At 42.1% G+C, this 144,179-nt stretch overlaps 1 protein-coding gene and 1 long non-coding RNA gene across 6 annotated transcripts; both read right to left on the bottom strand.

Annotated features, from left to right (window-relative positions):
- Window positions 1-4,359: 4,359 nt before the first annotated feature.
- On the bottom strand, window positions 4,360-83,563 carry EGFLAM (EGF like, fibronectin type III and laminin G domains). 4 transcript variants are annotated; one of them, XM_032097247.1, is made up of 24 exons: window positions 83,540-83,563; window positions 66,078-66,187; window positions 64,027-64,110; window positions 62,908-62,934; window positions 58,426-58,543; window positions 58,045-58,180; window positions 51,434-51,600; window positions 38,038-38,153; window positions 37,463-37,799; window positions 34,403-34,503; window positions 33,072-33,172; window positions 31,856-32,000; window positions 29,485-29,674; window positions 25,700-25,825; window positions 24,733-24,976; window positions 20,381-20,492; window positions 18,689-18,805; window positions 16,279-16,459; window positions 13,929-13,952; window positions 11,744-11,822; window positions 10,691-10,834; window positions 7,656-7,739; window positions 5,974-6,077; window positions 4,360-5,445 (listed from the first exon to the last, which is right to left on the bottom strand). In XM_032097247.1, the coding sequence occupies exons 2-24, from the start codon at window positions 66,114-66,116 to the stop codon at window positions 5,291-5,293; spliced, it is 2,931 nt and encodes a 976-aa protein (XP_031953138.1). In that variant the 5' UTR covers window positions 66,117-66,187; window positions 83,540-83,563; the 3' UTR covers window positions 4,360-5,290. The 4 variants fall into 4 exon arrangements, with proteins under 4 accessions (XP_031953138.1, XP_031953139.1, XP_031953136.1 ...); XM_032097248.1 differs by lacking the exon at window positions 83,540-83,563 and adding an exon at window positions 82,946-83,466 and having other exon boundaries at window positions 66,078-66,190; XM_032097245.1 differs by lacking the exon at window positions 83,540-83,563 and adding an exon at window positions 82,946-83,170.
- Window positions 83,564-91,683: 8,120 nt separating this feature from the next.
- LOC116438619 lies at window positions 91,684-101,933 on the bottom strand. 2 transcript variants are annotated; one of them, XR_004237845.1, is made up of 3 exons: window positions 101,652-101,933; window positions 95,366-96,633; window positions 91,684-91,936 (listed from the first exon to the last, which is right to left on the bottom strand). It is a non-coding gene; the product is annotated as an uncharacterized LOC116438619 (long non-coding RNA). The 2 variants fall into 2 exon arrangements; XR_004237846.1 differs by lacking the exon at window positions 91,684-91,936 and having other exon boundaries at window positions 94,689-95,514; window positions 96,508-96,633.
- Between the last annotated feature and the right edge of the window lie 42,246 nt (window positions 101,934-144,179).

Below are 144,179 nucleotides of genomic sequence, written 5' to 3' on the forward strand. Positions count from 1 at the left end.
CGTGGGCCTTAAGTTTGAGGTCATTTATGTCTTGTCATTGTGTCCTAGTGACAGCCAAGGACTTTTGTGGCTCATCTAACCCACAGCACCTTCGTTTGGGAATGGCACCTGAACTCAGCAATGTGTGAAATGACAGGTGCCACATCACAGCATGTCACATGAAACCATCGTGGCATGGTGGCACTGTGCTCTCTCCATCTCTTTGGAGGTGTTCTTGGAAATCAGAGTCAATTCCTTGCCTCACAATTCCTTGCCTGCAGATCTGTAAAGCTTGGTGTGACAGCACCTAGGCAGGATGTGGGAGCTCCTCTGAGCACTGGGGAGGTGTGGGATTAAGGACTTTTAGCCAGACTGAAGAGTACTGCTCTGAAAAGATTGAAACACTTAGAGCTGTAGAAATGAGGAAAGGCTTCAAGTGTTCCAAAAGTGAAACCCACAGCTGCTCTCTCCAGCCCTGCTACTGCTTTGGTCAGAGCAGGGACACCAGGGAAGAGTTCCAGACAGGTCTCACTCCATCATCTGTGTCTCAGGTCTAAAACAAATAACAGGGTCATGGGTTTGCAATATTTTCTGAAGATATTGAAAGTGTTCAAATACAGCTCATTCAATCCTTGGCAAAACCAGGCTAATCCAGCTGGGCTGGATATTTAACACAGCTCCTGGACAGCTGGAGTGAGTAGAGGTACAATCATCATGGAGATACTCATGCAACAGCAGCACCAGAGGACCATGAAAGCAGGAGGTTTTTTTGCAGGGACCAAGAACTGTCCCATATGTCACCATCACAATGAGGGTGGAGAGAGGGAGACACCATCCATGTCTTCTGTCCCTGTTCCACCCTGTTCTAGCACACATCCTTATCTTCTGCTTGACTCTCCCAGCGCTGCCAGTGCTAGTGTCTCCCAATGTGGCACTGGCTGTAGCATTAATGTACAGCACTCCCCTGGATTTGCAACCACAGAAAATTTCTCTCAGCACAAAAATAAAGCTTAAAGTCCCTATGTATGAAACATTTGTTAGCTGTTAAAAGAAGTCTGTGTTTTGGTAAGAACAATCAGTTCAAATGAAAACTGCCTAAACATGATGATAAATTGGTGATTACGCTTTTGAATTCTGCTTTGCTGACACTAACACTGAAAACTGTAGAGAGGAGGAAAAATGGAAGTAAGTGAAATGGTAAAGAAAATATTAGATATTGCTCCTCCCATGTTTTCAAAAGACAGAAAAATTTAGGAAAATTCCCCCATGTCCACAAAAGTAATGACCTAGGCTGCCACTTCTGCCAATAGAAACGATTTAAGAGTCTGCAAAACAAAACATTAGGTTGGAAAGCTGCTGTTTTGTGAGACAAAGCATAGCATGTATGTGCTCTGCAGCTCCATTTCTTCCACGCTTCCCCATACATCTCAGTAACATAAAGTGCTGGAAAACATGGCCTGTGGGGACAGTGTTGAAAGAATTGGCACAGTTGTTTTCCTAGAAAGAAAGACTGAGGGAAGATTTAAAAAGAATGAGCAGGGGAAGAGGAACAATGTCATCTTTGTCCTGTGCACAATGAACAAAGAAAAATGCTGTGATGGTGAATGGATATTCAAAAGAAATCAGGGCAGTCGGTCACAGCACTGCCAGGCAGTCTCCATCACAAGCAGTTTGACAAGAGGGCACTCACAGATGAGTCAAGTCCTGTCCATAGGGACAGGGACAGAAAACCAGGACCTTGCATAGCTGCAGTGGCCACAGGTGCTGGCACCAGGCTGTTATTCATGAGTGAAATGCCCAAGTGCATAATCAGGGACACAACATCACTTGAGTCAAACCAATAAAAAAATGGAGTGGGAGACAGTAGGTGAAGGGAAACACCACCCCCCGCCCCCCCCCCAAAAACAGAAAATAAAACACTGATAAAAGATACATCTGTCTGATGGGATGTGGCTGTTACATGACTGTACTTTATCTAGGCCTTTAAAGTGAGGAGATTTGGCCCTTGAGGGGTGATTGTGTTGTGGAGGGAGCTGAGTGTGCAGAGCTGGAACAACATATTTCCCACCCAGCTTATTTTGCTGTGCAAATTGAACGAAAACTTTTTCTCAAAAGGAAAGCCTGGCTGACAAAATAGTAACTCTTAACAGGCATCTATTGCAGGGTAATACTCCATCAGGGAATGGGCAATTTGCACATGTACCTGCAGCAAAAGGGACACGGCTCTGCCAACCGGCAGGAACTTACCCTGTTCAGCGCTGGGGTCAGGCATCGCGTCTGAGTCAGCTCGAGCAACGAGTAATGTGCTAATAAACATTCCTGGAGACAGCGAGCAGCATATGGAGGCCAGGAAAATGACTAATCATTCTGCCATGTCCTGTCCACCTTTCCTTTCTCCTTCCTGACCCAGCATCAGTGGGGAGGGTGGTAGAGGGCGGGAGACAGAGCCTCCACATGTGGCCTGACAGATGTTCCTGATTTTCTGGCACCTGACTCCTGCTCAGCCCCTGGAGCGGAAACCAAAGACTCTCTCCCATCCCCAAGCCTCACCAGGGAGAGCAGAGATGTTGATGAGAGATGTTTCTCAGATTATCTTTAAAAAGAAGGCAGAAAAGATTTTTTTTTTTTTTTTTTTTTTTTTTTTGTTTTGGTTTTCCTTAAATGATTTAAACCGCTCAGCATCTTTGCTATTCATGCCTCCACCCCCCCGCCCGGCCTGCACGGCGCAGCTGTGCTGCTCCGATCAGCCTACAGGGTTGCAGCATCACGCTGCAGGGTGACGTCGCCAGCCCCGAATTCTCGCGCTGTGATAAGCAGAGTTGGAAACAAGCATTTGGAGAGCTGCCGTTTGCTGCTCTTCTTTTTCCACAACAACAACAACAAAGGTATTTCCTACCCACTCCCCTCCCTACGCTGCATTTCAAAGAGCAGCTTTTGTTTTGGCAAGGTACAGCCTTGTGCCAAAGCGCCCGGTATCCTGCAGTAAATTATCTTAAAATAGAGACCTCTCCCGCCAGATGTTTGTCTTGGAACTGGTCTCCAAACCCTGTGACAGAAATGAAAGGATGGGAAAGGCGAGGCATGTAAGACAGAGCAGAGGATGATGCTGTTTGTGGATCATGGTAGTGCCCCATCAGCAGCAGCACAAGAGGTCCTCAGGATTAGGGGTACAGCCATTCAAACCTCCCTACTCTGTGCCAGGTCAGAACAGATCATTAGCATGTGGGAAACCCCTCAAGCTCATAAAATGTGAGTTTTCCCCCTCAGGCAGCCAGCAGCTCAGACAGGACCCAAGCACAGGCTGTGTCTGGCCACTGCCACAGGGCTGCACTGAGCAGGCAGAAAAACCTTCAGCCTCCAGAGGTTTTAGTTTTCACCCTTCTCAAACCCAACACATTTTCCTTTTACATCCCAAGGCATCAAATTCCACTTACTTTCATTTTAAAGGCACATCTTGATCCTGTATACTTTATCCTGCTTTTTTCCAGCCATGGAGGTTTCTCCTTCCCCATGGGGCTCCCCAAGCCAAACCAAACTTTGCTTCTCCTGGGAGGAGAACCATGAGTGTCTCCAGCTCCTCTGCAAGCTGCCCATGTCTTCTACAGTCCTTTTCTTCTGAAGTATCATTTGAGCAGGGGGCAGAGCACAGGTGTACATTACCTGATGGGACCACCATATATTTTTCTGTTACTTTCTGTTTCTAATAAGTGCCTGCATTTGGTTTTGACCATTGCTACCTTATCTACAAGGAGCACAAGATCTTTCACCTAAGAGATCAGGGTGTCCCTTCAGCATGCAGGACAGGAGCTGAGGTGTCCTTGGCAGGTATTTCCCTGTGCCATTATCTATGCTGTAGGTGGGATGAATCTAGGGAAGATGTTGGATCTCTCAGGGAGCCAGGAGCACTCTGAGCACAGTAAGAATGCAGCAGAAACCTCCTCACCTCCATTGCTTTCACCACATCAGGTCCTTTTAGTTCACAGGCATTCAGGTGAACCTGTGCCCCTGAGGAAGTTTGTGCTTACCCTCCCAAGGGCACGTGGCAGGCTGTGGGGTGCCCTGCTGCATGGTTGGTCTCTCTTCCCCCATCCCACCCACCAAAGGCTCACTCATCCACTTTGAATAAAGAATTAAGGAATAAAAATCTCCAAATTATTAAAATCTGGACCTCTCTTTCAGTGTCTCAACAGCACTCTGTTTGCCTGCTTAAATTACACTTTGGCAATCAAGGTTGCATAAGTGCTGTTCCAGTGCCTAGAAAACATAACATTTGAAGAGGACTGTGACCTACCAAGGTCTTTCGCACTCCCTTTTCTCATTTTTCCGACATTAAAAAAAAAAAAAAAAAAAAAGTGATTTATCATACCACAGTAGCAAGCGTTTCCTCTTTTTTTCCTAATCTTTTAATCTGTTTAAGACAGGAAAGCTTCATAATGTACAATTTTAAACTGTCAAAATTTACAGAACAAAAAGAGTCAGATGTAAAACTGGTCATAACTCACAAATATCCCCATTAAAACTGTATAATACAGACATTAAGCCACAGGTCCATTTTCTATTTTTAGGAAAGTGTGCAAAGAGCTAATTGTATAATACATGTAGATGTTAAAAGCGATGCCATGTAAGCAGGTCTGCTGCTGCTATAAAAAATAGACAAGTATAAAATTACTTCTACAAAATTGGTTCATTGTTTTTGTTGCTTGTAATAAAAAAGTAGACTTGTAAGAACGTTCCTCCTCAACAAACAACAATATTTTGAAACCAGTCATTGTAACTGTTATCCTGTTACACAAGATGAAACATAATTTAGCTACATCAGAGAGTGGTAGGGAGAACTGCTTGTTCCAGGACCTACACGTGAATGCAGAAATATATGCTGCCTGATGGTGCAGTTGTTGAACAGCACAGTCACTGTATCACTGCAGGGTGGGGTGATTGAAGGTGTTTCAAGACTGCTTTCTCTGATACTACAAAAGTTAACCTAAGGACCACAACACAGTCATTGAGCTACTTGTAACGTCACACTTTGCCGTTTGCACAGATGCACAACCTTTAGCATTCACTACACACTTAAGGGGTAGAGGGCACGGTTCATACACAAAATACTTGGTTTCACTTGGTCAGGAAAGGAGAGGAAAGGAGAGGGAATGAGAGGGAAAAGTGTTCTTCTTTTTCTTTTATGTTTCCCTTTGGCTTTATCATCTTCCCAGATGGCAAACATGGTCCGGCTGTAGAGGACTCATCAGCCAGCTCTCGCTCAGCTACACACACAAGCACACGACGGGTCCTCAGCACCGGGATTCCTCTCTTGTCACTTGGTCCCACATGTGTTGATGTTCTTCCCGTTGGTGGCATCCTCCACCAGCGAGATGTGGTAGTCGGTTGAGAGCGTGAGGTGGGAGATGCAGCCCACCAGCCCCCGCAGGTACTGCCGGTTCGTGTGCAGGGCAATCTCCTTCATGCCACCTGTGGGAAGGGCAGCCGTGAGGAACCCTTTACCAACATGGGCGTCTGCTCCTGCTTGGCAGGCTGCACACCCAGCAGTGCCATTAGCCTTCCTAGTGCCCCTCAGAAGGGAATTCTAATTTACAGGTTCCTCTGTGTTGTTTTAAATAAACATTTTCAGCGCTTGAAAGTACAGAGGGGATAAGCAGGAGGTAATGAACTAGGATGTTAATTATTTGTTCCAGAAATCGTAGCATGAGTAAGAGATGAATAAGCTTGTGCCCAGATCCACTAAGCTGTGGGGTTTCCAGCTGCCTCTTGCTGTTTCTCCATGTACCTGCCAGGAGTACCATAGGGCATCCCGTGGTGCTGGTCCCTTCTCATACCAATTCCTCCATCCCACTCAGAGAGGCCTCCTCACAAAAAACAGGCTGTGGAGGACTAGAGGCTGCTGTGTAACACCTCCACCAGGAGCTGGCCAGAGCTGGAAAGCCCTGCCTTGCAGATGACCTTGTATCTGTGTCCTGAATGTGAATAATTAGCACTCACCTATGTAGAGATCTCCATTGATATTTAGCTGCCTCATTTTCCCAGGGGATTTACCAGTCCTGGCACCATAATCGTCCACGGTTACTTTGCCAGACTGTCCATCCCTGAAATGAAAAGCAAAGCACTCTCATGCATCCAGCCTACAATCAGAACGGGGGAGGAGCAGCAGCCAGGAGACCAAGGTGAGACAGAGCTTGGAAGGGTTAAAGGTAAAGGCCTGGGACTGGGAAGCCCCACAGACACAATGTTCTATGGCAATCCAGGCTTTTCAGGTTTTAGGATTTTTTTATAGATGTCAAAGACCTGTAAAGTGTGCAGGATGCATTTGCAGAGCAGAAAGTGCTGGAAAAGAATCAAATTTCACAGCTAGGGGAGAGGGGAGGATGGACACATTCTGACCTGTTGTTAAAGGTAATTTAAAAGTAAACAGCAGAAGCTTCCACAGAAGGGAAAAAAAATGGGCAAGCTAAGGTAAAACATACTTCTATGTGGGGTATGTCCAGCCCCTGCCCTGGAAGGAGGCCTGCTGAGATAAGGAGATTGCATAACCTCCCAGCAAGATCCCCTTGGAAAAGGCAGCACTTCTCAGAGAGGGTGAGAGAAAACAAGAACCATGATCCTCTGGGAGACCCTATGTAGATTCTTTGTAACCCATCGGTTTCGACCCTCTCACACCCACCCTTGTATCTCTATAAGATCTACCCTTCTCCCTCTTTGAGTTCCCTGGCCTCCCCTTCGCAGGGTGCGGACTAGTAAAGCTGCCTCATGCGGAACTGCTAAACGAGCCTCTCGTCTCTCTCCTCCTGGTTCAGCCTGGGGTTTGCCTTGCAGAACAAGAGCTGAAATCACTCTTGATGAATCACTAGAGAACTGACAGCCTGTTGAGACAGTCACCCTTCTGCGAAGGCACCCCGGCGGCCGAGGGATCGCCACAGACCTCTGGAAGGCTGTCCCTTGTGGGACACTCTCTCTGGAGCGGTCACGGCTTCCTGGGTCTGAGCCACAGACCACAACCCGGCTGCAATACTTCTAGGCAGCTTTCTTTCTCACTAGAGGCATTTTACATATGGTCAATAACAGTACTGACAGAAAAGCTACTTGATGGGTTCCTATTCCCACCGAATTTGGTAACAAGCTGTGCTAATGTCAGACTGTGATTTCCAGGGAACCAACCTCTCATGAAGAGAGGGATGTGTGCTTTCCCTGCTGAACACAGTTGCCTCCCATGAGGTAATGAGTTATAAATAAGAGTTATATATACACTGCAAGATGTCTGCACCTCCTCCAAATAGAAGAAGTAGGTTTACACTGTCTGTGCTCCAGTGCTTGTGCCAGCCCACAAAATGCTCACTAGGGAATTTCAAAATGCAGACATTAAAGAAAAATACTCTTAACCCAAATGGTATGGGTTTAATAGAATGTCTGTCAGAGCCCCAGAATAGCCCTGCACGACTTTGGCAGCCTGCCTTGAGCTGTGCCGAGCTGGCACTGTCACCTCAAATACAGCAATCTTTGTGTACATCATCCTCAAACAGCCAAGCTGCTAACAGTTCCACTCCTAGGCAACATGTGAGTATGGAGTCACAGTGATTCACACCCCACCAGCACCCAGACATGCCAACCAGCATCTTTAATGGCAGGGTGGCCCCCAAGCACCTCCCAGATGAAGCCTGTCCACTTACCGAACAGCCTTGACTCTGTGCCACCGGCCATCGCTGAAGGAGCCGTTCACCGTGATGGAAGCAATGCCACTGCCCAAATTGTAGCTACAATTTAAAAAAATGGAAGTGTTAACTGCCTTCCTTGAAAGGACTGGTTGCCCGCCAAGTTTCTCAGGCATCCTTCCTCCCTTTTGGCTCAGATTTTGGGGCAACCAGAGGAGTCCTTTGCAGTCCCAGCAGCAGTGCTCTTATTTTGCAAAGTCAGTCTCATGGACAAGCAGGCAAAACTCCCTGAGTCAGAGTGGGTACCATCACCATTCCCACGGGAGCAAGAAGAAAGCCTCTGCAGGGTCATTCTTCCCCAAATCAGGGGATTATGCAGGTCAGACCTTTGGACTAATGGGAGACAGCAGTCTCTGCTGGACTAATGGGAGACAGCAGTCTCTGCTGGACTAATGGGAGACAGCAGTAACCATGAAAACATGGTTAATAAATAAATCTTTACAAGAGCAAATAAGCATGTGACCTATAATAGATATACAAATCATCTGAATTGTAGGGAAGGTTGGGACCTGTGATGTTAGAAAAGATGAAGCCAAATAAATGCAGAGATAATTATGAAGTTACCTGTTTCAGCTGCCACTCTGATTATTTCTTTGTGTTTGCTTCTACTAAAATTACTCAGCAGATATAATGTCCCCATCATGTTTACACATCAGGCACCTTAATTTCTGGGTCCCTGAAGCTTGGGCTAATCTTAAAAAAGGAGAAGTAGATGCTACAGCACAGTGAGCTATTGGGTCCTCAGGATGAACTAGACAGAGCCAGCTGCTGCTGGACTTCAGCCCATACCAAGCAGGAGGGATTAAAGCCAGCATCACTATTGCTTCAAAAAAGACTGAACATGGTATGAACTCATCGCCAGCAAAGGCTCTCAAAACAGCACATTAAACTGTGAGCTGCCCAGAGCAAGCTGATTTTCCTAAATTTGTTTCCTGGGGGCTTAAGTGAGTCTCAGGCAAGCACCTGAATTACGCACGATGCAGATACTGGTCGAGGTCAAAACCAAGAGGATTTAGGTGTTAAGGATTGCATCAAAGTGTTAGACCTTTGATTACAAAAATGAGGTTCATATCCCCAGTGAATCCCTCTACAACAGATGTCCCCCTACAACAGTGAAATAACCTTCTACAGAAGCAGGGAGCAACAGAAAGGATTTACAGCAGCAGGTACACTGTACAGGGAATAAGATGATAGAAAATGGGAAAGAAAACGTGTGTTTTGAATTTCAAATTGGATCAGAACACAGACATCTAAACTTGACCTGCAGGAAAATACTTCTGACCAATTCACAGCTCTGATAGTCTTTTGACCTCACCTCTCAAAAGGTGAAAAACTAGCACAAGGACCAAGCTTTTGGAAAGATTATTTTTTTTCTGCATTTGTCCTTTCACCACCTTTATTGTTGCTCCCCTTCAGTGAGCAGTGATTGCTTATGAAAGTTCTATTCTGGTAACTCAATCTTTCGCCTTCTTAAATACATGTGGAAGGTACAAATTTTTCAGTAAAATTCAGCTGGTTTGTTCTAAAGCCTTTGAGTATCTTCATCTCTGGGGAAGAGCAACAACCCTAATAAAAAATGAACTGTGCCTCAGAAACAGACTGAATAGGTGTTCTCTCATGCTGGTTAGACATAACAAACCCTCTCTAGGTTTGTACTTCAAGGACACCTTGTTGTCCCAGGCCCCAAAATATGTAAACTAAAGCCTTTGAGAGGAGGGGCAAGCTTGGGGTAATTGCATCACTAACTGAAATTGTAATTGGAGAATTAACCCTGATATGCAAATGGACCAAGCTTACAAAAGTGTGAAGAATCCGTGACCCAGTGTCCATCTTGGGTGGAGCCTCTTGACTGCCTAAGGTGTACCTTTGAAGGTACACCTTCAAATAAATACCTACTTTTATTCTCTTAATCTTGTCTAGCCTCTGTTTTCAGGTAGCCACTTTGAGGCATCATTACTACCACGGATCTTGGCAAGGCAGTCTCTCCCAGAGACATTTAAAAAATGCACCACTTTTGTAGAGTCAGTTCCTTGTTTATAAAACAATGAGGAAACTAAGAGTTTTTGCCAAGTTAGCCACTGATAAATCACATTTTAAAAGAAGCTTACAAGAAACTAATTTAAGTAGAAATGTGCAACTTATCTATACATCCATGGTAGCAAAGAACAGCCAGTTAAGTAAAGTAAAAAAAATTGGCTTAAGTAATAAACTCTCTGCTACATAATGAATAGTGTCTCACAACAATCTGCAATAGTGATGGCATCTGTAGTTTGCTGTTTCAGTGTTGGTCTTACACAACCTAAAGGAGCACCATGAGGAAAGACAAGACTTTCAAAACACAGGAGTCCCAAAAAAGCACCATGCAAAAACTTGCACAGGGTCTGCCTGAGTGTCTGCAAGGGAGAAGGAGATTCTGGAGCAAGAGCCCAACATTTCCCAATACTCCCCAATTCCACCATTTCCACAGCAGTATTACTGCTTAATTAAGTGATTCTGTGGATGGTGGCAGAAACAAGGTGTGGTGACAGCTGTGTGTGTGCGTCACAGAGCTGGCAATTTAAGGGTTTGAGATGGTGGAAGCCCTGCTCTCATGTGCACTCTCTGGCAAAGAGAGAGCTCACAGTCGGCACTGGCACCATCAGAGCTTGTCCTCAACCCCTGCTCCCTCCACCAGCCCTACCCTGCTCTGCCCAACGGAGATGGCTTTAAGAGGCTTGTGGGGGGATTACCAAGAGTATTCAACCCCTCGTAAGAAACCATTTAGAAAATCACAATAAAGCCCAGATGTTTGGAAACTTGGGAAGGAGCGATGCAAATCTTCCAGCACCTTACCTCTTCAACTTACATCCTTTCCCAGACAGCAAATGGGACCCATCACTGAACAAACCTTTGAGGATGTGTCTCACACTGTACCAAGGGACAAGTGCACTGGATGTGTTGTAGCAACTCCTCTGAGCCCTGTGTGCTATACAAATAAGGGAGAGAAAGTTTACCTGAATATTAACGCTCCCTCCTGAAGGCCTAGAGAGATGAAATCACTGTTAGGTCGCATGGGACTGTTTCCCCTCCACATCAAAAGACCGTCCTTCATTGTGGTCTTAAACCTCATGAACACGTTTGTTCTTGTTCCTGACACCCTGTTTAATGTAGAAGGAAATAATCATAAAATACTAAATTGCAACTGTTTTCTTTTAAAAAAACACAGAAGATAATGCAGTATTTCTTCTATGTTGGTCAGGTGGGTTACTGTCCTGTAGCTCATCTACACGCTGATGTGCGAAGGATTCTGGTTCACATCCCCATTCCCATCATTTCAGAGCACAGCAATTGAACTCGTCTCTCCAGAATCCCAAACACAATAGCTGCTAGGTTATTCCAGACAAATAAGAGAAAATCCTTTTTGTCCTCAAAACTAGTGTGAAATCCAGCCCAAAAAGCATATTTTGAGAATGTCCAGTAGATGTGGTGCCCTCAGAAACCAGTGGAAGGAGCATAAGAAGGGCAAATCAGAAAGCCCCAGTAGGTGAAAGGCACTAAATGGCAGTGAGGACACTGGTGAACCCTTCTCTACTCAGTGGCTGAAATAAAGGTAGATGGAGGAATTTGTTGAAACAAGCCTCAATTTGCCGGAATGTGGGGATGTTCTATGGTACAGAGCAGCCAAAAAAGTAACTTTGAGAATCTACACGTTAGGCTAAAGCAGGAGTTAGAAAGGAGTTAACGTCTTTAATCTCCTTAGAGACACAGGATCTGTATGTCTGTTCTTTGCCCTCAGGGAAGAACCAGTCTCTCTACATGCCAGATGTACGTGTGCTATTTCTTGACAGGCTGCAAGATGCTCAAATATAACAAACTAAGCCACCAGTATATCCACTTAAAATGTATTTTCCCTTAAGTTTAGACATACTGCAGAAATACAGCTAGAAATACTATAAATACAGCTTAAAACATAATATAAACAAAATATAGTACACCCTCCCACATAAGGCTGCTAACATTATTACATTTAAGAAACAGACTACTTAGGTTCACAGGAGATACTTTACCTTTTCAGGATATCTGGATTATCATATGTGAGGTAACTGCGACCAATAAATTGTGGGATTTCAATTGCTTCTGTAATGGCTGAGAAGTAAATACAAAAAATTAAGAAGCATGTCAGATAGCTGACATGGAAATGGAAAGAAAAAGAGACAAGGCTGTTTTATTGATTTACTCCTGCAGTGGCAGGTAACTGCCAGTGGCACAGACTGAGCTGAACCCATACTGCTTCGCAAAAAGCCACTGCCAGTTTTTACCAAAATGTAGGGGCAGTAGTTAAGGGAGTTTAAATTGCTGACAGTCCCTCTGTTTACAGCATTCCTGTCACAAGCCTAATGTATTGCTCCAACATAAATGGTAGTGCAGAAGAATATGAAGTATTGGGAAAACATTGCAAATTTTATCTTTACCCCCGTTACCACATTCCTCAATTCTCCATGTGGTTCAACGCTCCCCCCTGCCAAAGTTTATGCATTAACCACCCGTGTTTATAGACTAAGAAAGTCCTCCCCAGCTCCTAACAGAGCACCATATGCAGAGCACATTAGGAACCTCTCACCCTGCAAAGGGAGGCTGAGGCAGCACACACAACCTGTTTCCTCTTTCAGTGTATGTGACTTTGCACAGAGTGGCTGCTGCCTGCTCAGAGCTCACCCCTGGGGTACAGTGTGGGGGGCAGATTATCTCCAGGGAGGACTTACGGGGTGTTCCAGATCACTTTAGGTCTGAAAGCAACTGAGACTACACTAAAGGCTGCATGGCAGAGGCTGTAGAGCCCCTTGGTGTATTCAACACTGCAGTGCGGCCTTGGGGGTTGTTTTCTGTGTCCCCCATACAGCATTTCTCTAGGGACAGCCCCAGGTACCCCTGTGGTGTATGACTGGGACAGTGGCCCACATCGGAGCCAGACCTGGGGTTGGTGCACTTCTGCCCACATATATCTCTGGCAATATAACTCAGCTGTGTGACATAAATCACTGAACATCCCTGATACAGAGCCCCTCACCAGGCTATGAGCACTGGCCTGAACAGATTTTTTTGCTGAGTGAACACCCTACAGCTTGTTGCTGATCTCCCATAATTGGCTGCTGCATTAATACAAGCCAGTTGTATAAATTACCGAAAATAGATGCCTTCATCCTATTTTCTTCCTGAAGAATAATCCCTTCAACCACAGCTAATCCTATTTATATAAATTTCAAGCTTTCCAGGGCAAAGATGCTTGCTTTCTTTATGCAACACAGGGTCTGCCTGGGCTTTTAGACCTCACTGTGACACAGATATGCAACAATTGGTGTAGTCTGGCAGACAGCAACAGCAATATGAAATTTAGCTCTAGGTGCCAAGACTGAGAATTTTAGATAGTGACAAATGACTGTTTTCATCCATAGTGAAATCTGGAAAGCTGCCTAATGTGTCTAATGTCCAGGCCATGTCCAGCCTGGAGCCTGCCAACATCGTTCAAGACTGCAAAAGTTGTGTTACGCTGGCCAAACACTTCTCACCAGGTCTGACACTTTCTGCACTGGACAGCCTCTGACAGCAGCAGAGCATGGAAGGAGCCCTTGTTCCCCCATCACATCCTGCACTAGAGCCCCAGTGCTCTTGCCTGCAGCAGGGGAAGGTGCCTGTGTTGTGCACCAAGCCTTGCCTTTGCCAGAGTACTCTGATTTCCTCCACGGGGCTTAATGGGCATTTACCTCTGCTTGCTCTCCATTTGTTTCACTGACTCTGACTTCTTTGCAGAAAACCAAGCAAATTTTAGCAGTATCCTCGATGCATCCAGGATCTTTGCAGCTGGTAGGGAGCTGGGCCAGTCAGGAGATCTAGGACTAAACACCTCCATTCTTTGCTCATCACCATTCAGCAGACAAGCACCAACGCTCTGATGGAAGCAGGAGTAAGCTCTGAACTGCAGGGCAGCCTGAAGTCACACCACAAAACCCTCAGCCAGCTGCCTGGCTCCTCTGCTCTGCAAATACAGGGACCAGCTCTACAGCCCCTGTTCTGAGCTTGGCAAATGCTTTGGATGCAGTTTGAAATATCAACAGCACAATATTTAAGGAAGTATTGTATAACCCTAGAAGATATTTTAGCTTTATGACAGAAACTTGCCAGGCTTAATGGAAACCCAGCATCCAGACAAACACACAATGACAGAGCAGTTTTCACGTAATTTGCAGTACTTACTGTTGAGGCAGTAACTTCCACACTCTGCAGTGAGTCAGCACAAAACAAAACAAGAACATTCTGGGTTTATTATTCTAAAGCTTAAAAATCTCCCATAGTCCAGTTTCATGCCCACTTTTCTGCAAATGTGTAACCCCCCACCTAGCACTTGCATAAATGACTACAATCACCTATGAAGGTAGCACCGGTTTTATTATTGGTTTGCCCAAGTATGTATATTTTTCTGCTCAAAACACACAAAGGTACAGACAGGTGGGACCAGTACCAAACCCTTCTGCTAGTCCTGCTTCTCAAACCCCAGTAACTCATCAGGTTTTACTCAGGGATCAGCTCTAGACAAGGGAAAACAAAGGTTTACTGTTCTATCCATCTTACGGTTAAAGTATAAAAATACCTTTAGCACTCCCACAGCTTGGACAGAAGATATAAAACTTAGCAATGCCAGCAGAAACTCTATTGAATCTTCAGCTAATGAACCATTACGATATGAATCAATATCTCATATACCTCATACCAGCATTACTTGAGCTTTTAAGTGGTGTGTATAATTTTGAAGAATGTGGTGCAGTCTTTCACGAGCACTTTGCTTTTTAGGGTTTTTTACAGCAGCCTGCCACCAAGAAGGTTGGAGACAGCACCTTCACCCCACATACCTTCAGAGTGCACTAACCAAAACCCTGTTGCGAAACAGAAGTGGACACAGACATGATCTCACCTTAACCATGTCTACACTCCTGTAGAGACACAGGTAAGGATAATTTTGAGGAATCTGTTTCAGGTGGTTCTCCTCAAGGCTGTCATGGGCTGAGGTTCAGGAGCGATCTCCTTGATCTCTGCACATCTATCAGAAAACCCTTCAATTTTTGGTGGCAGCTGAGGCTGCACAAGTGCAGGGAGGTTGGGCTGCACCTGAACAGGAGCCAGAGGGTGCAGGAACAGAAACCAGATGACTCATGCTTTTGGACACTCTTAAAAATGAATAAAGGTTGGATTCACATAGGAAGCACCACCCAGGATCTGGCTAAAGGCAAAAGGTTCTTCAGACTGTCTCTGAAAGCCTGGGCATCCACTGAGGTGACAACAGGGAGGACACACCAGCCAACTGGCAGCAGTGCTGGTACTATGAGCTTGGACACTGCTCCCTGGGCTCAGCACAGGCCAGGAGCCAAGCAGAGGCGAGGAGCTGCGGCTCCAGAACTGCACAGGAACTCACCAAATGGGCAGGCAGTCACACACCCAGGCTGCAAAGCATTCCCTTGACTGACTGCCCTGGGAGATGTGTCAGTACAGCTGCAGATACCATCTTGAAGTCAGGAATTTAGCACCCTGTACATACCTAGAAAGCCAAAATCCCAGTTCTCCCTCCTCCCTACAAAAAAGCCAAGGTAAATGACGTTGTTTCAGCTCTTAGTTAGACCACAACAACGTAAGCAAAGGGGTTTCTTGCATTGTATTTTAATACGACACTTTTGTTCTAAGATATTGTCTGTTTTGAAGAAAAGGACAATCTATTCATCACAATTTAACCAAAACCACTACATTTAACTTTGAAGTTTATGCCTGTGAGAAATGAAGCAGTGGGTGAAGACAATAATGTCAGCCAGCTCTTCTGAACTGAGTTTACTGCTGCATTACAAAACCTTCCCGTAGGAGTTTTTCAAGATCAAGCTTGACAGAAGTGAAACGTCTCCATCTAGTGGAATAACCCAAAGCACACTTTTTAAACCCTTTCCATGCAATCTTATCACTTTCCTGACTCTAAAGTTTGAACTGTTACAGTGGCTCCAAAGAAAAGAGAGTAATGTGCATGTGGATGAGTCTTCCTCCTTGGTGGTCTGCTTCACCCCACCAGAGCAAGATCTCTGCAGATGGTGAAATTACCAGCAGAGGAGTCAGTGTCTAAAACAGGAATAGACCTTTCTGTGTGTGAGAACAGAGCTTGCTGTCAGCTGTATGGAGGATAAAATTACAAGAGTTATCCATGCTCACGCTTCAGGATGTAACATAACTGCTGGCTGGAGGACCCTGGCAGAAATTCCCCTACTGTATAGCACTGCACAATTAAGGAGGTGTATGAAGTGTTACTGTTTAATGTTGTTCACCACAAGCAACCAGATACCAGGTTGCTATCTATGGATCCTAGCCTTGTGCTGGGATAACAGTTACTACATTCCTAAATAACTAAACAAATTCTTCCCTAGATACAGGGAAAGTGTACAGATATAAGGGGAGCTCTGGCCTCTGGGGTTTCTATTTAAAGGGATGTGTACAGCAGTGGTTGTAGATGCTAAATCTTCCTTATTTTTCTGATCAGCTCCAGAACCCTGGGTTGATATCCAGCCATTGTTACCTTTTTGGCAATGTTGCCCATCAAAGCCCAGGGGACAGTCACATTCATAGCTGTCCTTCTTGGGAATGCAGGTGCCTCCATTTGCACATGGTGAGGTCACACAGGGGTGGGCAGCATTGCCGAGGTTGATTCCAAAAGTGAAATCCTGTTTCACATCAATTGTCCGGTCATTCAAGATAATCTGTGTGTTAAAAAAAATTAAAAAAAAGTGTGAAAACACATTGTAAAAACTCCCACATTCAGAGTATCCTCCTGCTAGTTAGAAGATGCCTCTGAAAGACTTCAGAGAAATGTAACTTTAAAAACTTGGCCCAAATCCTATTTCTTGTGTGTTTTCCAGTTGCAGAGGTCCAACCCACACTTTTGCTCCCCCAGTCCACTGGAGATTAATCTCTTTTGTGTCTTGGGAAACAGCCTTAGGCAACTCCTGTATGCGGTGAAGCTGTGTGGAATTTACCAGGCTTGTGCCTGAACACTGGTGCAACACTTTGTAGCTGAACCATCAGCTAGGATGGTAAAATTAGATGAGCGCTGCTGAGGAAAAGCATTTCTGAGATCAGAAAACCTCCCAGGAGATGAGTGTTGACAACAGAAATACTAAGCAGAACAGCTTGTTTTTCATATTTACTATTGCTTTCTAGTATCTCATCTCATCTGAAAGAAGCTAGAGTTAAGATGAATGAAAAACATAAATAATGACTTCACAAAACTGTTTGTATATAAATGGAAGACAACTGCTAAGTGCTGGGATTTTTCCAGTATGTCAGGAGCATATGTTCTCCAAAATAAACCTACATTGGTATAATCTCAGCTGACATCTCGGGAAGAGAGATTACATGAGGGCACAGCATCTGATCTCAGCTACATCAAAATAAGTACATCTTAACAAACAATAGATTTTAAGGCCAGAATTGAGAAAGGTAATAGTTGCTCTGGCTCCTGCATAATTCAGACTATGCACCCTAGGGGATCCTACACAGAGAAGGGGTTTCATCAAGCACAACACAACTCCAACAGCAGAAAAACATCCAGTCTTGTCATGTAATGGACCAGGGAAGACTCCCTTATGTTTTCAGCTCCTTTCTAAATTTTGACTACATTATTCCAGAGGCTAACAAGTCTCCACTCACAAAAGCATGTCTTTTGTTTCTGGTTTTAAACTTACATTCCGTTTCCAGCCCTTGTTTCTCACCACATCTTTTTCTGCACAATTCCAGCACCATGTATCCAAAGAAATCTCATCTTCGTGCAGGAACTAGAACGCCATAATAAAGTCACTTCTCAGCCTTATCTGACTAAACTATATAGATTGTGATCTTAGGTCTTTCTATATGCTGCATATTTTCCAGTACTTGGTGATGTTTGCAGCTCTATCTCTATAGTTCTCCAAAATCCTACTATGTGTGAAGCAGGCAACTAAATGTTCCCAGTGCCCAAAAGGCATGCAACATTCTTCCTTGACATCCCATTCATGCCTCTGAGAATACAAATACACCTTGCTAAGTACATCATAGAGATAAGTGCTCACACTCTGCATTTCCCAATCCTTATCAGTGCCTTTACTCTAGCTATAACACCTCACCTTGTAACTGTAACCTGTATTCATTGCTACTAGGCTATCTTGCAGCCCAAAATAGATTGTGTTTAGTCAAATCTACCTTCCCAATGATGTCGTGTGTCTGACCTGTTCCCATCACTATTATTCACTACCTCAGTTCTCCTTAACTTCATGTTTTCTGCTGGACAGCTGACAAAGACAGTACAAAATGTCAGATCAAGTGATGAAACCACTTACGCTGACCTACCATTACTGTTATGTCGTGGAGCAATTGTTAACATGACCCACTAGAGAGTTTTAAATTTTTTTTAATTAAAACTATTATTAAAATTTTGGGTTTATTTGTTATTTCTTTTCATTAATCTGATGCAATAATTCACACTTATAAAGCTGTGAGGATTCAGGGCCAACCTTCCAACTTTATCCAAGCTATTTTAAGTATGTTTAGAAAGAAAAATGTTAGTTCAGTTTGAACTTTCATTGGATTACTTACTAGGACTGATTATGAATTTACATTATCTAGAAAGGAACTGCACTCATGCTCAGCTGACCACATGGGAACATCATCCCTAATGTCTGCTAACAATGTAAAACAGCTCCTCCATTCATGTGCCCCACATAAAATTGTAAGAGGGGAGAGCAGTAAGGTATGCATCTCCATTGTGGTGTAAGAATGCACTAGGTGGACTTTTCACTGTGAAATAATAATTTAACCACTTCATGGTGGGTTCCTGAAGTGAAATCCTAGATTATTTTGATTATTGCCAGCTGAATATGGGCAGGTTTCCACATAAAGCATGCACTGGATGCAACAGAAATTAATGCCCCCAGTGTGTTTCTCTGGGCACACACCTTCTGGATGCTCCCACTGAAGGGTCTGAGGATCCCAGAGTTCTTCTTCACATCATCATAATTAGGGACTCCACCAATAAATATTTCAGAGCTGCATTTAATCTGTGTAAAAGCCCCCTGCAAGAAACATAGAATAAGATTTTATTAGAATAGCTGGAACCAGGCTTGTATCTTCAGACTAGCCTACATGAGTTGTTATAGCCCTACTTTAGATCTTACAGCTTACTTCAATGCCTCTTCTTTGTACAGTCCTATCAAAAAAGCCATTGTAGGACATTCTCAACTGACTTGATGTTATCCCAGTCAGAAGTAGCTGAAAAATCTCAAGTATTTCAAAACGGCAATACTGAAGGAGGAAAGAAAGGAAACTGCCTCATTGTGTTTTCTGATTGCACAATTAGCTTTATTTGCAAAGACTTGAGGTACAAGGATGTAAATCTACAACCAGCATGAGGTTCTTAAAGCTAAAAAACGGAGCAAAGTTCATGCAACAGAAACTCATTCAGTTTCCAACATCTAAGAGATAACCTACTATAAGTTATGGGGCTAAACGAAAGAAACACTGAGTTTGCATTAATTACCAGCAGCAGTTGCTCAGGATACCTGATGGGAATATTCAGGGTCCTGGAGCAAACTGAAAGACATTTAACAGCTCAAGACAGAATAACTGTGTAATTCCAGTCCTGCAGAAGCTTCTGTGCTTTCATGGTTGGCTGCTCCCAGCCACTCTCCTCCTGGAGCACTGCACTGCAGCACTTAGAAGAAAAAAATGGGATTGTTCATCTTAACCCATCTATCTAAAGAAGTCTTGAGTGCTTCAGTCAAATGTTTCTCACTCAATTTGTTTCCTGACAGACAACTGGAATTTCAGTTTATTTAAATTTTTGAAGAAAAGTCAAAGCTTTGATAAAAGTTTCCCAGTTTGCTGAAAAGCCTGCTATGGGATTTTTCTTCCATGGGATCTGGAGTCTGGTTTTCTGCCTGCACTCTCCACTAGGAAAGAATAAAAGACATTTTCTATGGAGGTCTAGCCTCGGGTTCTATCAAAATAGAAAATGTACCTCTGTGCATGCATTTGAGTGCTTAAAGTGAATATCCTGCTCGGTACAAGTACAATTTCACTTTATTACAAATTTGACTCACTGTGATCACTTGGTGAGCAAAGAAAAAAAAGCAAGTCATCAACTGTCTGATTATTCCAGCTCCTACTCTGGCCTGCAAATTATTTTTGCAAGAAGAAGATGACAAAGAAACAATTTTCTTGTGGCCTACCTTTCCAGGACAATATTCAAAAAAGAGGTTAAAAAAAGATTAGGCACATACTTTTCAGTATCATACTTTTCTAAATTACACCTCTCACAGTGCACACATTGCTCAACAGACTTAGCCACAACAAGTACCAAGAAAAGAACCTCAGGAACATATATGAAGCAGACACAAAAATGTGAGTCCAGTTACATGTCAGGAGCAGGTACAGTCAGATTTCATCTGGATCCCTGACTTTACAGGGATCCTTGTCCTCAGAGGGAAGACCTTATGCACAAATTCCCAGCTCTGGGCTTAAGAAAATGTTGCCCTAATGTGTGTACTGTTTTAAGCTAGCAAGAGCTTTGAGAGCAGGCTGTGCAGTCTACCACACAATCATTTTACAGTTCAACAGCTGCATTCAAGACAAGTCTGCCGTAAGCTCACCTCTGCCATCCCTTCCACTGGCTTCTGTTTGTCCACTTGTAGGATACCATTCTTTGCCGTGCGGGACACTCGTAATTCGTGCCAATGACCCAGACTGACAGGTTCTTCACTCCTGTTTTAAGGGCAAGAAAATTTTCAAACACGTAACACTATGCCTTTCTGATACTCCATAATGTTAAAAAGTCAAGTCCTCTGGGATGATTTTCTGAATAAAAAATAAGTATCAGCCACTATGATTCTTCCCTTATAAGGAAGTAACAATCTTCTGAGCAAAGACCATATTTCCAGAGCAAATAACAAGCACTCTATTTTTATTTATAAATGAAACGCTATCATCAGCACACACTTTAGCTACCTCTGTGGTAGTTTTTCTGCCCAGTCATTTATAACATGTAAAGATGAATTTTTGTCTCAGCTGTACATCCTCATTTCACTAGAAGCTTCCCACTTAATGGTTGGTCTAGCCCCACATTCTTCATCCTCTTTTAAAACAGAACTACTTTGTGTTGGCTTATCAGTTCTATTTACGCATCCTGTTACATTGAGATCTACACACACACATGTGCGGCCCGGACGCTATACATAAAACGGAAGTAATTAGAATATGACCCTAATGATGTGATGAGATCTTGACTAGGAACAATAATCCCCAGTTGTGCAAAGTATTCACCAGTCTCAAAGGAAGCATTTTTAAACCGTTCTTACAATCTTTACTGGCGCAGCACTTATACGAATAGCAGCCTGTATGAAGGGCAAAACCACATTCCCCTTCACAAGTTCTGTAGATCTTTGTATCTTGTTTTCAAATGTCATTTTACTACACTGGCTAAAGCATTTTATGTCTAAATGAGATGTTGCAGCCTTTCCTCCAGGAGGACTGGAAACTTGTGTTTGATGACCAGGCAAGCTGGAAAAATCAGAACCGTGTTATCTAGGACCCCTAAGACTTTCTAGCTTCCAGTGAAAAAATACAGAAGTTCTGGGAATGAAATAATGTTTTGTATATTCAGGATACTTACATTTAAAAATAAAAATCTCCCACATTTTGAAATGAAAAAAATGGAAAAAAAATGTAATTTGAAATAGTGAGTCAATAGTGATACACATACTGATTAAAAACTTACATAATTTTGAAAATGTGACAATAGCAATTTCTTTTTTCTTAACTATCAATATCAGTTTTGAAACCTTTCTGCCATATTTTTTTTTGATACTTTAAACTTTCTTAAAGTTCATTTTTATCTATTTTGATGATGCTGGCAATATTACTTGACACTTCTGAATGACACTTTGTTCAGAAAACCTCCATAAAAAATACCATCAAGCAATGCCAGTCGTTTCTCCTCATTCTTATGTAGCACCATTTAGGGTTTAACTATCTTGGTTAAATCAATAGCTAAGGGAATCTAATCACCTTGAAGAAGTCTATGTATACATATAAAAGAACCAGATAGATTTGGCTACATAGTAAGCAGCAATACAAACATCATCTCCTCTGCTGCTTAGGCCATCATCATGCTAACCTTCCTGCTTTGCTAGATTTAATTACAAACAGGGATGATTAAGCCTAGCAGAGTCATCACTTCAGAGCTGCAAGCTATTTCTTGGAATCAGGGGTTTTTTGAAACCAGCATGGGTTTTGAAACACTTTCATCCAGTGTTTGAGCACTCCTGCCTCTTCATGTGCTGGGAGGTTACTTTGTCCCATGTAAACCAAAGCTTAAAAAATACACCAGATCATGAAGATCACAATCCTGTGAATGCTCAGCCTAGGAGAATCCCAGGGAAATTCCTCTGAGATAGTTCAGTGCTCAGGTTCTGCATCTGTCCACCCATTCAGCATCCCTTCTCCCTGTGGAGCCCTCAGAGCACACTGTGCTGCTTCCATCCCAGGACACATCAGGAAAAACAAACCTTCACCAGCAACAGCTCTCCTACTGCTGCTGCTGACATACAGAGATAAGCTTGCCTCATCCTAATTATAAAGACATTATGGCTGTGTTCTGATTATATTATAATATCTAACAGCCTGGTAGTCCTATGGCAGAGGTATCAGGATGACCAGAGCTACACCTCCATTAAAGACAAAGGGTAGGCATGAAGCAGTATGATGAAGACAGACTTTTAAGTGGACATTGTCCAGGCAGGCATGAAAAACAGGGAATCTATTTATCTTATTTAATCACTGACAGAGCTGATGACAGGGTGCGAGTTGCACATTTTTTCTAGAAAAAAGAGCTAACAGGACAACCTGACAACTTCCATGAAGCCTGATGGTCTCATGAGTCTCACCCACCACTCTGCTATCTCACCACACTCTTTTTCCTCCAGTAAATGTAGTTCAGGCATTAGCTAGCATCCAGCTTGTTCTTCTGCTTTCCAACAGAAAGAGGCAGTTTCCACTCCCAGGCATATGCTTGTGGCTCTCGCCACATTTTATAACCCTACATATCAATTAAACTTTAGTACAAGGTGTTTTGAAGTGCTACAGCATTCTTGGAAGAAAAAAATTTCTGCTTTATATCTTACGGTTGCCAGTAACAGGAATTAGAAGGCTGCAATCAGTAAAGATTGAAGGCTTTTGTACGAAGGGCTATTCTGAGTTGGAGAAAAGGTCTCCAAAATCAGCTATTTCTGCCACTTTTCAGCAAGAGAATAGAATAGGGCAAATATGAAGTGATTCTTCCTTTGATATATCCTCCCAGCTTCTGGCAACTTGTCATTTAGCAATTTCCTGAGTCAGAGGCTGCATCCGTACAATTGTGTTTGATCTCCCTCAATGGATCTTTCTTCAAATTTGTCCAATTTTTTTTAACCTATTTATAGTTTTGGCATCTGTAACTTGCTGTGACAATTAGTTTCCACAACTTATTTATGTGCTGTCTGAAAAAAAAAAAAAACCCAAACCCAAAGAAAAAAGTCTTATTTTCTTTGATTCCTTATTTTCTTTTCATATTGAAAAAATACAGAATACTCATTAATCTTCATGTCATTCATCATTTAAAAAACTCTATCATACTTCCACCAAACTCTTTCTTTTCCAGGCTGAAAGGTCTTGCTGTATTTTGTGGAAGCTGTTTCATTCCCTCTCCTGGATCTCAAAACTACTCTTTTAAACTTTGCTAATTTCTTTTGAAATGAAGTGACCAAAATAGCAGCAAGTTTTCAAGACAGGGTGCATTGTGGGCTTTAGCAGAGACAGTCTTCCTTATTCCATTCCTAATAGTCCTCTGCATTGTACTTAGGTTTCTGTACTTGTCTCTGAGCAGTCTGCTGTTGCTTCCACAGAACTATCCATGACGGCTCCCGGATCTTTCTCTGTCTGACAACACTAACTGTTTTTCCACAGCTGTGCATTGTTAGGCTTGTGCATTATTTTGCATTTGCTCCCTTGAAATTTCATCTCTCATTTTGTCATCTGAATGGGTTTGTTTGCTTGAGTTCTCATTCAGTATAAAATCAGTACATTTCCCCTAATCACACTAGAGTCAAAATTCCTGATGTCCATCCACAGGAATCATTGGTATGCAAGACTTGCAGACAATGTACACATTTTGCATAAGCTTTATATAGATTATTTCTAAATATCAGGTCAGCCTGGTCAAACTGGCAGCCTCCTGGGCCATATCCAAGATACTGAGTGCCTCTGTTCAGCCCAGTGCCTTTTCAGAAAGCCCGGGAACAGTTGCCCAGCGACTGGGCATTCAGTTACACAGGGAGAGGGAACAGCATTTTTGAGGCATTTCATTGCTTCCATCCTCCTAGACATTAATTTTAGGATGCAATGAGTCATTCTCAGAAGGTCTGTATGGGAACCTGGGTGACCAGTTTAAACCACATTTTTATCTTTTAGACAGCTTATGTTATATAAATTGAATACTAGCCCCAGGTCCCCCAGAAAACAGCACTGTGAGGAAGTGTTGGGACCTGGAGGTGTATCTTCCTGTGCCACCTCCAGCCTGGCACCTACCACTTGGAATGGGAAACCAGGAAGGAGGATGCTTACAGAAGTGCCCAAGTGTGAAATCCTGTGGCTAGGAAGTATATGCATAAAACATTTACAGATCCCCTAATTAGTTATGGTGCAATGTCACGGGGGCAAGAAGGGAATTACTGCAGTACCATACAGACACAAATGTAACATCTGCAGTACGATAAAGCACAAAGCTTTGAAACATAAACTGATGTCTCCTTGACCACATTTCTGGTGCTTTTGTACTTCCTTAGAAGTAGGCACTAGAGACCAAGGGGCTCGCACACCTCATCCTAGGCTGTGTGTCTTTCCAGTCCACTCCTCTCCTCGATCAGCACCCTGGCACTTTGGGGAAGGAAACATGAGCAACACCATTTACCTGATAACAGCCGTTCCCGAGCCACAGTCGAACCTGAACTCCACGTAGCCAGCCACCATGTTAATGGAGAGGAAGTCCTTGCTGTCTGTGTCGTAGCTGTACAAAAGGATACCAGTCTCTAAATCTGGACGAAATGTCAGCTCAAACTCCATGAAGGAAAGGTAATTCTGTGGTTCCAAGGGCCAGGGTGTGCTAGCAAATGATCTTAAGGATTCGTTGAACTGAGGTATGGCCAAGGTGAGTGCTGGAAATCCAGAAATCATAAGCAAGTCACTTGAGGCTCAAACGACTGACCCCTACCAACCAGTGTTCCTTTTGTTAAATATTTAAAGCTAATCCTTAGCAAAACAACCTGAATTTTTTTCATCTAAATTAAAAATACTTTTTAATCCTACCCAATACTGCTTAATCCCTTCCTTTTCCAGGGATGTATCTGTACTATAAAGCATTGTGTACCTTTTCTTTAGTGATTCATAATAGTGTTTTTCAAATTAGCAAGCATACAGTGGGTGGTAGCATGAAAAGTTCTACAGCATAGAAAATAATGCTGCACTTACTTTACTACTTGTATCTATGATTTTAGCAGGAAATTGACATTGTGTCCTTTACATTTCAAAATATACAACTGACACTGGTCAGAAGAAAAGTGGGTATTTTTTTAGAATTAACGTGCAGCTGTGGAGTGGTACATTATTTTAACTTCTGAAAAGGAATTTTGAGATGCTTAAGTACAGTTAGTTTAAATAAACAAAGAGGTTTGAGAATCACAGATTATGTAGAAGCTGGATGTAGCTCCAAAGCAGTAAGAGAAGGGTTTCAGCATGTGACTTTAAAAAGATGAAGTAACAAGTATTCTCTTCTGTCAGTGGAACAGGATGAGACCTCCTCAGCTGTCTCTAAGTGGAAAACACATTGAAACACTGAATAACACACAGAAAGAAATAGAGGCATTCCAGCATCCACTCACCTTCCTCACAATGATGACCTTTAAATCCAAGAGGGCAAAGGCAAATGTAAGAATCTGCTTTGCTTGCAGTACAGGTGCCACTGTTGATGCAGGCTGCCTCATCACAGATGCCACTGCTACACTCACCTAAACACAGGAGTCAGAACATTAATTTATCAGAGAAGTTTGTCAAAGATTTATTTGGTTGTTGATCACTGCTACTAATCAACGCAGTTTGCTTTTCTGTCTAGATTCTTTCCCAATTTGTCAAATGGTGTGCAATTTAGACAAGGGAGCTTGATTATGAGTATTTTTTTTTAATATCAGACCAGCAAGAGACCTTAAAAATAGCAAAAAGTAGCCCTTACAAGCAAACCATGACAGATGTAACTTTCAATCATTCCCTGGATTACTTACTGTCTGCTCTTCTTCCTATTTACTTTCTCATAAAACACAAATTTCACTAGATTGTTTACAAGCACCATGCCTTGTTTAATTTCAATTCTCTTAAGTGCTTCTTTGTTCACTGTAAATTCATGCCATGCTGAGCATGGGAAGTGTTAAGCATCATCAACTAACCTTATTATCCAAAATGAGGTTGTCAACCCTCTTGTCCACACTAAAAGGGATCCACATCATCAACATATGGGCTTTTTAAGAAGCATCTCTACTATTCTGGCACATCAACTTAAGTAAGAAGGAGATTATTTCTTCTTGCTGGATTTTAGCTGAAATTCTAGAACAAATAAATTCTCATTTGCTCCTTAAAGCTGATATCTATAAAGTCAGATTATGCAACCATCAAATGTACATCTGATTGAAGTTCTTGTTGAATTTATTTTCTCCTTTATTTTACTTTCTGATCAAGTAACTCTCTCCTTGTCAATAGTAACAAACTGATTGTACACATTAAGAAGATCAAGTAAGACTTTGGTGGTGTACAACTGTAAGCACACCATTTGGAGGGGCGTAGTGTTTTGTGGCAAACTAAGAATTACACATTTATTTTGAGGTACATTTAAGCATCACTTCTGAGATGACAAAGGGTTCATGAGACAGCTCTGACAAGTGTTGCAATTTGAGATGATTAAGAGAAGTCTTGAAAAACTACTGCAAGAAGGGGATATGCCCTTTTTGTTTTGTTTAAACACAGCACTCTGATTGCAAGCACAGTTTCCAGAGCAGGTCTCCACACATCTTCAGAAAGACACTGGTGTTTGTACAGCACCAGCTTTACGGTTTGAATTTCCATCCCACCGCCAGAAAACCACACACAAGTATGCAGATGTAAATGGCTGATGTGCTGGTCCATCCCAATCACTCTGCTGTCCACAGTGGAAAATAACCTTTTCTAACTAACTCAGGACAACTCACAGGTCATCTGGTACAACTCTGCCAGACTAGATTGTCTCATATTGCACATCTACAAATCTCCTACTAGGCCCATTTTTCATTGTATGGAGGGAAGATCTGAGTACAGCAGCCATGACACAGGACTCCAGAGCTAACCTGAGGAGCACAGACAAAACACGCAAGTCCCCGAGAGGGGAAAAAAGGCTCCTTCTCCATGGAAGGGGACAGTTACATCTTCCCCATGCCCAGCCATGGGATCAGGGCTGCTGGCAGTGCACATTGAGCTGTCTTTTTCCCTTCTGGTCTGCACTGTAATGGCCACAAGTGAACCAAAGCAGGACAGGTATCTTGTTGCTCAGATCCCTCATATACTCACCCGTTATCATGACACTGACAGAATAGCACTAGCTGTGTTTTACAGGCAAGGAAACAGATCCAAGACATGTGTGTAAACAAGGATCTCTGTGCATCAAGTGAGAAGACACAAACAGAAAACCAAGAAAATGCTCATCTTTGCTGCATCTGCTGCAGTGCTAATCAATGTTGGCAGTATGTTCAAACAGATCAGAGAAACAGAAAAGAACAAGGAAGACAACGGCAACAGGACCAGTCACAGGATCACTGGTTTGAGAAACAGCTTGAACTGGAACAGTCTTGGTATTTAAGGACAGGCTGCTCTCCCAGTGTCCCAGTGACTTTTCACAGCCTTTGGGCCAGCACAAGTGACTTTGCTGAAGAGGCAAACCATAGGTGTGATGGCTGCATACGCTTGGCTGCAATGGCAGATGAAAAAGAAGGGAAACTGCAGCAGGAGTCCAGGGTCCTGCCATGCCCACTCCAAACCATGGCTGCTGCCTCCTCTGTTGGTCCCTCAGCTCACAGTCCAGTGGGACCTCTGCTGTGGCCAGAAGAGAGAGCACAGGGAGGGAAGGACCCCTCTCCTCCCCAGCCTCAGTTCTGTGATCCATGTACACAGCACCCCTGATTTATACACTGTGCCAACAGAAAAAAGCTTCAAGAGACTGACTGGAAAAAGTCATCCCTAAATCCTAGCAGAGTTTACTTGCAATTTTTTAAAGTTAAACGTACATGACCTATTGTTTGCAAGTCTCTTCTGGTACACTTTCATATAAATGTGTGCAGTCACACAAGGACAGTAAGGCTTTATCAGTCAGTTTCGAGTCACACATGGCAGAGCACAGCATTTATTTTCATTGATGTTGATTGTTAATGCAGTAGTATGTGGAGCATTCGTGGATGGGAATGAAGCTAGCTGCATCCTAAAAGGCAATAGAGATTAGGGCTCAGAAAAGTTCAGCAGGGCTTTCATCTGTCTAAATTCCATAGATTCTCACTCTATCATGAAATTACACTCTGCTTCCAAAATCTTACTCTTTTCAGCAACTGTTTCTTGGGACAGTCTGTTTTACCCCAATATTGCACAGAACTTTGGGCATGGTATCTAGAGAATACAGAGCAATTCTTAAGAAGTTTCTCATAATTTCCTTCTTGGGATGTCAAATGCACAGCTACAGAAGAGAAGAAAGATGACTTTGTGGCTGAGGCATGGCATGGAGATTCCAGCGACACGGAATCTATTTCTCGCTGTTACCACTTGCCTTCTGTCTTGGGTTTACTCTTATTCTTAAACCATTTAGACTGGGAGATCATTAAAGCAAGGATTTTGTTGCCCTGCCTTTTTTCAAGTGCCCATTACATGGATGAAATAGATGAATAAATGAGACAGGACTAGTTAATTACCTTCCCTACTTCTCCATCTTTTACTCTGAGAATAGAAAATAATGTTACAATAACACTTCATAAAGCTGATGGAAGTATTTATTCCAAGCTATTTTTAAATCATACCATGACTCTGGATAGCAAAACAAAGGATGGCATACAGGAAAGCCTATATGCTTCATCAGTGATTGGGTGTAACACAGAAAGCCCTCTGTAACAGCCACAGGACTGCTGTGGGGCTGAGAGATTCATGTATTACTTTGGACAAGTGCAGTGATGTCTTTAGGCAAAACACATTTAGTTGGGCCCATATTGTTTCAAATGCAAGCTCAGCATACACATAATTGATTTCTGATGACATGACTGTGTCAGTCAGGGGCATGAAGAGGTGTCCTGAGAGATGTTGGCAGAAATACCAGCACAGTTGTAATGATATCTGCAACACAGATCTTACTGTTTGCTCATGAAAATGGGTTCACTATTTACTGTGCACAGGAAGTGTGTCCACAAAGGGCTTACTTGTGCAGTGTGGTGAACTTTTCTACTATAGACCCAGCAAGAGCAATGTGCAAAGGAACAGAGGGAAACCAGGCCAAAAATAGAGATCACACCTTCTACCTCTTAAACCCGGACCATCGCTCAATTTGTTCCAGCAGCATAAAAGGTAACTCTGGGTTAGTCATGGATTAAAGATCCCACACCATTACACTTACCCACGTCAGCACCACTGAGAGCTTTCCCTAATGGCCAGGGTCTCATATCAATTATCTTTCCATTGATGCTCAGTGACTGGACACAGCCCTGGAACCCGCGGTTGGTGCTGGTGGCCCTGACCAGCCAGTACACGCCGGGAGCACCGCCAACGTAGAAGGGAGTCTGGAATGTGATTTTGCTGTACTGGCCCTGAAGGGAGAGCAGAGTGCAATATGCTGCGTAACAGATACAACACAGGACAACTCATTAAGCCACAGTAGTTGACAATCAACTTCTTTCCTCCATGAAGAATCGTGGCAGGGAGTATGTGGGTTGTTCATTGGTAACTCCTTCCCATTAGTCATCCCCCAAATCAGTCCACCATTTGAAATCAACCTTTTTCACCTGCATCCCATCGTGATAACATGAACTACTAAAAGCACAATAAAAAAGACTAAAAATCACTGTTTTGAGGAGAAAGTGTGGTCTGTCTTTTGCTGCAATTCCTTCGTTTCCTTTTGCCAAAAATTGCTTCTCTTCTAAACCCTAAGCCCTGAGGGACAGAGACCAATGAGATACTGTCTTTTGGACAGAACCCAGCAAGTGTTTAGCATTGAATAATACTGAAATGACAAAAAAAAAAATAAAAAGGATAAAAACAAAGAAAAGGCAAAAGCCAGTAAAATCACAACTTCAGTAGTGTTCTGCTCACTTTGCCATTGCTAAATTTACTGCCCATCTCATTTTTTGGCTTTAACAAGCCTATAGAAACCTACACACACAAGTTTACTAGTATTGCTACAGTGCACAGGAAGGAACAAAAAACTTGAAAAACTAACACAACCTTTTTGGATCACTGAATCAAACTCCATGCTACTGTAGCCAACTGAGTCAAAATTCCTTCCACAAATTGCTCAAAATATGACTTTTGCCTCCTACTCAGCGGTTCTTCCAAAAGTCACGGACCTTTAGAAGAAAACACTCAAAATTCTCAGTTATTCGGGGCCAGTTTTTACCAACCTGTGCTTCTGACAGCCCCGACCTCTAGCCTAAAAGCTTTCTGGATTTTTCACCCCTGCCCTGTTCCCATAGTGTTTATAACAATAAATTCTATCCCCATAGCCTGTATTTTGCCATGCTAAATAAGCTGAGGTTATTGGGTCTGCAGGTGTTCACTCACACAGTGCACTGCAGAAACTGTGCGCATCTCTCCTGATTCACATCTGCCCTTTGCATGGCCTCATAGCACTGGTAACAGCAACACATGATACACTGAAATTCTTTCCTCTGTCATTTCCAGCTGATGAGAACTCAATGCACTGCAATTTTTCCCTTCAGTGCCTGCACATGAAAAGGGAAAATAATAAGACGTCTGAAGCTGCTTTCTTTCAGGGCTATGGATGGCATGCTAATAGCGGCCATCAAAGGAAAGACATCTGAAACAATTTGAAACTGCCTTTCCTTCCAGTGCCTTAATTTTGTTTTCTGGCCCAGCAACAGATGAGCAAGTCAAGGCATCCTTCTCCATTATATTTTATCTTGTCAGCCTTGTATGAGCTTGCTGGTGTTAACAAAAGTCAGGGCAGAATGTCTATCTCCATTACTATGCTTAAATCTATGTCCAGAATTGTTGGGGTCCCTTCCCCCCTGCCATGTGGTCCTGGGAGAGGGGCCCTGGGGGGAGGCACGGGGTTTCCCTGCCCCTGCTCAGCCTCGTTCCCCATTGGATGTTTTGTGTTCCCCTGCGTGGGCAAGGACCCTCGGGTCCCATGATTGCTGCAGTTCCTCAGCAGATCCTCAGCCATGTGGCTGGAGAAATAAACATCTGTCTGAAACATCTATCAAGAATTGGTCCATGTACATTCCTTTTCCACAGGCCTCGTTGATTGACACGCGTGTTGCAGTATCCATACTGTAACACAGAATATGCATGTAATTACACCTCTGTATACAAACCTTGTGTGGATATATGCATATTATACATAAATATATACTCATATACACATATGCATCTAATTTTTGTGTCTGAGGAAGCAGAGCAGCTCTCTGAGGCTTGAAAAAGAAAGCAATCAGGGACAGCAGCAGCTGTACAATCCAGTAAACTTCTAATAGCCTGTATTTGAGATTGGCATAGGGCAGCGGAAGAGTAGCAGAGCAAACATGGAGGACAACAGGGAAACTGTGATGGAATTCAGCCCTGTGCTATTTATCTCTGTGATTTCTAGACAACGTATTTGGAAGAATAATCTGTACACTGATCACTAAATGTCCTAACACCAATAAATAAAACTGCACCTTTCAAATCTGATCAGACTTCTGGTGGCAAGAAAAAAAAGGTCATTATAACCTTGAGAGACCCCAAGATTGAGCCTCAGGGGCAGGATTACCAACCTGAGATTTTCCTGTCACTGGAGCATTGTTGTCCATCCTGAGCCAGCCATTCACTCCATCTCTGAACAATGTGACACTGTGCCAGTTCCCCAGCTTGATTTTGTTTTCACTCGTTATGACTCCAACTCCAGTGCCACAGTTGAACCTAGGAGCATGAGACAGAGAGGGCAAGGTGACAATCTTACATTAACCAGATAACCAAAAGTTGGTTTTAGACTCCAAATACTCTTTTTGCGCTCTCTGTTCCACACTGCATATTAGCACAGGAAAATTAGACAGCAGGCCTAACATATGATCTGTTCCAAGTTTCAAACTTCATTATCTATCTTTCTAACATGGAGAAGATTTTGCATTCTCTGTCCATACCAAGTGCATTGCTAAGCTTGCCAACAGCTGAAACTGTTTCCAGATGGAGGGTATTACAATCTGAGTTCCTGACATCACAGTAATTTCTCCTGGGAATTCTTCTAACTCCCTGGTGAAAGTGCTACATTAATAACTCCACTAGTCTGTATGAAACTCAGCACTGATTGACAGGAAGACCTCCAGGAGAGCTGAATGTGCACAAAATGTGCCATTTTTCCTGACTGTCATGCAGTGCAGGTGAACAGAAACACAACGAAGGCACATCACCCACTTTGTTATTCCCCATTTTCGAAGGACTCACCCTCACAAGTAAGGAGATCCTGGAAATACTCTTTCACTTGCTTCATATCTATCAGACTGCAAGAAACACTCTCCATCTTCATTTAAAAAAACCTGCAAGTCTCATCTAAACAAGGTATATAAGGTGAAGTTCCTGGCCCCCTTGCTGGCATTATATCCTTTATTTTGCTACATTATCTGCAAGTCTTTTGCTGTGAAGCAAAAACACTGACTCAATACACCATCAATACACCATCAGCTTGGCAAATACAGTGTCTCACTGGCATTTCTGGCAACATAGCTGTGAGCCCCAGACAAATGCCTTAAAGAAAACTGATCATTTTCCCTTTACACTGAGGTCTAAACAAAAGAGCTCAACAGGGCACATGTTCACAGACTAAAGGATGAGAGAAAAAAGTATTAAAGAACTCTTAAATAAAATTACACTGTCCATTTTGTGCATTATATGGGGCACAAGTCAAAGACACTGGAGATATTCATCACATATAGCAGTCCCAGGAGGCAGAAATAGCCCCTTCTCTTTACATCAGATTTAGGATGGAGGTTTTACCTGAACTGAAGGCTACGTCGGATAATTGCCAGTGACATAAAATCACCACGACCATGTTCATTTTCTCCACAGTACAGCAGCAAACCATCTTCGGATTCAGCCTGCAATCATTGTGTCAACATGAAAAATCAAAGCCTCACAATTGCAGACAAAAGCAAGCAGCAGTGGGGGACTTTTCATCATTTTTCAGATTGAGTTTTTAACTCGCAGAATCACAAAATGTTTGATCAGTTTTGAATCCTGCATTTGAAAAACCTAGAAAATCACTGCTTTAATGGTTAAACAATTTAAGACCATCTCTTAAAGTATGATACTACCAGACCTGAAAAAAAGCCTGGAAGTATTAAGGACTGTCAGACATGTCCCATATGAGACTCCTGAGTAAAAAGTCTAGCAAGACTGTCCTAGCAAGCCCAGTAAGTGTAGACACATCAGACTCACTGCACATGAATACATACGCCCTACTTCACTTGTTCCCTGAGACTGACACTTCTCAAGCCAAACAATCTGTGCTGGCAGCATTTCTCCATATGTGTGCAGCAGCTGACACAGTGGCTTTTTGCTGCCATCCTGCATTTTAAAATGAAATTGCCGGAGGAGGGTAAGATCACCACTGAGGCAACGCACTGCTGCTGCTTCAAAGACAGTCTCCTTCCCAGACTGTGAGGCTGGTGAGTCTGCTTTATATGGGAGTTGGGGTGCATCCAGGAGTTTCGCCACCTTCCCTAGAGGCAGCCCTACATGTTTGGCCCATAATGAACAAACAGCACTAACACTAGCCAGCATGGGATGTACCCCCACTTTAGACCTGCATTTTAAGTTGTATGTATCCTGAATATATTAATAGCCCATGTCCCAAATTTCAGAGGTGGAAAACAATGTCCACTTAAATCCTGCAGGGTGGGAAAGGAACTCTACATATAGGGCAGTGTTTTGCTCAGTATGACAGGGTCATAGTTTCTTGTCCACAAAAATACTGCATACTGTTTCCAAACTCTAATTCACAAAAATTCTGGGTGTTCTTCAGCCTGTACCATATCCATGTGACAATAACCTTGCCAGCGTACATTGCTGCTAGTCCACAATACCACTATTATTAGCCCCAGGGATTCTCTCACGCAGTGCCTACCAATAATGGATGAAAACACTTCAGCTGCTTACAAACTTCATTTACATTCACTGAAGGTTAAGACAGATCTCTGCAGATGAAGGCTATGCACAGGTTCGCCATAATTACACTACAAGCTATACTGAAGCTTGTTCTGTTGTCCACTGCATCAGAATAAGTAAATAAAATTTAAAATGCCTATGTGAGAATTGCTTAAACTTACCCTGAATTCAAGGGTAATTTGAAATGTCTGATAGGATTTTTTCAGTGGTTCAAAGGTGATATATGAGTGGCCAGAGAACTGAGGATACTGGATACTAATGTCTGAAAAGCAAAGAGGGAAGCATGTTATTTAGCAGTTTTCTTCCATATAAAGATCAATATACACATTTAGTACTAGATAACATCAGGTGGCAATGAAAGGCAGAGTACCCCCAGAGACAACCATTAGTAAGCAGCAGTCAACAATCAGTTAACCTATTGCCTTGTCCTCCCACCACTTTTTACAGCTAATTCCTTTATTCCCAAGGACCTGGTGAACTTGGAAAGAAACAGGATACTGAGGGCCAAGTAAAGCCCAATAGTTTAATCAGAGAGTTCAGAGGAAATTTCTCCAGGTTTTCATCCTTGTTATAGAAGACAGAACCCATCAACTTTATATTTATCTTCTTTTAAGAACTTATTTAACAAAGAGAGGACAAAGTAATTTTCTGTTCTGCAGGATTACAAAAATATAGGTGGGAAATATGGCCAGACTCTAGGCAGCATTAGTCACTGCTGCTCCATAGCTGCTGCATCCAGCATCTGGAGAATCACTGGATGTCTCATAACAGCCCAGAAGCTTCCAGCACTTCCCTAAAGTCAGCTCAGGGCAGAAGCTAAAGGGAGTGATGGGGAGAAGAGAGTCCCCGCAGGCATCTTTCCAACCCTGGCTGCAACAGTGGCTCTTCTTATTGCTCTTGTCAAATGGCATTATAAACCCTCACTCTTTGCTGTCTTACGTTAAACCCTGACCCTGAGAGAAAATGAAAATCAGAGATGTCCTACTGCTAGCCACTTTCAGCTGTAAAATTACCTTTGCAGCTAATTTTCCTAAGGAGCACTGAGGACAGACGCAGTTTTTGCAGTGGATTTAAGCCTAATGAGGAAGGAAGGGTGAGGAGTCCTATTCCTCTTTGCTATCTGAATACTGAGTGTGTTTTTCTCACTCAGTTTTTGAATCTGGATAGAGTTCTCTCAGTGTTTTTGCTTGCAATGCATACATTTTAAGCTGAGGTGAAGGGGATTGGTGCTATAAACCTGAATGCAACTTCAGCAGAGAACAATTAACTCATGTCCTGATCACAAGCAGAACTGACTGACTTCAGACCAGAGTGTCATGCAGCTGTTGACTGTGAATTCAGCTGCTGACTTTCCATTCAGATTAATATATTATTTAACAATATTGGCTACTGAAGATAAATTCAGTACAAAGGAGTATTGGCACATGATGCTTAGTCTGGAATAACACACTCCCCTGTGAAAAATGAAGGGTTTGGACTGATGTTAACAGACTGCTTTCCAAGTTGTATATGGCCATGTCAGTTCAAATAAATCCTCAACTCTCTGCACTTGATCAAGGCCTAAAATCACATCTGCAGCTGTTCCATGTCGCTGAGTCACAACAGATTGTTTTCAGAAGGAGCTCTCTTTGTTCCAGCACTCCAGTTTGGAGAAGACAAAGCATCTTCAGTGTCTGTATCCCTGAGGCATGACACTGTGCAACACGAGGTCTAACGTGACCCTGTAGAAGAAACATGGGTTCCCGATGCTCTGCTGCATGGCAGGGTCTTGGCAGATCAGATCAGCATGCAGTGGGACGGACAATCAGCTCTATGGGGATCTGTTAATCCACTGCTTTTCCTATTTCACATGTTCCCCCTGTTCATCCCCCAGCCTTGGCCACTCCCTCAGTTTCTCCCTATTTGTTCTTGTACCCCAACCCCGCCCAGGGACCGCCCCGGGCCCCTGACAAAACCATCCCGCACCCAGACCACGCTGTCGCTCTACCTCTGAACGTCGCGGGGACAGGATGTGATTAAAATCATCTCAGTCCCTCATGAGAGACCCTTCTCTACCTTCTTTACCATCCACTGCGTTGTAACACTGCTGGCTGCTGGAGCCCGATCGCGGGGCTGTCCGAAATGGACTCCGGGATGCGATTAATTGCATGGCCCTAGGGAACCCTCGCTGAGCTTTCAGGCCACAGCAGCCTGCTAGACAAGAGTCCAGCAGTTACAACACAGCTCTTTCTTAGCTGGAGGGACAGCCACCACATTTGTTGTGGTGGAGCTGGACCACCACAACAAATGGGACATTTTCTTCGAATAAGCCCCGGAGTCCATCTGACCCCTTGATTACCAAACCAAAAGAAAAATTACTTCAGGGGGAAAAAAGTGACCTGCTTAGGGCCTGGAGAGGGAGCTGGACTGGCTCACCAGGTGATCTCTTCACTGTTAACCTTGTGAAAGGGTGAGTTTAGGTCTCTAGAGGGAAAGAACAGGAAGGCAGCAAGGGAAGAAGCAGGACAGCCTCCTTCATCTCAGCAAGCTCTTGCCATGGCTCAGCTGCCCTGGAAAAAGGCAACGGGATGGATGGCAAGTCCTGACTGAGACCAACACACCTCCTCACATTGGCCCAGCCTTCAGGTCATGCTTTCTGAACTGGGGATAAGACTTTGTTCCTCCCTTGCCCCAACCTGCCTGACATAAGTGCTGCACTGCAGACCTGCAGACCATGTGAAAAGCCTCCTCTGGAGGTATTTTTACAATGGGAGCTCTCTCACATCCCTGCTGTGGGACCGGCATCATCTGATGGACCACACTGAAAATGGGGGTGGTTCTGGGCTTCAGCTGCTGCCAAAAGGCAAGTGTTAAAGAGGGGTTGAATGTCTTCAGCTTCCAGCTGTGGGTGCCATGATTGGATCCTGCCATACCTGGGTGATTAACAACATACCTGCTCTGTCATCTCCTGACTCTTAGGTGAGGGAGGGAGGATTAACCTCCCCTGTGCATCTTTACACAGGTTCTGCATTCAGCTTTATTAAAGAATAACTTTTTCCCACCTCACTGAGGAAAAAAAAGAAAAGGGGATGGTGCCTGAGCTGTGACTTCCCGCTGGAAGTTGCTCCTATCCTTAGAGATCCACTAAATCCAGGTGGCTATTCCCAAAGTGCACATTGGTTGGTTCTGTCCTTGACCCAGACAAAAAAGCAGCCAGCAGCAGTGGGCACACAGAAACCTACCTTCCTCACACATGTCCCCTCCTTTGCCCAAGTTGCAGTGGCAGCGTGAGCCGCCCCGGTCATAGTCGTTGATGCAGAAGCTGTCTGCAGAGCACACGGCCTCATCACAGGACAGGTCAAAGAGGCGGGCAGCAGAGGACATGCTGCCCCTCCTCGCTGCCCACGCAGTGGTCGCCCTCACTGTGGTTGAAGGGCGTGTGGTGGTAGGAGTGGAAGTAGTGGGTTCAGAAGTGGTGGTGAGAACCCGTGACAGGAGCCTGGAACTAGACCCTGGTGTGACCTTAGTTTCAACCAGAAATTTTCTGTTGCCTCCTTTAATAGCAGGAAGTGGTCTGAGCTGAAACAAAGAAACACCAATTCAGTAAATCTAAAATGCTATGGGGAAATGAAATTAATACCTTTCAAGATACAGATCTGAGGCAACGAACTCACCCTCAATGAAGAAAAAGAAGTGCCCACATTACTATATGTGAGCACACAATATCAGATATTAAACTTCCTGACAGGACCAGACACTTTAAAACATCCAGACTATAAAGAAAACAGAAGTGCCAAAGAGAAATCCTGACATTTACCTCTTCTATATAAATGTCGTAGTCTGAATCATCAATATCAAATCCATCACCATCACCAGTCACTGTGTCTGTGATGTACTGATGCCCATAGCTTCCACTTCCTAACTCCTCAGAGCCTGAAAAGACATAACTGGCATATTCAGTTCACAGAGTTTGCACACAGCAATTCAGATCTTACCACCCACCCCGATTCACAACACTTAAGTCTGAAGTGATGCTAATGTTCATCCTGAACAGACAATGCAAGTGTGGAGATGGCAGATGTTGTCCAACTTAAAACACACTCAAAGTGAAGACCTTCATTTAGTCACTTACTAGGTGATTAAACAAATAAAGCAGGCAAAACTCAGTTCTCCTTCTGCAAACTGACTTGTATTCATCATTTTTCCAGGAAAAAGGTATCAAACTTTTTTGGCATGGACAACATTTCAATGACTTAATTGTTTTTAGGTCAAATTTTTCCCTTTTGGAAATACAGTCTTTTATCTGCCTTACTGGCAGCCATGTAAACAGGAACAGCAAAAGAGATGCACACAGCTAGGATACATTCTATTTAGGACTTAAACTACCTCTTCTGACTCCAAAGTTCCTGAAATTAGCGTCCTATATGTATTCCTAGACTATTTTTTAAAATCCAATTCAGTACCTTGAAAAAAGAAACATGCACAAACATCTTCACCCAGAGGGTGGTTGGGCACTAGAACAGGCTTCCCAGGGCAGTGGTCACAGCACCAGCCTGACAGAGTTCAGGAAGCACTCAGACAAGGCACATGGTGGGATTATTGGGGCTGTCCTGTGCAGGGTCAGGAGCTGGGCTCAATGATCCTTGTTGATCCCTTCCAACCCAGGATATTCCATGATTCTATGACCATATGTTTTTCACGTACATAATCAACTTCTGCCACTCCCCAGAGCACTGAACTGTGCTTTGAAGGACTCTGGGCTGGAAATGGACAGTTTAAACTGTTCCATTAAGGGGATCCTCATTTCTATTTCATAGAAAAGACCTGTACTTTTCTGCACTTTACATAGCAAATTCTGCCTAAACAATGGTCCGTGCTTTTTAGCTATTAAAGTTCACCAGGTCATGAAGAAATATAGTAAAAGCAACCACATCATTGCAGTTACTCATCATTTCAGCAAGGCTGAGAACAGATAACATTAAACTATTAAAACAACAGATTCATGTATCTGCCTTTTCCATGCAATATTTTGCCATGACTTAAGAACAGCATAGGTAACCTGCAGAGTTTCTCTACTAAGCTGACCCCAGCTGCCTGTGTATTTTGGCAGCCGTAACCTGTCCATATCTTCTGGCAGTTAGCAGGTCCTTTACATTGCAACATGTAGAGATGCAAAGTCTTGCTGGGCAGTGACTGTCTGCAGAAAGGAGAGTCAGAAAATGCCACTTGATGGTAGTGAGAGCTTCACTACCAGTACTAAGCAATCATATAAAGCCAGTGAAGTTAACGAGGCTCAGCAGACTTTCAGAAGGAGCAGTGTGGGCACAGTGCTATTGGGCTGTTTGAGTCAGTCTAACTGGGATCAGCCATTTCCCAGCTCAGTGGACAATATAGCAAAAATGTTTCACTAAACTGATACAGGCAGGAGTGTACTTACCTAAATCTTTTTGTACTCTCTCCTCCTTTGCTGTGATTGCAACCCAGAAGTCCTGGCAGACAGTTATGAAATCTAACATATGTGCACCGGAGATGAATGTGTGCCCTGGCTGACTAACTGGCTGCACTCCACATCCTCTGCAGGGGTTACTTATCAATGGGCTTTGCACATTACATCAGCACACAGAAAAATTAGAGGCAAATGCATAGAGGTAATGAGGCATACACACTTGCAACCAAGAAAGCATGCTGGACTGGGACAAAATGTGTATAAGCCTTTTCACTCTAACATGTATACCTAGTCAATCTGTAAATAATACATTTTATCTGTACATTAAACAGAAGTATTCAGCCCTGAGTTCTACCAAATGAGCTAAGCAGATAACTCTATGACTGGTAACAAGATGAGGCAAACAGGACAAACTACATCCAGATTATTTCTGCTACTGACTGTGAATGCACAGGCAAAGGATTAGAGAATTAGACTGCACATTTATGAACTGGTCCCAGTCCTGCAACCACTGGAATGAATTTCACCATATTGAAAACAATAGGTACTATCAAAACATAAACAAAACCTCTTACTCCTAGTATTCACTTTTATAGTCACTCTGGTTAATCACCATCCAGAATAATTTTACTCCAGGTTGGAAGCTAGGGAGAATAAAGCAGAGTAGAGTAGAGTAGAGTAATTATTCAGGTGGAAGGAACGATCACCTAGTCAAGCTGCATCTTCTACCCATCACTGCATTAGAATCCCCTTCTTTGGTAACAGTGATTCTGTAAGATATGCCATTCTACAAAAGTTTCAGCGTGTAAAACCACGAATATATGCATTACAAATATGATTTGCAGTTGTGTTGGTTTTGCTTTGCCTGGTTTTGGTAGGAGGATGGGCTACAGGGGTGGCTTCTCTAAGAAGCTGCTAGATGCTTCTACCGTGTCTGGCAGAGCCAATCCCTGGTGACTCAAAAGATGGACATGCTGCTGGCCAAGGCTGGGCCGATTGGAAACAGTGGTAACGCCTCTGTGAGAATGTATTTAAGAAGAAGTCAAAACAAAGTTTGTGGCAGTTTTAATTTCATCCAGAGAAGAGTAGGTGAGAACATGCAAGAGGAACAACCCTGCAGACACCAAGGTCAGTGAAGGAGGAGGGGGAGGAGCTGCTCCAGGTGCCGGCACCAAGATTCCCCTTCAGCCCCCGGTGCAGCCCATGGTGAAGCAGCTGTGCCCCTGCAGCCCAGGGAGGTCCACAGGGTTGCAGAGATCCACCTGCAGCCCATCGATGAGCCCACCCTGGAGCAGGTGGGTGCCTGAGAAGAGGGTGAAAGCCCACAGGAGACCCAGGGACAAGTGCCCAGCTCCCAGGCTGGAGCAGCCTGTCCTTGAAGGACTGCACCCGTGGAAGAGTGACCCACTGCTCCAGCAGTGTGAGGGGTGCTGTTGCCTGTGGGATGGACTCATGCCAAAGAAGTTCATGGAGAACTGTCTCCAGTGGGAGGGACCCCACAGTGCAGCAGGGGAATGACTCCTCTCCCTCACTGGTGAGAGAAGCCCTGGGTGATGAACTGACCACAACCCTCATTCCCTGTCTCATTGCGCTGCTGGGGTAGGAGGTAGAGCTGGGAAGGAGGGAACAGGGTGGGGAAGGTGTTTTTAAGGGCTTATGTTACTTCTCATTATCATGCTCTGATTTGGTTAGTAGAAAATTCCCTTCATATCTCTAAGTTGATCCCGTTTTGCCCACGACGATATTTGGTGAGTGATCTCTCCTGGTCCTTATCTCAAACCATGAACCATTCATTAAATTTTCTCCCCTTTGTCCAGCTGCAGAGATGAGTGAGAGCAGCTTGGTGGGAGCTGGGCATCTGGCCAGGTTAACCCAGTCTTTTTATTAGACAATGAAGGCAATCATGATGATTTTAAGATGAGGATACTAACTGGGAGAAGTAACGGGCAAAACAAGTACTGGTAAATGTTAAACAGTAGAATGATTGTGGGGAATTTTTGTTTTAATTGTGGTGAAGGATCCAGGGGTGTATTTTGTCTAAATTGTTAATTTTTGTTCTGATTTTGGTTTTGGTGGTTTTTTTTTCTTTAAAGTTCACCAAAAAAGGGATTTATTGGTATATCATATACAATATCTTTTTAGTATCACCTACAATATCCTTACTTCTGCCTTGATTCAGATTCGGGTTAGGGTTAGGGTTATTAGATTTAGATGTAGAAGCTCTCAACGAAGAAAGCCAGCACCAGTTCACAATCTGCTCCTTGCATTGCTCATTGGCTTCCTCCATTCTCTTGACCAAGAGCTTTGTATTCTGCTGCTTCCTCCTTGCTCTTTTGAGTGCTCTGCTTCTTCAGAGCAATATGCCTGCACTGCAGCACTCGAGGAGTCCCTAGTCACTGGTTCTGGGTTTCTTGCCCCTCTTGTTCACAGGCTTCCTCACAACGTACTGGCGAGCATCATCCTTCTTAGACAGGTTGAACAGCTTGCAGATTCTGCAGGTCCTCTGTAGAGGGAATCCTTGTGGAATATAGGATACCCCAGGAGGGCTTGGGCATCCCAAGGCTGTTGCAGAAGTACCCCTGATGGGGCCTCAGGCTGAAAACAGGCTTGCAAGGCACCTGCTAGCCGGCGGCCTTGAACAGCCTTGGGAAAAGGTATACACTGGTCAGCTCCCTCGCTGCTTAGAGGCTTTCTCATGGGAAAGGGGCGTGAACTTTGAGAAAAAGTATAACTTGGTGTAACCGAATAATAAAACGGGAGCACGATGCTCAAATCGTATCGGTGTTCGTATCGTGACTCTGGCTGGATTCCCCTGCTCCCGGGACCCCCCCCCGCAACAGTCCTCTTGGGGCCAAGATGACAGGGTTGTGTCCATCAGCCCAGCAAAGCCCTTTTCACCCTTTTTCACTATGACCAAGTTCAGAACACTCAAGTTTGCATCACTGATGCAACCATGAATGGATTTGCACTTTATCTCTCCAGTTCTTCTGGGGCAATAGCAGGAATGGCCCTTGCTAAGCAGAAGGCAGACACATCCGTGAGGCAGGACACCTTCATGGAGAATCCTTTGTCATTGCCACCACTGATCCTGACAACATATCCCTTCCACTCCTCAACAAGGGAATCAGCCAGGACCTCTGTGGCCATTCGTTTCTCTTAGGATGTTCTTAGCTTGCACCCATTGTCCGCTTCAATGAGCTTCTGGCAGCCAGGGGCTGGGAAAGACATATTCAGCTTCATCCTGCTCGTGCCTTGATACTGCTGGAAAGGGCAGCACTAACTCAGCTTCCAGCATTCACAGCAATTTTCAGCTCACTGAATCACAGAATTAACTAGGTTGGAAAAAAGACCTTTTAGATCATCAAGTCCAACCTACAACCTAACACCACCTTATCAACTAAACCATGGCACTAAGTGGCACATCCTGTCTTTTTTTAAACACCTCTAGGGATGTTGACTCTACCACCTCCCTGGGCAGATGATTCCAATGCCCAATCACCCTTCCTGTGAAGAATTTCTTCCTAATGCTTAGCATAAACTTCCCCCGGCACAGCTTAAAGACTGTGTCTTCTTGTTCTGTCATTGATTGCCTGGGCGAAGAGACTGATCCCCTGCTGCCTAAAACCTCCTTTCCAGTGGTTGTAGACAGTGATAAGGTCTCCCCTGAGCCTCCTTTTTTCCAGGCTAAAACTAAATTTCCGTGCATTTTCAGTGAGCTTTTGAGAATATTCCAGTTTGGCCCCCACTCCCAGCTCACCTTCTGGGGGTGGTTCCAAGAGTTTTTTGTCTCAGTCCTGATCTTTAACTTTTGGAATGAATAACAATAATCTGGGAGAAAGCCAATGGGGTATCAGCTCCTTCTGGGGCATTGTTTGGAAGCTCACCACTTCCCGCACGCTCCCAGTATTTTTATCACAGGTTGGAGCGGGCAGAGGGATCAGTACCCCCTCCCCAACAAATCCAAACTTTTCATGCAACAGTATGCATTCTTATTAAAAGACACAGCTCTTTGCCATGTGCTCTTTCTTCAGAAAGCTTTATTTCATTTCCCAACATCAGTAAAATTTTCAAAAGTCTCTATCCTCTGTAACTTAGTTAATTCTGCTGTAGGGTGTGGTATCATCACCATCAGCTCCACTCCATCATATGCTAATGTTTTAAAAAAGAGCAGGCTTGAGGCTGATTATCAGGGGGTGGCTCCAATGAGTCATCCCCCTCCTCCAAAGTGTGAAGGGAGGTGACATCAATGACCAGGGAGTCCTGCCTAGCTCTTTACCTCCTCACCTTTTACAAGTGGGCACAGTTCAGGGTGTGGGGAGGAGTCTGGATTTGGTGCAAACTCCTCCCCAGGGGTGAGGTAATGCTCAGGGTGGCCCAGCACCACCCCCAAATTGGCATGCATGCTTCCCCTAAAGATGGTAATTTTCTTTTCTAAAGCTCTGCACAAACTGGTTTAACAGGTTTCTCAGGTTCTGGGCTAGTTGCTTTTGGGCCATCAGCCCTGCCTCAGCCCTGAGGCAAGCAATTGTTTCAGCCTTCAAGGCAATTTGCACCTTTACCAGCTCCTCAGCAAAAATGTGCTTCTCTTTTTGAGTAGCCATTTCAGACTCCATTATGGTTTTTGTCCCTTTTAGGACAGCCATCTTAGATTGACCATGTGCTACCTGGCCAGGAGGTTTCTTTTCCCCCTTTGCCAAAGTTCCAATTCTCTCTGTTGCGACTTGCGGTTTTTGCCAGTTTTTTCTCAGAGACAAACTTTACAAGTGTACAGCAACTTCACTTCGAGAGCAATCCAGGACTGCCCTTGACCTTATTGCTGCAGAACATTAGTTTTAACAAAAAACTTTCTCTCCTTAAATTGCAGCTAGCAATGATCTCCACACAAAGCAACTCTTTGCCAAAACTCAGAGTATCCAGCATGACTATGCCAATATCCCTTCCACTCCTCAACAAGGGAATCAGCCAGGACCTCTGTGGCCATTCATTTCTCATAGAATGTTCTTAGCTTGCACCCATCGTCCACTTCAGTGAGCTTCTGGCAGCCAGTGGCTGGGAAAGAGATGTTCAGCTTCATCCTGCTCACGCCTCGATGCCACAGGAAAGGGCAGCACTAACTCAGCTCCCAGCATTTGCAGCAATTTTCAGCTCCCTGAACACTTGCTTTTACGTCAGGTCTGTGCTACTGTCACCAAAACTGCTGAAAAAACAAAAACTCTTCAACAACATTTTTAAGTGGTAAAGAATTACGGCATTTTTTATTTTGGCCAGGATGTTGTACTGGCCAGGATGTGCAAGAGAAATCATTTCATCCGGGCATTGCCCGGGCTGAACAGAGAAAATCATTCCATCACACATGGCTCTTTACTAGATTTTTCACATACTTATACAGTCAAAACCCAGAGAAATCCATTGGTTCAATGTTCATTAGTACCAAGTTACGCAGTTCTTAGTATTTGGTTTTCTATTGGTTATTGATCCCTTTGCCTTCGATGCTAATTAGGTCCTCATCCTGCATTCTCTTATTGATCTTTTCCCAGACTAGGTGTCTCTGAGACACCAGGGAGGATGATCGGGCATTGACGTTCATTGTGGTCACTTATATCTTGTGCATCCCCTGGCAGCTCCCAGTCCATTGAGTTGTTAAGCTCCTCAGGCCCTGCCCAGGGAACAGAGTCTCTTGAAAAGAAACTTCCATTCCCTTCCTCCTGGGCAAAGATGAACAAAACCCTTGACTAAAGTTAGTTAAAAATATTAGAAGTTGTATCATTTCCAACACTACTACTTACTGCCTTTTATGTGTCTGAAAGTATTTCGGAACTAATTTAGTTCTTTTAATGTATAAATTTGCCTAAGAGCAATGGAAGCCGTAAGGATAATTTGGGAATAAAGAAAGGAAAAATCACAATCATGTGTCAGGGGAAACAATCTAATGTGTACCCAAACAAGCTGTGACACACACACTCCATTTTCTAACTTGGAAGTCATAAGCTACAAAATAAATATCTGTTATAGTCAAAATGCTATCTTTTTTTTTTTTCCAGTCAAACTTTCTATTGGCTTAACGGGATGTAAGTTTGATAAGGATGGCAAGAGTGAAGCAATGCAGAAAATGAAGTATCTTTATATTCATACATAGGAGAATGTTAGGTCTCGAATTCACATTTAGATAAACACATTTGCTTGCATATATGGATATGATTTTAATGCCATGCCAGTTTTACAGAACTGTAACTCTCCTGATTTGAGTGGTTATCACTAAAAATACATTAATAAGCACCAGCATGCAATGAGACATGGTATCTTAGGAGAGACTGGCAGTTCCCCAAACAGCAGGTGTCCCTCTTTCATCTGGCAGATCAAAACGTTCCATGCTTTCCTAACAGAAGATGTTGGGAGACGAAATGTACCCACTATTTTAAACTGGACAATGGTTCCTTTCACGTTACTGAACTCGTAACATTTTAGAGCCTGGAGAGAGCAAAGAAGGTACAGCTTATTGTGTCTGGTAGAAAGACTGCTTTGAGGCCCTTCTTCAAAGACATTCACTATGTAAGGTTGGCGTCACCAGAATAAGTGTGACTTCAGAAGGTGTCCTAATATCCACAGGTCTTCAGATCTCCAGTTTTTCCCCTTCCTGACTGTAACTGAATTTCAGCCAGCACATGCTACATTGCTCTACTTGCTGATCTGTGAGCAGTTTTGGTAGCATGTAATGCACTCAGGAGCAACGGAGCAATGAGATGCATTCACTTCTGACCATGTCTGGATTTATACAGATGAGTACACATATGACTGATGAGGTATCAGCCCACTGGCTTCTCAGTTGCCTTGTTCTTGCCTACATTTGGCCTTTGCTCACTGGACATTACATGACAGTCACATGTGACATGATGCAATATAACTACAAAACAGGATACAGAGAAATTAACAGGACTTTTTGTAGATAAACCCCCACATCAGCCCATCTCTTAAGTGCTTTCTGTGTTGCTTTCCTGGAGAGCTCATCTCATAATGGGTGGTAAATCAGGGACAATTAAGCGAAGTGGTACTCTGCAAACACCAAAACAATGACTGTAGAGATAATAAGCAGGCTGTATTTAATTAAATCAGTGTTCCAGTGTACAAGGAGAAGTAGTCTGATTAAGACCCTCTACCAGGTTCTATAATCCTGTTTTATAAATAATTGAAAAAGTTGAGGGGGTCATGAGCTTTAGACAGCCTCTTTCCAAATAATTAGGGATTAAGTTATACTAAAGAAATCTTTCTTAAAACAAATATAAAGCCACATGAACTTTTTTTTTTTTTGCTAATTAGGTTGCCATCATCATACTGAGGAAGGGACACGAGGGAGTGTAGGAGGTAGAACAGGGGGCACTACAACACAGGCAGATTGGATGGAAGTGTTAACAGACTTACTGCCTTCATGCAGAACCTCCCATAGGTCTTAACCCAAAATACAACAGGAGTATTTAAAAATTACTTTTATGCTTTTCAGTGACTCACAGTGTGATGATGCATGTCAATTGACCTGTCTCTTGCTTTTGTCACTGTCCCTACAACTACCAATACTGCTTTTGTAAAGTCTCTGGAGATCTGCGGGGAACAGTTCTGTGAAAAACCTTCTCCATTTACTATCTCCAGGACACATCACCACCATTTAAATCAAGGTTTGGGCCCCAGAGATTTTTTTTCTTTTTCTGTGCCTGAGCCTCAGCTGACCCATGCAAGCTCCATGCAGAATATTTAAGCACCTATGCCAATGCCCTGCTCTGTGTGATCCTGGCAGTGACGGCCAGGACCACAGAAAGGGATGTGCCCTGCTTAAGCAGTCACTTCTGTCACATTTGCTGTGGAGACAAGCAGGAGGGTATTTTTAACAGAAGACACTTCCTCTGTTGGTCTGGCAAAGCTCAAGGCTGGTGACCTTGCAGGCACAGTGCAAACCCCATCTGTTTCCCGAGAAGATGAAGGGTATTGAAGCAATGCAGGTGATGACATTTTTTTTTGTTTGATTCTTTGGGACAGTTTATTACGTTGTTTCTAAACTGAGTATGTGCAATCTGTTATTTTCCAGTGAATTGTCCATGACATTTTGAAAGATTTTATACAGCAAAACCCAAACAGCCATGTAAGTGAAATACCCACAACGTGCAACTGTAATTAAGAAAGGCAAGAAAAAAATTAGTTTATTGCATCATTTCCCTCTAGAAAAAAATTAATGAAACCAAATCACAAATAAATGAGAACCCTTGGGGAAACTTGCCCTCTCTTTCCTCCCTGAAAATGGAGCAATTAACGAAGCATGCATTTTTTACTAGGTAAGGGGGTAACTGCTTATAATCAAAGCCACATGTTCTACCTTGGGAGGTCTGTCACAGTAGGTGACACTGTCAGCATCCCTTTAGTGAAGCAAACAAAGACAATGTTTTCCTATGCTGACCTAAAACAATGCAGTCAAGAGTACTGCAAAACCCCCGTTTTAAAAACAAAATGAGTGAATTACCTGTGAAAATGAGATAAACCACAACAGAAAACATCCCTGAGTAGCATGGACCCATCTCTGCCTCAGCCTGCCTACAAGAACTCTCTGCAAGCCAATATGGACCCTGAAGACCCTCTGCTTTTGAGGTAATGTTGGGAATCCGTTAATCAGTTAAAATAAGCATCAGAACAGCACTTATTTCAAGTCAGGCATGAAAAAGCCAGCATATATAAGCTTAAAACTACAAATTTTTTAATTCCAAACACAGTAAGGACCTTAGTGCCAGCACCATGTGAGCTAAGTGTAATGCAAAGGAGTCAGACATTGTATGAACTTCTGCCAGCTTTCTAAGATATTTCAGGAATTCTGAAGAATACATAGGCAGGCAGAAAATAGTATGAAAAATCTGTGGCCTGTAGCATGTTTCACTGCTTAGGTGGGAGGAGGAACCATGGTAATAATGAAGGTCGTAATTCTTATGATGTGCACTCTGAAGGATAAAGGTGCTTCAGTTTCAGAGGTGCCAACTGTCTGACACCTTTTCAAAAACACAAGGTGACTAAGGTGTAATCTGCTGGCACTTTGAGAGAGTCAAGCAACTGGTACCACCTGAGATACATCACCATACCTGAGACAGCCCCGGGGGACTGTCAGGTGTTTATGAATGGCACATGCCCTCCTGTAGTCACTGTTGAAAACCACAAAACTTTGAGGACCTCAAATCTGCTGAACACTTACACTTAAGCAATTGAAGTGAGTGATTAACTGAGCCAAAGAACTGGGTTTTCTAGCTGCTAAAAGCAGGAGGGTACCTTCAGATACATAATGTGAATTAGGACTGAGTTTTAATTGGATGCCCTTGAGTTTAGTGTTTCGTTTGGGGCTTTTTTTCTGTACCGTGAAACCTGTCAGTGGTTTAAATCATTCTTCAGGGGTTTTTAATGTTTTGGAGAAAAATAGATGTTCAGGCTATGCACAGCTTTAATGAACAATTTTCTCCCAACAAAAGTTTAGCTTTTCTACTAATGTGTAATGTATTTGTGTGTCTGGTTAACATCAAGTCAGTCTCCTACACAGACATCACAAGTAAAGACAAGTGAGAGCTGCTATCAGCTAGACTATCATTTGAGCTACACTCCTGCCTTCAGAAAACCAAATAATTTATTTCTAAAGGCACTCATCCCTGATGCTCTTGAGCAGCACTCCTTGCTCTGCAAAAATGTGGTTGTGACGACAGGTATCCGCAAGATAACACGATGTGTAGTTTCAGGTATAGTGCCTATATGTAGTTTTTAAGCCTATTTTCAAAGAGCACACTGGCAAAAGAATAACATTTGCGTTTGCCAAAGTAGCTCCAAGTACAAGTACCCTGGAGCAGGACTGGAGCACATCACAGACATGACATGGTCCTGGGCTGCAGGAGCTCTGCCTGGTCATGAAGGTCTCTGCCAAGTACTGCCAGGCCCTTGGAGCAGGGAAACCAACCTCTCAGCCACTGCAGCACCCATGTGCCTACCCTGGGCCAGCACAGACTTTTTAAGCCCATTCAAAGAGCAGTGCAAAATGCATAATATATTGACTTTTCAGATCTGATCCAGGCACAGAGAACCAAGTTCCCATCCCTTATGAACCTCTCCAGAAATCAGTGCTTATACACACCAGATGTGAATTTGTTTCCAAGCACTAATGACAGAAACCCATGTTTTAGAGACATCTTGGCAGGCCTCTGCAGAACAAGCAGTTTCCAAAGACAAAGTGCCTTCCCTGGAGTACTGCACAGCATGAAGATGATTCCACCCTTATTAATAGAGCTAAACACTTTATGTTTTCGACCAAAGAATGCAGCTGCTAACATCCAAAGATAAACAAGATACCAAGGAACACACACATGTGCCTGAGGCAGCAGGAGCTGACCCTGGAGGATCCACAGGCCAAGGAACTCCAGAGTATGCTGCAAGAGGTTTTCACAAACATTTACTTCAGAAGTTAAACTTTTGAGCTCAGCAGCCATAGCAAACTACATGCAAACTGTTCAGGTGGCTGAATTTAGGACAGAGGGACAAAAAGAATGAAAACTGCCATATAAGTCAATGAAAACAGGGATTCTACAACAGGGAGGCAGTTTAGAAATAAATCTTTATCAGGTTAAATTGGTGGATCACTAAGCATGTTGTTATGTTTCTGCAGCATGTAAAATCTTATTGCAGAGCTCACAGTCCTACCTAAATATTTGCTGCTCATTTTCACTGGTTAATTAGAGATGGTTTGCAATTGAGAGAGTGAGAAAAGGAAAAAAAAAGGCACATAAAATACTGATACACATTTCTATATAAAAAGTTTGGAACACTAAAGATATAGCTCCTTTAGCCCAATTTAGGCTTTGGCTCTCTTTCCTCCATTTCTCTTTGTGACATTTGGTTTTTTGCTGTTAGAAAATGTGATTTGTGTGATTCCCAGCATACTCTATGTTGCCTTGGTTGGGATTCTCACATACAAGCTGTGACTTTGGGTGTGATGAGGAGCAACAGCCCCCCCAAAATCACCCCACAGTGACACCAGCATTGGCAGAGGATTGCATCCTGAGGAAGCCCAGCAGCAACTGGACTAACACTTACTGCAATGTGCATGGTCTATATTGCTACACAAATGTAATTATAATAGTTAACAAGTTGGTATGTCAGCATGTTCACCTAATATTTTTGCTATGCAGCTTCTGATCAAAAAGGGGTGCTTACTTCTTTATTTTCACTATTTCACTTTATTTATTTCACTATTTTCACTTTATTTACACTATTTTCATGACTGTGTTTAATAGTTAAGAGTGTTATTCCTCAGAAAACTGTACAGGTTTGATTTGGTGTTTCTGAGTTGCTGATATTATATATGTAATATATCAGGTTCAGCTTCAAAGAACAGAAAAAATGAACAATATACTCATCTCTCTCATTTCTCCCCATGATATTCACTTATCAGTTCTGCATGAAGCCAGCACAAAATTCAGAAAGTAGCCATCCAAAAATACCTGGCAATGACCTCCAGAGTGGAGAAATGGCATGAAAGTGATGCTGCCTGGGTCTTTTCAAATCTTTGCTTGTGGCTTGACTTTCACAGGGTGCTTGCTGCAAACTCCTCAGACAGGACTGAGAGGTGTGAGAATGGGGGTGACTCTTCCTGGAGAGCAACTCCTTCCACCAGCAGGCCTCCACAGCTATCCCAGATACACTTTATTTACAGATATACTTCATTTTTGTTTAGCTTTGATTACAAGAAGGTGCTTGTACTCACTGAATGTGCGGATGACATCACTTGGTGCACTGGCAGGGCTGGATCCAAAGGAGTTTGCTGCTCGGACGGCAAACTGATACTTCGTGTTTGGGAGAAGTCCTTTGAGAACCATGGACTCCATCTGGATCTGCTCTCTTATTACCGTCCAGTTGCTGTCAAGGTCTGGCCTTGAGGATCAAACAAAGACCACATCTTTAATAATTAAAGCTGGCTCTATAAATTAGCTGCCTTTAAACTTTTCTAGGGAATACACTAATAAATGAGACAGAAGTCTACTAAATCACTGAAACCCTTCACTCTTAAAGGGTCAGACTGTGCAACCCACAATTACCAAGCTGTGAAGCCTGTGATATCAAAACTGTACAATCATACAAACCCAATACTCAGATTTTGGTTATAAAGCCAAGGAGGCTGTTTAGAGGACATACTGACAAATCCAGTTATGCTTATCTGTTTTGTGGGTTTTGGGTTAGTAGTTTTCAAGTGAGGGTTTATTACCTGTAGTTCCCAACTCCCTCCCTGTATGGCTGTATAAAGCAATAATTTGCAATAGAGGGAAAGATCCTGATTTATTTCTAAGAGCTGGTGTTCTAATGCCAGTAAGTCCCTTCAAACGTATACAAGCATTAGCAAGATGAGAATCCATCATTTGATCTCCCAAGTAATTAGGTTAATCCACTCAACATAGGAAATACAGATCCAAAGTCTCTTCAGAAAACAAACAAACAGACAAAAAAACCAACCTGAAACAAAAAAACCCAAAGCAAGCCACCAAAAAAACACACAAAGACAACCCAAGACCCACAAAACAATAATGCAGAGAGTGTGGCCTATGTGCATGGGTCTTGTAACCACATTCCTGTAGCTGCCTTTGGACAATGCCTAGTTAACTCCTGATTCATAGTGGAAGCCAGCTGCCAACAAGTGCTTCTCTAAGTGCCATTATAATCCGGCTGAAACCAGTATAACCATTCACATGGCAGTTTGGTATCAACTGTTTTAAGTTCATACATACAGGCACATTGTAAAGGGGTGGGTGATTTCAAGTACTTTGAGAGAGTATTCTGATGCTTCTGCACCATTTCCACTCTCTCTAAAAGTGGCCTCTTCTTATCAAAGAGAGAACAAAATAAGAAGCTAAACAAATACAAACAAAACAAAAATGTAAACATTCACTCTAGGCCACCCAAAATACTAAAATTAAAGTTTATGAAAGTAAAATAAGGACAGAAATGGCTTTCAGAGAAAATTATTCCAGTGTTCTTGCAATATTTATTACAGGAAATAACCTCCAAGTGCACCCTGAATCTACCAGTGTTTACACAGGACTAGCTGCAAATGTCTCCAACAGTCTTCAAATTAAAAATTATAGCACGAGGCAGGCATTTTGTATTTGTTTATTTTCAGCTGGAAGGAAATGCCAAAGTTAATATATGTTTTATTTTCGTGGTCAATACAAGATTTATTGATCACTGAGGTTCCATTGCTTTGTGCCAGCATGGCAAATGCAGTGGCAAAGCAGCAGTTCTCAGCTGCCTGTCCCAAGTGCACAGTGGCACACGGAACATGAATATTTCATTGTCTTGCTAAAAATAAAAACAAAATCAGACAAACACACAAGATGTAATGATAGCTAAATAGACCATCTTAAGTCACCCTTCACCACCATTTCCTGGTAGACAGGAGAGCATTTATTTTGGCTACTCTTCCATTGTTTCCCTCCTCTGAGTTTTTGATGCCTGGGCCAAAATGAAAATATATAGTGTTTTCCAAATGAAAGCTGTTAACATTGCTTCCTTCCAAAGGCTTGCTTAGTAGTGTTTTCAATTTTCCTGTACACATCCTTTTTTGGTTCTAATTCCCATCCAAGGAATTCCTGCTAACTCAAAAGCTGCCTCTTTGCAACAGACCTTGACGATGTGTCCACTCAAGTAGAAACAACACGCCTTTGATGAAAGAACCCAAAGGAGGCATTGCACCCTAAAAATATTTAGGAGATAACACAAACAGCAGGCTAGCCTTCAAATACAGACTGTCTCTCCCAACACTTCCTTCTGCAGAAGTCTGTAATAAAGGAAATGTCTGCAAATATGTAAGGATCTGCAGCTGAAGGAGAGGGAAAGAGGAAGATTTATCACTCGACCTTTGCTACTTCTCCAGAATGCTCCCTGTGTGAACAAAATGGTATGAGATGAAAACATGGCAAACAGATGGGGAAAGGAACACAAATTCTGCTGGTGACTGCATCCAGGGCCAGCCAGCGCCCATGTTCCCTGAGATGAGAACAGAACATTTTATTGAAAACTGTCTCCATGGTCCTTTTCTGTATGTCAAATGATTTTATGTTGTCAACTTTTACACTGGAAGGGCTCATTTTGATACCACTTTTCCCATTTTCCTGCAGCACTATGTTGCCCAACACAGGTCTCACTGCCTCTGGCCAAGACCTTGCAGGGTAGGTCCAAATGTATCTGTGAATAGGGAGATCAGACAACTTCCATGGACATTGCCTGCTCTTGAAGCTGCAGCTGTGCATCTCCAACACATAAATGCTCTGCAGCAGGAATCTAACACAAATCATAGTGGTTTTGAGATAATAAATATATGGCTAAAGTCAATAGGACTGGATGGGTATAAACCAAGGGCAGAATTCCATGCCAAACTTACCCAAAAATTTTGGATTATTGCTTTATGTTGTAACCTGGGGACTGATTCAGTTCAAGAAGGGAATTTTTTCTGATGCAGAGAATCGCAATTTTATAGTCACTTGAACTTCCTTTTAAAATCACCTGGAAATTATTTAAGTGTGAGGCACCCACTAGCAATCCAATTTTTCTAAGGTTTCTGATTGTTCTTCTGTGCCATATTTGTACTCATCTCAAGGGGCAGATTCATCTCTATAATGGTTTTTAAAAAGTATTTCAGCAAATAATAAATATGATGACAAGTACAATACATCATCATTCACTGGATGGAAAAATCTCTTGTAGATATACTGCACTATAACATATTATTTTTAGTAACGATTATATTTCACATTATTGTGACACTTTCTACAAAATATATCAACCAATATGCCAGGTCAGTTCTGAGGAAAGGAAAAGTGGACAATTTTCGTAACTCATTCTCTTGTTAGATATTCTTCTGATGCTATCTAATGTTGTTCAGCGCTTCCTCCATAATATCTTTTGTTCCTCTTTCTTCATCAGTTACCTTTTCAAGGATTTAATCTCACAAGCAGTGAGGTAAATACTGAGGCAGACATGCCTATTTCATGCAATAATCAGGGAAACAGTATTGAAAGTATTTTTCCTAGACATTAGGAGGTGTCTCCCTGGTCAGCTCTGTTGTTTCAGGTTCTTTGCAAACAAAAGCAAACAATGACTGTCTGGTTCAGTGCAGTGCCAAAGACAGACAGTTCAGCAGGGAATGGATTCAGGGATAGATTTTTCTGGGAAGGAGAGGGAAGGCTTCAAACTAATCAAGAAATCTTATTTCTTACACCACCATACTGAATCCACACCACCCTAACATCTGAATACTAATAAATCTCCCAGTTTTATCAGCAGAACACGCCCAGTTCATTGCAGCAGAAGTTTCATGTCACTACCAAGATACTGAACATTTTCCTTTTGCATGCCAAGATTAATATTAAAAGCTTTTGATTTCATCTACATACCAATGAGATGAAAAGAAAGTGACCTGATTGTTTTAGGGTATGTGCTGCTGAAACACTTGTGATTCTGTAGCTGCTATGTGGGTATAAAAATTTGGGTAAGTTAGTCACCAAGTTTAGAAGATCATGTAGGCATTGAACAGATTAAAAATTTGAGTATTTGGAGTATTTGACTGAAAACACCCCAGATATTTTTAAGAATTAATTTTGTATAGCATCTTTAGGAAAAACACCCAAACTCAGATGCTTAAGTCCAGGGTCTTGCTTTAGCGGCTTTCATAAAAATGTAATTTTTCATTAAATACTTCTCGCCATTAACCAACAGAATATTTACACTGAGCCTACAAAGTTGCACAGATACTATGTATTTTGGTTTTAACACATTCTACTGCACATTCCTTATGAACTGTCCAGTGAAGAGTGAGTCCCACAGTCTCCCTCCTGACTTCCAGCATTTAGACAAGTTGAGATTGTCATCTCCTTAACATCCTCTTTTAGTCAGCAGCAGAGCAGAGCCTGAATTAGCTCAGCTCATCCTACATCTGAAGCCACCTACAGCCCTCCACTGCCTGTAGTGAACCAAAGGTTCCCAAGGGAAACCCCTTAGGCAAGTGCTTAAATAAAGCACCACAGGCTGCAGGCTAGCTCTGGTTCTGATTAGATTCTGGTATCTCAAAACAGTTAAGGTACTGAATTTTCATGAATATATTGAATTTCCCCAGTATCACAGCTGAGCAACTGAGAGGAGTGTTTTGTCCCAACATGTTTTTCCTAGGGTTAAAGTCATAAAGTTAGTTCTAAGGAGATGGAAATTATTAAAGAATGTCATGGTTTTTAGACATTTGTGCTGTACCCAAGTGAAATTACACATTTGCATTAGAAAGTAATTAATTTTGCAAAATCACAGGATAATGGTGTATTTCTTTGACATAAGAGGACTCAATTCTAGATTTACTTGAACTGATTTGTTTTAGTTTTACATTGGTTTAATTTACTGGCCTTAACTCACGATAATACATTTTACAGTAATTAACACTATATGCAGCAAAAGACAATGAGGCTTAAAGTTAAATGTTTACCTCTAACTGCCATTAGGGCTTATGGCTCATTGAACTTACTCCAAATATATAACCAAGCTTCCAAGTCTAAGAGAGTGTAATCCCAGAATTAAGAAAGGCACTTTCTACTTGGCTCTAAACCTCAAACTAAACAGTGCAATCAAAACATTTTGCTCCTAGCAAATTCTTTCCCAAAGTCTAAAGCTGATGAAACACTTAAATTTCAATCACTCGCATCTTTTGACCCAAACAGCAAAGGCAGCTTTCCACTCCCTGGCTGAACAAAAACATTGTGACTGTGTCAGATGGAGATGATGGTGCCCACTTCTTCCATTAGCAGGCTCCTGGTGCTATGAAGAAGTGTACATAAGCCTCCAGGTTCCACTTTCCAGTAAAAGCACGGAGGTGATACAAGTGCAGTCAATCAGAATACAACAAAATCCCTTCCCCATCAACTGAGCAAATGAGAGAGAAGTGATGGAGAGAGAGCAAAAAGCTCAGATAAAAATTGTGTTAAAGAAGTAGATATTGAAAAAATTTCATTGTAGGTCTACAGCAGACATTAAACGAAGGAGATAAGTATCTTCAGTCCTCACATCCTGCCTCGCAGTGCCCTGAACATTGGATTGCCTCCAACTAAATATGGGGCATTTCAGTCCAAACACAAAGTGCATCACTTAAGAAGTAGGTTTTCAGTCTGGGTATTCTTTTTGCTATATCAATATCTTTTTGGTAGATTGTACCCATACTTTGAAAAGCAGGTTCTTCCTGTCTGTTCTAACAACAACAATTCTTTTTAAAAAATGACTATGTTTTCCCAAAGAATGATTTTTTTGACTTTTACAGATTAGAGTAGCTAAAGAATCAATTCTCTCTTCTTTTACAGGAACCTCAACTAAAACCTGTCATCAAGTATTCGCTCAAAGGATTAAAAGGCTGAATTTTACTTTCACTGTAAGGGTAAACATTGAGGCGAATAAAAATACATAGATTTGTATGCAGATATTAGCTCACACAAGCATATGAACAGTCAAGTACAAATACTTGTTATGCTTGCAGATACAATCACCTCCTCCTGACCCTTCTTATGCAGCTTATAAAAGCAATTTGACTGGCAACTTCTGTCAGTTCAGTTCTACTGCTGCAAATTTTAGAGTTCAATAAAAGTTCAATAAAAGAACAAAAAAAAGGCCCCACCAACACACCACTTTCCCCCCCAAATCTAAACAGAGAGATCAACATTTCATGTAAACTTGATTAGCATTAGCATAACAAAGCAAGTCTAAATCCTGCAAGCTCAAGACCCAAATGGCTTTGTGTTCAAGAGGTGTCTGGGTCTGGTACTGTGTGATGTGGTTTAGGGGCTACAGTGGTAGTGCTGGGTTGATGATTGGGCTGGATGATCTTGAAGGTCTCTTCCAATCTCGATGTTTCTATGATTCTATAACTTTTGTCAGGTAAAACTGTCCAACATGCTGAATTTTCAATCCTTGAATTATTGTCTACAGGCAACCCAGGGAAACCATTCTCCCAAACACTCTTTTCTCAGCATGGTTTGACAGCATTTGATGACAGGAGAAACTTAAAGCTTCATTCACCCAGGCCACTAGCAGAGGGAACAGATCAAATTAGACCTTATTTCTCTTCCATCAGAAAGTACAACTTATTGGTGATTTTATAACAAATTGGATCATTTCTGGTTTCGTCTTTAAATTTTCATGGTAATTCAACACACTGAGAGGAAATCTAAGCATACGATACACAGTAAGTAAATAAACCATATCTATATGCAGTTTAATAGAGCAGTTTAGGTTTAAAAAACCCCAAAACACTATAGTGCGCAAACACCAAAATTCAGGCTCCACTGGCAAACTTGCCTGATAAACTCCACTGTGTAGTACTGGATGGGAGAACTTCCTTCACTCACTCCAGGCTTCCAGGACAATGCAACTTCTGAATCAGAAACCACCACGATCTGGGGCTGATAGGGTGGTGCAGGGGGCATGCACTTATCTAAGAAGAGGTGCAAAGGAATAGCATTAGAGAAGCAGCTGCATTGCCACACACAATAACCCAACACCCACAGATTTAAATCAAATTTATAGCCTTCTCCCCTCACCCTATTGCCCCTCTAAAACCCTACAATTGTGGAAAAGTAACAGAGAAGTACTATGATACTGCACGTGACAGAGGTTAGGTGTGAGTGCTAGAGACAACTGCCCTGCCAGTTTTGCAACAGAGCCCTGCAGCAGTGTTACCTTGGGATAAAGTTGTCACCTCTCTGGGCATGCTGGGCCGTCCTTTCCCTGCCCAGCCGTACGCTCCAACGCTAACGCGGTGTGGGGTGCCTGGCTTCAGGTCACCAATAACAACATCCTGCCAAGTCAAGAGCAGACAAGCACATTGTGACAGCAATTCTGTGCAACTGGGGATAGTGCCGTGAGCTGGAATTTGGGGATCTTACATGGTGTTTTCCATGTACTCTCCTAGGAAGATTGTCCCCAGCCCAGTTGCAGCTCAGAAACAACAAACACAAATAGAATCATGTTTCCTCTCAAGCTGCAGCTTTGCCCCAGGGGGAATCCACAAGGTTGACCTGGACCCATTTCTCAGCACAACTCATAAGGTTGCAGATCATTTGTATTTGATATCCAGCTTTTTCACTGGTGAAGTCAAAGTCACATACTATTCCCTCCCTTGACCCAGCTGCTAGCATTTGGTATCAGTCTGGTGTGTTTTGCCCTTTTTTTTTCTTGTTTGTTTTTATTTCTCTTTTAAATTCAGAGGCCATAAAACCTCCTGAGAGTGAAGCAATTCGATGCAGTGTGAACTGATGATCCTTAATTTCTCACAGAGCAGAGCTCTATCCCATCATCTCTCACAATTTTACGAGCTCAGCTAACAGCCTTGACCTGAAGCAGGCATTTCCCTTATTTGTCCTTCTGCCATAAACACAGAAAGATTAACCCACAGACAACTACTGTAAAGGAGGCAATGCTCAACTCCATGTGAAGAGCTTGTGCTGATGAATACTCTTCAGAGGAGCCTGTTCAATTCTTCCAGAAAATGGAAAATGTCACCAAAATATTACATTTCATCACTGGCTGCTGCACATAGCATGGATCAGCCTCAGACATATAGATCTCGTGGATCTTTAATGGAGAATGTGTACATGTGTACAGAAATTGAGTATACTTTACCTGCAGCCTACCTGGAATGCCTGTGTTAATCCCAGATTTATGAATTTTGACAGCATACACACGTAAACAGAAATACCAGGTTCTACACCACAGACTGTTCTGGTGTGAAAAATAAGCACTTACAAAAAAACTGGTTTACAGCAATTATTCTTCTGGTTTTCATTCTCTGATATTAAACACATTAGTCACAGTGCATTTGAAAATGTGGAGTTATCCTTTCTCTTCATGTTGGAACAGACTTTAAATCTGCACTTCCAGTTGCAGTAAAATAGTAAACAATCCAAAAATTTTATTAACTGCTAAATTTCCTTTTGATGGTCATTTGGAAAAAACCACTTCCTCTCTACTCTTTGGGGAACCTACATTATTACTACAATGTTGTTCGACAACACCCTGCCATCTGTCATTTCTCTGGACATGGTTTTGGAGCACTAACACTGATTTCCTATTAACATGGACCACCTGACCGCTATCCTGTTTTTCCATCATTCACACTTGATGTGTTCGAATGATCTGGGCAAATCTGAGACAAAAACAATGCTGGAAAAGTAACTGTCCAGAGAGAGGCAGCAAGAACACTCACTCTGGAAGATTAATCTGGGTCTTTCAGTCTCATAGCTGAAGGGACTGAGATCTTTCACAATGTGATCTGAGAAGCCAGTTGCTGAAAACCCAGTACCTCCTCCTGGCGACAGTACTGACGCCCGTGCTCCTGCCTTTCTATCCTCCATGCCATAGGTATTGTCTGTCTGCCATTAACTCTGTGCATTTGTTCCTGCCAGTATTCCTCTTTATTACACTCATTCTTATAAGGAAAAAATCCTTCATTATTTGTCTTTTTGTTTTCACACTATTCAGGAACTTGGTGCTTGCAGAGAGTTGGATATTCATGCGCATGCCTCATACTATTACCTGCAGACTCAAGTCTACAATAAGCTAAACAGAGGGAATCTCATTGAGTGCCTGGCCAGTCAAGATCAAAGCCTTAATATCTACTTAAGTATTTAAGTTCAACATGTGTGCCCTCAAAACCTCAATAAGGTGCACTCATGCCTTACACACGTGGCTACCTGCCTCCTTCTGGCAGTGCCCTTTCCATGAACAGAGCTCTGGAACACACAGTGGGTATCTCTGAGATCAAGCCTCTTCTAATCTTCAAAGATCAGGACATCAGTGAATAAGTAAAAATTCAGGACGTCATCAAGCTACCCTGACCTGTGGCAATGTCAGGGAATACCCACCTCACACCAGGAACACTTTCAAATCAGATCCTGGAAAAGAAACACATTTCCTTGTCCCCCATTGTCCAGCAGCCTGCGAGTACATGTTTCATTTCTTTTTTTGCTTGTATTTAGAAGACAGGTCTTAAACCCAAGTTTTCTCCCTCTCAGAAGAGACAGAGTGGCCTCACAGATAATGAATTTAGGTAGTATGTGGAAGAGCTACCCCCATCATTTTTGTAGTCCTCCCTCCACTCAGATTACCTCTATATTTCAAAGCCTGATGCCCCAAACTCAACACTCGATTGCTGATGATGCTTCAACAGTCACCAACCTCACTTATTCGTCTTGCCCAACTCTTGCTAAAATCCTAAAAAATTACATTTGGTATTCTCATTACAATCTCACACTGTTGAATGGGGTGAGGCAATGTGATACCTTTTCTGTGGTAGGGGAGCCAATTCCTTGTAGATTATCCCATATATCCCTCCCTGCCCTGCCATACAGCTTGCCTTCCCTACAAGTGTGTTGAAACTGGTTTTGAGGCTCAGTAAGCTGCCTCACAGACACCAGGATTACAAATTGTTTTCCAAAAGAATGTCTGTTTTCTGTTTTGTTTTAATCCAAAAAATCATCAAACCGTGGATTACAACACAGCTGCAGGAACTGAGCTGGGTTTAATGACACTCTCTCCCCTGACGACAATTCCTTCCCTGCACTACTGGTCCCAGCTGGTCACTTCCCATTTTGTACTGGTATGTTTAGTGATTTGACAGGGAGCAGTGTTGCTCTCCACGGCTCTGTGCCCAACCTAAAACTTCCCACCTTTAAAGCCTACTAATTTTTATTGATTTTTCTTATTTTTTACATGTGCTGGAGTTCCTGAATATTATGCCCAGTTAGAACAACCGCCTTACTAAATGGTACTGCATCTGCACTTCTCCTAACTGCTGTCACTTACATGTTCTCTACTTTATGATGATATAATACACAATAATCCATTATCCACTTTCCTAACACACAGGCACATGAACATAGGCATGCACAGAAACAGGCGGTGCAAATCAGCTCTTGCTACAGCGGTCTCACACGACCCAGAGAAGCCTCTAAGAAAGCAGCAGGGTCATACCCAGCACCAGGAGAGGCTCAGTGATGGAAACATTAGCTATGCAGACTTAACCACAAAACTATTGCAGATTTCTGTTGAGTTTGGTATGAATAAAACAGAAAGCATTTCATCGAGAACACCACTTCCTGGAGGATTAATGACAGCTGGGAGCTGATTAATCCCAGCCATTCATACTTCTCCACAAGTACCCCTCCGAAGTGTTATTTTTATCAAGCAGAAAAGTAGGGCCCAGCATGGAACCTCAACTCTGAGATGCCATAATCCAGACTCAGCTCAGCTAGGATTGAACCAGATAGTCCTGGTTCAAGTGCATCCTGAGGATTCAGCCTCCTATAGTGCAACCAAACTTCCCTTATTTCAGACCACAAAAGTTCTGTGAGCTCCACCAACTTCGTGAGATTTCTCTATTCCTAAAATAGCTCTCAGAAAAAAAAATTTGCAAGAGGCTGTTGATGTTAGGGATTTCAGTTAAAGACTGAAATTGCTGTCCTTCTCCTACCTAAACTCAAGCACCTCCTGCTTGCTTCCTGCTCACAATAAACCCAACCTGTTTACTGCTCACAGGAAGCAGACTGGACTGAGTGCAGGACTGGAAATAATCAATTTGATTAATTCACCAGCTGCAAAGCCATTAAGAGAGTTGGTATTTCTTTCAAACTTGTTTTAGACTAGTAGCTAGTCTCCCACTCCTTCCTCCTGGGCGTTGCAAGGCTGGCCTCTTCCTGTGCTCCTCCTCCTTCTTGGCTCTCTCTGGACTGGCTCAGGTTTTTCCCTCTTCATCTCCTCTCCAACTGCCAGACTTTGTTCTTCCCTTTTAGTGTCTGTCTGACTACTTGACTGTCCCCATCATCTTTAAATCCTCACTGCCTGGATATACCTCATTTTTTGCACAAATGTACTCCATCAAAACAAGACATCCCTAAATACCTCTGATGACTGAGAAAAAGGTTTGTCCGTTGCTAAAAAGGGAGCTACTTGTCCTACATGTCCGCCTTGTTCACCTGTGGATTTTGAGCTTTTTGGGGCTACTATTTGCTACATTTTGACCATGAAAGGCCCTGTATAAGTGCTACATAGAATCAACATTTGAGATTAACTTTGTGCGTGAGTCTGTGGAAAGACCAAGTCAGAATCATTCAATTTCTTTTTAAAGCTCATCTGTGACCAAGTTTCATGCGAAGCAATACTTACAAAAATTGCTTGTCCTTCAAGCTGACCCTGGGAAAAAGCAAATAGGACTTATTAAGAACTAACATAATAAAAAGTGACAGCAAAAGCACATAAATAATGGGTCAGGGAATTAAAACAAGACCCATATGCTGCAGCATGTAGTATTCTATGTGGCTGTTAATCATCTGCATGAATACTGGGATACAGACTCTCCTCTCCCAGTGATTAAAAAGTACTGCTGTTAGGATTAAGATAAAAAACAGTGTGCTGTTTGATCTTTCTTGGCACTACTAGTAAGAATGGTTTTAGGAAAAAAAAAAGGCGAGAGAGGAATACAGAGATAAAGATAAGAAGGGAGAAAATAATGCATAAATAAAGAAATTATATATCATGACAGCAATATTGTTTCATTCACTGTGATCCCAGGATCCTGCAGAAGTCAGAACTGACAACCAGAGTGATGGAAAACTGCAGGAAATTTGAGCATCCTCCTCACTCACACTTCTAGTGAGGAAGTGGGGCAGAAAAAGGGAAGAAGGAAAGAGAAGGGGCAACTGAAAAAAAGCCCCAAAGCAAGAATACAAAGGAGATATAAAAGAAAAAACATAACTTAAAGAAACAAATTGAGAGCAATAAGAAAAAGTAGTGTATTCAAGAACAAAATAAACACCAGCATCTAGGGGAATCTTCTAGAATATGAACTTGCAGAACTGCAACTAAAGCAGCCATATCTCAGAAGGCCACAGTCTCACACAGAAGCAAAAACACTCTTTAAGTCACACAGCTATGTCAGACACTGCAATACACATACACTGATAGTGCAACTCTCTCTAACTGTGCATAGACTTGCGCAACTCCACCCCTTCCATGTATGAAAATGCACAGAAAATGTACATTCAAGATTAAAAGTTCTATTTTAGTAGATGTCAAAGATCAGTACTAGGAAGCTGAGAGCAAGTCCCAATAGTTTTACATGATAAAACAGTCAGACAAGAAGGAGCAAAAGTGCATCACGCAAACAGAAAAACATTGTGATTTCCTTTTGCTCAACACCCCGAGTAGATCTGGGGCTTGGATTGCAAGTTTCCACTTGCATGTTCTGCTCCAGTGCTCTGATTGTTGATGAAAAGCAATACTCACCATGCTAATCATATCCAAACTGAGGGGTACATCATGTGAGAGCTGTTTAACTGCTTTGTCACCTTCAACTTCTGAGTAAAAGACCTTGGGAAGAAGATATAGTCAAACCAGTTAAAGCAATAACTCAGTGTTTCAGAGTTACTTAAGAATGAGTGCACCAGTGCACCATTCTCACTCTGAGGACAGCATTTGAGCCCATGATCTCTTACCTTTTCAAATGCAGGAAAAGGTAATATTAATATTTAATATTCCTTACATATTTGCTAGAAGTTGTCGGTGTGACCAAAGGACACCATCACAAAGTGTATACACTTAACTAATGTGAGACGCAGTTGTAGGGTTTGTAGTGCAGACCTGAGCTGACTATTTTCATTGTGCATCATTTGTCTGTGGTGAGCATGGACAGCTAAAGAGTTGTGGGACCAGTCTGCACCACTTAGACACCTTACTTCATGTAAGGAAGATGTGAACATTACACGATTATGACATTATAAAAATTGCTCTATCGTAAAATGTTTCTCCATGTCTGTTGCCATGTACTGGAGACTAATGAGACAGAGAATCTGCTTTCCCATGCACAGAGACCCAGAGATGCCAGAGGGTCAAGATACTACAGTGAAAACATTTTAGGTACAACACTATTGATGCTGCTTGTCATTGGTTTTATTATCATGCCACACACCAGCTCAAGGCTTAAAAAAAGTAGTGGAGCTCAGATGCTCGATCTGCGTGCATGAAAAGTGAAAACTGTTTACGACTTAAGACAATTACTCATCACACCTCTGTTTTCACAGAGAAGGATGGACCCAGCTACACAGAGCCCACCTGAGGCAGGTCCTGGCCACAGCCAGTGATTTTTGGAGTTTTAGACTACTATATTCTAGTTCATAGCACTTTCATAACAACAAAATCAACTCTGCAGCTGGGCTGCACTGGTGTGATTTACAAGACTGTGGGATAAAGGAGCATGTGTACCAGAAACACCTGTTGCAGGGAATTGTCTCACCCTTTTAGTGTACATTAATAATAAAGGTACTCAGTGGTATTCTACTTCCCCCCTTTTTACATAAAACTGAATTTTTGGTATTTTATTCCTGGAAATTTCAAATCCTTCCATAGAAAATGCTAATAAGAACAACTGCTATTTGGTTTTTTTTTGTTGAAGGTGAAAGCAACACATTCTAGTCAACATCTCACATCTTTGGTGCTAATTTCCCACTGACGAAAACTTCCATTTTGGGACTGAGTTTCATTGCCATGGAATACCTGTTAAAGCAAGACCTAACAAAAATGAACGAATGGCATGTTAGTGCTCATTGTTTTTCTTCTTGAACACTAAAACACAGTAACCAGTTTAGCCTAGCCATTCTGTTTTGCCATATAGTCAGAAGATAACATGGCAGAGCCTTGATGGGGGTCAGAGGCTTCCCTATAAAATTGCTGAGTACAACAGGAAAATCATTCAGCTTCTTTAACAGAAACTGACTTCTGAGGTAGGGGGGAATAAAACAAAGTCCTTTTGATATTTAAGGCTGTTGGTGGTTTCCCAGGGATTCTGTGCAGTACAGTACCTATCCAGGAAGAGACTCCATGAAAGTGACTCCTTCCATTGTACCTGCTACCAGTCTGGGAAGTTTTAGAGGCTTCATTTGAAAACATATTCCTGCTAAAGTAATCGTCAGGCTGGATGTATAAGTCAAAGGAGCTGGATGGCCCTCATTTGCACAGTGTAATATTGACCTGCTCTGCTCTACTTTACTGTTTTATCAGCTGCAGAGAGCACTGAGAGCTTTGCAGGAAAACCACAACAGTTGCAGGAAAGCAATCTACATCCACTGCAGGCCCTTGGCATCCAACCCAAATTCCCATCATAGCTTGTTTCTAAAACATGAACTGCTTGGTTTTTTTAAGGTTACAGTTCAATCCACTCAAGCCCACTGTCCCCTGGCTACTTTCTGGGAAGTGGCACTGTGTGTTAGGAGAAGGGGCTGTCCCACTGGTGTCCGTGTGTGCAGGCTGAGGCTGAGGCAGCAGCAGGGAGCATCACTTACCGTGTACCCCGTGATGGTGCTCGAGTGCTGCTTTGGCATCTTCCATTGCACACTGAACGCTGTGCAGTTCAGTGAATCCAGCAGAATATCCAGAGGAGGCCCCAGCCTATCTGCTAAAAACAAAATGGTACTGTATAAGGAGCCATAGGACAAAAACCCTCTCCTGTAGCTACCTGGCAGGTATGGCTTTCAAAAGTAGGCCTGTGTTGCCCTCATTCCAAACTATCAAGCTACTCAGATTTTACTTTTCCCTTTTCCCTCTCCAGTTCTAACTTCCAAGGTAGCAGTGGAACACCAGGAGAGGGGGAGCAAAGGAGGACATCTCCTCTTCTCAATGGGCAAGCTGTTGCTCAGCTCAGGAGTACCCAGTGCTTCAAGTAATTGAGCAACTCGTAGGCTTTAAATGTGTTCCTGAAATGCTGGGTACTACCCAGGACCCAAACACAGGGACATTCACACATTCATACTGCTTCTATAGTCTGTGGCACAGATTCAGACTACTGGAAAGGCCTCCTCAGAGTGTTCTGGAGGACGGCACAGCTCACCCACCACATCTGTAAGTAAGTATGGGCATCTTTGGGGAAGGAAAGGAGTTCAACTGTGTGGATGAGAGCCAAACCATGCCATGTTCCCTGGGCCCCCACCCATTTTCTTCATTAGCAGGGAGGGACTTAGTCCAATGGATTCCTGCTTGGCCCAGGGGCTCTGAACACAGCATGTGCCACCTCCTAAGCTCACCTCCTGCCCTGCACTCAGCAGTAGCTGGAACCATACACCACCTGCTACCTAAAGGAGTGGCAGGGATGAGCAGCCAGGGCTGGGGTATCAGTGTCCACTTTAGAAGCATTTTACATTCAGAAAACATCTTTCCAATATCCACAACACCCAGTGAGGCAGATTAGCATTTCAGCTGCATTAGTAGTAATGAAGAAAGAATACCCCCTAAACATTCACTCTTAACATATTCATAGCATCCTTGTGTTACTTTCTGGGGAAGCTCTATGAGACAAGTTTGCTGGAAGGCACAGTTGCTGAAATAACAAATTTTAACCAGCAATGACAAATAGTCATGTAAGGCAGGTTTCGAATTCATATTCTGACTGCACTATAGGCCAATAACATTATTTACTGAAAGTATTTGGTGAATAATTTGGAACAACAAATAAATTTGAACAAAATGCAATCCATTTGCAGACTATCTGCAAACAGAGAGGCAACATCTGTTTAATAAGGAGCCACATAATGAATTATTCACTCAGCCCTAGAAAACACTACTATCTCCAGGATGCAGATGATGAAAGAGACACAGAGAGCCAAAATTGACCTCAGCTACACTGGTCTATAAATTGTCACTGTGGAGTAAATATAAAGCCCTGGCCTAAGCCAGGGAAAACAAGAGCAAGGAGCCAGAGAGGCCTGTATTTCTATCGTCCTTGTTTAATTCTCCCTAGAAGTTAGGGAATTCCCCTAACACAACAGGGATATGGCTGGATACATGCTTGGGAACCATCAGCCTTAGCACTGTCTTTACAAGCAGCCTCAGATGATGGCCAGAGCTCACCACACCACTGCATCCTGCCCTCTCTGCGACAAAGCCGTGTGACAAGCAGGCACATGGCAGTCACCCTGCTGGGGACCTGCTGCCTCATGCCCAAACCAGGAGCCAAGAGGACAAAGAAAGCCAGTGGCAGCTGTGACCCATGCACAGAGTTATTTCCTGGGGAGGATAGAGGGCAAGGCAGAGAGGAGTATCTCATGCAGCATGGCAGTCCCACGGTCCTCTACTATCACCACTCCTGGCCTGACAGCTCAGTGATGTGTGTCTGGGGATTCAGAGTCACTTCTGGTTGTCAGGGTCCGAATTTCACACAAACCAGCAGAAAGTAAAAAATGTCCATTTCTGGACTGAACTTTCCCTTCACAACCATGGTGAAGTGATGGCAGGATCTGACGCAAGCAGTTTTAAGGCACTGAGCTACAGGAGATGCCATGGCTTTTGAGCAACCATATGAAAGCAGTTTTTCAGCTGATCACAACTGTTGCAACACTTGTCACTGCTCTACTGATGAACCATTTTGAGATAAATGTGAGCTTAACGTATTTTGAATGATTTTACAGAGCATCATGTATTAGGCACACTAAAAACAGATATTGAAACTGGTCTAAACATTTATGTCTTTATGTCAGATGTCATGTTTAGACTATTAAAAATAATAAAGAGTTTTCAAGGGTAAAACTCTTGGGGTATTTGTAGTTTCTCCTACAGTTGGGGTCAGAAATACGTCTTCTCAAAACTCAGTGTGAACTCTCTGTTAATCTGGTAGCACCACGCACAGTGCAAAACCACAACAGAACCTACTCCCCTCTGAAGCCTGTGGATTGGGAATCTGCAGACAAGGGGGTGAGACATATCCACTACTTGTGCATTCTCTGAAGATCTGCCTCAGTAATGATCCCCCTGCCAATGTCCTCTGCAGCTGGGTCCAGTGAATACCTAAGAAGGCATGGAGACTTGCTCTGATCATAAAGGACAAGGATCCAATTTATATAAACAATAAAATTAAACATGTTTTGTACAAACACAGTCATTCTCCTTTCTGGCCCATCAGGCACAGAAAGTTCGATATTGTCCAAAATGCTTTTATGGTAATGGAAGCAATGACTCCAGTGCCATGCAAAGAAGCCATTAATCAAGAGGGAGCACTCTCACACGTATTATGACTATACATTGTGAAAGTATATCAAACACAACTTAATGAGGATTTAGCCATAGGTAAACGATGTTGAGCTGACAATGTTGTGTTTACTTTTCTGCTTACAGCTACTTTCCTTCTCATTTATACATGTCTTTGGCTCTGTATTTCTAAAAATATGCAAAAACCATCAAACCAGTAAAGAAGTCACCAAACAAGCTCTCCAAGTGAGCTGAAGAATACAAAAGCACTCTCCCTGAGATGGAGTAAATTTTGCCTGAAAGGGAGTAAAATTTGCCATTTCAAAATAATGACCATTATTTAAATTTTTGCTTCACAAAAGTAACTCAAATTAAAAATGGTGAAAATGCTTATGCCATCAATACAAGTGTCACTTCCATTGTGGCTCTCACTGCTACATACAACAGCCTCTGCCCATATATTAAATACCCATGGACTACCATCAGGGTGGCCACAGGCTAAATGTGTGCCTCTTGGGAATGGTCCCCAGCCTGGGCCAGGCAGTGGAGTTATCCTTTACTGTAAAGAAGAGATTAAATTCTTTGCTGTGAGGGTGGTGAGGCGCTGTCACAGGTTGCCCAGAGAGGCTGTGGATGCACCAGCCTTGGCAATGTTCATGGCCAGGCTGGATAAGGCCTTGAGCAACCCAGTCTAGTGGGAGATGTCCCTATGGCAAGGGGATTGGGATTAGATGGTCTTTAAGGTCCCTTCAACCCCTTAACCTTCTACCATTCTATGATTCCATATACCAGTGCTGCTGAATGCTCCTTGCCATCACTGAATCCACCAGCATAAATGTCACTTCCATGTCTGCCCTTGTGATTTTGTGCGGTTACCTTGAGTACACAATAGAAACACTTCCAGTGAATCTACCCTCTGCTCCCAGGACACCCATGCTGGCCTTGTGCCGAGCTCAGGAGCAGCCACTTCAGCCTGATCTTTTCCTTCAGCTATTGAAAAAAACCTGCATATGTAGGCACAGTTCTTCCTTCCTTCCTTCTAGTCATGGACTGATACCAAAATCTTACTACAGCGATGAACAGTTACGAGAAAAAAATGCTGCTTCAAACCAAATACATTTCTAATATCCACAAGCTTCACACTTGAAGCACTTTGGATTAAATGGATAAAGCTCATCCCTGTTAGTATGTACTACTAGTACCACTATTTTAGAGCAAATTTCAAAACTGATTCATATTTTAAATTGGTTTAAAATAATAGTGATTGAAAACTAGTTTTTATCTAAAATACTGATGAATGGACTCTCTGAAAGGATTTGTGTTAGAAATTTTTCTTTCAGAATTTTAATTATATTTTGGATTTAATCTTTTCTTTTTAGATGTTTTTGCTGTATCAAGGCATGCAGGTAGTCACAGGTACTTGCAGATCCTGAAATAATATGCAAATAACTCAAAATCCACATGCAATAATATGGTAATACATTTAAGGGAAAACAGGTGGTTAATTTCATCTTTACTACTTTGTAGTTTGGAAAATAAAAATCTTTATACTACATTTTCTGTACTACTCTTAATGAGAGGGCATAAGCCAATGGAAGGAGATAAGCATTTCACTATTTTACTTTTAAATCTCTGTGGGTAACAGCTAAGAGGTACTGACTAAAGGGCTCCTTATTTTCCAGGTTGATGTGTCTCCTATTTGTGTTCCGTGAAACAAGTGAAACTTGTTGATGAAATGCCAGCTGTCACTACTAACATGTCACAATGTAAGAAAACAGGAATAAAAAAGCTCAAGAAAAACAATTCAAACAAATTCTAAATTGAAGTTTTCAAAACAAAACACTTTCCAGAAATACCTCGGAACATTATTTGTGTTCACCAATTCATAAAAAAACTCACTCTGAGTTTTATTAAAATAGTATTTTATCATTGTAATAGCTGTTTTCGAGGCAAAAAAGGTTGCCCACTCCTAGAGGTGAAACAGTCCTTCTCTCACCGAAATATTGGTGAAATTCTTATCTATAAAACAATAAACAGTGATAAGGTCTTTTGCTTCCCTTATTTTACAGACCAAAAGTTATGCAAACACCACAGTGGAAGGAAGACAACATGACAAACTGAAAAGGTCAGGAAATTCTAAATGAAAAAAATATGCCGTATTTAAATTTCTTTGAAGCCTTTTCCAGCTCCCACTGCCCAGCAGCAGTACGTAAGAGAGCAAGAATTTCACAGCCACAACAAGTACAAAAGACAAGGACTTGAAACTGGAAAATCTCAGCCAGCCTGTCCTGGTTGTGCACCCCAAGCAGAAACATACACACACACACATATAAAAAAATCTTGACAGTCATTCCTCCAAATGAATCACCTTCCACTGCATCAGATCCTGACAAAAGGAAATCCTCTGGATCGTCTGGACACTGCCACACTGAGTACCAGAGCAGAGATGGCAGGTAACCTGGCCCTAGAGAGGCATCACTGGTTTTGATCCAAACCTCAGTGCACAAATCTTTGGAGAGACTAACCTGACCTTCATTAGTCCTTTAAAAACACTGCAAAAGAAACCACAATGAAAAAAATCCCTCAACATTTTAATAAATAACAGGCTTGGACTCATGTGATGTTTTTCTGATGCTTATATAGCATCTGTTATCTGCCCCAGGGACATCTGAGGTGATGGTCACTAGGGTTTTTATAGCCCGGGGAAGGGTAACGAAGGAGACAGAGCTCAGAACTTAAGCTGCAGTGCAACACCACGAATCTCATTAGGAATGAACAGGCACAGTGTCACTGGTGACTTTGTTGTGGCTTTTCCTGCTTTACCTTGGCCCTGCAGATCACTGAACAGAAAGGCAGCAACGGGAAGCCCCAGTTCTCTCCTCACCCTCCTTCCTGGAGCAAGGCTCTGCTCCCAGGAGGGCTCCAACTGCAGAAAAGAGAAGGAGAGAGGAGCGGAGCTCTTCACACTGCAACACTGACTTCTAGGAGTGAAAATGAAAAGGAGTAACTGCTTTTTACAAAAAAATTTTTGAAGATATATATATAAAATTTCTAGCTGTGGATGGTTATGCCCTGGACTCATTTTTGGAGAATTCCTAGTGCTAAAGGTTATAAAAAGTAGGGGACATCATACCTCTGAGCAAAAGTCTACTTTGTATGTCTTGCCCTAGTCAAGAGGAGCACATGGGGCAATCTCTAGGTAACTCTCACAGGCTTGTGTTTTTAATAATTACTGCTCAGAGGCCAGTTTGATTCACAGAAGTGCATACCTGCATACCCTGAATCTTCACCAGGATAACTTGGTGAAATATTTCACCTAATGGAAGCGTTTTCCACTTCCAGGGTAAATGGAGTATAGGTGCCTGTAAAAACCCCCACCAAGACACTTCACTTGCGTAACTTCCAGTGCATTTCTGGAAGTGTGAGTCAAATCTAATGCTCACTCCCCTAAAACCAGGCTTGTGCTTTGCCCACTGAAGCCCCAGTGCTGGGGCATGGCTGTCCTAATTCCTGACATCTCCTGCAGCACCTTGGCCTGGCATAGGAAATTGGTAGCCAGGTTCCTATTCCTGGAGAAGGGACACTTAGGCTCACCCCTCCCTACTCCAACCTAAAAGCTGCTTGAAAATGCAAAGCTCAATATTTTTCCTGGCTTGGGATTTCCTGTCTGGGCTTCAACCTGCCTTGTCCCAGTGGATGTGTCCAGCGACTGGCAGGCTGCAGCCAGCCCTGCCTGCTGCCAGCACACTGCCTGCCCCGCCATGGCCTGCCTTCTCATCAGCTGCTTCACCGCTTTTCAAATAACTTTTTAAAAAAGTGTCTCAGAGATACAATTTAAGTGCCAGAAGGTAGCTGAAATCAAGCAGCAGCATGTTACCATGTGTTATAAACATATATTGTAATATTGGCTTATCGCAAGTATAAAGGTAGATATTATATAATGTTAGAAATGCTTCTTGCTGTGTGGATGTAGTTTTCTTTCTTTTTAGCAAGGATGTTAGCAAGTGGGAGCAAGTAAGATAACCTCCAAGCGAACAGAGGATGAGGCCCGAGGAGCTGCTAATCAACACTTTGTCCAGAGAACAAAAGGGCCCAAAGGCTGCTCCGCCCGGAGAACGGGCGGCCAGGAGGGTCCGAGAGCCCTTATCATCGCTCTGCCCGGGGGGCAAAGAGGCCCAAAGCTGCAATCAGCCCTGACTGTCTGGAGAATTAAGAGATCCACCCTACCATCGACTCTTACCTAGCGAGCCCAACCCCAAGAATCAAAAGAAGTAAAACCGCAAGGCAGAAGACTACGCATGCTCTAAAAAGGCGGACCCAAGGAGTGGCCATGCAGAACAGCTCCTGGAAAAGTTTGAATATGAATAGAGAACAGACAGTAAAAATGATATAAAAAGGACTAACCTGGAGCATCAGATGTGCTCTTGGCAGAGCGCCAAGGCACCCAGCCATTACCTCTTTGCTTTATCTTATGTGTCTCTTATTGTCTCTATATTAAACCCTTTAAATTCCCACAGGAGAGTGAACCTCGTTTTTCACACCATGTCTCTGTAATAGGCATTAGTAATCAGTGGGATGGGCTGCTTAGGAACCAGCATGCCAGAGGCATATCCTGGCACCTCCTCCAACCTTGTGTCCCTTCATGGTTTCCTATAGCGGGACTACACTGTGAACATCCATCACTTAAAATGCCACTCAGCTGATGGGCAGCATCAAGCAGCAGCTTTCCAGCCAGGCAGCCTGGTGGGTCGGCACAGGCTGCCGGGCTGAGGCACACACAGTGAGCTGCAGGAGAAACTCTGCACATGAAGGAAACTGTGCCTTCCTGCTCTGAAACAAAATAATAAAATTAAAGATAAATGTCACCCTGCTACATTTTCTGAGCGTTGGGTACATGGGTACAATACATAAGAGAACCCCATATGAAAGACTTCATATTTATTATCAGAAAATACAGTTGCATTTTATATATATATATATATATATATATATAAAGTAAAAAGGCCAGTGAAATTGTAAAAATGCCAAATAAATAACTTGAAAAATTATTTTCCCGTCAATCAATATCACTTATTTTTCAGGTGATCTCTATACAAATCTTATTATCTCAATGGAACACATGGCAAAGTTGTTCATGATAGTTGAAAAGTGTTCTCCTTGATGTCCCTTAATCTGTTCGCTTTATCTACTACACTTTTTTTTCTTGCTGAAACCCAGAACAAAACAGCTCTTGAAGAAGCATCTTACTTGGTGAAGGAAAGAGAATCAAGGGGAGCTTCCTGAAAAATGGTCAGATAGAAAAAAATTACAATCAGACAATCACACATGCATTACGTACACACATGCAAAAAGATAAAAGAGGACAAAGCTGACCAGGTGACAGGCAACAAATGTGCAGGGGGAGGACACAACATTTGGGTTCACACAGTCCCTCCAAGTCCTGAGTGATTGTTTTGAAGTTCATTATTCGTGGATACAAACAATCTGGTCCCATCCCAGAAAGCATCACAAAAATCATTGTGCGGGTTTGTTATCCCTGAGGGTCTGGCACAGGCCTCATAGAAAACACAAAGGGTAGCAACCTCCCACCAAACACTTTGTACTGATCACAACACCAGCAAAAACTCATTTCTCTGTAGAAAGCGGAGTAGTTGGTCCAGTTGGTGTTTTCAGTCCATGACAGGGTGGAGGAGAGTTCAAGGGCAGCTGAACCCGAGAGCTGAAACAGACATTTTCAGGAGATCCTTGTGACACTCTGCAAAATCACAGAGGGAGTGAGGCTGAAAGGCACCTTTGGAGATTACCTGGTCTGAACTCCTGCTCAGAGCAGGCTCAGCTGCACCAGGTTGCCCAAGGCTTTGCCTAAAGGGGTTTGAGTATCTCCAAGGACAGAGATTCCACAACATCTCAGGCTAAATTCTCAGTCACCCTCACTAAAAAAGTATTTTCTCATGTTAAGGGGAATTTCCTGCTTTCCCTTTGTGTCCATTGCCTCCAGCCCTGTCACAGGGCACCACTCAGAAAAGCCTAGTTCCATCTTCATTACTCCCCCATCATTTATATACATTTGTATGATTCCCACAAGTATTTTACTTCCAAAGCTTAATTGTTCTTCTTCACCTCTTCCCATTTATTCACCTTTGTGGCCCTTTGCTGGACTCGTTCCAGTACGTCCATGTTTCCTCTGTTACTGGGCAGCCCAGAACTGGACCCAGTGCTGCAGGTGTGTCCCACCAGTGCTCTGTAGAGAGAAAAGATCACCTCCCTCAACCTCCAGGTAACACTCCTCCTAATGGACTCTGGTATGGTGGAAGAGCACGTCCACTTGGGCTGCCACTGCACAGTGACCCTAACCTGCTCAATTGCAACTGTGATTTTATTAAAGGCTGTTGAAGGCCAGGTCAGGGAGAAAATCTGACATCTACTCAAGGAGCAGGAAATTCTTCCCCAACTCAGTTCCTCCATAAGAAATTGGATAATTTCAATACCTTTTGCAGTCAGCAAGTCTCTCCATTCACTAGCACTATCAGTAAAACCAGAGGAAATTCTTTGTCTCCACTAAGTGACTGAAATAGTTTTGGTTTTTAAACCTGAATCCCTGCACTGATTTAGTGTGGGACATGGCCTGTATAATCAAAGAACCAGTAACAAGCAGCAGGATGTGAGAGCTGGGAGACTGACAGGGAAGAACAAAACCCTCTTTGGTGCAAGAGACAATGAGACGTGGAAAATATATCACAGCATAAAGAACAAATACATAGGGGAAAAAAAATAACACATGGCCCAAGCACAGCTATGATGTCCACACAGCTAGTATCTAATGCTTGCTAATCCTCTCAAAGCATTCCCTGCTCCACTGGCACATTGTCTTCTGCAGGCTGTGGAGTCCAACCCTTTGACCCAAACCTTTACCAGGCCTACCTCATGCAAACCATGCCCTTTACTTGGCATCAGCTGGTCTGAACAGCTTGCTTTTTTTTCCCCTTTAAACTCATTTTAGGTGCTGTCTTGTTCTTTATCCAGAAGCCCCTGAAAGAATTGCTTATGTTCTCCAGGTTTCTTCTTCCATCCTATGATCCTATGGCTCTGCAGGGGTGATTATCTGGAAGGCCCCCATCTCACCCTACGGAGCGAGTCCTTTGGCACACACATAGACAGAGAAACAGTTCTTGGCTGCAAAGTTCAACTCTGCCATCGTGACTGATCAGTTATGATGGCAACATTAGCAACCTGCACACCATAGGTTCACATGGAATGAGAGCGCCATGAAATGGGAACGGGAACTAAAAATGCCAGCAGGACACCAATCTCCATGCATGGCTGGAGTATCATCTGCAATGCCAACATCCCTGTAAATACTCATGTTCTTAAAATGCCTGCTTATTTTTGGAAACATGTTACCTTCTCCTGTAATTGTCTAGAAAGCAGAATATGGAAGAGACCTCACATTTCAGTTCCAAGGAACAGATTCTGGCTTCTGCAATCTTTAATTAAACCACAAAAATTTTGGTCCTAGACACGTACTTTCTATCATTTACAGTTTGACAGGTTTAGTTCATGGTTTGGCTTCTTTTTTCCTAAAATGATATTCTAGTTGAAATTTTTCATGCATAAAAGCAATTAAACTTGAGTGAAATACTGTATAATATTTGCCCTTAGGATTTTTTATCAGAAGATTTTTGAGCCAGCAACACAAAGCCAGTCTTGATTTAAAACTTTGTATGTGCAACAATACCTCTGGCACAGCAGAAAGATCAGAATGATTTCTGTATTTGAAAGAAGCATGATCAACATTCACAGGATGTTCATTTCCCATCATTTTAGAAAGACAATTTTGCAGGTTCCAAATGTACAGAGGTATTGATATATACCATCATTTTCATAGATGCCAGCAATTTTAAACTACTTTTAAAATTGAGCGAGGTGTGAAGAATAATCTGGGTTGAGATTCTTCCAGCTTCAGAGATCTTTCTGTGAGAGTTAGACTGGACTGACTATCCTCTGAGGATGTGGGGAAACTCAGAACCACTCAGTGTCCATTTCTCAGAACTGCTCTTGACATGACTGCTATCTGCACTGTTGTATAAAAAGTGTTTATTAGCTGTAAGGTTAACATATATAAGGGAAAAGACACCCTATCACTACTTGGGGATACACTCAGAAAGCCAGGTTCAGATGTTAGCACCTGCATATGGTTTATATTTCCTAGCTCTAAAAAACTATCCAGAATAACTTCAGCAATGCCTGAGTGAGAGATCTTTTTAAGAAAAGAAAGCCAATGCGTTTTGGCTATCCAACTACAGGGATCCAAGCCAAGAGAAGAAAAGGTTTCTCCCATGACCACATAGCTGTCCTCTTCCTTTTGAAGAACTGGCTCCCTTTGTCAATATTGTGTGGATTCCTTTTTCATTAGAGGCCAATATCCTGAGGGACTTTCCTCAAAATTAGTCTTTACTCCTGGGTGTAGCTACCCTACACTCAGTGGAAGAACTGGCATGAACTTGGTGTATTTCACACTATACAATTCTCACCTGCAGAGTTTTATGGATCATCACACACCGTATCATCATCTAGATTTGAGTAAGGTATCTGATTGTCGTGGAGCTTTCCCCCTAAGCCTCCAATTTTCAGTGGCTTATACCCTCCTGAAGCAGTTACTTTCAAAGATGAATTCTGCTGTGCTTGTTCTCAGCTCAGTGACTCTGAAAAGTCTAAAACAGTAATGTTCATCTTTTGCTGTGGTTTGGATCGTCATGTTATATGAAATAACTACTTTAGTTTTCATGTGTAAGCATCTTCACTGAAAGTAAAAAATAAAAAGAAATCAAATCTTGCCTAGCCTTACTGAAAAGGCTTATTTCCTTACTTATTTCCTTTCAGTTGGAATTAGTTATGAAGAACAGGTTTGGGGATTTGTTTGGTTTGTGGCTTTTTTTTTTTTAGATAGATAATTTGTTTGCACAGAAAACAATTAAGAAATTTTATTCAAGGTCACACAGTTAACATAATCTCCCATGTGCTGTGATTTAGAAAGCCTTTTGTGATGTGATCATAGACCACCATTGCACATTCACTGATAAATATGGCACCCAACTGTACACTCAATAATGAAATAATAAACTCTGCAAAGACCTATTCATGGCTGTTCCCTTAGATTACAGGTATCTTTAATATCGTTTAATGACTTTTTAATATAGAAAACTTTCTATAAGCATTTTAGAGTTTCATTTCCTTGTAATGGGAAAGTTGTGAAATGGTCCTATCAGTCCTGCTTTGAGGATATGAAGCAACATTAGTCACCTTTTTAAAATTAATTTTATTTTCAATAAAACCACATTAAAAGAGCATAAACAGAAATATGCAAAAATTTGAGTCCCAATATAAGCTTGATCTGAGGAGTTAGAAACATCCAAGTATACTCTCAGCTAATCAATGAGTTTGAGGGGCACTGAAGAGAACTCATGCACTGACATTTTCTGGTTTAAGACAAGGTACTATTCTGCTCCACAGGATGTCTTTTGGGTGACTGACACTCAGAATCCCTGCCATTAAGTTTAAAGTGAGTCTGATTGTTGGATGTGTTCACTCCTAATGAGCTGCACACAGTACACGGTGCTGTGTCCTATCTAGTCCGGTGTCAATGAGAGAAAAAGAGTTATTTTTTCTGCAAGGCACACTAGAAGACACCGAGAAAATCACCTACATATTATCACTCAGTTAAAGCCTAGAAGCATTGACTAAAATTGGGGTACAGCTGTGCTGAGCACCCTACAGGAGTCTAATCGCTGTCTGAAGTGGCATAGTTGGAAAAGGATAAAACCATAAAACCACTCCAATGCCATTTTAAAAAATGAAAATCTGGTCTGTGAAGGACTGGCAAGCCATCAAAGACAGTCTGTGACAGCCTCGAGGCAAAAAGCTTTCCCAAAGATCACTTTAGTGCCCTAACTCCAAAACAACCCCTCGTCTCCGAAGCATCACTGTGAACCCCAGTATCTGGTATAGGTATAATTCCATCAATATTTAAAATGCCTTGGTTACTTTTACCTTTCTGAATACTGGTAGAAGTCTGAATAGTCATTTCAGGCATTGGCATTGGCAAAATGGTGCCCAAGAAAAACATTTACTGAAAGTTTCCTTTTACAAAGGAAGATGGCAGTTTCATAGTGGGAAGGGCACAAGATATTTTGCTGCGAGACTAACTAAAGTCAGAAAACATACTTCAAAATGAGTAACAGTGACATACAAAGTAACACGCTCAAGTGGACTAATTCACTGCATTCCTATTGCTGCCCTGGTGAGTATTACTGGAATGCTCATATCTGCATGAGGTGGTGATGTGATTGATCAGTTTTCAGGATTTACCAGACTATGGACTCCAGAGGTACAAGAGCAAGTCCAGCCAAAATGAGAATGTCACATAAAGTTGTGATGCAACTTACACCTGAATGTGACAAACAACAAATACATATATAATTAGTGCTTGATTTTATTGGTGTTGAAGACATTTTTGAAGCTATAAGAGGATGATACTAATCTTCCCCCACATAAATTATTCACATCTTCTTTATTAGTTCTAGCTCACAGATATGCACTCTGACAGTTCTACATCCCTCACATTAGGAATCATTCAGCTTCAGAGTCATTCCTCTTCTCAGACACTTTGCATTCAGCAGCAAATCAACCTTACCCCTGCATGCTTTACGTGTGGGATTTATTATGACAGTGAATAAGAATTCATCCTATCGTTGTTCCAAGAAATTGTAATATTTGAAAACTCAAATAAGCACCTTCTTTCCCAAAGACTGGGATTTTTCACATTTGTAGACCTGATTTCAAGGCAGTTTGACCTGTTTTGATACATAAATACAGCTAGACTTTCAAAAGTGTTCCATATCTAGCAGCTCTTATTATAGTCAGATTTTCTGAAGAATTCAAGTATCCTAGTGCCAAATCCTTTGGAAAAAAACCTAACTTACTGTAGTGCTGACCAAGGATCTGTACTCTTCTGAAAATCTGGCCCTGATATTGAGTGCTACTTTCTTGTAAAGTCTTCAGACCTTAACTGGTCTGATTCCTCCAGCATTTACACAGAAAGCTGGTGATGTCTACTGCTACAGACATCTGGGAAAGAGATACAAGCCAAATTCTTTATTTATATTAACTGGCAAGCATAATATATTTATAAAAGGAGAAGCATTCCTAAGCATCAGATATGATTATTTTTATTCTCCATGCAGACAAACTTACCCGTTTTATTATTCTACAGGGAGTTGGAATTTTGCATTCTGTTACTAAAGAAGCATCAATGCAATACAGTGCAACAACTTTATGCCATGAACATCCACAGGACTGGTCAGCTCTTTCCCCTAAAATTCTCTAAAATCACACAACCACTAAAATTAAATTTTGTGTTCATATTAGTAGCAGTGTAACACATTGGGAGCTAGTTTTAGACTCTCTAATCTTCGACCAGTTGAAACTTGAAACAGATATGGTGAAAACCTGTGTCTTTGCAGAAGGCAAAAGCAAGAAAACAATGTAAAAGCAGCAGTATGAGTGCCAGCTTCTGGGAGTACAAGATACAGAGAATCCCAGGCTAATCTGTTCCCAGCTATACTATTCACCACATGGTGTCTAAGGATTTGTTTTAAGCCCTTCCCAAAGAGTCTGTCATCCCGTTTCCTTGTCTCCAGAAAATGTATTATGTAACTGTAAATAAATGTTCAAATGAGTTTAGCAGTCATCAGGATGTCTTGTATTTGAGTATGATAGCCTTTTCCCCTGAAGATTAATTTAAGAAGTTGCATTTGTGGCCATTTTACTATATATTTTTAACTTCATAGATTTCCCACTTTGCTGCTTTCCTGGGCTTACAAAACTGATCTTTGTAAGCTAAACCTTGAACTGAAACTTGGGAAAAATGGAGATGCATTTTCCTATCTTTTTTCTTTTGACACACAGGACCTCCAAGTCACCTTCTGTTATAAACTGGTTTTTTGACTTCTCTCTTGATATAATCTCTTGCTTTCACCTCAGTTACAATTCCTGTACAGGTCTCACTTCTATCACATTAAAAGGGCAAAATGAAAGAAAAAAAATCCTTAAGAACTTTTTACTATCTTATCTCTTCTTTACTCACTGAATATGTAATTATGGATGTGTGAGTAAATGATTATTCTTTTCCACTCTTAACCTCCCAGCATATGATATGCTGCAGAACCAGGCAGAGATGTTCCAGCTACCTGGAACTACACCTGTTCTCAGTGTTTTGAGAGCAATATTTCTCTGTAAGGACCCAGTCATGGGATTCTTGGAAGCTCTCAATTCCAACAGCCCCTGGCAAAATGCAGATGGGATTTAAATCATATATATACTACTGCACACAAACTGTCTGGGGGATTTCCCTCTTCACATCTTGCTACAAGTGAATTTTTAAATGTTTGCACAGATTTTGAACAAACTGTGCCAAATAAAACTCACTACTTCTTATACAGCAAAAGAAGCAAGAAAGGAATGATTGAATCAGTGAATCTGAAGCATATTATAAAAAATTAACGTAAAATGTGTGCTAACAAAAGTAAGGTAAACACAATACTAACATATTAATTGATTTCCTTCACAACACTACAATTAGTTTCCAAGCTTTACACTGTTTTAATTTAATGCGCAGAAATACATTTTCCCCAGGACTGCCATTCCGCTGTGACTAGGGGAAGCAAGTACACCAGTATGTTACAGTCAAGGAATATTTAAAAATATTTACATATTTCTCTCCCCAACTTCACATATCCAGCATTTTTAATACAAGCTACTAATCATCTCATTCACAACAACTGTCTGCCTAATTTACTCAAGTACTTAATGGTGGCTATTATGACAGCCAAGGATCATGGGACTAGATCCCTAAGAGACAAGGTCAGACCAGTAAAATTAGCCATCTGTCCAGTAAGGGTTTTAAGCTCAGGCTCTATTTAAGTATTAAGTTTCCAACTGTACAGGCATTTGTTTTCTTTTCATTAGCAAGAAAACGCGCAATAGTGATGCTAAAAACCAGCAATAAAAATCTTTCAGTACTGTGGGATAGATACAAAAAGGATCTGAAGCTACAAACACTTTGTGACATGAACTTACTAAACTTCTTGTATTTTCAACTGAACTGATCCCAGTGAACTCAGTGATAAGACTCAGTGTTGGTCACAAAGACTCCAGGGTAGTCCCAGTGTTGGAAACAGTCTCGGGCATAGTTATCTTCTCTTAGCACCGCAATTTGTAAAGTACACAGAATGTCAAACTTCACCATGCACTGTGTCCCCATCTCATTGTTTACATTTTACCGTACTGTTTCATACGCTGCAGACTGTAAAAGGGCTGTAAAAGCTGCTCAGACTCAGGGTTTTAACTTTCAGCGTCTAAGGACCGTTCACGACCTCCTCGATCAGCGCGCAAACCTCCCGCCGACAGCCGTGGGAACTCTCCCACAGGACACAGATAGTGCACAGCGAGGACCAGGACCAGGAGGCTCACCACATCATGCTTGGTACACAATAGCTACATTTTTGGGACAAAATCATTGCTTCTCTAGTAATTTTTCTTTTACATTTACTACTCTATGTCTTACATTATTTGCTGCCACACACATAAATGTCACAGCCACGGCACGACCTTCCCGACAGGTCACCTCTGACTGGCTTAGAGGTTCACCGGGCTTCTAACTCTGCTCACGCCGGACCGCAGGTAACGGGATCCAGGGAAAACCGGATAAAATCTTTCCCAATTTCTTCCGCAGTAGCTGCAGACTGGTCCTGGTCTGTAACTCGAGTGCGCCCACCGGTACTGGGTATAAGATGTCGGAGAAAATGGGTCGTACACCGATCCCGCAATTTCACGGGTCCCTGCCATTGCCGGGGCATCCTCTCCTCCCCGTGAGAGGGCGTCGGGGACTCGCAGGGGACGGCGAGGAGCGGCGGACGCCCCGCCGGGCACCCGGAGCTCCCGGACGCGCTCAGTGCTCGGGGGCGCGGCGGCCCGACCCGGGGCACTGCCCCGCTGCCCACCCGGGGGCTGCCGCCCGGCCCCGCTGGCGCCTGTGCCCCGTCGGGGGCACCCCCCGTGTTAAAGGGACGCGGAACTTCGCCGGTGCAAGCGTGTCGCCGGGCGGGCACCCCTCGTCTGGCGCTGCCGCCCGTCCTACCTTGCCGGCGGGGCATGTTCCTGCGCGGCGTGGCCGCGCACCCGATGCACGAAGCCAGGAGCAGCACCAAGGCGAAGCAGCGGCGGTGACAGCCGCCCGGCACCTCCATGTGCGCCGTGTCCCCCCGACCGAGCAGGGAGCTGGGGCCGGTGGCCGCGGGCGAGGGGCCGGGCGGCAGCCGGGTGCGGAGCGGAGCCGGGGCCGGCGAGGAGCGGAGCGGAGCGGGCAGCGCGGCTGGGACTCGCGCCGGGCAGGGACGGGGAGGGACGGAGGGAAGGGGGGAGGAGGCTGGGTCCGGCGCTTTGATGGGATTACGGCCGCCCGGCGCGGGGCACGGCTCGGCACCTCCCCCGCGGGGCGCCGGCGCCCCGGCTCGCCCGGCCCAGCCCCGCTGGAGGGGTCGCGGCGTCCCCTGCCGGGAGCCCCCCGTGCCGGCGGGGTCGCTCGGCAGCCCGGCCCTGGCCGCGGGAAGGGTGCTCAGGACCGACCCCCGGGGACCATGGGGCAGTGTCTCACCCCTTCCTCAGCGAGAACCCCCGCCCGTCCCTGCCTTCCCCTGGCCTTCGGCCCCCTTCCGCCTTGAGGAACACCCACTCGAGTGCTGCCGTCCCCAGGGAGCATCGGCATTCGACACGGGTTTCTTCCCTTTTTTCCCCGAAAGTACGGGGCTGAAATGCTAGCCAAATGCTGGGGCGAAGGCGAAGCTAGGAAGAGGATTTGGTGAGGAAATTGTTGCTGAGTTAAGGGGATAAATTAAGTTTAATCCCCCCCAGATGGAGGCTGAGACCTATCCAGCCACTCAGACTAATATAGAAACCCCTGTGGAGATTAGAGGGGATGGGGAGAGCTGGGGGAGAAAGGCAAAGGGATGCGCTGGAGTTTGACGATCTCACAAAAAACCTGAGATAAACAGGAAATCCAAAGCATCCCTTCAGAGCAATAAAACCTTGGTGGGGTGAATGACCAAATCCATTTGGTTTAGTATCCCGTATTTGAAATTTAAAAGACAGAAGGAAGTGCAGAAACTTCATATTAGCAGACATGAGATTTTCTGCCCTCTGCTCCAGGTCTCATCTTAAGCTTGGTTAGTTAGAGATCAGTATAAACCCTGAAACACCAGAGTTGTTATGTCTTGAGGGTTTGTGTGGGCTTTGGTTCGGAAATCAGCTTCATTTGTTTATTTTGTTGTTTACTTTGATAACTTTCTGTGGGTTTGATGTCCATATAAATTAGGTATGTTTATAGAGTCTCTTTGTGAATCTGTAAAACTGATACCCTGTTCAATGAGTTCCATGCTGTAATTTTATGACATGTGGAGAAAATACAGGAAGAGATCAGAAGAAAAACTGTCTCTCTGTGGAAATAATGCTGAAACAGGAAAATAAGGAAATCTGTACCATTTTAGGGTATAAGAGGAGACAAGGAAATGGTGATGAAATCCTTTTGGACAGAAGATCAGAGGAAGGGAGTTTGAGCCCCTACCCTGTAAAAGCACTGCAAGTACCTCATGAAGAAGTTGGAGACCGTAATCAAAGCTCTTAGAGGAGACAGTGGAGAGGACAGCCCTTGCTTACCTCGGGGACAAGGAAAGGAGACAGAAACCTTGTCCTTTTAAAAAGGGCAACATCCAAGTTTCAGAGTGATCACTGCCAGTATGCGCGAGGCTGCAGGAATTAAGTAGTTTTGTTAAGTGTAATTGGGATGCCAGTGGTGTGTCTATCTCACACTCTTATCAGCCTGCCTTTGCAGAGACAGAGGAGTTGCAGTACATGTGGGAGAAGTGCAGGACTCATTGCAGGAATTCCTGGCAGGGTCAGTAACTGTGGTGCGCTGTGAAACTGCAGTTCTCAGGGCAGAGAATGAACTCTGGACTCCATATTTGCCCAAAAGGCACATGGACTGCTAACTTGTTGGCAAAAGTGGCAGGCAGATCACAGCCAAGGGTGGAGAAAAGCAAAGCCTGTCCTTTATATACACTCCAAGTAATTGTTGTTTGTACAGTGTGCTGTCATCAAATATATTACTATTTCTGCTTTTCTTCTTACTTGATCTCCTTCCTCCTTACTTTCACTCCCCCATTTCTTTCCTCTGACTTTCTTTTCTGGCAATACTGATAATAACCACTGTAGTTCATCTTGTCACATATGCCTATCTACCTAAAGTATTCTGTGATTAAGTTGTAGTTGGACATATTGAGGCCAAACTGACTGGAACACCAAAGTTGATACTGCTGAGTTTCAGGCAACTGCCTGAAAAGATTCAAGACAGATTTTGTAATTTTAATTACAGTTTTGAGAGATTATCTCTGAAGCCATGCAAGTTGGCAACTTTCCTTCTGCTGTGATGAAGTGGGATATTCAGTTCTGGATGTATGGAGAGGTGCTCTTCCTGAAAATCCTACCAACAAAGGTAATCCACCACAAGCCTGGTGAATTCCCTCTAAATAACAACATGACTCCCAGTGGCTTTCTCACTGGTAAGATTTTTACTCTCTCCTCATTGGCAAAGTCCCTGTTGTCTTCCAGTAGCATATGGATTTAAGTTAATAAAACTTGGCACACATTTGTTAATGCAACCTCTCTCCAGAGGAAGAAGCATTTTAGTGGAGTATATACAATTAAAGCTTAGAATTATGTTTAAAAGATAAACGTGTGCCTTGGTGTTCATTGATCTGGGAGATGGCAAGATGAGTGAAGTGTAACATGAACTTTTGACAGTGCTGAGTTTTGGGAGGCTAGACAGTTGCTGAGTTTTGTGCCAGCTTGTGAGACACATCATCATCTTACAGACGGAAAATTACCTTTTTCATGGAGGACTCACTTGTACCAGAGAAGCGAAGTTACTAATGATACATCTTGTCTGCATATTTATCCAGCTGTTTCTGCTTGTGCTCACCTGAAACTTCTGCTGTCTGGATTTGGCTTTAATCAGTGGTCTGCAGTTGGATTCAGCTCAGAGCCATCTCTATGCCAGCAATGAGACTTTTTCCTGTCTCTGAGAATGTGTAGATGTGTAAAACACCCATCATGTGCCTGGTTCTCCAGTGGTTGTAAATACTTGTTGATAAGGACTGAGACACAGTCTTTCAAAAGTTCGTAAACCCAGGAGTCTAGTGGTGGTGGAGGCAGTTTTCCATCATCTCCTGAATGTGTTCCACCAGGGAAGATGCTTACTAAACCAGCACATGGATTTGGATATACTATCCCTGTGTTCAGGTCGAATATTCCATCCTTTCTCTTACTCTGTAGCACTGGGAGAGAATCAGTCCACATAGTTTCTTACTCAAGGAAGCAAAGGGATACAACACAGAGCACAGAATTTTCCCCTCATTTATCTTCCTTTAGAGACAACACATGTGCATACAGCAATAGGGATGCAAGGAATGATGTCCTGGGAAGACAGGAGAGACACTGTGTCATGCTTCAGTGTACCCAGACCCCTCTAAAAGCTCACATCCAGAAGGATTGACCTGATTCAGCTTGCAAATACATTAGCCTGTTACATCAACATGTGATTTGCAAGTGCTGAAATCAAGAACCACCCCTTTTCCTTAAAAAGATAAAAATAGGTATAAATGCAAAGCACCATATTTTCAAGCATGGCCATAATCTCCCTTTCCGGTCTTGGAGGTCCAGGGTAACAGGACTTGATTTTTTTGGTAAATTTCAAAGTTGGCACATCAGGACTCTCAAAGAAAAAAAGTGTGTTCAGTAGACATCTAGACCATTACTCATTCATAGTTAAAAATAGATGCCTACGCTTATTTTCAACACCTGATTTTACAATAAATCACTGAGGAAGCATTGTGCTGCGGAAGGACCTAAAACAGGATGTTTTTCCTCAAAACTATTTGGTAAAAGCAAGGAAATCTTTGTGTGCAGTTAAGTGAGCAGATGGAGAGACTGGATAGCATAAGAATCTGGCCAGTGAAGTTAGCAGGCTTTTCCACTGTGATTCATGAGGGTAAAAGAGCTTTGTCTTTGCCTTGGAGCTTGTCTTCACTTGAAAGAGGAGTGTAAATTTATAACATTTTCCAGAGTTGCTCCACATGTGGACATATTTAGTCCAGAATAGGATTAAAAGAAAACCAGTGAAAATTGAGGGAGAAGTATGCAAATGGAGGCATCTATGTTGAAACGGGATATTTTGCACCTTTATAATTATTTTTATGATGATAGTATGGGGGGCATATTAAGACATTAAGAATCTATACGTTTTCATAATTATGAAGAATGAATTTTTTTCTCGTTAACTGAAGCCTTAAAAATTTTGTTGTTCTCCCTCTATTTTTTTTTTTAAATAATCAGCAATTTTTAAAAGACAAATTCCAGATATGTAGCATTGTGTCAATTTGTTCATGATCCACTAGTTTTGTCAGGAGTTTTTCATAGGTTCTTCTCAAAGGAAAAGCATAAACTTTTGACCTATTTAGGTCCTTTTAATATGCCAAGGTGATTCTACCTATTTTACTATCCTGGTATTAATTCCAACAAAATACTGACTAAGAGTGATACCAATCTATATAGGTGTTAAATAGAATTATATAGAAGTGAAGATCTTTTTATTGACTTTAGTAACTTCAAAGATTTATGGAAAATAGAAGGACTATTACTCACTAGCTTTCAAAATTAAACCTCACAAATGTATCACTTAAAACCAGCAAACTTTAATTCAGCAGGTCACATGTAGTTTTATAGCAATAACAAACAAATCACGGTAATTTGTATCTTATTTTCATTAAATTAGAAACCAGTGCTGTTTCATAAATGAATATATGTGTTGCTTCTACTAATCTTTATAATAAATAATTGACTTACAAAATGCCATAGATGTGCATAGAGTGCATATGACAATATCTCAACTAAAGCCATAACTCTTCCTCATACACTGTTTTTTTCTGGCTTAACTAAATTGAGTGTCTTGGGTAGACCTGTTTCTGATATTCTACAGCCAGTGTACATCTGACCAGGATACGAAGTAAGTTCAGGCTGCCCAACAAACTCGAGGGGAAAGGGTCATGGAAACTCTAGTTTTCCTGCAGAGTTGTTAGGGTTTCTTCCTTAGGATATTATTAGGAAACACACAGAGGTTTATGTAAATTTAAACTACTTTGAAACAGTGAAGGGATGAATTTATCCTTTTAGGTTCTTAACTTCTGACACCATCTACTTATTTTTGATCTGGGTCTGAACTGAGCCTTCAAGGCTCTTTCTATTGCTCTGTTTTCCATAAGACAGTCTGTGAAGACCTGATTTAATTAATTTAGGAGAAGGAACCCAAAACAATCCCTGCCCGCCATTTACTTGTATCTTAATATAGAAACAGCTATACATCAGAGACATACTACACATGGGCATGTATTAAATGCTGAAAAAAACAAGACCAAACAAACAGCATCAGATTTCTCTTCTCACATCAATAAATATTTGACATGTATTTAGTAGCCAAACTGACAGTTTTAAGTCCATCAAGATTTCCAAGGTCTCATATTCTTTCTGCCCCCCATTGTCTCTCATACAGAGTGGTTGTAGCATTGCCAGAAAGCACACGTGAGCATCTGCAAGCAGTGACTGTGCTACAGAGATGAGAGTCTTTGCAACCTTCATTCACGTGCTGTCAGGTCTTTCTCCTCATCTCCCTGCTTCCTGCTGTATTCTGGGCTATTTTTCAGTCCCTCCATCTCTTTGCTTCCTACAACATTTCAGGATAGTTTTATTAAATACATTTCACTGGTTACTTGTACTCCATCAGGACTTACAAACCCCAGTCAAGACCAGTAGTTCTACACACAGAGACCAAGCGATAACATAGAAAGGCCTTGTTGTGGCCTAGACTTTCAAATGGGCCACAAGTAAATGCTGAGAACAAAAGTGGGGAATGGGAGGATGATGAGCAGCAATAGTGGTCATAGCCCTGCAGTCACCTGGCCAGTATAAACCATTACATTCCTCATTGTTGTCTCACTCTTTTGCCCTCACTCATTTTCACTTTCTTTTATGCTGCATTAGTACTTATCATGTTATCAAGTGTTCTTTCCTAGCACACTATACATTTTTTATTAGTCACAGACTGACACTTTGCAGTGTATTTGTAATTAAGAACTAGTATGCACTACACTGTTAAAACAATAGGATTACAGGGAATAAACATTTGATGTTCCATTTGTGGGCCAACTTTATTACTTTGTTTGAAATTTAAAATAAATGCAATCAGGAGTGAACAGAATCATTTGTGCCAGCACTCCAAAATGGATGTTGCAGTCCATGTGTTCAAATCCTAAAATTTAATCCTGTCGTTTCTTTTGGTAAATATTACTTTTTCTGACTCCTATAGCAAAGAATTTGACAGCTCTTTGGTCCCAGATTAGGGTGTCAGTGTGCTGCAAATGTCCAAGGTAAGCTCCAAAGACAACTCAATCTGAGTAAATTTAACTACAAGATGGGAAAGTTCGTAAGCAAAGTAGGCCCCTTGGAAATAGGGCCTAGCAACATGTGTGGTAGCTTGGAAGAGCCAAATCTGACACTTTTTATGAGAAAGCTATTGAGTTATTCTTTCTATCAGACTTGTTTGTGGATTTGCAGGTTCCTGTTTTATTAACCTTGTTTTCCTCCTCCTTTTGTCTTCTTTGGCTGTGTTTTGGTAAGGTGGAGAAAGCATTGTCTTGAACTCCGAATGTTCTTTATAGTGTCCCTTATTCAGCTCACAAAGAAACAGCAGAAGCACAAAGACCAAAATTTAAAACAATTCTAACCTAAGAATCTAAGCATATTTTTATTCATCTCTCTCACCTTTTCATCTCAGGTACGTCAATAATTTCCAGTTTTATTCGTGATGAGTTAGCAGAGCAAGTTCTTCTCTTGCCAGGTCAGTTCTTGACAGACTTTGGACCTATGGTAAATGCAGTGAAAAGCAGCAGAAGGAAGAAATGTGCTCTTTTACAAACCTATATATATTTTTAGGCACTCATTCTCTTGGGGTGATTTTATGAAAATACTGTATTCCCCTGTTGTCCGCTTTATGCCCAGAAATGGGTCCCATAGCTTTTAGCTAGGTCCAGCAGAGGGGGGAGAGATGCCAGGTGAATTCTTCGGCACAGTTTGTGTTCAAGGACTCACACACACTCCCCCATGTCCTCACCACTGCAGAGCTGAGGGAGCTCCTCTCTGCTTTTAGCCAGCCTGTTACCTGAGGCAAGAAGTTCTCCTATACAGGCATACCGAAATCCTCTGGTAAATTCTTCTTCCTCTTCTGGGACTGTTCGGCCTAGCTGTAATCCAAGAACCAGATCATCTCACCCCGTGGACTGGCAGGGAGGCTGCAGGGACACCGCATCCCAGCCTCTGGCCTCAGGAGGGGCCGAGCCAGCTACAGAGGGAACTCTAAATCCACCAGCTTTCTCTGCATCAAGGAGGTTTAATATTTTAACAGTTATTCATTTTTCCTGTGCCCTGCCGGCACTTTTTTTGTCAAGTAAATAGTTTTTTTCACTTTCCTTCAAGAAATTCCTTTGGTATTGGTGGGGGAGGGAGTGCTGAAACGTGCCTTCTGTGGAGGAGACGTACCTACGTACCTTCCAGAGCGTTTCCCCCTAAACTTGTCTCAAACTGAGATACTCATAAATTTTACATGCAGTAAATATTAAATATTTATTATTTGTAAGTGGGGGAGATGTTGGAAAAAGGATGCTTTTTCCATCTTTTCTGTTTATGATGATGATATAAAGAAAAATTAATGATCCGCAATGCTTTGAGGAGTTCAGGTCACCATCTTCATATTTGTTTTCCCATTTCAGTCCTTCTCTGCTCTCAAAAAAAAAGTGACTTCAAAAATTGTCTTTCATTGTTTTTCTATTTAATATAATATGTATCAACTCCCCACCCTCTCACCTGTTAATTTCAAAGACTGGTATATAACTCCTGTTTAGGATACAATTTCCCAGGGTATTTCCCCACGTTTTTGATCAGGATTTCAGAATTACAGAATCACAGAATGGGTCAGGTTGGAAGGGCCCACAGTGGGTCATCTGGTCCAACATCCCTGCTCAAGCATCTGGTCCAACCTCCCTGCTCATCCCAGAGCGCATGGCACAGGATTGTGTCCAGGTGGTGCTTGGGTATCTCTGATGAGGGAGACTCCACAGCCCCTCTGTGCAGCCCGTTCCAGTGTGTGGTCAGTGTCACAGTAAAGAAGTTCTTCCTCATGTTCAGGTGGAACTTCCTGTGCATCACTTACTGCCCATTGACTCTTGTCATATTGCCCAGCACCACTGAGCAGAGCCTGGTCCCTCCTCTGACCCCTCCTTGCAGACACTGACAGATATCAGTGAGGTCCCCTCTCAGTTATTCCTTCTTGAGGCTGAACAGAATCAATTCTCTCAGACTTTCCTTGTAAGAGAGCTCCTCCAGTCCCTTCATCACCTTTGTAGTTCTCTGCTGGACCCACTCCAGGACCTCCATAATCTCTCTTGTACTGCAGAGACCAGAACTGAGCAGAGACTCCAGGTGAGACCTCACTTGGGCTGAGCAGAGGAGCAGGATCACCTCCCTTGACTGCTGGCATTGCTCTTCCTAATGCATCCCAGGATTCCATTGGCCTGGGGCACTGCTGGCTCATGGCCAGTTTGTTGTCCACCAGGACCCCCAGGTCCTTCTCCACAGAGCTGCTTTCCAGCAGGCTGGCCCCCAGCCTGTGCTGGTACCCAGGGTTGTTCTTCCCCAGGTGCAGGACCCTGCATTTGCCCCTGTAGAATTTCAGACAGTTCTTCTCTGCCCATCTCTCCAGCCTGTTGAGGGCCCTCTGAAGGGCTGCAGATCACTGTGGGGCATCAGCCACTCCCCCCTTCTTACTTTCAGGAAAGAGCAGTAAATGACGAATTTGCAGAAGGAATGGCATTTCTGGGAAGGCCACTGAAGAAGTGGAAGACTACAAGATCTGCTAGTTCTCTTTCACTCAGTCAGTCTCTTCTCCTCCTGCCACAGGGAAATATGAGCACTGGAGGAAAAAGCAAAAGTTTTAAGAAGTTGAATTTTTCTCTCCAAATTTTTCTTGAGGTCTGGGTGTTCTAACACATTGCCATGGATATAACATCATATACCAGTTCACCTCTGGAACCTGACATTAAAAAACCCTCTTGTACGTATCACATGGTCTCCCAGTTTACATGAATATAAAAGATAAGAGGTCTCCAACTAATTTTGTGCATTGATTCACCTAAGAAGTTCCTCCCCTGTCTCTTCCCAAAGATCACTGAAAACTTCACTTGCCACAGATTAATTCACTGTCTTGAAACAGAGAGAAAATACTGTAGAGATAACTCCAGCTGTCTTGCAGCTTGACAAGCCTCTAAGAAGGTTTTGAAAATCATAAATTTTTGAAAATATGTTTAAAAGCAGTTTTAAGTGTTTGCCCTAACAGAGTAGTAATATTTATATAAAAATAGCTGGTAGCAAGTTCCAAACAAATCACCATAAAGGCATCGACAGCACCAAGATAGGATTACATGGTGAATAAGTTGTGAAACCTTTTAACTTTCTCATTTTTTTGACTAAGAAAATACAAAAATTATGTGTTATTTATTTCCCAAGCTTGACTTGACATGATTTTACATCTTTCTTGTCATTATAAGAGCCCCCTGCTTGTGTAAATATGAAAATAGTGGGTTAGTGAGGTACTCATTTTATCCTAAAACCATGCTTCTTATTTTTGGGGTGAAAGATGTTTTAGACAAGACAGCAATTTCCTTTTGCTTTACCTGTGTAGGGTAATATCTAGGTTCCACAAAATTCTAGAGGGACAAGTTCAACTGTGGCCACTGAGGGCGACTGCTTGATGGCAGTCGCTGGCACAGGAACCGCCCAGACTGTTAATGTAAGGGATCTGGGAGATTCTTTGTTTCCCCAAGAGCACATGACCAAATGAGCTCTTGAATAGTCATAGAGCAGCAGATTTTATGGAGTAGTAAATGTCATCATGTGGCTTATTTATGTTTATAATGACTATGTTGTGGATCCATATTTCAGGTCCCAAATGTCTTGGTGGGCTGCAAAAAAGTACAAGGAAAATGGTGCTGATCTCTCAGGCAGATTCAGAAGATGAGGGCACTATTCTATTGATGTAACCATAGCTCTGAAGGTGTCCAATGGTTTCTGTGCAGGGCAGCTGTGGACTCACATCATGTGTGATATCCATGCTAGTGTGTGTAAAACTGTCTCAGGTCTTGGTCAGTTGTGCTGCCCTCTGGCCTGTTAATGCATCTCAATTTCCTGTGGCTTTGAAATTCAAGGCCAGATTTTTCCAGCACAGTTTTCTAATGCCAAGGCAGTTCTGACATGCATTTCCACTCAACAGTCCTGTTACATTGCAGAGTGGGTGGGGTGCAGGATACTGTGTTCCAGTCCCAACATCCATCTTGAGCTTGTTTTCCTAAAATTGCCACCCCAGTTTCAATGCTGACCATCCTGCCTTTTACTTCTCTGTTACTCACTGCTGAGATATGGCATCCCAAGCGCAGAGGTGAAGTTGCTGCGAGGCAGTGGTTTTGGACTTGAAGTTATGCATTAACTTGGCCAGCTGTCCCCTTGCTATGGACATACTAATTTATTTTCTCTCAGAGACAGGGAACAGAAAGTTATATTCAGCTTGTAATTCAAATATGAGTTTTCAGTCTGATTTAGCATTTTTTACTATGGATCTAATACAAATAAGACACTTCTTTTGTAACTTAGACCACATGGTTCTGCAAAACTTATTAATGCAATTGCCTTACTGGACTGGAACCAAAGCTGATAAAGTCAACTGAAAGCCTTTTAGTGACTTTAGTGGATTTTGCATTTGTCAGATGAGCATTGAGGTGTTCAGGCATGATTTTTAATACCTCTACGCATGGGGACACATGAAGCTGCAACCACCATGCTCCTGCTCAAGGCAGAAAGGGCAGTAGCTGGGAAACTCTGCTTTGTATTCTGATCTATGCATATACGTAGGACTTTGTATCCAGCTTCCAAACAATATGAAGGTCTCTGAGCTACACTGCTCTTGTGTAAGAGCAAAACTCTTGCGTTGTCTTAGTGAGACTGGAAACCTGATGTGGACACGGTAAGATCCCCTCAAATTTACTTTCTAACAAAAAGTTAAGAAGCAACAAATTATGCTTTGGCTTACAAGATAGGAGAGAGGAAGCCATTGACCCAGCCCCCTAGAGACTGCCCTAGTTCTTCAGGTGCACATGACACAGATTAATATGATTTCCTACACAGTCTTAATATCTGCACAGATATGTTAAAACAAGGATGGTAAAGCTAAGGCTGAACTAAATCAGCTGTAATATTGAAAATAAAGAGCTAAAGGGAAAAATAAAATAATAAGTTTTTTAAAAGAAAAAAAATTCTTTCATAGGAATTGAGAACTTCATGTTTTTGAGAGACTTCCTTACTATATGCCACATATATTTTAAATTGTTTTGACTTACAGTACTCCATAATATAATTTCATTAGTACTACTGTGGCTTTGACCAGACTTTCCTTTCAGAAACACATCTCTGTGTGCATGGCATAGTGCCTGCTCTGTTGGTATAAAGAGCACGTGTACCAGGTGGGATATGGATACTTAATGAATGTCATCAGGTCTGCTGCTTCATTAGGCCTGATACTGAGGGATCCTAAAAAATGTGTGGAAGTCCTTAAATTCCGTCCAGATAAAATTTCCAGACAGAACAAGAATATCCAGAAAAATGGTGGCTCTAACTACATTGAATAGCTGCTTATTTCATGTTTATATTCTAGTAAGCAACGAGCTCTATCAAAATTAGATAAACTGCTTTCTTAATAGAAGGAAGTAAATACTGACCATTACACAGTTTGGAAGTGAAAATACAACAGCTTATACTCAGAGTAATCTATCCATCTCTACCCATATCTGTGGAGCTATTCTGGATTTATAGTACCATTTTTCAGTTCAGGATCAGGCTCAAGACAGAGCAGTGATAAAGGACATATGCATAACTATAGATTAAGTGGAATGAACCAGGCTGTATTTCTGTATTCTAATTACTTAAGGACCCTCCATATAAAAGAGACAAATCTCATAGACACTGGGTGCAGAAAATCCAGGGATTTTATTAAGAGGAGATACTTTTTTGCTATGTAAGTCTAAACTCGTTGTTTCATCTGAAACTGCTGTAGGAACAAATGCCACCTGTATCTTTGCTTTGTAGACACATTTCCTGAGGTCACTTTGCTGCTGCCAAACACACAGATGACCAATAAGTGTATAAATGTATGTCCCCTTTACATCAACCATATTATCTTTTGTAAAATATTAGGTCAGATGTAGCTTTGAGTCAGGACAGTTCCTAGGAGACTCCATCAGCTTCAGAAAAACAGTCTCCTACGGTGACCAAGGGTTTGTCCCCAGCATATTACCTTATAGCAGTATGGGGAGTAGGGACAGTCCGCTGATGAAATAAGATTCCAGTGTTGATGTAGCTTGTGTTCTTCACAAACGCTTCTTCAAAATCATCAAGGCTTTCCTTTTCTCACTCATCCAGTAGGAAGACGATGTCTGAGTCTTCCTATTAATTAAAAGCATTCTAACATTATATTTAACATATAAACTATTTTTACTTTTTATTTTACATGGTGAAAGAATACGTGAGTTTGTTCTCCCTTTGTCTACCATCAGGAAAAAATATCTTCAAAAGAAAAAAGTAAACAAGTGATGCCCATAAAAACTTCTCAGATCTTTAGGGACATCCAGATGCACTTTGTTAACAGAAATAATAGAAGCTTTCATCCTGTGTATCATATCTGTGAGACATCACATTGTTTCTTGGATTAAGCCAATTTTAAAGGTATTGAATGCTGCTTTGTTGGTGTCATATTTAGATATCTTTCCTCAAAAATACAGTTCTGTATCTTCCTAGAGTAATATTTCTTTGATTTATTTCCATTCCTGTACCAATCCCAGAGGTAAGCCATGCTATTTTCTGCTAAGAGAGCACTGCTCGGATCCATCTAATGTTGTCCTCTTTACATGCAGTAGAATGGCAGTTATCCCAGGCTTACTCTTTAAACCTCTCTGACCAATAAACTCTCTACATTTTCATCTTCTGTAGGCCATAAGTTTGTCAAGATCTCAGTTAGCTAAATCTATTGTGTAATGTCAGTGTGGCATGTAATTAAGAGCCTAAAATGTTTTCGTGTTCATTTTGATAGGTATTATATTAATATGTACTGCTGAAAACCAGTACTGTAACCTTCCTTCTCACTAGTAATCTGATGCTGACTTTATGTAGAATTTAATTCTTAAATAGGTATTCTTTTTTCTGTCCAGCACAGCCGAAAAGGCACATCAGGAAGATGGTGTCTGCAGTGTTCTGCCTCTGATCTCCCCAGAATGCTCTAGCTTTTGGGCTGTGGTTCTCAGCTGCACTGCAGCACCACTCACTACCAGGATCCAGAACCCACACCAAAAAATAGCAAACTGTTCTGCAACTGTTCTGGCCCCTAACTTTGAAGCAGTTGTGGCAGCACAGACATCTGAACCCTGCTGACCTATCTGTCACCTTTGAGAGCAGTAGAGTTGGTGTCATTATGATTGTCACAAACCATCCACACATGCTCAGCTGCTGGTTATAATCACATGCTGTAACCACTTCTCTTGCTATTTGCAAACCCATTGTTCATGAACTCTAGAAAAACAAAAATAAAAACTGGTTTAGGTGGTAATAAACATTGCTTAGTTTTCTTCATATGAACAAGAAGGATTTTTAAAACAATTGGGACTTAAAAATGCAACCATGCACTGGGGTCTTGGCCGAGGAACTCTTTAAACACTTATGAATACCTAGCCATGTTATAAACATTTAAATTCCCTGCCCATGTTGTGTGTACACAGGATAGTTTGAATGTCATACAGATCTCTTAGAAACAAAATGTAAACAGACCTTTTCAATTAGCTGCAGTGGGAGTCTCAGAATTCAAATGCCAAAATGCAGGCCTGTGAAAGCTGTAGGGGATCACTGGGGTTTGTTTATTGGCTGGTGTGACCTGCTGTCTGAGAACTAAATTGACACTGCTCCAACTTAGTGGGTGAAGGAAATAAAAAGACCTTCATTCTCCTCACGCTATGAGAAGCAAAGTGGTGACTTAGGAAAAAGGCAGCAGTAGAACGGAGAAAATCAGTGCCTCCCATTCCTGTGGAAGCCAGCCACTGTCGGGGGCTGATGGTAAAAGGGCATGGGACAGAGTGGTGCAATTCTGTAGGCTAGAGATATGAGCTTTTCCAAAACAAGTGAGGGGGAAAGAGGTAAGGATAAAGCCTGTACTTTGATCTCCACAAAAGGTGATGCTGCTCCTCCCATCCATCTCATCTTAGGTTTGAAATTCACAATCCAGCCCTAAGGGACTGCTCTCTTGTCTAAGATTTGATGGGTCAGTTGGGATCTGGACAGGCTGGGTCAATGGCCCAAGGCCAATTGTATGAGGTTCAGGAAAATGGTCCAGCCCTTGGGTCACAAGAACCCCAGGCATTGCATAGGCTGGGCTAAGCGTGGCTGGAAAGATGCTGGGTGGAAAAGGATCTGGGAGTGCTGGTCAACAGCAGCTGAATATCAGCCAGTGTGTACCCAGGTGGCCAAGAAGGCCAATGGCATCCTGGCCTGTGTCAGCAATAGTGTGGCCAGCAGGACCAGGGCAGTGATTGTCCCCCTGTACTTGGCACTGGTGAGGCCACAACTCATGTTCTCTGTCCAGTTCTGGGCCCCTCAGTACAAGAAGGATGATGAGGTGCAGGAGTGAGTCCAGAGAAAGGGCAATGGGGCTGGGAAAGGGTCTGGAGCAGGAGTCTTATGAGGAGCAGTTGAGGGAGCTGGGGGTATTTAGCCTAAAGAAAAGGAGGCTCAGGAGAGACCTTATCACTGCTACAACCATCTAAAAGGGGGTTGTAGCCAGGTGGGGGTCAGCCTCTTCTTCCAGGCAACCAGTGACAGGAGAGGAAATGGCCTCAAGGTGTGCCAGGGGATGTTCAGGTCAGACATCAGGAGGAATTTCATCACTGAAAGTGATTAAGCATTGAGATGGGCTGCTCAGGGTGGTGGTGGAGTCACCCTCCCTGGAAGTCTTCAAGAAACATGTGAATATGCACTTGAAGACAGGGTTAATGGTGAACATGGTGGTGGTGCTAGGTTGGACTTGATGATCTTAAAGACCTTTTCCAGCTTCAGCAACTTTATGATTCTATGAATGAGGCTCTACCTTGGAAGATGTTAGAGAAGATGCAAAGGAAAACTTTGATGAAATAAGCTCCAGAAAAAAACTTGCAGGGAAAAATAGTGGATAAAGGGAAAATAGTGGATAATTAGAAATTTGAAGGACAGCTGCAGGTAACTGGGGCATTTCTTTTCCAGAGTAGTTCTTGGAAATAAAGGGAATGAAACCTTCTACTGTCTCCTATCTGTGTAAATAAATTAAAGGGATGTTACAGTTGTCCCAGCCCGGCACTATCTGGTAGGTACAGCTGGTGCTGTCTATCCTGACCACACTGCAGTGCAGCAGCCCAGTCTGAGGTATAAAATTACTTTTGTGATGGTTGCTGTTCCTCCCATGCAACTGGACAGAGAAAGGATGGTCAAAGATGGAATAGTACAGCTAAACTTCTGCCCTTTGAAATGAATGATGTGGTGAGGAGAAAGGACTCTACACCAGCAGTGGCTGTATTGTTCCTCCCTTTCTCCAAGGAAAAAAGGAGAATGATGACTTAGACTATACACAGAATCTTGCAAATTCTTCCTTGCTAATAGGATATTAGGTCTATAAGGTGTCCTTGACCTCACCAAAATGATGCAGCTGTCCATTTCTTCCCTTGGAAGTCTGTGTAGCTCATTAACTACTCTTTGGTAAAATGGATGTATTTCTAGTAGCTGGAGAAGTGAAATGCCTAACTTCTAGAGAGTGAATGACAGGACTTTCAGTGTAATGAGTTAATACCTTAAAGAGTGAGAGCCATCATTTCAAAGCAAGATTAATATGGTCCAATTGCCTAAATTGTATATGTAAATGTGGTCAATGCATAATCAAGGAAATAGCATACCCAACATAAATCACTAGGAGGACGGAACAACAACAAAAAAATAGTAGTGATGGTTGCATGCAAGAAAGTGGTACTAGCATTCACAACACCATAATATGGCTGCATTGTCCAGAGAGTTAAAAAATGCTTCATTAGAGATGAGTGCAAGAATGTTAACACAGCCTTGACTAAACATATAAAGTGTAAATACCGAGGATAAAAGAAAAGAAAAAAGCAACTGAAAAAGAAGATAAAATCCGCTTTGTTTGCAAAGCAAAGATAAAAGTCCATGGATACAGGCCTGAAATGGGTTTAGCATAATGACAAACAGGGAGATTTGAGATGCACACTCAAAAAGAGGATGTATCTTGATAGACAGAGAGAGTGAGTGCCAGAGAGAAGAACCAGTGAAGAGCAAACTCCAGGGGAAAAATCTAGAGCCAAGTATGTAAGCGTGCGGGGTATGTCAGATCAGAGACATGAAATAAGTCTAGGGAGAGTGCTAAAGATAGCACGTCATGGATGAAGATAAAGGAACCAGCTCAGAACCGCAGTTCTATTGAAAAGCTACAGGACCTCTGAGTCCCTCAATTTTTAGAGGAAACATCTGGGGTGACAATTTGTGCATTGTGAAACTTCAGCTCCTGGAGTTACATGATCATACACAGAATTAAGGATTTAATTTAAAACTCAGTTGTTGTAGTTTAAATTGGAGGAAAAAAGAAAAGTTCTACATAAATCCTAAAAGAATCCAACAGCAAAAGGCAATCAGGGGGATGGAAATTTATTCATCTGGGCATTTTTACATTATTTTAAAGCAAATAATATTATTTCTGAACACTCCCAGTCGTCCCTATTCCCCAGTCCCACTTTGAGGACAGAAGTTCAGGGAGTCAGGAGAAACCTCTCCAGTCCTGTTTCATAGTTCCTCACAGCCCATTGATGACTACTTGCCTGACATAGGTGTTACGGTGTTTTACATTGGAAGCAGAAAATAAATATTTTACAAGAAATATCCTGATAAAAATCACAGAATCACTGAATGGTTTGGGTTGGGAGGGACCTTTAAAGGTCAGCTAGTCCAACCTTGATAAGCAGGGACATTTTCAACTAGACCATTTTGTTGAGAGCCCTGTCCAACCTGACCTTAATTGTTTCTATGGATGGGGCATCCACAGCTATTCTGGATCACCTGTTCCAGTGTTTCACCACCCTTAGCATAAAAAATCTCCTCCTTATATCTAGTCTGAATTAACCCTCTTTCACTTTAAAACCATTATCCCTTTTCCTATTCCTATGGGCAGTCCTATTTGAAAAAAAATCTCTTCAAAGGAGACATCCATATACAAACTTATATTCCTGGGGCTGTCCCAGGAAGATATTTTTGTGTTTGAGGAGAGGGGATGCTGTAACAGAACACACACAACCACACTCCCTCACAGGCCTTTGAAATGGGGGAATGTGAAGTGTTGGGAATTGTGCAAGAGTTAGGATCTCCTTTATCCAGTACAACTTAGTGCTTAAGAGAAAGAGGCCTTATGTCTTCACAAGGAGGTGTTTGTGTAACACCTCCAATAATAAATAAAATAAACCACCGAAAGAGAATGAGTGATGAAGAAACAGGATGTCCTAGTGCTGTACTGAGCTTGTCCAAGGTGGCCCTGGGGCTGGAATGCTCTGTCTCGCACCCAAACAGCCAGATGTGGCTGCACTGACTCTGCTTTTGCTCACATGGCCAAATGACAGCAGAGTCCTGAAAGATGAACCTTCTCCCATTCTGTGAGGAAATGACAGTCTACCTGGGGTATCTGCAGCAACTGGCAACTCCATTTGCTTTTCACTGTATTCCAGGATATCAGTCTTATTTTCTACTTGGCTACCAGTGTCAATCAGCTACTAATAAAAAATCAAAATAACATCCAGACTTGTGATTTCATGCTGTGACAGTGCAAAGCTTGCAAGGTAATACCTGAAGGGAAGTGACACATTAATCCAGGGGAAATCTGGATTCTCCTGTGCACCAGAGAATCAATACTGACTTCTTGGCTGTAGTGGACTGTAAAGCACAGCTGGGTGGAACATACGGAGAGAGACTGTAATTTCCTATCAGCAAGTTCAAGTTCAGGGGGCAGGGGTTTAAAGAGCAGAGAAATGAGCAAGAGTAAATATCATTTGTGCTATGGGCTTAAGCCTGGTGCAGACCCTGGAACAGTGTGGTGGGGAGGACACTGGAGCTGGCCGGAAAGCCAAGATTGATGGATACCTATCTCTTTGGTAGGGCAAAACTAGGAAGAGGTGAAACACAGTGTAGTTTGTGAAGGACTGAGTTAGCCAGTGATTTCCTTATATATATATATATATATATACACATATATATATGTAATTAGCCCTTGTGCAGTCCTTACTACACTGGTAATCCCAGTGTCTGTCTGTCAGCACTGAGGCTGAGGCAGTGAGTTTAAGCATAGCACATCTCTGGCAGACAGTTATCACCAACCTTGTCTGGCTGCTTTTGGTCATCTGAGGCATGTCCTTAGCATACCCAGCTGAAACAAGTGGCTTCTCCGGATGAAAACCATCATGTAAGGTTAAATTCCAAATCTTTAGCTATGAAACTGGAACAAGATGAGACCGACTTACCGTACTGGACACTAGAGCTGAGCTTCTAGGCTTAGCAAGATTAGTATCAGCTCTGTATCCAGCACAAGGGGACTGAGTTTGTCTGGAGTTTTTTCACCTCAGGAAAATCTGCAGAAAATCAGACTCTGTGCAGGGAAGTGATGGCCTTGAAACAGGAAAGAGCAGATATGTGTTAGACATCAGAGCTCTGAAACACGTGAGTGAGATGGCTACAACTGCGGCAGCCTGGAACATGCTGAAGAGCAGCAGAAGGTCCTGGTACTTTCCTGAGGAATATTTAGAAAAAACCCTGTAGAGTGAGTGTTTTAATCTACCTCCCCTCGATGTGCAGAAGTCCTATTCATTGGCTTATTAAACATTGCAGTGAACTGGACAAACCCATTTTTGTTCTTTGCACTGTGACAAAAATCAGGATATCTTTATGCTAAGCACTGCACAGATTTTTCTGTTTCTGTTCCTGCTTTGCAAAATGCAGAAAATCTATGACATGAAATAATATTGCACAGATGGAGGGATACACTGGAGTTTATTCTTCTTTATAGACACTCAGTTTTCGTTCAAAGAACTGCCTCTGCAGCATTCTCAAATTCCAAAGTCAAGTAGATAAATTAGTGGAGGAAAAAAGTTTCCTGCATTTCCTAATTTAAAGAGTCCCATCCACCCCTGGGAAAATACCAATTTTGATTAAATATTTCCATTTTTCAAAACAACATTCTGAAATTAACCAAAGTGCTTATTTCAAAATGTCAACGCTTAGTTTGGAATTTGTTTTAACTCAGACTTAATTTTCTCTAATGCAATAAGGAAATTCCTAGAGAGAAAATGTAACTCTTGTCTTGATGTTTGATTTTAGAGAAATCTGCAAAAGAGTAAATTCCAAGGATAATTTACAGTTCAAGAACACAAATTATTTTTTATGGAATATATAATGATTGGTTTTCCTCTTAAAATTTGTGCCCTTGTTATTTCATTTTGCCTTTTTAACATTTCTGTGCCATGGCTTCAAGTTAATAATAATTTATCCAACCTCACAAATAAGCAAAGATCTAGACTAAAGCCAGTGGGAAGTTTGCCATCAGCATTGATAAGGACGAGGTGCAGCCTCAGGTTCATTGCCTCTATAATTTACTTTATCAGTGTGTTTCAGCTGACTGGATGTCACCTGATTCACAAGCTGATGATGCTGGATATTCGGTTCCACCCTTCTCTTAAATTCAGGCCATCAGACAGTGAATTCATCAGTGAAAAGCCACTCATTTTGTGTCTGGAATGAAATCACTAGAAAAACCTGTGTATTTTATTAGGAATTAATCAGAAGAGCAAGCCTAGGAATATGATCTATTTCTTTATTTTGCTAGAGCATTTGTATTATTGTTCTCTGTTTCTCTGTTTTCCCTCTGCAGAAATAAACTCTTTTCTTTTTATCTTTGAGGTATTCATGTCATAAAAACCTAATTTTTTTCATCACTTCAGTTGCAATTTCTTTCATTATTGCACTGTATTTTGTATGTTAGATTCTCCAATTCATACAGTAGGTAAGACAAAGACAAAAGAGTGAATCCTATCCACAGAGAAACTTTTTCATTGGGTGCAAAGGACCACAAAGCTATGGGTGGTATAACTGTATAAATAATTTAAAAGGCAAAGAAAATAGATGTGGAATGCAATTGCTGAATGTACACTTTCTGACAGATGTTTAATAATTTTTGTCAAGGGAATTAAGTTAGTTTTATTGTACACTCAAGCTGCTAAAAATACACACACGCGCACACACACAGAGTCGAACACATACAACAGCATATGAAAGCAATAAAAGATGAAAGTACTTTCCTGCATTAGTTGCGCTGGTTCCAGCCAACTGCCCCTATCTTTGGTCGGCGTCTTTGTCAGTGCATCAATGTTATATTCTCTAAATTTCTAGTAATTTAAATACACTAAGCTGGCAGGTAATGTTACTGCTGGAAAATGTATGTGAAAAGCAGTTTCAGTACTCTGGAGAAAAATCTCCTCTCTCTTCTCTACCTTCTGCTCTCCTAAAGATGCTGGACATAAGTCTGGAGCTGCATCCCTGTGCTGCAGCAGAAAGTTCCTGCCCTCCTGTACACAGATGCTGGGATCATGAATGTGTTGCTTTGTGCAGCTGTTTCTGTGCTGCAATGATGAGCAACAAAGAAAAATCTGAGTGTAAAACCTTGCATAAGGAAATGGAAGTTTCTGTCACAGATCAGGAGTGCAGGTGGGGCTTTGGACACAAAAAAGATGTGGGTTTTTTCTGTTTAGCCTAGAGGATCCCAGCTGTGCAAGGGCACACTGTACCAGGACACCAAAGAGGTCCTGCTGCCCAGACTTGACCACACACAGATGCTCTTCAGCCAATCTTGTGCAAATTTCTCTGCGGACGCTGGTATTTCAGCCAAGGGTAGGTGTATTTGACACAAGCAGTTAAAGCAGTCCTCTTTTACTGGGACAGCAGACACAGATGGTTTACAGCAAAGCAATACTAAACACACATTTCACTGCACTGGTTTAAGATTATGCTGTGAAGAAGGTTTGTCTGCCAGGAGGGTCACTGACTGGCAAGGGAATTGCAGTATTTTGGTTACCTCACATTAGTTCCCCTGTGGGTGCTCATCTCGTTTACACCCTGTGGAGGAAATTGAAGACATTGGTAGGTTATCACCTCATGACTACCCTGTGGCACTCAGCTGGATGTGTTGATTCCATCATCAGAAGACCTCACACCTAGATCTCTGCATGTCACCTTCCACCTAGCCCCCTAGTCCAGCTTTGGCAGAAAAAAGTGAAGCATGACTGATTCTCATGTGGAAAGTGACCATCAAATAATAAGAGGGATTTAGTAGCATTTGTTCTGAAGGTAACTCTGAAGTCTTCAGTCTCAGACTTCTTCCCAGATTCAGATTTTAAAAAACAAGGAAACTCCAATCTCCTTTCTTACACAGTTTGTATAACAGTGGTGTAGAGGCAAAAGAGATTTCTGTGGGTTGTGTGAGGAAACTTGTTGTTATTGATATGGGCATTAAAGTATACCCCTGCACATCCCATGGATTGATCATCTTTGTGAAAGGTACTTCTGAGCAGCCCTATTACCTCCATCACTCCAGAGCTGATTTCTCAGAAATCTCTGTGTAGACATTACTGGATTATCCTTTCTCCTATGGCACAGGGCCTCCCTACTGCAGAAGGATGGAAAGCTGTGCTGTATCCAATTTACCGTATTCCTTCTGTGTCAGAACATTTCCAGCAATACATTTTCAGGGGGCCTGCTCGTACTGAACAGGCCTTTGCATGACAAGATTAGCTGTTATGAGATTTGGTCCCTGTGTCCAAGAAATAAGTTTTGTTCTTGGTCTGAGTTTCCATGCCCTGGTCCCCTTTCTGCTGTCGCCTATGGCTGGTAAAATGCATGGTGTTGTTCTGTTAAACAGCTCCTGCACACAGCCTGACTTTGTATTCTGCATATCCATAGGCATTGCCTGATGAGAGGGGGCTTTGTGCTGCCAAGAGCTGCTGGTTGGAAAAATACTTCTGATCATGTATAGTGCTATTGTTGCTCAACACCACTGCTTGATCAGCAAAGCTGTATCCTAACTTCTGCTACAATATTCAAGGAAAACGTGTATGTCAGCAAGAGATCCTGGGCAATAAACCCTCAATGGCTCAAGAGCCGGTGAGCAACAGAATCCTGTGCAAGATGCAAAATTCACCCCCTTCAAAGGAGAAGACACACAGGAATATTTAGAAGAACTGGGAGTTTTAACTTCCTTTTCTGTGAACATCCTGTCAGGTGCTGAGGAGGCACTCACCTAATGCACTTCAATGTTAATTGAGCCTGTCAAAGTCAGTCTTCTGTGGGAAATGAGAAAAAGACAGCAGCTGATGACAGCAATGGGGTGAGAAAGGTATTGAGAGGCCAAAAGAAGAGCAGAGCACAAAGACAGAGAAGCTGTGAAGTAAGATCTGAGATTTGAGCTTATTCCAAAGTGGAGGTTAGGTATTTAAAATTGAAAATAGTGATGAAAAAGAGGAAACCTTTGGAAGAGGTGTTAAGCCTAGCAACAAATGATCACAGGTGTAGGAGGATCCATACCAGTAAAACTGGAACTCAATGAGAGTTCTTGCCCCCTGGTTAAACTAACAATCCATCTGATCTTCATTTGTTCTTCACGACTACCTGGTTCAATCCATATTGTAAACATTACAATACCGCACTGAGAGCCCTATGCTCCAGAGCCATGAGATCAACTCAGCAGTGCAGCTTGCATTGAAAATAAGTAAGGCCCTAGCTTTTGCAGTAAGAAGGAGAGCTTATAAACATGAAGGTAACTGATACAAGTAGCTGGAAAATGTAGTTATGAAGCTTAAGAGCTACCCCCATATTTCAGTGACAGTCTTACTTCAGCCCACTGTGTGTGTCAGGGAAAACATCCATGGTGTTGTAGGACAAAAAATAGTTCAAAAGGGCCCCCAGGACAGGCTCACAGGACTGAGAGAGTCCTTCTGTATCATTCTTCTGGGTATCAAAGGCAGTCATAGAAAAAATCTTCCATGACATCAATGTTCTTCAGCTACTAGGAAGACCTGGCTACCAAGAGCCTAGCTCTGCCTATCAGCATCAGATATGACAGATATAAGGTCAATTCATTGAAAGAAAGGGAATTGAAAGAAGGGAATATGATATTGTGTTTAGAAGAACCTTGGTCTCATTTGGCAGTAGAAGAAAAGTCTCTCAGATCAGTTTCATGAGTGTGTTAGTGAGGGTCTTTGACTATCTTCACACAACTGTTTTATGTCCAGTGCCTACCTGCAGTGTCACTGGAATATTGTGGACACACTCTCATGCTGCATTACAGCCTGACAGTCCCCAGCTCTTAGGCCACCACCAGTGAGGCTGAAAGTGTTTCACTGGGAAGGGGTTACACCCACATAGCTGGTGAGAGAACTGAGCTATGGAGAAGTGATGTTTTGAAGGCCACTCAGCCATGCAGGGTCAGAACTTCTCAGTGGAGTCCCGATCTCTGGGGTCTTCTAGGACTGGATGGTGCTTCTGTCCCATCTGTGCCGCACGAGTGGTTTAAAGCATCACAAAGGCCACCTCTGAATGTTTCTTGTGTTACAAAGAGTTCCTCATCCTTAGCATTGGAGATCTAAAGGCAAAACAGGCCCTGGAAAGTTTGAATATAAGCATTTGGGTTAAAACAAGCATTTGCCTGTACCTTCGTGGAAGGATTCCAGTACCTTAAAAACTGCCACAACTGTGCCTCAGTTTTCCTGATCCTATGCATGTGCCTTTTCCTGTCTCATTCCTTTAAAACCCCCTCAAATCTGCTTTTCAAAAAAGGCTGGATAAGACTCTGTTGAAATAAAATTTAAAAAAAAAAAAAAACCAAAATAGCTCAGATTAACCCCGGGTCATTTTGCTAGCAAGAATGGAGGAAATGAGCCATGGAAGAGAAGGATGGATGGGAAAGGGAGGGTGCTGGAGAATGATACTTCATTTTACAAACATCAAGATACCATCTGAGTGTTGGCAAGACACTCGAATTCCTAGGACTCCTCTGTGGTGGATATGTGTAATGTCTGTGGTAGAAATAATCAAGAGGCCGCTCTAACACTTGTGTGTCATCTGCAAAGCAGTCACATCGACCCTCATTGCCAAAGCTAGTTAACTTGGATACCTAAGTCAACAGTCTGTCTATCCACAACCATTTCCTTAGATGCCTTTCACCCACCTTCACATCAAACATAGACATAAAACTTACCGTATCTGTCCATTGTAGGATATCTGGGTAAAAACTGAAGTCAAAAACAAAAGGAAGGCCTTATTCAACAGGAGTACAATGCTCCATTTTCCCTTTTGTTTTTAAATGCAGCAATACAAATATTTATTTTGTGATAGATTATGGATGTACAACTGCTAGCTACACAGTGCAATGAAAATTAAATCTTCACCCAATGGGCTTAGATGGAACTTACAGGAAGCAACATAAATAAAAAATGTATTATTCATTACTTCATTGCTTATTTGCTGTGAAGGATATAGGAGTTTGCTCTTCAAGTGGCTTATGATTTCATAGTGCAATAAAAATGAAATCAATGGCCAATATCCCCAACATTTGAAAACAATTCTTTATGAAATAAAACCTTATTTCCTATGGTGCCTTTCATACCATCTATATTCCAACAAGTTATGCATACTGAAAGAATCTGATTACAGAGATAATAAATAGGAAAGGGGAGTGTAATGAAAGAGATACTGGGAGACAAGGGGAGAAACATAAATAATATGCAACAGAACAAATGTTTCTCTTACTTAGCTTTGTGTATAATGATTACCTTGGTGGGATGCTGTTGGAAGTGGTAAAAACCCCAGCATGGTCCATTTCAAAGGCCACAATCAGCAACCATTTATCAGCTGCTGCACTGAAGGATATACTAATGTTTAAAGGGCATCAAATCACGCCCATAAAAGCTAATGGAAGGGTTTTGCTTTCTCTGTGTATTGGATCAGGCTTGAGTGTACATATTAAACCAATAATACACATCTCTCTTTTTTTTTATCTAGATCTCTACATCAAAAGAACAAAACTCCAAAAGGACTTTTTCAAGAATGGCAACAAATCACCAAAGGAAGATAAAAACTCTTTTAACTCTGCAAACTTGATGTCTTTCTGGCACTTTTTACTTGGGTGTCATTTCACAAGATACTTGAAAGAAAATGTGTTTTCAAACCATAAAATAAACTTAGTGGGGCGAAAAAAAGGAAACTACTATGTTCTTCTGAAATGCAAAATGCAATACCTGAGGTAGTTGACTAATTGAATATTACTTCCATCCGGCAAATATTTTCTAATATGAAAATTTAAGTCCTCAATCCATTATAAACAACAACAAGTAAAATATTTGCAAAGAGAGAGACCTGAGCAGAATGTAAAATAAAAACAAATGTTAAAAATACTGTCCTTAAACTAATACTAAATAAAAATCTAATAAACTAATACAATATAATCTAATAAATAAACTAATACAAAATAAACTAATACAATAAAAATCTACTTTACAAAGGCATGGGACAGACTCAGTTTTCTATCTGGCAGAATGAGTATGTTTACAGGTACTTGAAAAAATTACAGTAATATAGTCTCATTTCTTTTTAAACACATTATGCTGATTTCACAGATAATCAATAATGGTTTTCAAATGTTTATGAATGTACCAGATTTAAATATAAGATGTGCAAACAAGAGGCATTTTTTATACAAAAAAAGAGAGAGATTCTATCCTACTGGAGTGGATTAAGTGCTCTAAGAAAATCATGTGTGAGACAATAATTTCTAGGATTATATTCTAAAAGTAAAAATGAGGGAAAGTAAAAAGTTATTTAAAATAGAGGGCAGCACTGGCATAAGGAATGGGGATAAGGAGATAAGGCAAAAAAGAAAAGTGTATGCCTAGTGAAAGCAAGGGTAGGTGGTGTGGAAGAAACAGTAGAGAGAAAATTCATGGGGCCAAAATTCAGTTGGAGTAGAAGCTGGACAGAAATGTGGGGGAAAATAAAAAGAGTTTCAAATACATTACTGGCAAAAGTCAGTGCAGAAATAACATCAGCCTGTTACAGGATGAGGATGGTCACTTCACAGACAGGGACGGAGACAAGGAAGAGGTGTTTAATTCTTTGCGTCTGTCTTCAACACAGATGATGGACTGAGGGGATCCAGCGCCCTGAGCTGGAGGAACACGGCTGTAAGAATGACCAGGTCTTAGCTGACCATGAAGTAGTGTGGGATCAGCTGCTCCAGATGGACCCTTATAAATCTATGGGGCCTGATGAGATTCATGCGAGAATACGCGAAGAGCTGGCTGATGTCATCACAAGGCCCCTCTTGATGATTTTTGAGCAGTGTTGGGAATTTAGAGGGGTCTCAATTGACTGGAAGTTGGCTAACATTTTCCTAGTTTTCAAGAAGGGTGAGAAGGATGACCCTAGAAACTACAGGTTTGTCAGCCTCACTTCAGAGCCTGGTAAAGTTACAGACAAGATTATTCTGGGAGGTATTGAAAAACATCTGAAGGATGACACAGTCATTGGTCACAGCCAGCGAGGCTTCATTGGGGAAAGTCCTGCTTATCAAACCTGTTTTCCTTCCATGACAAGGTAACCCACCCAGCTGATAAAGAGAAGCCAGTTGATGGAATCTTTTTGCATTCCAGTATATCTTATGACACTGTGTCTCCCAGTGTCCTTCTGGACAAAATGCCCAGCTCACAGTTGGACAAACACATCATGTGATGGGTGAGCAGCTGGCTCATGGGTGGGGCACAAAGGGTTACAGTGAATGCTGGTGACCTGTCACTGGTGGGGCTCCACAGAGCTCCATCTTTGGCCCTGTGCTCTTCAACATCTTCATAAATGACTTGGACACAGGACTGAAAGGGGTACTAAGGAAGTTTGCTGAGGACACTAAATTGGGAGGAACTGTTGACTTCTGCAAGAGCAGAGATGCCCTGCAGGGAGACCTTGACAAATTAGAGATGGGTAATCAGCAACCATGTAACAAAGACAAGAGCTGGCTTCTGCACCTGGGATGGGGCAACTCTGGATGTACCCACAGACTGGGGAATGAGATGCTGGAAAGACATGCTGGGGAAAAGGGACCTGGGGGTCCTGGTTGATGGCAAGTTGGACATGAGTCTGCACTGTCCTGTCAGCCAGGAGAGCCAACCCTGTCCTGGGGGCATCAGGCACAGCATCAGCCGGGCAAGGGAGGGGATTGTCCTGCTCTGCTCTGAGCTGGGGCAGCCTCACCTCGAGTGCTGGGGGCAGTTTTGGGTGCCACAATATAAAAAAGATATTAAACTATTAGAGAGCATCCAAAGAAGGGCCATGAGGAAGGTAAAGGGTCTGGAGAGGAAGTCATTGAGGAGTGGCTGAGATCACTTGGTCTGTTCAGCCTGGAGACCTCATTGCAGTTACAACTTCCTCATGAGGGGAAGAGGAGGAGCAGACACTGATCTCTTCTCTGTGACAGGACCCAAGGGAATGGCCTGAAGCTGGGTCAGGGGAGGATTAGATTGGGTATCAGGAAGAGGTTCTTCACTTAGAGGGTGGTTGGGCGCTGGAACAGGCTGCCCAGGAAAAGTGGTCACAGCACCAAGCCTGACAGAATTCAAGAAATGTTCAGACAATGCTCTCAAGAACATGGTGTGATTCTTGGGACTGTCCTGTGAAGAGGCAGGAGTTGGACTTTGACGATGCTTGTGGGTTCCTTCCAACTCAGGATATCCTATGATTCTGTGACATAAGAAAAAAGGTTGCAAACAGTGTCAGAGCACATCTAATCTGAAAATCAGACCATTAGTAATCAGCAAAGGAGTAAATGTCTGAGTAAGTCTCTGACAGGACCAAACATGGGGCAAGAATAAAAATGTTTCCACATGTAGCTGGACTGGGTCTAGGTGAGGTGGGGTACCATAGAAAGTCAGATCTACTGCCCACAAACGTCTATTCCCACCATTGTTTCACCTTCCCAAAATACTGCTGAACCTAGCTTTTGAGCAGCTTGGGTCTGTTCAAAACCTTCCCAACTTCAAGAGAATCTTCTTTCCATTCTTGTCTCAACCATCTTTCACAAGCTCTTTGTTTCCTCCGTACTCCTGGATTTCCTTCTACTGTCCTAGATTTTGTTGCCTTCAAACTTGAAGGTCGGTATCTAAACCATTTCCTCAACTGCTCTCTTATCACTACACAGCAAATTTCCCCTCTGTATGCATTGTGCAGCCAGAGGCACCGGTGCCTTTTTCACCCCAGGCCTGCTAGAAAGTCTCCCCTGAGATATGTCATAAGTAGAAATATGAAGTCAAAGAACCCCAGATTTTGGCAGCAACCACTGAGAACATGCTGAAAATATGAAAATATTTTCATTCTCCAAAGGGAAGACAACTTTGTGATATGCTTGAGAAGGAGGGGAAAAAAAAATAGAAAGGAAGCACTAAAAATCTCTTTGCCAACAAAGAAGACAAGCTTTGTTAATCTATTTTATTTTAACACTGAAATAGCCATAAAAGTCCTAGGTAGTTATTTTGGATTATCTTAGTTTATCTGGTTATGTGGGTTTACAAAGACACCCACTTCCCAAAAAGACACTGTGGTTTTTAAGAAACATTAACTAAAGAAGACAACCCTCCGTCTTCATTTGAACTTTACCAAAGGCTCTGCCAGACAGGGCTGTGGAAACACAAAGGTTTTCCTTCCCACTAAAACACACCACACTAAATAGTTTTTCTTTTATTTTCTCAGTCTCTAACTGAGCAGGTGCTTGAAAAGAGAACCACTGCAAGTCATGTAATAGTCAAGACCTACGTTTCCTCCTACTAGTCCAAATCTAGTTTCTGTGGACTCCTCTCTACATCTTTTTTAAACTAGTGCCATGTAGATACCCTGATGGGTCTTAAAGTGTATCACCAGTTAGAACAAATAAAGGCCTTGATATCAGCTCTGGTGGTTTTTAGCCTAATACAGAAAGGCATAGTTGCGTCCAGGGCCTGAATAAAGGTGGGCAAATTCCATCTGGAGAAATCTACACATTTTAAGTAATGAGAGCAATTAGTTAGCAGGACAACAAGCCTAGGATCACAGTGGATTTTACAGTCTTTCTTGCAGGTTAGGTATCTTTCTAGAAGCTGTGTTACTCTCAGCAAGCAAACACTTCAACTGTTGAAACCTTTCTAAACACATGCATTAGCAACAGTATGGCCTGTCTTTCTGGTCTGTGCTATAAGGCATGTCAGAAAAAATGTTCTTATGGTTCTTTGCATTTATAAAATAAACTAAAAAAACCCCAAACCCAGCCTATTAAGCCATTTTTGAGTATTGTTCCTCCTGCAAAATTGAAAAAAATTATCTTTTCACTCTAAATGTAGTTTATCAATACTTAGAACAGGGTCTCCCAAATTCAGCTGCCTAGATAGCACAGAAAAGAAATTCCAAGGCACTATGCTAGCTGTAGCATGTAATTGCAACAAGTTTTAGCTTTTAGTTCTCCCCCTCTAAAGCAAGAGCAGCAGCTCTTGGCTATTGTTCAAACAATAAAAACTGACAGATACCCAGGCAGCTAAATCTTCACATGCTCAGTGGAAGAGTAAAGTGCATCTTTGTAAGCTAAGCAGAGCAACTTGTATATCTGTGGGGGTCTTATATATGTTTAGAGACAGAAGAGTTGAAATTTTGGAAAGAAAAAGCCTTATTTAGAAAGGCAGTACCCCAAAAGAAACAAAAAGCCCCAAACACTATTAATAACAAGTTAGGACCAGCTTTGTAAAGAACCCTTGTGTGTGAGCTGTGAATAGCTTTACAGCCTGAGAAGCACCAGGTCCTAAACTGGTTTGTTCATTCTTATCCCCTGTGGTCCAATTAGACTTTCACAACTTGCTCGACTTGAATCCTTGAAGGAAGCCCAGCTTTTAACGATAAATTCCCACTGAAATCTCGTTTACTCAATGTATTTTTGAATATTAAGCTTCCTCTCCAGTACTGTCTCAAGGATCAGCATACAGATGAATAAAGAATTTACCTTTAGTAGAACCTTTTATTTCAGAGGTTGTAAACTTTTGTGACTGAAAGAAGTGCCAGTTGAGCTGAATGACTGCAATCGCTGAGTTTGTGGGACATCTAGTGGAACAAAAAGGTTACTGTCATGGGTATGCAGTCTCAGACACTATTCAAGGAGAAAGATAACCCTGCAAGCACAACATTAAGCGGTATTGTGAGGAACATGCGAGTACTTGCGCCTGAGTGCCTGGGGAAAAAAGTCATCTGCTACTCTGAGCGTGTTTCCCAGAACATAAGTGCTTTCTGCTCTTCCACTGCAGTCTGGCAGCACACGCACAATAAGAGAGGCATTCCCTCTGCTGGCTGCGATCTTGGACATGGTAATGTGGTCCAAACAGTGGCAAAGGTAGAGCAGCCCAGATATCAGCATGGGCTGACAACTTCAGCGTGTTACCAGAATCCTGAACAGCCTATATGTTCCCATTGTTATTTTTCCTGGCTGTAAGTCAATGACATGTGGTGGGTCATCCTATAGGTTTACCTAATTCAGCATTCCTCTCCTGAAACAGCCCCTGAAGAGCTACCGGTCTTCTCAGTGTACTTTCCCAGCCTCCAGACATTCCTGGCACAGAAACAACTCTGAGCTTTCTCTTTGCACCAAACAGAATTTTTTTCCATTCAAGGTACAAATCCTATCTTTAAATCCACACTACCATCTGGCATTCACAAAATTCCACCAGTGTTTTCCACACTTCAGAACCCATTATGAAATACCTCATTTTGATGTTAAGTCTGGCAATACTTTGTTTCATTTAACATCTCTCAGTTCTACGTCATTATGAAAAAGAACCATAGAATCATTCAGTAGTTTGAGCTGGAAGGGACCTTTAAAGGCCATCTTGTCCAACTCTCCTGCAATCACCTGGGACATCCTCCACTAAGTCAGGTTGCTCAGCGTTCCATCCAACCTGACCTTGAATGTTTCCAGAGAAGGGAAGTCCTATTCCAGTGCTTCACCACCTTCCTTGTAAGAAAAACTTTCTTCCTTATATCTAATCTAAAAAGACTATCTGTAGTGAAACCCCTCTACCTCTAGTCCTATTGCAAAAGGTAATTTATCCCCAAAGATTAGACTCTTTCCACATACCTTCTCTGTGTTGCTCTGTTTAGACATCTCTTCTTTTCCTCTCTCTAACATACCTTTTTTTGTAAGTAGAAGAACCTTTGCCTGTTCAGTTGATCTTTGAGCTGATGCTGCAGCAAATCTTGGTTCATCTTTGCCACCCTTTGAGACTTCTTTTTTTTTTTTAGTTCTGCTATGTCCTTTCAGTGACAGCATTTCTTAGCTGAAAACAGTGGTCAGGATATACTCACACTATGAATTTCTGTAGTAATATAGTTGTATGTCCCTTTTATTTACTTTTCCTTTCCCAGTATGCTTAACTGTAACTGCAAAGTGAGTTGACATTTTCACAGAAATATGTTATGAGTCTCCTTCCTCAGAGATAATAATTAGAGCTGGATCTGTCATTGTACCTGTGGTTTTTTTCTTCAAATGCATTTCTGCATGTTTGGCAGCACTGGATTTCACTAGGTATTGTATCCTCTAGCCTACCAATAGAAATCTTTCTGCATGGCATGTAATCCTGCATAGCTGTTTCTTGGCTTTCTTGCCATGAGTAATTTATTATCACATGCAAAATTTGCCATCCTCTTCTGACTCACTTTTCCAACATCATTCATGAATACGTCAGATAGCAAGGCCCTAGGATCCCCTAGAGGATTGAGAGAACAGACTTTTATTCCTACTCCATATTTCTACCTGTAACTAGTCATCAATTTATGAGGAACATTTAATATCATTCTTTTACAGATCAACAGGTTTTTTTGACACTTTGAGAAACATTGTTGAAAGTCTCCTGGAGATAAGCATGTGCTCACATAACCAAGAGCTTCTTCAAAGTGGTCCAACACAACCCTGAGGTGCTACTGTCTTCCTGTAAAGCCACACCCAATCCTTCTCCACTATGGCACGTCAATTCATGTCTCTACTAAATCTAATTTGCAGTGGTGCCATGGAGCCTGAATTGAGTTTCCCTGGGCTATCTTTTCTGTCACATTCTTTTGTATCATCTCTCACAGCCAGTGACTGCCCCAGGCAAGAGCAAACCCATCCTGGGGCTATCACACTGCAAGAATAGCGGCTCAATAGCAACCAATTTATACAGCCCTGATACTGGGATAAATTAATGGTGGGTATTCATGTCTGAATTCATAATTGGTGTCCCTGGTCCTTTTAAGATCCCCATCCTTTTTCTCTTAGAAATACCTTACCATTCCATCAATGGCCACTGGGAACCATCCCAGCTCAGGACATGACACTTTTACCTTATTTAAGCGAGCTAATAAAACATAAACTTTACCTGTTAAACACAGGTAAAGAAAAGCAAAGTAAAATGAATGAGAGCTGTTCCTGTTCATGACCTTGAACAACTGTCTTTTCAGTTTTGTATATCCCAGTTCTCCTCTCCCAGTTCTCCTGCCCTCAAATCTCTCTTCAAACACAATTCTTTTAGAATCAGATCAAGCTTCACTTCTGCACGATTTCTCAAGTTCCCCAGGGAAACATATGGGTTGGGATACTTGCCTGTCTTGATGAAACAGCTGATATTGAAAAGAGAGCCCTTAATTTTTTGTATATTGTAAAGTCAAGTAAATGCAAGTGTGTAATTTCTTTCTTTCTTATTTGAACATGTTCTGCAAACACCTTTCTTTCCTCTTAAAAATACAGTTCATGAAGCAGGAAAGTTTACTGTTGGGGAAGATGAAACAGGAAAGCCTTATAAATATGATTGCCTGACAAAAGATTTTGGGAATATGAAAACTATAAGCGACATCGAAATGAAAGCCACCTTTGAGATACCAAGTCTTAGTTACTGAACAACTGGAAGACAATGGTATGGCCGACTGAAGGTAATCCCCTCTTGATTGAACAATACCCTCTGCTTGCAAACAGGTCCAAGGGTCAGAGCAGACCCTACTAGCTCAGCAGAAGGGGTCCAAAGTGTAGTTTTTAGAAGTTAAGATGTAACACTCTATGGTAATATAAGAACTCTTATAGGCTGTATGTAAATGCTATAGGATTTGTATCTTGTATTAGATTGGTTAGTGACAATTAGAATATTCAGTACAGAAGATGATTTATTGTATTGTAACCAGGACTTCACAGACACTCTTATTCCTCTCTCTCTCTCTCTCTTTCTTTACTTACCCGCTTGCTCTCCTGGGCCTGCTCCGAGCTGAGTCTGGCAGCTCTAAGCAGTGCCCCTGTACCCACGCCCTTTGCAATAAACCGCATGTTCCAAGATCTGACTTCAGAGATCTCTCGTTTCCATCCGTCCCGACCGTCCGAACCCACCCCAAGCTCCCGCAGTTTACCTCATTTTTCACAATCAGTGCACTAGCCAGGTTCACTAATAAATTGATAAATGTTAAGATTAAGGAAGATTAAGGAAGAACACTGCCTGAAAGATCCACTTTGTAGCATGCTTTGAAGGTGACAACATCTGGCTTTGATGGACTGCCACAGAAATTCTGGGATGGTTTAAAGAGCCTGCCCTGACTCCAGTTGTGAAAAGTACTCATTTACAGGCAGCTAGCTATGTTGTATCTGCCTTTTTGCCAGTAGTCACAAAAAAAAAATTGGCTGAGAGATATATTCAAGTAATTAATTGAGCATTGCTTGTAATAAGAGGTGTTTTTAATGCTAAGAAGTTAGCCACGCTACTGCTAGCAAAGGGGAATTCAGAACATGCCCTCATACATCAAATCTCTGCTATGTTGTTTATGAGCAGCAATTTGAGACCAGGATTGGATTTGCAGAGGTATGTGAATTGTAAACAGTTTGCAGAAATGGCAACCAAGATTCCAGTGTGCTTACTGTAGGCCTGGAGAGGTTTGTGAGGCCTTATTGTTCTTTAAACTTAATTACCAGGTACAGTTAAATCCTAGGCCAGATTTTTATCTTACATCATGCAAGGAAGGCTGAATTTGATCTTTTGGAGGCATGTCAGTCAGTTGCTGGGAATATCATATGCATGGTCAGCATCAGATATGCTCGCTTATGCTATTTCAACACTGCTAAAGGAATCTCTCCTAGTATTTTGTGTTCAGCCCTGAGATGAATTCAAATAACTATGGTGAAGTCCTTGTCTAAGGTCCTGTGTGGAGGACTCTTCTCACTCTTAAAGCTTAACCAAGAATGGAAAGTAAGAGCTCTCTTATAACGCTTTGGAAGAAACTGAAACCATTTTATGCAGTACTACAGTATCAAAACTTGTAAACTCACAAAATACATGATTTGGGAAAGAAACAACGTAATATGATCATTTCAATCACAGCAAGTGGAGTTCAACCTTTCAGTTCATTGAAAGACCACTAAGGAAAACAGACTTCCTGCTAGTGGGTTTAAGTTGAAAGTGAGAGGTTCTACTTGTCAGAAAAAGCTGAACCACCCCCCCCCCCCCCCATGTTAACATATTACCAGATAAAGTCAATGCTTTTAGCGTTCAGTCTCCCAAGTTTTACAGAAACTTGCAGTAAGCTCTAAAGATATGAGCTGCCATTTGAGGAAATCCATAGCAGCATTCAGAATTTGAGTTGCACGGTGTGCAGCCCTGGCCAGGGATTCTCTTGGTGCTTCCTCTCTCTGTAAAAATCTACACAAGTGTGCTGTGACAAGAATATTCAGTCAATAAATGGGGATTTGTAAGTTTAAAATAGCACCAGCTGAAATAGTAGGCTAGCATCATGTAAACGTTTTTGCACTTTAAATTCTGATGTCAAGCTTTTGGCAGCTGACACGGCCAACATTTTTTCAAGCCACTTATATAATGCAGGATAAGTACCGGACTTAGCAAAGAAACGGAGAATGAGTTTGACAGCTGAAAATTGCTGCTCCAGAGAAGTAAAAAGAGAGACGCAAGCAGGTTTAAAGCGCGCAGTGAGCAGAACCGGGGCGAGGTCCGCAGCTCTGCCGGCAGCAGCGGAGCGCGGCTGCTCCCGTGGGCGAGCGGTCACCGGCGGGGCAGCAGCGGGGGCGACGGACTGGTGGCCACCAGAGGGACCCCGGACCCCGCCGGACCTCTCTTCGTCCTTCACTCGGCTCATCTGTGCTCCCGCTCCCTGCACTAGTCCCTTTCCTGCGCACTACTCCTCACTGGGACGATCTGTTTGAGCTGGTCTCAAATGCTGGAGCTGTTACTTCAGAAGGCAGATGGTTACATGAGATGGGAAAGCCATGTTACAAAACCAAAACAAAACCAAACAGAAAACAAAAGCAAACCAAAACAACAAAAAGACAGGATAAAAGTAGAAAGGTAGACACCTGAAATAAAACAGTTGAAAAAAGCAAGAAGTCCGAGGGCACACACAGGGTGGGGGGTGAGGAGAGAGGGAGGAGGTGAAAAAGCACAACGGTAGCTGGCTTAGAGTGTTGTTTTCTCCACTCTTACTAGAAAGAGAGGAACAACTAGGGGAAAATCTGAGCAGGAGTATAATTACAGAATTTTTGCAGATGAGACAAGCAGGTAAAGGGAGGTGATTCTGTCCCTCTCCTCTGCCCTTGTGAGACCCCACCTGGAAGGGAGCCACATCCAGCTCTTTGGTCTCTAACATGGAAAAGACATGAAGCTGTTGGAGAGGGTCTAGAGGAGGCCACGAAGCTGATCAGGGGCTGGAGCGCCTCTGCTGTGATTACAGACTGAGACGGATATTGGGGATATTCAGCCTGAGGCAGAGAAGGCTCCAGGGAGAGCTTATTGTGGCCTTTCTGTATTTAAAGGGGGCTTATAAAAAAGATGGAGAGTGACTTTTACAGCAGATAGTGATAGGGCAAGGGGCAATAGACTTAAAATAAAAGAGGAGAGAATTGGATTAGATGTTAGTAGAAAATGGATACTCACAGGGTGATGAGGCACTGGGACAGAGAAGGTGTGGAAGCCCCATTCCAGGAAGCGTTCAAGGCCAGGCTGGATTCAGCTTTGAGCAGCCTGGACTGGTGAGTGGCATCCCTGCCCCTGGAAAAGAACTAGGCTGAAACCAGATGATCCTTAAGATCCCTTCCAACCCAAGCCATTCTCTGATTCTAAGTTTTAAGATGTCTATTTTCAGCTACTTCTAAAAATTTTACCCTTTGTTCTCATTTTTCTTACATTCATTAACGAGGTTTTTCCTAAGAATCCCATTAATTGCTGCTACTGGATGGGAGCACTTTCCAGATATTTTACATGAGGCTGAATAATTTCAAGATGGTTTGGGGTTTGACTTCCCATGGTTGAGATTCTCATATTACTGAGACAGACCTTATTTTCAATATAAGTTCTTGGAAATGAATGGAATTGTTCCAAATTAAAATTAGTTTGCTCAGAAACTTTGTCTTTAGACCAAAAAAATAGAGTTAAGAATTATTAGCAGGATTTCAAATATTCTGTTCTGTTGTTCTGCTTATGGAGCAATGTGTCTGAGTCACATAATTATGCTTTTTATGGTCCAAATTTTTTTAAATGTTATGCTAATATATAACCCTTGCAATTCTCAGGAAAATATACTGAGGATCAGAGCTGAGTAATGCAGTTATGTCTTCAGAATTTGCCAAGGATTTCCCCCACAAACGAACTTAAAAACTAGTTTTCAAAGGCGTTAATTGCCCCATTTACTTCAACGGGTTGAGTCTGAAATCTGCTGTCAACACTCAGTGCTGCTGCACTTACCTCGCACTGCCTGAAGTGCCAGAAACACTACCTGCCAAAGGTCTCCAGATCCACCTCTTCTCTTTAATGTTCTAATTACTACCTACTAATACAAAAATACCTGGGCTTACTGCAACAGCCAGACCAGTCTAGTGAAACACGGTGAAGGACCTACTTTAGACACAGTACTTCTATCAGGGATAGAGCTGAGCAAAGTATGAAGATTATGCTTCATTTGAAAGCCTGCTTGTAATCTTACAGTAGCTGGTCATACCATAAGGTGCTTCCTAAGCATGTTTTGGATTTAACAGGTCTGGACTTCTTACATTTTTGCAGAAATTGAGGTTGTAATAAAGACTGGAAAGGGTGTAAAACAACAGTGCTAAATATACCAGGAATGTCAATAATTCAGTATGCAATTCCTTCAGTTAGTACTGGCTTTTGCAATTATTTGTGGTACCCATGCAGGTGAAGTCTTTTTGAACAGAGAACAGAAAAAAGACTCGATACAGCCTTTGCATGCATTGTCTTTCTCAGTCATACTGCCCACTCCAGTCAGCCTCAATTTTTTCAAATGCCAATTAACAGGTGTGAGAAATGCTACTTCTTACCCTGGGACCAATGTCTGCATCAGTGATACTATCTTGGCAATCCAGTCTGCAGCATAAATATCATGGTGTTTGAGCCCTCGGGGCCTGTGGAGTTTACAACTATGCTGTCAAGATCTCTTCGTTGGGATAGTCCTTGAAGTCCTGCCAAGATGTAGGGGACTCGGGTGCTTTTATGTGCTCCCAAGCACAGCTCTGGCTCCAGGAGTCAACACTCTTGTCAGGCTGAGTGATGGTGTGAATCTCAACTCGCGAGCTGAGATTCCAGCAGGGAGTGTGACAGTGCATGCTTGCATGATGATGCCAGAGAAGCAGGTGACACTGGCAGATAGCTGCAAGGAATAGTAACTGGGTGGCTTCTTGTTACATATCCTCAGAACTTCACAGGATGGAATTCGAGAGAGAGGAACAGTTATAAAATGAGGTTACAAAATCCGGATGTCCTGATCAATTCGAGACAGTTGTAAGGTACCTAACACTGCATGCACAGGCAAGAACAGCATTCAGCACTGGGTCAGGATCTGTTTGCATCATATTTTGACTAATCCAAGGATTAATCACATTGCAAGTCAATGAGCTGTTACACTCTTCCAGGCTCTCCAGAGACTTCCTAGAGAAAAAAGAAGGGGATGGTATGTCAAAATAGTGACACGAGGAGGCGCAGAGCGAGTATGTTTTCCTTGTAATAAAAACTACACAGGCCCAAAGTATTTAAACACAGCTTGTAAAGAAAAACAAGAGTTAAAAGGACAAAGTTTATATTGGCAACATCCCAAAAAAATCAGGGAAGTTGGATCAGTTCTGCATTTGTCCTTCTACAAATACAATAAATGGAGAGAAAGAGCAGTAGTTTGTAGTCTGAAGAACTTCACATTTGGTACTTCTCAGGCACCCTGAAAGCCTTCAAAACTGACAGAACTCTTGCAATACAGGGTGTTACTAACAGGTTTCTGTGCATCACATGCATTTCTGCTGCAGTTAAGCCACAAATATTTAAATAGTGGCATGCCTGCTTTTCACCTGGGCCAGAATTCAAAGGCAAGTTCAAACAGCATTTAAACGCCCATGTTCATTCTGCTGACAGCTGGGGCTGATTTTGTAGTTATCCTCAAGCTCTACTACCTGCCACAAATACATGTACTAAAATCTTTTAGCTTAGCCACGGAAGATCTGCTGAATGTCAAGTGGTCATTCCACTGTCTTGGTTTTCCAACTATTTATTCAAGGGTATAACCTTGTGAAGATTTTTGTATATGCTTTCATTGGCACCAGCAACTAGCCATGTAGTTCTAGAATGGTGAGAGAGGCTGTTAGACCACTCACTGCTTCTGAAAAGCTTTTCTCTTGTAGTTCACCCCTAGCACAAGGGGCAGTATCCAGATGAGACAAAAATCAACAACAGAAACCATATTTGAGGGACACCGTTAGTGGATGTATTGTATCTTTCCCTGTGCTGACCTGCAGGGACAAATGGTAAGTGTTTGTTTGAAATGGTTTTTTGCAGTAAACAAGGCTGTTAAGTTTCACCATTCTCTTTTAAGACTCCATGAAATAAATCCATGCTCAGGATCAGTTCTGTGATTTACTCAGTGTCCTTGACCTCTCACAGAGAATGACTGTTTTAATGAAACACTTCTGGCAGGGTTGTCCCAGCTTCAATGCATGCTGAGCATCTTCTGTTCACTGAAAGCAGCAAAAATTCACACAAATTACATTTTCAGAACAAACATTGTTTTCCCTGATAAGATTAATTTTGAGCTCAATTCTGCAAGGTATTGTCTATTTACTGGAAACCTCTGGTTAACAGAGTTGACGGTATTCAGTAGCCCTTTGTAAACTGAGCCCCTATGAAAAGCACTTTAACTGTTGATTTCTTAATAAATATGAAATTAAGCAAAAATGAATTTGCAGGTCAAAGTGATTTCTCCATAAAGCATCAAGGGAAATTACGCAGTTAAGTTAAGCCCGTGAATAGAAATCAGTGTTGTACTACTCAAGGACAAGGAAAGTTTAAAAGACACCTTTAAATTCCACTTAAAAATTTAAAAGGACAGGTTTGTGCCTTATCACATGGCTCGTAATGAAGCAGTCACACACTGTCAGATGAAGATGAGATGGAGGTAACCTGAAGAGGAGAAGCAGGTTGGTATAGCCTGCTGTTCTTGATGTTTACAGTAAACAGGTGTAGGCCAATGGTTAACATTGGCTTTTCCCAGTGACAAATTGATGGGTTACAGTTACAGGACTCAAATTGAAAGAGTATTCCCAGCACTCTGACAGATGGAAGAATAAGTTTACAGGCTGAGAGATTTAGCTAAACCAAGATCTTCCATGAGTTTGTGTGAAGATTCGGCCTCACAAAAATTCATGGTCATATGGTCCTGGAGTAACAGGGAAGATGCCCACACCAAGGAGCTGCAGCTGCCTTTTCCTGCTGTCACTTGCCCTTGAGCTACCTCTATTTCTGCCCAGCACAGCTCAAGAGCTTAGGTACATCCCAGCCACCAGCTTTGCTTTTACTTCTGCAGTCAGTAGAAGTTTGCACTGTCCTGAAATACTGGGAACAGAGCTCTTTCCTGTGAGAAAGATGTGCTTTATTTATTCCTTTCCTTTTTAAAAGAATTTTATATGGAAAATGTTTTCAGGTTTGGTTTCCTCAAAGATGTTTGTAGAGAAATCTGTGCTGGTCTTGTAATTCCTTTTATTTCCCCTCCAGGATCTATGTATCTATTAGCATGTTAAAAGAATTTTCTTAACTTTCTTCATCACTACCAGTTTGTATTCTGCTTCATTGTGCTAAATGAAGCATACCGAATACAAATATAGAGAGAAAGCAAAATCGGCAACCCATTTGCAAGCACTCACACTATGGTCTCAGGTGGCTGCAACCAGCAATCTGCTCTAATCCCATGCCTGTGTGGATCATAATCTTGAGCAGACAACTGCTGCTGACACTGTTCAGTGTGTGGTGTGGTGACTCCATCCCGATGGCAGTGGGTAAATGATACTGCCACCCACAAGCACCTGTTCTGCCCACGTGGCAGCCTGCTGAAGCAGTCTGTAGAGACATGGCAGCCACCTCCAGGCACAGGACAGCATGCCCTCTGGAACAGGGGCATGTCTGGCTGTCCCTGTGCACACATACTAGTCTGCATCTCAGTTCAAACATCCAGGCTATAATGCAACCCAGACTTAAAAACTTGTGCACCGCAAGCTTGGAAACGCAGATGAATAAAGTGTCCACAGCAATGCCTTCAAGGCTGAAGAATCCACGACTAATCTCCATGCAGGGTCCTACTCAGGTTTTATAAACCCTAATTCTCTTCTCAAGCTGTCCCAGGACTTCAGAGGCTGCTTTATACAACATGGATTAGAATTGCTGTGCTCTTGCCTGCCAGGGGAGGGGAGACACAACTTCACAAGGTAAACCTGCACCTCCCTGCCTTAAGATTCCTCAGATATTCCTTCAGCAAAGAGAACTCTAAAAGCTATTTCCTTAGACTTGTGACAGCCGCACCACATCATTCCAGATGTTCCCAAACGTAGGGCAAAGTTGTTCTCAACATTAGGATATGAACCAGAAAGAGGTTACTACTCAGTTTTGTTCCTGCTACCACTAAATGCACTGCTGAATCTAAGTGGAAATTTTACATTATTAAAATGAATTCCTCTAGGAGAAGTTTACAGGATTTTTTTTATTTAGGACTTATATTTCATAAAAATGAATACTGTAAGATAGTGATTAAATTATTTGTCCAAATTTGTTTCACCTTCTATCATAATTTGCATCACCCTATTGGAAGGGAAAGGAACATAAGGGTTTCCAAAATGAGCAGGTTTTAGCTTCAGATACTTCAGGCTGTTGTTCCCCCATTCCCAGAGACAAGGGTGCAGGCTTTCTATGGCCATAGGTGAGATGTGGAGAGGGATAGGGTTAGGAAAGCTGAAGAAAAAAGCGAATGCAGAGAGGAGGAGCTGAGGACATCATGAAGTTACTGAAACTGTGCTATAAACATAGGATGGAAGCAAAGTACTTTGGGATGTCTTTCATTCAGTAACTATTCCTAAAGTTTCATATGCTGTGCTTCCACAAAAACTCTTTCTATTCAGTTGTGACTGGACCTCTGTAAGATGGTACTAACACATTGGGAGGATCATATTGCTGTAATTAGAGTGGCTGACGTTACACCCTCAGTGCAGGGTGCAAGGTGCTCCTTTGAACCTCTCCAACCTAGTTTGGCCTAAGCCTCAGCTCAATGGAACACCGCCTTCCATTAAGAGTCAGAGCAAATCCAAAATTTAACAGCTCCTATCACTGAGATAGGATTAGGAGATTTTCTGGACTAGGAATTTAATTCTGAAAACAACCAAGCAACCATAGACTCTGTGGTCTTTGGGCCATACTAGCTGTTACAGGACACCACAGAAGAATGGTCAGCTGATGGATGATTAAGAGCTGGCTTTAGGCTACTATGACAGGGAACAGTTACCCTCTCTTTACCAGGAAAAAATTGGCCCTAGTCCAACCACAGAGTTGCCAACACAAGGAAATTCCTTTGCTTTCAAAGCCAGGTGATGTTTGGCACTAACAGAGTGGAGTTGTTCTCCACATCATCTGCTCACTAAGCATTGCAATGTAAATCACACACCATCTCAATACGCAGTATATTCCCTGCCCAGACCATCCCTCTGCTGAAATGGAAGCCTTGCTGCAGTCAGCCTCAGCAGGTAGCTTATGTTAGAAAGGGTGGTCAGGTCAGGATCACCAGACTAGCTGACTACAGAGATGGCAAGAGCAGCCCAGACCTCAGCTACAGACATGTCTGACACAGGTGTATGCTTAAAATGCAATTTTAAACCTCATTCAATAGAAAAAAAAAAATATATATATATATATAGATACATATATGCAAGACTGGATTGGATTTATTGAGGGAGAAACAGGTACCATATCCACAGTATTAAAAAAAAAACCAAGCAGAACTTCACCCATTTAAATGGGAAGATGAGGCTCTGACTCATCCAAAATGCATCCAAAAATAAATGCAAATCACGACTTTTATTTATCTAGTTTGGAATTTTTACTATGTGTGGTCTACTGTGTGTAGCTGTACTGTGGTAGGACATTTAATTCTCTTATAAAATGAAAAAACCCCTCCCTAATTCAATTTTCCTTCTAATTCAATTCAGAAATTTGCATTCAGTTCCCAGAAGTGTTCTATCTTCGAGCTTTAGGAAATGAAGAAAGTGTTTGAACTTTAGAAACTCCTTGCATCATTAGTTTTAGCAGATGCACAACACAGTAATCATCACGAGTGCTGTAACACTCATGTAGCTGACATTTTATTAAAAAATGGAAATATACAGATGTGTTAATCCCTGCAAAGTGCACATGCATCACCACAGATGACTTTTTATTCTTAGGCCATGGTAACCAAGTGAACAAATGTGTGGGCATTAATGATTTCCCCTGCCATGTGCTCCACTAGCAGCAGCACACAGTGTTAATTCTGGTTGAATAAAATGCTCTGGGCAAGTAATATCAAAGAATCTATAAGGCTGGGGGTTGGGGCTTTTCTCTGTTAAAAAATGCACTCAAATGATCGTTACTATCTGTACACATGGTCGTGTGAGATAGCCCCTGACTGATAAAGTTAGTGTACAAGCATAGACTGATTTCTTATAGAACTGCTGCTGCAATTTTCAGACATGTCTCCCAACTCTTCCTAAGATATACAGCAGGTATTAGTTATACTTAAGGATATCAGGTCTGTGAAAAGTAGAAACATAAGTTAAACAGAGGTGCTGACATTTTGTCTGACATTGTGGATGACACAAGCAGCCAGATCACTAAGTGAATAAACAGAGCTTTTTATTTTCCCTGCAGCTATGTGAGCTCTGCTTATTCCTGACACACCTGCAAAACCTCTGTGGAGCTTAAGATGAGTGTCTCACAGAGAAAGTTTGACTTAAACATACATTTTGTTCATGGGATCTGATTTTGGAAGAGATGGACCAACAGTACTATTAGAGAGACATACCAAAGAACTGTGAGCTTGTATATGTACAAGTTAACATCAAATCCCTTGTTTGTGAGGGAAAGGTTATGTGTGCATTCCTCATTAAAAAGGTAGAGCTGCTTATTAAGGCAGATAAAACCACATTTGGCTTCATATGCTCTCTATTTCTTAGGACATTAAAAGAGAGAATCTCTGTTTTGCCCTATTGCTTATTCCACAAATAAAATCATCACCACTTTCATGAGGACAAGTTACAAAGCCATTGTTCATAAAGAGCCTTTGGCAAATACTGGTACCATAACCCATGGATAAGCTGCTGCTTCTGCTCAGATCCCTCAGCCCATGTGGTGCACTACTCTCTCCAGCACAATTCCTGGACAAAGCAAGGGTCATGGGTTGACCCCAGCTGGGAAACAGTTGTTTCTTTTTCTTCTTCTTCTCCTTCCTCTTCTCCGTCTTCTTCTCATTCTTCTTCTCAATTCTTCTCCTTCTCCTTCTTCTCCTTCTTCTCCTCCTTCTCCTTCTCCTTCTCCTTCTCCTTCTCCTTCTCCTTCTCCTTCTCCTTCTCCTTCTCCTTCTCCTTCTCCTTCTCCTTCTCCTTCTCCTTCTTTACTAGAGGCTGAAGGTTTCTTCCTTCACTGAAAGAATAAACAGAGCCAAAAACAGCTGAGTTATTCATGCTGCCTCTTTCTGAGTATGCCAGGTAATGTACCACAAGAGCCTTCTTTCTAAGGAAAGATTATCACCCTAATATATCAAAAAAAATTTGCTGTCAGACAACTTTTTCACCTCCCCAGTCATAAATGAAAAAATTTCCTTTAGATTTGATTAGTACAAAGAGATCAATTATTTTTGCTTGTAGTAGAAAGAGGGAGAACCTTCACAAATATATTACTCAGGTCCAGCTCCTTCACTACCCAGAGGGAAGCAGGCTGTTTGATGAGGTGACAGTTAACTAAACTTCATTTACCCAATAAAGCCTGTGGGAAGCAGTTTGAGAGGCAGAAGTGCAAATGCTACTGATGCTAACCCTCCGCTCAGCAGATAAAGACATCATCCAGAAATGTCAAATGGGTAGTTCTTCCATTTTCTGGTTCTTCCCCTTGGGAATACGTTATGGGTATGGACAGGATCTGGAGCAACAGGGAGGGGGGAAGCCTAGAAATGGTGCTATTTGTTAATCACAGCCCTTCAAATCACAAGCTGTCTGCTATTTTCTTTCCTGCTCACCCTTAGGACTCTGACCTGGTTTGCAATAAATATCAGGTCCCCAAGAGTTTCACCTAGTGACAGTGAAGCCAGTGACAGACAGCTCTGCTACCATCACAGATCAACTATTGTGCATAAGAGTACTTAGTGTCACTTATTTACAAAAAAAACGACTAAACAAATACAATCTGTCTGTTCTCTTTTCTTTGAAGACCACCTGGCAATGACCTGTCCCCATGGGAGGCAGGCAGAGCTGCCTGCAAGTCCAGGTTGTGACTGAAGATGAATAAGGAAAGGGAGGATTGGGCTGAGGGCAATATTCATTCCCCAGCACTTCGACTGCTCTTCCAGTGTGTCTGTTATTAAGAACTTGGTATTTTCATAACACTTAGATAATGGGCAGTGGGTGTTTCTGTGGTGACATATTGAGAACTCAAAGATTAATGTGTCATTTTATTAGTTCCATTCTGATATCTCTATGCTGATAAATGCTCGGCAATCTCACCATCCCATTAGTAATATTAAATACTGTGAACCTAGGGTTTAGAAAGATATAAACCATTTAAAAATTGAATATGACCAATAAAATGCTCTCTGGGCAGTTTTCCAACACAAACACTCTCCAAGCTCACTATCAAAACATGGCGTAGAAAAGAGCTACTAGACATTTCTTTCATTATTGAGACTAAGGGATGTGAGGTTTTGGGGTAGTCTTTTATAAAGAAGCATGGAGATGAACATGCAGATATTTCTAGTTTCAAATAATATTATGGCATGGATCAGTAACATTTGGAGGAGCTTCATTTAGATTTTCCCATCGGTGTTGGATTGAATCTCTGGCAAATGGAAGCCTCTGCTGTATCACTCTGTTCTGACAAACTCCACTCCTCTCATCCATAAAAGATGGCATTGTTTTTGTCAAAGAAAACTCAGAGTAAAGCCCAACAAGCATGAAAAGAGATGAATTAAGGCCTTGGTGGGGGTTTTTCTTTCACACAGAAACCTTTCTTTTACCAGTACAAGACTGAGATGAGTTAATCACCAGCCTGATGAAGTCAATCCCTGTTCCAGTACACTTTCTCCAAGGTCATCCAATGAGTCAATGCGCAAACTGGGCTGAGAACATAGGAATTGTGTCCTACAAGAGCAATAGTTCTACTATTTATCCAGGCTCTTGGGATTCCTAAAACTTTTCTTTTTTTACGGTGAACATCAGCAGGCAGCTCAAACCAGGCATTATTTGAGACCTCATACAAAATAAGGTATGCAGCAAGTCAGCATCAACAGACAGGTGTGAGTGCTTCGGAGGCCTTTGGGAAGGGTTCAGAAATTCATCCAGGATTCATAGTGAGCTTTAATGTTTAAACATTTTCTCAAGAGAGAAAAAAATTCAAACCCCGAATAAATGGGACTAGAGCGTGACCCCAGGAAAGGTCACTAAAGCACAGAGGCACTTTTCCATTCTGTTTGGTTTAGACACTAGAATGCAATCAGGATGCAGCTCTCCACTCCTACAAGCACCTTAGTTGCATTACATTTAGATGTGTATATCCTGCTGCCTTATATCTCAGCCATAACAGGATCTTTTCTCTACCCTGAATAAACAAAGCCTGATCTTCTCCCATATCGGTCCTATTTCAGTAGAAATAAAGAGGTCTGGTTATTGGTCTTGACTCCAGTAAGCTGCTTTCCTCTATATATGGGCTGAGCTCTTTCTGGGCACAGTTTGAACCTGGACTCAAGATGACACAACAGACCTACATTGTTGGGGGGCTTCCAAGAAAGCATCAAATAGAAGAGCAAGTGTTTTGAAACAGCTCAGAGAGAACTCTGTGAAGCACTGACCACCATCACTGACCACCAGTACCTGTACAGTCTGATGGGTAGGGTGAATGTGTTGAGCATGGAAGTGAACTGAAGTTGGCTTAGCAGCTCAGCTGTGCTTAAATCTAAATGGACAATACTTAACCTTTCCTTCTCCTTCTTACCTTCCCTTATAATCATGAAGGACCTTCCTGTGAGTGTACAGCAGTGTTTGTTCCACCAAGCCCTCAACAAATTTAACACCACTGATGAGAACGAGAAAACAAGGCACAACAAAAAATCTTCCACACAGACTCTAAGGCCACATAAAGAAAACAGTATTCTGTAGATTGTCACAGTATATTAAAAAAAGGAAAAGGATCATAGCAACATCAGCTTTAACAAAAGTAAGCATAGCTTCAGTCCAAAAGTATCTTCAGAATTGTTTCCAATCTGGAAAACCATTACAATAAAATAAGGGGCCATGTGGTCTTTAACACATGGGTCCTGACTCACCCCTTTCGCCAGACGACTGCCTAAATGTGAAGCCTCTGAATGTTTAGATAGAGTTAAATATCAGTAAGTAGGGCTAATTCCTCAAACCCATAAGATTCTTATAGGTGACCAGACATCCTCATGTCCAAATGTCACTCCATAGGAAGGTCTCTTTACAGAGGCTTATGGGAAAGAGTGGGGGTTAGAAGCAGAGCTGCTCACCCTTCTCATCCGCATATCCTTTCTCTAGGACACTCTTAACACCCTCTGATGGTATCCACTGGATTTCACCTATTCAGACAGCAGAGTAACCTGACTTGGCATCTGCTGTTGCCATTCAGTAGCAGTTTCCTCTCCCATGTCCATAAGTCATTGTTAAATGAGGACGTGAACAAGGCAGCTTCCTATTTCTGTCCTCCTTGATGACCCATAAACATGAATTGCTTTGATGGCTGATTCAGCCCTTTTCCAGAAATAGGTGTCCCTAGCACTGGCTCTTCCCAATCTCTTCCTGCCTTCTTTTAGAGCAGGCCTGTGGGCTCGTGCTGGTGCTGTCCCTATACAGAGAGGAGATTGTGGGAGGTGACAACTTTCACTGCACACAGGAAGAGGACACACAAGGAGGCTTCTTACCTTATTCTTCCCTCCTAAGAACAAGAGTGCCCAGGAGCCAGGTAAGCTCAATCACAGGTTAGATTCAGCTTGCTCTGCAAAATCATCTCATAGCAGAACATACTTGATTAAAAACTGCACAGCACACACACTCAGCTGCCCACAAGTTGGCTGGGACTCAGGAAGTCCCAAAACTGGCTTTAAAAATCTGTTCTCACAGCTTGAAAATAATGCTCCTTAACCTAAGGACAGTGTCACACGGGGACTGATTAACAGAAGTTTGCCACTGATTTTGGAATGTAATTACCTCATATCAGTGAAGGTTAATTTCAGTTAAATAGACCACAGCAATATCCTTTGAGTCTGGGCAAGCTGATCTAAGATGAAGCTGCCAGTTCAGTGATTTAAAATTAGAGCAATACTCTCCCTCCTTCAGCCCCCCCAGCATCATTCTTGTTACCACATGCTAACCCCGCTGCAACCTGATGCTGTACCCGATCAAGAATTGCTATGCTCAAGTGGGAGGCAATGAGAACACAAGCACCACGGCTACAAAAGTCAAATAGAATTTGCTTTATTACAAAAAAGGGTGAAGAAATATGGGGGCTGTTTCTGCGGCATTGTGATGGCACTGTGTGCAACTCCTATGTACAACACTTTGTTTTTAGGATAGGTATGTGCCCTCTCTTGAGCTCCCCAAAGAGAGCACAATACAACAGTTGTGAGGTGTTCCTTACTATCTGGAAAAGAGAAATAGGCAGACAGGCACCAAAAGGCTGATAGAGAATAAATATCCTTTCATTAAAACCAGATAGCTAAAGGAAGAGAGGAGAAACCCAAAGAGCACACTCACTTATGACCAATTATTAATAACCTGTCAAATTGAAAAGCAATTCTTTCTCAGAATTGTGACAGTCTAATTCTCAAAGAAGGACAGTCTGGTGCCTTTCTCCAACACATCAAAGCCCATAGCCTTTGTCCATTAGGGCTTGCACATCACTGCCTGCCCATGCCAAGTCTGCTCACACACAGGCAAAATAGCAATGTCGTGGCTGGTGATCTGGTCCTTAAAACACAAAAACTGCATTTCAGCCAGAAGAATACAGGAGATTCTGTCTCTTGGGCCATTGGATTGGTGCCTCATTGGACAAATATCCTTTTCTTTTAAACATCAGAGTTCACCAACCCCTACTTATGTATGTGGACGGAGTACAGCAGAGCCGTATCCAAATATTTCCTACGTATATTAGACAACTATAACAAAGAGTCCACTGGCTTTCATGATGCCTTTCCATTTTTTGCTGTCTTGTTACAATGGCAGATCTTAAACTGTCTGTGAGCTTTAAGCCAGAGAGTTTTTTTAAACAGCTCCAGTGCACGAAAGGTGAAAAAGCAGTGACAGGCACACAGAGCTAGGACTGGAAGCAGCAAAATGTCACTCACATACCACTCATATGGAGTCAATTTCTGGGATGACACATATATCCAAAAAGCCCCTTCAGCTTTTAAAATTATCAATAATAGACTTTTTTAATGGTTATGTCTAGTAACCCACTGGCAATCCTAGATAAAAAACTTCACCCCTTTCACTACCTAGAATTTGTAAACCAGAAGCACTTGCTTTTATGCTCTGTGTAATTTTTAAGGATGTAATTTTACATTTCTCTGTACTGACTGAATTCTATATCCTCAAAAAAACTATTAATTTTTCTCTGCCCTAATGTTTTCATCTTTGCCTAAACTTTTTCCCTAATTCCTTTTGAAAGGCTCATTTGCAGCTTTCCTGTCACCTGGTATCACTCAAAACTTTACTACATTCATCTTCAACTCTGTTGACTCAGTTCTACTCTCCTGGAGACCTGAGCAGGATGATATAAGCACTGCAGTCAGTAGAACAATATAAAACTGTTTTGAGAGAAGAGCCAGATGCAGAGAGAATATATGAGAGAATATATGAATCCTGGGCATATGAGGACACACTTGCAGGATTGACCCGGAGGGGTTTCAAAACAGTTAATGCTGTCACTGGATTGATAACTCTGTTTTATGCTAGTAGCACATAAAGCTTTTCACTCTTGTCTGTGGTCACCTGCAACTTATCAATAAGTATTTACCATACATTTTCACATAAATGACCTTCATACTCTGAGTTCAGCATGCCCAAGATGTATCTGTTGTTTAATAAAACTGTTGTTAGCAGCAACCTGAGAAATGTGTGATCACATCCTTTCTGTTTGGACAGTGTCATTTTCTTGCTTTGTGCTGTAGAAGCTGATGGGGATACAGCTAGGATGACTGGCAAGGTTTTCCACTACTTACATCAGAAAACTTTAATCTGTGATCTAGATTTTACCTCGTAATACTTTGGTTTTACAACTCTCTTCACCCACAAATCAAAGTCCCTGCTCCCACCAAGAGGAAATCTGGCCCTCTCTTCTCTGTATTTATCTAATGCCAAATGGAAGAGTTTCATGACAGGAAGCAGCCAAAGCTCTGTACATCTTATCTAAGATGACATAACTCTTAGTACAACTTAGCATTTCTCTTGTACCCCCAAAGTGGTCAGGAGAAAAAGGTTTTGCTTTCACCAAACTATCAGCTGAAAATGGGTGCTTCTGAAAGCATCTTTGATGGGAAAATACTTTCATACCAAAAATGAAACACAGGCTGGCCACAGGTATGGGCCAGCAGCAGCAGCAAGACTCTCAGCTAGACATAGCAGAGCCTTGGGCTATAAATCCACTTTATTTGGACAGCTTCCCCTATGACTAGTCCTCAGAGAAGCCATTTATTATTTGCAGAGCAGCCCAGCAAGGCACCGTGGGGCAGAAGCAAGTTCCTCCTGGTCCTCCAGGAAAGCTGGCAGTGTGACACTCCTGCCTTGCATAGCCTGGGACAGCTCCTATTCCTGATGCCAGGGAGACATTTGCCTAAGGTGAAGCCCAGTCGAATTGTGGAGCTGTGTCAGCCACCAAAGGACGTTTGTTGTGTGCTGTCACCTCTCAGCAGGACGTCTCTGGTTGTGCAGCTGAGCTGCTGTTCCTCTCTCCTAGCCATGGGTGTGCAAGACATCAGGAGAGTGAGAGAGATTACCCAGCCTTTAACCTGGCAGTTCTTTGGGGGACAGAAGGGAACACACCTCTATGCTCTCCTCTCCTTGTCCTCTTTCTGGGCACTGGAGAACACTGGCCACAGCTGATGTAATGAGGGTCTTTGAACTCAAAGCATTAATATTTTAGAGCCTGTCCTCCCCGATAACATCTGTGACAGCTCTTACCAAGTGTTGCACAACAGTGCACAACTAAACATGCCAAAATCCATGAGGCAACAGATCACACATTTATAGAATGTTCAAAGGGAAAATGTGATGTCAACTCACCAAAGGCAGCCCAATTACATGCACAAGAGAAGGGACAAGGGCCTTAAAGGGTTAATAGGACCACTTAGGATACTATTTTTGGACTTCCCTGCATGAGGAGACAGCGGATTTTCCCAGCATGTCAGTGACCTCCTCCTACCTACACTTATCTATGGCTGCATATAAGACTCTGCTCGTGAGAGTTATCACTGGAGCCTTTAAAAAGCCCATAAACCCAAACACTACATGGGAGATGGGACACTAACAGAACAGGATGAAGGATTTTCTTAACTGATTCATCACTATGACCCTTTTGGTATGTCCTGGTGACATACAATAATAAAATTTGCACAGTACTGTTTTATATCAGAGAAATTTATTGTTTGGGAAAGCTGCTGTGAGAACAGTTCTGAAGAGACCTGCTCCTTAGAGCAGCGGCCACTGTGTGGTGGTGCTGTGCCCAAGCTCACTGCAGGCAGAGTGACAGTCGCCTCCTGCCTCTACTGGGTTCAGACAGCCTCCAGGTAGTAACAAACCGGTGCTGCTTTTGAGAAAAAGTCTGGGGTCAATTAATAGGGTAAAAATTAAGTAACTAAAGTAGTGATCCAAGTACAATCAGACATGAATGACATCACCTAAATGTGATGGTTCAAGTTGGAAAGTCTCAGGTCCCACCACAGCAAAGAACAATGACAAACATCAGCTCTCCAAAGAGGAAGGACAACAGATGGGAGTTTATCATAGGATGATATTTGCAAAAGTGCTTATGCTATTTCAGAGACGAATGTAAGAAAAATCTGGCCTCAGTTACTCTATATTTCCAGAAATTGCCATTCAAACTCAGTTTAGCAGATTTTAAATTCTGTTTTACAGGATTTAACCAGTATTATTCAGCAACCCCTCTGAATGGAAATAGCCCTTTAAAAGATTTGAAGATTTGCTTGTTTATAGGGAAAAAATTCTCCCATTGCAAAATTCTACATATTGAGTAAAACACATTGTTTGGTGATTCATTTTGCAATTTGTCTGCATAACAGATACAAAAGACTTCCAGCTGACAACACACCTGGAGCTTCTCCTCTGCAACCCACGGTGGGTGGCAGCAGAGGCCTGGCAGACAGGGCAGAAGGAGCCTGAGTCACTGAGATGTTTATCTGGACAAGCAGATGTTGCAAAGGATGACTTCTCATGTTGTTTTGTCCCATTTAAAAGGGAAAAAAAAGTTTTCTTGTAACTAAAACAAAAGAGACAAAACTAGTTGAGAAATAAATTCTTGTTCAGCATCCTGTCCAAAAGTGTTCATCTACTCATAGCAATATGCATCATAGGCTCTGATTTGTTTGATGCTAAGCATGAGTAGAGTTTGTAGAGGCTTGAAAGACGTTGCACCTTCTATGTAATGGCAAGTACTTGCCTTTAAGCTACTTACTGTTTGATGCAGCCTACAAAGTATTCAGTCTCGAGAAGAAATGTTAGAGATGTCTATGATAGAAATTGTCTCAGTGGGGACACACCATCAGCAGTAGTCACAGTGGCTGCTACCACATGTTACAAAATTATACCCAGGTCCTTACAGCATGGTACTGAGATTTTCATGGCAGCCGTTCCCAAGATATTCCTAACTCAGAACACCTGTTAGATGGAAACCTTAACTAAGTATCCATCAAAGATGAAGTCCTTAAAATTCAACTTAGAGGAGCTAAAAACTAAGAGGTAACTGCAGTCTTATATGTGCTTTCATGCTTTTGTGCTTCTTCATGGTTTTGTCCATTCAAACATTTTTGCTTTTTTTGCATTTTTGCACTTTCCATGTGATTTTTAATTTTTGTGGATTAAGTTTCGAAAATCATGCGAAAAATAAAATAAAGAAATTTCCTATTGTAACTCCTCTTTACTGGGGTGCACAATTAAAGCCAGCACTACAGAACTCATACTACAAAAACCACTAGAAATATTAGTAGAAATAAAAAACATTAACTACCAAGCATTAACAGAAATCCCAAAAGGAATATTAAGTTTTCATTTAAAATATTTTTGTCAGTAAAAATCCATCAGAATACATTACAGCTTCCATAGATTTGGGTCAGTTAAATCCACTAGAGTAAGAAAGGACAAAAGAAATGTAATCTGATTTCACTAAACTTCTGTCTTTTAATGTGGATGCATAGTTTACACTAGTAGATTCATTCTTATCCCAGGATTGATCACATCTTATTCTTCTAAGTGTATAAAAATAATCAACTTCTCAGGAAAAAAAAAAAGGAACATAATTCCCTTGAAATTCTGCAGGGCAGCTGTCAGTACCCATGTATCCAGTGAACACAGTTTTACTTCAAATACTGCATTTGGAAATTACTTTGTGGAAATGATGCTGTCACTGTGACTGAAGGGAAAAGGAGGTTTAAAATTGTTTCTATTCTGACTTTTCCTCTGGATTTTGGTATCACGAGTCACAATATAAGTTTAACTCATTTATACAGGTAAAAGCTTTGAAGATTGGGTTGTTGGGGGGTTTTGGTTTGTTTTTTTATTTTCCCTTTTTCCTCCTTAGAGGTTCATATTAAAGGTTTTGTTGTGAAAGGAATAAAAAGCAACTTCCAGTCTGCTGCTTGACTATTTAGGACAGATATGCTGCCAAAGTCCAGCATACTTTTTTAACTGCTTACACATGTACTCCAGATGAGTTTAGTGGTGAAACCTAGGTTTTATTCTTAGTCATATGGCTATAAATTAAAAACACAAAGTAAAAAGACAGCTTCCTCCTACATTTGCTTGTTAAATTAATCTACTAACTAAACTATTCTTCTTTCTTGCCTCTGTGTTTAAATTTGTCTACATAGGCTAAAAGTCCAAAAATGATGGAGATAAGGAAATATTAGGAACAGTTAAGACTCAGTCAAATTGGATTAGAGATCCAATAAATTATGATAAACAAGTTAAAAATGGATATTTTTTTTTTAAGTGCATATTATTAAGCAGTCTCACAACTTTGGGATCCTTGTCATTTGACAATGTAAGAGACCTCAGGCTCTGCTCCTTCTGGAGCCACTGTAACCTTGGAAACTTTGTGCTCAGTACAAGAGGAGTAAAGTTTTCAAAAACTTCACCGTGGGTAAAATTTATTTGTAGTGCAGTTCCATTTACTTGTCTGAAGTCAGCCTAGTAATGAATTGCAACCATATACTTCACCCAGGGAATTTACTGAGTGAAACTGAACAGGTGGCTCTAAAAGAGCTCATGTAAGACAGGAAAGACCACACAATATTGGAAACTCAACCATGGTCTCCTCAGCCTACTGTTTGCACATACCTGGTAACACAGAAATATCTCCTTGAAATTAGGTCTGGGAATATAGTCAAAACAGCAGTTGTAATTAATCCTCTGAAAAGTATGTGTAGCAATAGTGAATTCTATTCTACTTGAAGATTTTCACCAGTGTCCTTCAGACACATAGACATGAGTTGAAACAGAAGTTGCATGCTTAAGACAAAAAGGGATTGTTTAAATTCTGTGAGATGTGTTGGCAGGAACTCATGCGTCGTCATCCTGAATTTATTAAAGATGATGGATCCATGATGTGCTGTGATTTTTTAAGACATGGTTCAGGAAAGCTGCTAGAGGCTGGTTTCATCTCTCCTATACCTTGTGCTCTGAATTTAGAACAAATCCCATCATTTTCATTGCCTTCAAGAACTCGTAAGACACACAAAAAAAAAAAAAAGGAAAGAGACTCAGAAATAATTACATAGGATTTTCATGAGGGTAGCAAGGCACAGACTCTCCCACCCTGAGAGAACATCTGATTCCTGTGTTGGCCCCATGCACAATGGGTATGTGCAGAGTTTTGGGGAACCAGAAACAGAAGTTACACCACAAAAAAGTGCAGAGTGGCAGAATAAAATACTGGAGCTTTATTCTTCAGGAACAGTTATATGTGACTATTGAAATGTCAGCTACTTTTACAACTCTAAACCACCTATGACATTTAAGTTAAAATAAATAATATTGATGTCTTCTTAATGAAGTCACGATTAAACTATAATGAAAGGCTCAAAATTTACCAGCAGAATGTATTTTTCGAATGGGTCACCCACATCAAAGATGCCATATTCCATCATAGAGATAATATTTTAAAAATAACTTCCTGGATTCACATCCTTCCAACAGATTATTCAGGGGGGAAGAAAATTACTGAGTTCACTCTTGACAAGGGCAGAGCACTTGTCTTTCTTGCAGTAAGACTACTGTTTGAAGAACAGGTTAAATTGTGGAGGAGGACTGAGAAACAGGCTAGTCAGAAGAAAGAGAAAGCTTATTCCAACAGGGTACACGTTTTAGATGTGTCAAAATCCAATGACTAATTAAGACAATAATTCAAATTAGAACCAGCTGGTAGTTTAACATTCCTCAGACCCTTATTCAGCAAAAGTTTAAAGTGTTTGCCTCGTTTGGGTCCCACCAAAGTCAATTAACAATCTAAGAGCAGTTCAGAAAGCTTGAAACCTGAGAATAATATTCCCTATTTTTTTAAGATTTCTGAGGCTTTTGTCTGGTGTTAGCTAGCTCAGTCCAGAGCAAAAGTTTTGTACAAGACCAAACTACAACTACATTTGGTATAACCTATGTATAAGAACAGCAGTGCAACACATAGGGTAAGGTTTTGACTCTGTGAATCATCCAGCTCAAATCTTGGTGACCAGAGCCACCAGTCAGGTGCAAGAAATCCTTTCTGTGGAGACCAAATCACTGAAAAAGCTTCTTCTTTATCCATTTATGGATCACCATTTCCCTTTTTGAGACCTCATTTCCCTTTTAAAATTTCTATATAATCTCAGCTAATACAATTGTTTCAGATTATGCAGTTTATTTTGTTTCTATGACAACCTGAGGATGAGAGTTCCAGTGATTAATTACACATCCTGGAACAGGATCTTAAAATTCTGGCATTGCCCAAGCTGGCCACATTATCATCAGTTCAGATGTATTTTTCCGCATCAGAATAATGACCTTCTTCATTCCAGAGACACCCTAAGCCCAGGAAGAGGAGAAGGCAAGCAGTTCTACAAAACTGCCCTCCAAAAGTCCTAGTGGTAGTGTACAGCAGAAAGTCTCTAACATAGCCCTTCATGAGAGCTTTCAAGTTAAGTCACGAATTCTTTTCCCTTAACAGTTGCCAAGGACAAAATGCAAGACAGTCACAGAAAAACTAAAGTAGTTGCTGTCACTAGCAATAAACTCCACAAACTTCATCAGAAACTTAAAAGCTCTCATACTACTATAGAGTAATAATTGGAATTCCCTTCTGCTCTCTCAGACCAGTTAAAGTCTATTTAAAGTCCATGCTTTGATGACCTCTTCAAGTTTTATTTTGGGCTTCAGACCTCATGAAGAAGGATTTGTGGCAATTTTCTGACACTGCTAACTTGTCAGAAATTTAGATGTATCATCTTGTTATCTCAAGCAGTTTGGACATATCCTTAGGAATGTAGCCATCTGTGTACTGGAAAGGTTTTATTGCTGTTTTTTTTTGAGATGTCTTGTATTTGCCACAATATTGCTTTTCTGTAATATTCATTCCCCTGCTGCATTCCAAACATAGGGTTATTGATGAATCTTTTTGATGCACGCAGATTGCCATCATCACATAGTATGAGATAGTGGATGTAGCTTGTGGAACATTGTGTCATATATTTGGGAAATAAGTCACACTCCAAGTTCCTTATTTCACACAGAGAAATGTGTGCCTTATATCTTCTTTCACAAACTTAGGCAAGATTTGCAAATATTTTCAGCAAAAGGAGAAAAATGTTTGAGAGAGGTAAAAATCCTTCTTGGACTGTTTGTATGAATTGTCTGAGTGACAATCTGAAACCCAGCAAATTACTTACTTTTCCATGGGACTGAGTTCCTTAGAAGCATATTCTATTCTGAGACCAGTGAGCAAGAAAGAAAATAACCTTGCAGTATCCTTTAAGCCTTATCCAAACAAGAGTCAGGATTTTTTTTAAGTGACTAATGACTGTAGGTGCCTTAAGACTCCATAAAGAGGTCTGATTTCCAGGGCTTAAGGTGTTACCTGAAAATAGCAGCCTTGCTGGTGCCTCATGTTAGCCAATCTAGTACAGAGGCACCACAACTCACTAGACTTTTCCCTTACGTCAACTTCTATTGCAACCTCCTGATGATAGTGTGAAACAAGCTACAGCCTTCCTGCTTCAGAGACTCCTCCATGTTTCCTCTCCTACACAAGACTGAAATAGCTGTCCTGGTAGTTTGAATCAAAATTGAGTAATTCAATTTGTCAGACAGAGAAATTTTAGAGACTCATGACTTGAGGCATTCTCTACTTCCAAACCCCCAAATGAAAAGAGAAGAAAATTAAGTACTTTGCCCCTTTAGATGTCTAAGATAACCTCCAAGTTGTAAAACAATCAACTCACATGTTATAGAGACCTCAAGCAGACTGACTAAAGCGAAAACAACCAAGGTGCTAATTTCAGCAATCGATCTCCAGGCCAGGATTCACTTCAAAGGATGCTCGTGATCATTTGAGTGTTAACATTTCCAAACAACTGGTATAAAAAGAAATATCCTGTACTGGGTTAAGTGACTTTTTTAAAGGAGTGTAATTCATTCTGACTGATATACCACAGAACATATGTTAAAAATCAGACTCTCTGCAGCATACGAACTGTTACAATTAAAATTATGAAAGTCTACCCTCTAGGGTACAAATGAATATGCCTTTATCAATGATATAAAACAGTGCAGCGTTTAGAAGGAGAAAATTCCACTGTATTTTGAAAGGAACCCCCAAACCACCTTCAAGAAAGAATCACTGGCCACTAAGATTTCACTCCCAGTGTACCCATCCCCTTGTGCTTTAGAGTTCTATTCACAACCATTAGGCAGTAGATGGCTTAAGACAGCACGGGGTATGGAGAGTTTCACTGAAGATATTTCCAGGGGAGGACAGGGAATCAGAAACATTGCAACTGGAAGCATTTACAGCATAAAAATTCATGTACATTGGCCAATGTAGCATGGTCTCCTGCTTTCTCTCTTAACTGTAGAATCAGGATACCATGTGTTGTAATGGAAATAAAGGGAAATACAACCATGTCTCCAGCAGACCAGAGTCTACCTCTCCTGAGCAATGCTGTAGCTTTAAAGATAGCCAATATGTGTGAGTTAACCACTCATATTTTGACTATCTATATAGTTTATGTCACTTCTCATGGACGTGTACCTGGCAGGACAGAGAAAGGAGCCTGGGAAGACAGTAAGAACATTATCCACTAGTAGGTCAGCATTTGTCAACCATTTTAAGCCAGTCTGCTTTTCTGCAGCTGAGCCTTCCATGCTAGAGAGTCTGTGCAGTCAGACCAGGGAACAGACACTGGGCTGTATTCCTGTCAAATCCCACTGATAAGGGCATGTTTGCACTGGCCTGGGAGGAGGCCAGTTCTGTGGCCTCAGACTCAGTGACTACTCATCACTCAAAACTCTTGCCTTGAGCCAGGTCATATTTTCAGGCACCTCAGGAAGTTATCACCTCCCAGGGAACCCAAAGTCTTCCAGGCTTGTGTGGAGTAATTAAGCTCTCTGTTCAACTGCAGTGTTAGTTGTACGGTGCCCACGTGCAGTGGCAAACCACAGGCTCACTTGCAAGAGAGCTTGGCTGCCTAAGTTATGTTCCAGCTGTCCACTAACTGTGGGTTTCCTGCTAAGACAAAGTAACTGCCATATGAGCACTCAGTTCACTTCAGAAGAAAGTGGAACAATTTCAAATCGACAGGCAACTGAACTGACACTGTTCTGCTCAGCTGTGTTCTTCTGATTGATAGTGCAAATTCTACATGACGGGTTCACCATATAAAATTACTGCTATTTCCATGTTGCTAAGATTGGCTAGTCAGAACTTCTTTAAGCGGCTAGTCCCAAACAAACATTTTGGAACATGGTAGTGTTAAGTCTGAGCTTTTCTTTCCATCTTAGCATGGGCTTGTTTTGGTCAATGATATGCCAGGATTTCTGACTATTTCTTTTAAAGAATTTTAAGGCAGATAAGTAAGCTTTGAACTTCTGGAGAAGAAATTTATTTCTTGAGATGTGTTAAATTGAATCCACAGCCTGTTATAATATTTCGTTGCTTACTGTCATTCAGGTGACTGTCAGTTCCAATACGGCTGGTCATTGCAAGCTCTAATTTTTTCCAGTCCCGGGGAGGATAGAGAGACCACAAAACTAATAATCTGCTGGTTTCATCACAAACAGCCACAGCTGAAAACCCTTTGCAGACTGCCCATAAAGGCTTTGTGTGGCTCCAGTGGCCAAAAAACCATGCACATTTGGAGTTCCTGGAAGGAAACAATGCCTGATTGCCACAAGAGGTTTTCCACATGAACCTGGTTCCCATAACACTGTGAGATGCAATGTCATGTCTGCACGGAAGTCTCTTCCCTTGCCACTTCCTCTAGATTCAATGGCAATACAAACTGCCATGTTTCCCCCTTAGAGCTACTTAAGGACTTCAGCTCCCTAATGCTGTGAGAGTATCAGCTTGATGTTGGCCAACAGGTCTCTACTCACCCACTTGTGAAGAACTCTGCCTCACATATTTACCCTCATATAGCTTGTGCTCCATGAAATATTAAGAAAGGAGAAGAGAGTTTCTCTTGCCCATCTTTAAGCTGCACTGATCAGTTATACAAAGAACTCAGACTGTAATGAACATGCATTTCAAACTATGTTCAATCCTGCTGCTCTGTTGCACAAAGAAACAACTGTCCTTCACACACAGGCAAGACGCACTTGGCATATGGGCTTTGCACACCAACGGAGCTGAGCCCTTGCTGGCAGAATGCTGGTGTCACCCAGCAGACAAGAGTTTAATGCCTTCTGACACAACCTTTCATTCACCAACAGCCAGCAAAAGAATCACAGAAACACAGAATGTTTTGAGCTGGAGGGGACCCACAAGGATCATCAAGTGAGCACCTTTGCTTCCTTTCCTAGGAATCCCGTAAGTCTGGGATCAATGCACAAGGAAGATGAATTCAGGCCATGATGATTGTGTAATGAAAAATGCAGACATAAAGGTCAGAGCAGACTCGAGAGAAAACATGTCCACCTAATAGAAGAGTCTATTAGGCTTTCCTGTCTGGCCATGCCCTCACTATTTTAACCACACAGAATTAAACCCAGCTAAGTTAAAAATGTTCAGTTGAAAACTGCAAATGAATGTAACTGAACTCAAGGTCCTTGTCCTTCTCCACTCTCATCTTCTTTTTCACTGTCGTCTCTTTTCTTCTCCCTTCCTTCCTCCCTTCCCAGTCAGCATTTTTGAAGTTTATATCATACTCAACTCTGGCATTTCAGTAATGCGCTTGGAAGTCGCTCCTAGAGGCCAAACTTTATTCTTCCATGTGAGTTATTTTTTGCTTCACTCTTGAACAGGCATTTCTTGGAAGGGCAAGTACTCACAGAACCGTAGCACACGGCAATCATGTAAATATTAATATTCACACAGCACTGAAGATTACAAGATAATTAGAAACTATATAACCATGTAACTCAGTTTATAAAGAATATGACAGTCACAGGACCAAATTTTGTCTTTCTTCCAGGCCTGACTCCTTGGAATCTCTTTTTTTCCCTTTGTTTATGAGGAATTAATCATTTGGAACCTGATCCAAAAAGCTCTAGAGTCAATGCAAGTCTCCCATTGACTGCAGCAGATTTTGGTCTTCGATTAAGTAAACTCTCTTGAGTCCTTGGCAGCTCAGACCTCAAGCACATTACAGGCCTCCTGGTATCCCATCCCTTGCTTGACAGAGCAAGTTTTCAGAAAACTTTCACATGAGATTCACTCTTGGAACAGATGAGAGGGTCAGGCAAAGCCTTTCGTTTGGAGAGAGGACATGGATGTCCTCAAGCACATTAGGTCACGTACTGCCAAAGCCTGTTTAGACCACAACATCTAAGGGTCAACTGCCTGGCTGAGCTCCCACCTGGTAACACCAGGCCAGCTCCTGGCAGACAGTGACATTCACATCTCCCCAGAGGAGCAGAGGGTCTGTGGGGCTGTGCTGTAGGTAAGTCTCCA

Source organism: Corvus moneduloides, chromosome Z, assembly GCF_009650955.1.
Source record: "Corvus moneduloides isolate bCorMon1 chromosome Z, bCorMon1.pri, whole genome shotgun sequence".
NCBI classification, from domain to species: domain Eukaryota; kingdom Metazoa; phylum Chordata; class Aves; order Passeriformes; family Corvidae; genus Corvus; species Corvus moneduloides.

Coding starts and splice junctions, on each gene's coding strand:
- EGFLAM (XM_032097248.1), bottom strand. CDS start 83,054: ATGGAGGTGCCGGGCGGCTGTCACCGCCGCTGCTTCGCCTTGGTGCTG. Junction 64,111..66,077: donor GCACCATCACGGGGTACACG/GTAAGTGATGCT, acceptor CTTCTTCCCAAG/GTCTTTTACTCAGAAGTTGA. Junction 20,493..24,732: donor TCGGGAACGGCTGTTATCAG/GTAAATGGTGTT, acceptor CCCTTAAAACAG/GAGTGAAGAACCTGTCAGTC.